The 108079-nt window shown below is 50.5% G+C and overlaps 8 protein-coding genes and 1 long non-coding RNA gene across 21 annotated transcripts; 6 read left to right on the top strand and 3 right to left on the bottom strand.

Moving 5' to 3' along the window:
- Positions 1-3389: 3389 nt before the first annotated feature.
- On the top strand, positions 3390-30548 carry OTUD5 (OTU deubiquitinase 5). 3 transcript variants are annotated; one of them, XM_059910874.1, is made up of 9 exons: positions 3390-4759; positions 14954-15044; positions 23348-23412; positions 23500-23656; positions 23753-23901; positions 27496-27699; positions 29182-29383; positions 29472-29585; positions 29897-30548. In XM_059910874.1, exons 1-9 carry the CDS (start codon positions 4160-4162, stop codon positions 30019-30021), a joined length of 1707 nt encoding a protein of 568 aa, XP_059766857.1. In that variant the 5' UTR covers positions 3390-4159; the 3' UTR covers positions 30022-30548. The 3 variants fall into 3 exon arrangements, with proteins under 3 accessions (XP_059766857.1, XP_059766856.1, XP_059766855.1); XM_059910873.1 differs by having other exon boundaries at positions 14951-15044; positions 29900-30548; XM_059910872.1 differs by having other exon boundaries at positions 14951-15044.
- Positions 30549-34009: 3461 nt separating this feature from the next.
- On the top strand, positions 34010-39326 carry PIM2 (Pim-2 proto-oncogene, serine/threonine kinase). Its single transcript, XM_059910810.1, has 6 exons — positions 34010-34258; positions 34394-34503; positions 35216-35266; positions 37154-37526; positions 37964-38140; positions 38238-39326. The coding sequence occupies exons 1-6, from the start codon at positions 34198-34200 to the stop codon at positions 38399-38401; spliced, it is 936 nt and encodes a 311-aa protein (XP_059766793.1). The 5' UTR covers positions 34010-34197; the 3' UTR covers positions 38402-39326.
- A 1495-nt stretch (positions 39327-40821) lies between these two features.
- On the top strand, positions 40822-48827 carry SLC35A2 (solute carrier family 35 member A2). 4 transcript variants are annotated; one of them, XM_059910809.1, is made up of 5 exons: positions 40822-41159; positions 42674-42856; positions 45407-45558; positions 47071-47217; positions 48522-48827. In XM_059910809.1, the coding sequence occupies exons 1-5, from the start codon at positions 41069-41071 to the stop codon at positions 48792-48794; spliced, it is 846 nt and encodes a 281-aa protein (XP_059766792.1). In that variant the 5' UTR covers positions 40822-41068; the 3' UTR covers positions 48795-48827. The 4 variants fall into 4 exon arrangements, with proteins under 4 accessions (XP_059766792.1, XP_059766791.1, XP_059766790.1 ...); XM_059910806.1 differs by having other exon boundaries at positions 40834-41159; positions 46481-47217; XM_059910807.1 differs by lacking the exon at positions 42674-42856 and having other exon boundaries at positions 40827-41159; positions 46481-47217.
- A 58-nt stretch (positions 48828-48885) lies between these two features.
- On the bottom strand, positions 48886-52966 carry PQBP1 (polyglutamine binding protein 1). 2 transcript variants are annotated; one of them, XM_059911105.1, is made up of 7 exons: positions 52436-52966; positions 51935-52019; positions 50297-50408; positions 49989-50101; positions 49523-49807; positions 49267-49330; positions 48886-49100 (listed from the first exon to the last, which is right to left on the bottom strand). In XM_059911105.1, exons 2-7 carry the CDS (start codon positions 51999-52001, stop codon positions 48944-48946), a joined length of 798 nt encoding a protein of 265 aa, XP_059767088.1. In that variant the 5' UTR covers positions 52002-52019; positions 52436-52966; the 3' UTR covers positions 48886-48943. The 2 variants fall into 2 exon arrangements, with proteins under 2 accessions (XP_059767088.1, XP_059767087.1); XM_059911104.1 differs by having other exon boundaries at positions 52430-52965.
- On the top strand, positions 52683-56509 carry TIMM17B (translocase of inner mitochondrial membrane 17B). Its single transcript, XM_059911106.1, has 6 exons — positions 52683-52793; positions 53583-53682; positions 54738-54801; positions 55721-55849; positions 55936-56046; positions 56137-56509. Exons 1-6 carry the CDS (start codon positions 52768-52770, stop codon positions 56223-56225), a joined length of 519 nt encoding a protein of 172 aa, XP_059767089.1. The 5' UTR covers positions 52683-52767; the 3' UTR covers positions 56226-56509.
- A 1527-nt stretch (positions 56510-58036) lies between these two features.
- Positions 58037-65945, top strand: LOC132357652 (uncharacterized). 2 transcript variants are annotated; one of them, XR_009500252.1, is made up of 3 exons: positions 58037-58124; positions 59626-59969; positions 65761-65945. It is a non-coding gene; the product is annotated as an uncharacterized LOC132357652 (long non-coding RNA). The 2 variants fall into 2 exon arrangements; XR_009500251.1 differs by having other exon boundaries at positions 58043-58124; positions 59833-59969.
- Positions 65946-74884: 8939 nt separating this feature from the next.
- Positions 74885-80151, top strand: PCSK1N (proprotein convertase subtilisin/kexin type 1 inhibitor). Its single transcript, XM_059911982.1, has 3 exons — positions 74885-75077; positions 78955-79427; positions 79815-80151. Exons 1-3 carry the CDS (start codon positions 74964-74966, stop codon positions 80005-80007), a joined length of 780 nt encoding a protein of 259 aa, XP_059767965.1. The 5' UTR covers positions 74885-74963; the 3' UTR covers positions 80008-80151.
- Positions 80152-81099: 948 nt separating this feature from the next.
- Positions 81100-84772, bottom strand: ERAS (ES cell expressed Ras). Of its 2 annotated transcripts, none has more exons than XM_059911981.1 (2): positions 84685-84772; positions 81100-82107 (listed from the first exon to the last, which is right to left on the bottom strand). In XM_059911981.1, the coding sequence occupies exon 2, from the start codon at positions 82061-82063 to the stop codon at positions 81362-81364; it is 702 nt and encodes a 233-aa protein (XP_059767964.1). In that variant the 5' UTR covers positions 82064-82107; positions 84685-84772; the 3' UTR covers positions 81100-81361. The 2 variants fall into 2 exon arrangements, with proteins under 2 accessions (XP_059767964.1, XP_059767963.1); XM_059911980.1 differs by lacking the exon at positions 84685-84772 and adding an exon at positions 84361-84553.
- Positions 84773-85337: 565 nt separating this feature from the next.
- HDAC6 (histone deacetylase 6) lies at positions 85338-104064 on the bottom strand. Of its 5 annotated transcripts, none has more exons than XM_059911975.1 (29): positions 103956-104064; positions 102775-102915; positions 102558-102686; positions 102334-102422; positions 100316-100400; positions 100187-100227; positions 99359-99455; positions 99115-99212; positions 98020-98124; positions 97827-97895; positions 94090-94216; positions 93928-93993; positions 93776-93835; positions 93608-93697; positions 93201-93307; positions 93044-93111; positions 92627-92798; positions 92405-92533; positions 92065-92233; positions 91621-91754; positions 91019-91087; positions 90717-90909; positions 89070-89219; positions 87574-87748; positions 86997-87463; positions 86808-86912; positions 86528-86674; positions 86302-86430; positions 85338-86080 (listed from the first exon to the last, which is right to left on the bottom strand). In XM_059911975.1, the coding sequence occupies exons 2-29, from the start codon at positions 102883-102885 to the stop codon at positions 86012-86014; spliced, it is 3450 nt and encodes a 1149-aa protein (XP_059767958.1). In that variant the 5' UTR covers positions 102886-102915; positions 103956-104064; the 3' UTR covers positions 85338-86011. The 5 variants fall into 5 exon arrangements, with proteins under 5 accessions (XP_059767958.1, XP_059767959.1, XP_059767960.1 ...); XM_059911976.1 differs by having other exon boundaries at positions 85993-86080; positions 102793-102915; XM_059911977.1 differs by lacking the exon at positions 103956-104064 and adding an exon at positions 103788-103816 and having other exon boundaries at positions 85993-86080; positions 102793-102915.
- Between the last annotated feature and the right edge of the window lie 4015 nt (positions 104065-108079).

The raw sequence follows: 108079 nt of genomic DNA, 5'->3' as shown, positions 1-108079 counted from the left end.
GAAACTTCCTCTTCTCTCTGGCTGAGCTGTGGACGTTTGGGGGTTCAGAGAAGAGAACCCTCACTTCTGATCTGGCCTCTAGAAGAAGTCCCCACCCTCCACCGGGCCCAACAACTCTCAAATTCCAAAGCTTGGAATGCAACCACAGGCTTCATGGGCTGTGGCCTCAGCAGTGACCTTGGTTCAGGGGTCAGGCTGCCTTTCCCAACACACACAGATAGCACAAACACCACCCCCCTTCCCTGGCTGCTGGAAACGGGTCCCCGCAACCCCATCCTCCACTGGGCCCCCAGCAAACTCTAGCAATAGCAGCTGCTGCCGTGACATTATGCAAAGCCTCTGCCCAGTTTGCTGCAGTATTTACATCTGCCCTAATCATAGGGGCCACCTCTAACTACTCCTCCTTCTCTCTTCTCTGGCTTGCTTCCTTCCTGGGTTGGGCTGGAGTCTGGACTGGCTGAGATAAAAGCCTGGCAGCTGGCAAGAGCTGGGCTGTGTTTGGAGATCATGGGCTGATTCCATGTTCTTGGGCAGGAGTCCAGAAGTGGCAGGGGCTGAAGCCTGGGTTGTTCCTGAGCTCTGGGAGTTGTAGGAGGCAGGAGGAACTTCTTGATCTCCTCCTCCTCCCCGACAATGCCTGTTCACATATCCCTCTCTCTTCTCCCTCTTCGGTCACCTTCCAGAACTCTCTGTCTGCTCTCAGGCTGAAATCTGGTATCATCTCAGGTTCCCTGTCCCCAGCACTGTCCCTGTGGAGCTGGTGGCTGACAAAGATGTAGTTTCCATCAGTCAATAAAACCTGAGAGGAGAGATGAGGATGAGCACCTCCTGGCTCTGTGGGTTTGGGGCTGGGTTGGGCTGGAGGGGTTGAAAATACTCCAATTTCAATTCCTTTTAACTAGTAGAAGGGCTGTTATGGGAAAAGGTATGGGAGGTCGATGGTTGCTGGTGTGTTGTGGAAGATGGGGATCTAGGAGAAATGAAAGAGGGTGCTCGAAGAGGTGAATCTGCAGCCAGTGAGGTAGGCTAGGAGGTCCTGAGACGTGCCCCATGGACATAATCTGCTCTAGCCCCCTCACTCACAGATGGGGAAACTGAGACCCAAAGCAGCACACACTTGGTTAGAGGAGACTTGAACCCAGGCTTCCTGACAGCAAACGGCTCTGAACTGAACCCTGATGAAAAGCATCTCTCAGTTTGGCGAATTCCCCTTCCTTGTGGATGTCCCCTACCTGTATTCTCTCTTCTGGACTACTGGATATACTAGACTAGTGTAACTGAGCTCTGTGGAGCACAGAGAAGACAGACCTTGGATTCAGGTTGACCTGGATTCCAGTCCCTGGGTAAGAGAATCACTTATCTTCTCTTGCCTCAATTTGCTAATCTGTGAAATAATCATTCATTCATTCACCAAATATTTATTAACTGCATATCATGTGCTAGCCCTAGGGGTACAAAAATGGGCAAAGTAGACATCATCTCTGACCTACAGAGGTGAGCATGGAAGGCAATTAAGCAATTATAATATAGTGTAGTAGAACCAAGATTAGTGGATTACAGAAGCATATAGATGGCAAGAGAACCTAACCTGGCCGAACAATGAGTCAAAGTTAGCCAGGCAAAAGACAAAAGAGTGAAAATGTTTTAGGCAGAGGGAACAGCATGTGCAATGACCTGGAGGTTAGAGCGCCAGCTCAGGGCCTTGGGAAACTGAAGTGGTTCCGCACAGCTGATGAGGAGAGTGTGAGACTGTGATGAGGGTGAGGATGTAGAGGTAGGCCAAATCACAAAAGGCCTTTGAAGCTATGATACACATGTGGACTTCATCCTAAGGATGATGGATGGGGACCTCTGAAGGCTTATAAACAGGAAAGTCATCACGAGTTTTGTGTTTCAGAAGGATTATTCTGGCTGTGGGGAGTGGGTTATAGAGAACCAGTCCTGGAGGGAGGAAGAACAGTGAGGAGGCTTTTGCAGTTGCCGAGTTGGCAGGTGACAGTGGCTTAGACGGGATCGTGGCAGTAAGAGTTGGAAAGTCAAGAGATTTCAGAGATAGGATTGGCAAGATTTAGGATTGACAGGTACGTGGAAGTTGAGGAAGAGGGAGCAGTCAGGGTTGACTCCCAGGTTTCTGCCTTGGGCAAAGGCTGTAGGGGGTGCCATTCATTCACTGTCAAAGGGAACATCAAAGCTGTTGAGCACACAGTGACAGGCACATAGTAAGTACTTGGTGAAGGTTAACTACAATTATTATCATAAGTTCAGTTTTAGGTGTGTAGTGCTGGACAAATATTGAGTAGGGAGTGGGATACATGTATCAAGTAAGATGGTCCTGAGAAGATTCAATGTGATAATGTGCACAGGCATTTGGCACAGTGTCCTAAACACAATAAGCCCAGTAAACGTGAGTCTTCTCCTCCCATTAAGTCTCATGAGCAGAAAACACCACCATAGTCTGTTTATTACTAACACCCTACAGGGAAGAACTTCAGCTAGGGTTGGCATCTGAAGGGAGAAGGTTAGGTGGCACTCAGAAGAGCTTTCTGATGGCCTGTATATGGCTTGGCTTCTAAGACTGGCAGGGAGCCCTCACCTCTCACAACAACTTCTTGGTTCATGAGCTCATCTCAACTCCATAACTACTCCCTGAGGTAGGCTGGGCAGGCATTATCCCGTTTTACACATGGGTAACCTCAAATTTGAGACACAGTGACCTCCTCAAGGTCATACAGTTGGTAATGGTCCACCGTGCCTGGGACTGAGGTCTTCCTGACTCCAAAGCCTGGGATTCTTTCCACTGCACTGCAGTGCAGACTAATTTACTGAGCACTTACTAGATGCCAGGCACAGCACCAGACCCTTTGCAAGCATTAACCTCTGATCCTTAAATTGGGATTATCATTGCCATTTTACAGAGAAGTAGAAATTGAGGATGGGGTGGCTGTTAAATGACTTGCCAGAGATCACTCAGGAGGGGCACAGGTAGGATTAGCTTATAGCTCTCCATCCGTTCAGTAGCAGAAATTTTACCAACCTTATTGCGAGACGCTGGTTGCTGACAGAGCTGGTTTATAAACTTTGCTCGATTCAGGTAAACACAGTTGGGGGGAGTTGTTGGGGGGGGGGGGGAAAGGCTGTGCCGCGCCTGCGCGCTAGCCACAGGGGCGGGGAGGTCAACGCGAGGGCAATAGTGCGCCGGTGCCAGAGTGGGCGTGTCTGCTTCCCAAACACCCACTGTCCCAATGGTGCACGTCTGTCCCAAGGTTGGCCCGTTCGACTTGAGTGGTGGCATGTCTTAACCAATCACCGCAGAACCCGGCCTGTTGCCAGGGTGAAGCCGTGCCCGCCTCTCTACTGGATGCGGATTTCTGGTGGGTGGAAACGGAAGTGACGCTTCAGGGGCTAGCTAAGCTCTGGGAGTGTTGATATTTTCCAGTCAGTCCGGCTGACTGGGGCCAAGTTGGAAGCCCGGAAGGGAGGCGATTTAAAAACTGTCGTGCGCGGGGCAGGCCACGCTGTCCTGTTGCAGTGCCCTCGCCTGCGAGTCAGAGCTTCGGGGAGACAACAGCACAACGGGACCGAGAGGAAAGGCAAGGAACAAGGGTGCCGACTTTGACTGAAATCTGAGACAGAGGGCAGGGGAGGGCGATCGTTCGCTTCTGATTGGCTCGTGGGCATCATCGAGGACCCACGCAACCGCTTCGATTGGTTGGTGCCCTCAATTATTGTGGCGGCGGCGAAGATTTTGCCCACGTACTTCCGAGCGAGAGGCGGGGCTGTGCCCCGGCGCGCCTGCGCAACGCCCCGGGCCCCACCCGGTAGTTCAAGAACCTGCGAGGGGGCGGGGCGAAGAGGTGCTTGTTTTGGTTCTGTTTCCTTTGAAGCCGAAGGCCGGAACGAGCGTAGTAATAAACTTGCTGGACTTGGAAAGAAGGCTACGACAAGCTCGCCGCGGTGCCTTCATCTTGGACTTCACATCCAGGTTCACCGGCCGCGTGACCCGCGCGCCGCCGACGGATCGAGAACCAGTGCCTCGATCTCTTTATCCGGGTCCCGGCGATCCCGTCGTGCTTCGCGCACCACTGTAGCCCCCCTTATCCGGGTCCTCTCCCGGCGTGCCCCGCGCCGAGTTTGGTGGGGGGTACTCGGCGGTGCCGCCATGACTATTCTCCCCAAAAAGAAACCGCCGCCTCCCGACGCCGACCCCACCAACGAGCCGCCGCCGCCCGGGCCAATGCCCCCGGCGCCTCGCCGCGGCGGGGGTGTAGGCGTGGGCGGCGGCGGCACGGGTGTGGGCGGCGGCGATCGCGACCGTGACTCGGGCGTCGTTGGCGCCCGTCCTCGAGCCTCGCCACCGCCTCAGGGCCCGCTCCCGGGGCCACCGGGTGCCCTCCATCGCTGGGCGCTGGCCGTGCCGCCTGGCGCCGTGGCAGGCCCCCGGCCACAGCAGGCCTCTCCTCCTCCTTGCGGGGGCCCCGGCGGTCCCGGCGGCGGTCCCGGTGACGCGTTGGGTGCCACGGCAACGGGCGTGGGCGTGGGCGCGGCGGGCGTGGTGGTGGGCGTGGGCAGTGCCGTGGGCGTGGGCGGCTGCTGCTCTGGGCCGGGTCACAGCAAGCGGCGGCGTCAAGCCCCTGGGGTTGGCGCGGTTGGCGGGGCAAGTCCTGAGCGTGAGGAAGTCGGCGCAGGTTACAACAGTGAGGATGAGTATGAAGCGGCTGCAGCGCGCATCGAGGCCATGGACCCCGCCACCGTCGAGCAGGTATGGGGGGGGGTGACGGGTGACTGGGTGTGGTGGACGGGATGCCCAGACTGGGTAGGGACCCAAGGAAGGCTATTTGAGATCGCTCCAAGGGGCCTTTGTCTTCTCTCTGAGCCTGGCACTCTTTTCTCTGGTAGTGGGGGTGTGAGAGATCCTCTTTCCCCCGCCAAGGACTTGGGGTTAGAGGCCCCAGATAAGATGGAGGACTTAAAAGCGGGGTCTGTGGTGTCTTCTAGCGCCCGTAGTTGTCATTCTGGGCCCAGGGACCTCATCGTGTGGGGCCAATAGGTAGGGACTCCCCAGGAGAGACAGGCAAGATGGAATGCCTCCTGAGAGGGGAGTCTCATGACTCTCCAAAGGACCTTGGTCTGTGTTCAGTGACTTGAGATTTCTTTTTCTCTGGGATAAGAGTCTAAGACTTCTTCTCCAGGGAATACAAGTAAGGTGGAGATCTCAGAGATATGAGTGTCCCCAAGATACCAAAACCGTTTCAGGGGTCTGAGACGCTCTATATAGGACAACCCCCTTCTTTTTCTCAGGGGGATACAGCACAGGACCATGCAGCAGTGGGGTCTGAGACTCCCTCTTCTGGAAGTCAAGGGCCTGACACACACACATACATACCCCCCTAAGATCCCCTTCCCTATGGGAACAAGGATCAAAACCAACACCCTGGGACCAGAAAGTCTCCTAGGGTACATGAGATTCATCCCCTTCTAAGTGACAAGGGCCTGTGCTTTTTCTAAGAGGTCTGAGACCTCTTTGGAGGCAAGAGTCTGAATTTCTCTCTAGGAGCTTAAGCTTTTTTTAAGGTCTAGACACTCCCGCCCCCCAGCACCAGGCCTGAACCTTTCTTCAAGAAAATGGGACTCACTGTTTCGGATACTGGAACCTAGGATTCCCCCTGCTTATGGACTGGGGCTTTCAGAGACTGGATCTGAAGCCTCTTCAGGAAACTGATACCCCTCCACAGAGGTCTTTAGGGGACTTTTCTCCTCAGGGAGTGGTCTGAGTATTCTCTTTGGCCATCTGAGACTCACTGTGCCAAGGACTCTTGAGCTTTCCCTCAAGGACAAGAGATGCATACATACCTCAGTGACCAGTGTGTCTCTAGAGGTGAGGTCCAAGCTTCCCCCTCAAGCAACTTAAGGTACTTCTCAGGAACAGGAGGTCTCCCCTGCAGATTTGAGCCCTGAGACCCTTCCCGTGGGGCATGGGTAGAGTCCCTGGGGAATAGGGTTCCGCATCTCCCCTCATGAGTTTGAACTTTCTCTCAGCATACGTGTACCCCAGTCTTAGAGGCCTTTTGGGGGCATAAGATTTCATGCCTTGGGGACTTGAGCCTAAGCCCCCCTTCCACTTTGAACTAAGTCCTGCGGGCTGCTCATTGCTCTTGGGGACATGGGTAAGGTGGGATTCTGGGGGAAAGAGTCTGAGCCTCCTCGCAGGGGCCTGAGCTTCCCCTCTGGGACAAGAGATCCTTCACCTTAGGGAGGGGCTTGAGCTCCCCCCTTGGGTATGAGCCTCCTCCTCCCCTCCCTTCCCCCCCAACCAGGCAATCCTTTCTCACCAGGGAGAGGGATGGGAAGTCCTCCCCAATGTGGCCTGAGGCCTCCCCCATTGGACAGAAGGACCTGGATGCTTTTCACAGTCATAAGAACTCCCTACCTGAGCCTGCTCAGGCTAGGAAGTTCTCCTTACTTTCTGTGAGAAAGTTGTCAGGTACTGGGGATGTGAGGACTGAGGCCTACCCTCAAGAACTAGGAGATGTGTTGAGTCTCTCCCTGACCCAGCTATGCTTCTAATTTCCTGGATCAGGGAAATATTCTGAGCTTTCTGAATTGGTTTCAATAAGCTTTTTTCTTCCCAGAGACAGGGAAGGGGTTTGGGACATCCCCACTGCAGGAAATTCTCCACCCACATTCCTCTCCCTCTTGGTTCAGGTAAATCTTTTTGTACTTCATGGGGGCCAGGGCCTGGTTTTGAGCCCCCGTCCTTGTTCCCTTTCCATGCATTACTACTTCTCCAGGCAGGATAAATCATCTGCCAGGGTGAGGACCAGGAGTTGTTTCTTCTCCCTGGTTGCAGTAAAGTGTGCCTTTCCTTCTCCACAGAAATGAGTCCCAGGAACAGAGAGAAAGTCATGTGCTGCCATGGTGACTAGAAAGACACCTCCTTACATCCCCTTTGCATCTCCTGGGCTAGGGGTCCCTCCCTTGTAATTGTTCCCATAAGAACATGGAAGTAAAGCTCTGTGGTTGCATGATACTTTCCCTTCCCAATGACGGAGGAGAGGCTTCCTGTCCTCCCACTTCTTGGGACAAAGGGAGGAAGAAGATGCTTCTTTTTGCTTCACCTGGTTGAACTTGGGGATGAAAAGAGGGGAGATTCTTCCTGCTGCCCTAGGCTTGGTCCTGAACCGTCACTGGGGGCATTTGTAACCCAGAGGCCAGTTAGATCCTTGGGAAAGAGGGGAGTTGTTGAGAGGGAGCCCAGATGGTGAATCCGGTCCTTGTGACTACTCAGACTTCTTGTCTGTCCTGATGCTGTTACTGTATCTACTGCTTTTAGGAGCCCTTTTGACACCCTGGGGGTCCCAGTGCTAGGAAGGTGGTGTCGTCAGGGGTTTCCTTTCCCAGGTATGGCTGCCTTGCCGAGAGTCTCCCCTATGAAAAGAATGGCTTGAGAGCATCCTGAGCTTGAGGACCCCACAGGGCATTTTGTGAAGGGGGCCCGTGTGCTGAAGTGGTGGGAGAAGGTGGACCTGGCACTGAAGCCAGGATGCCTGGGTTCCCACCCTGGCTCTGATGAGGCTTTTCTGGATGAACCAGAATAGTTCTGCCTGTGCTCTCTGGGCCACAGTTTTCTCTTTGGTCAGGTAAGGAGCTGGTTAGGTATTGTTTAGCTTTGGGATTTTAGGGAGCTCACACCAAAGCCCTTTGGGCCTGGAGGTGACAGGGAACGGTAGGTGTCTTTCGAGGCAGAACTGGGTTCCTCTCCTGTCTCCCCTGCCCCTGTGTTCCCTCTCAACCATCCAAGCTTGGTGGTCAGGACAAGTGGCCTGGTCAGTGTGAGGCTCAGGGTTGGCAGACAGTGATTTTTGTGGCCAGCTCTGCTGTGGTGAATAAACTCGGGGGTTGCCTGTTGGGAGACCTCTTGGATGGTTTGGAGGTAGGGTTGTGTGTAGAAAAAGTTTAAGCTTTGGAGCTGGCAGGCCTGAGTTCAAATCCCAGGATCTCCTGCTTAGCTGCCAAAAGTCCACCCATGCCCAAGGTTACTGAGTGTCTGAATACCTGACCTGGCCCACCTTGGACCTTGGCTGATTCTTCTCTTGAAGTTTCCCCAGGATCATCTGGGTTCTTCCTAGGAGCCTTTGCAACAACTGATCTTTGTTGGCAAAGACCCTTCATTTGGCTTCTAGGAACCTGCTGATTCCTCTGGTGAGGAGGCATAGTGGTATAGCAGGAAGTGGTCTCTGCCTGGGTGGTCTGGGTGGTCTGGGTTTGAGTCCTGTATCTTCTGGCAGTTCCTTTTTCTGGGCCTCAGTTTCTCCATCCATAAAATGGGTAGTGGTGAGGAGGGAGGTTGTACTCATTGCTCTGAAGCTAGTTGTAATCTCTTTAATTCTCTGCTCCCTACTCCCCCCATCCATTGTGAAAGTTTTGAGTGGGGCCCCTTAGCTTTTGGGAGTATGCTATGAAGTTTCAAGCAGTTACCAGCTTCCCTCTCCCCAGCCAGTGCTGTAGGCCTTTGTGTGTGTGTTTTTTGTTTTCTTTTGTTGTTGTTGTTTTTACTTTTTGGCTTCACCGCTCGGGATATGGGATCTTAGTTCCCTGACCAGGGGTTGAACCTGCACCCCCTGCAGTGTAAGCGTGGAGTCTTAACCACTGGACCGCCAGGGAAGTACCTGTGTGTGTGTGTTTTTTTTTTAAATTTTATTTATTTATTTATTTATTTTTGGCTGCGTTGGGTCTTTGTTGCTGCGTGCGGGCTTTCTCTAGTTGCAGTGAGCGGGAGTACTCTTCGTTGCGGTGCACGGGCTTCTCATTGCAGTGGCTTCTCTTGTTGCGGAGCACGGGCTCTAGGCATGCAGGCTTCAGTAGTTGTGGCACGCAGGCTCAGTAGTTGTGGCTCGCGGGTTCTAGAGCGCAGGCTCAGTAGTTGTGGCGCGTGGGCTTAGTTGCTCCGCGGCATGTGGGATCTTCCCGGACCAGGGCTCGAACCTGTGTCCCCTGCGTTGGCAGGCAGATTCTTAACCACTGCGCCACCAGGGAAGCCCCCTGTGTGTGTGTTTTTAACAGCTTTCTTGAGATATAATTCACACATCATGCAGTTCACCAGTTCAAAGTGTACAATTCAGTGACTTTTAGTGTATTCACAGAGTTGTAAATCCATCACCACAATCAGTCAATTTTAGAACATTTTTTTCACCTCAGAAAGAAACCCTGCATCATCATCATCCCCCATCCCCTCATCCCCTCTCGGCCTCTGACAACCACTAATCTACTTTTTTTTTTTTTTAAGGAATTCCTTTATTTTTTATTTTATTTATTTATTTATTTATTTATTTTTGGCTGTGTTGGGTCTTCGTTTCTGTGCAAGGGCTTTCTCTAGTTGTGGCAAGCGGGGGCCACCCTTCATCGCGGTGCGCAGGCCTCTCACTATCGCGGCCTCTCCTGTTGCGGAGCACAAGCTCCAGATGCGCAGGCTCAGTAGTTGTGGCTCACGGGCCTAGTTGCTCCGTGGCATGTGAGATCTTCCCAGACCAGGGCTCGAACCCGTGTCCCCTGCATTAGCAGGCAGATTCTCAACCACTGCACCACCAGGGAAGCCCTAATCTACTTTTTGTCTTGATTGATTTGTCTTTTCTGGATATTTCATATAAATGGAATCATACAACATGCAGTCCTTTGTGACTTCGTTCTTTCACTTAGCATAATGTTTTCAAGCTTCATCCATGTTGTAGCATGCATCAGGACTTTTCTTTTTGTTGCAGAATAATAGAATCTTCGTTTTTTATTCTTTCTTTTTGTTGCAGAATAATAGAATCTTCGTTTTTTAATCCCCCCCCACCCCCCACCCCAGTGGCCTGGCAGTAGGTTTGGAGCCTTTTGCTCTTTTCCGATTCCTCTGCCCTGGGGAGCTTGTGTTAGTCCTTAGCAGTGTGTCTGTCTGTTTCTCATTGGATGGGTTGCCTATGTTTAGCCCGTGGAGCAGAGCCAGTGTTCCTGGGTATTTTGGGGGAGAGAGGGGTGGTCTTGGCACCAGGCTTGCTGGGACAGAGCTGTGTAGCCCAGAATACTAAAAGCCTCTTGGCCGTGGGTTCTGGGAAGACATCTGTCCATGAGCTGCCACTGCTGCTGCCATCTCCCCCTGCCTCCTCCCCGTTTCAGTGGCAACTCATTCATCAATAGACAGAGTCAGCAGCTTCCCAGGCTGGGAGGGGGGATTCCAGGCCCCTGCAGCCTTAATTCTAACCCTTTCCCTGGGGGGATGCAAACAGGGTGGATCCTGTGGGATGTGAGCATTGCCACGTTGCCTCACAGCTCACACAAGGGAGTGCTACAAGGAGGTTGTATTTGTTTCCTGTGGTTGCTGTGACAAATTACCACAAACTGGGTGGTTTAAAACAACAGAAATTTATTCTCTCACAGCTCTGGAGGCCAGAAGTCCGAAATCAGTTTCACTGGGCCCAAATCAAGGTGTTGGCAGGGCCACACTCACTCCACAGGCTCTATGGGAGAATCCAGTCCTCTTCCAGCTTCTGGTGGCTGCTCCCATTCCTTGGTTTTTGACCACATCACTCTGATCTCTGCCTGCTTCTCCTCTGTGTATGGGTGGTCTCCTCTTCTGTCCGTATTAGGTCTTCCTCTGCTGTTCTAAGGACACTCGTGATTGCATTTAGGTCCTACCCTGATACTCCAAGATAATCTCCCCATCGCAAGATTCTTAACCACATTTGCAAAGATCCTCTTCCTGTAACATTTACAGGTTCCAGGGATTAGGGCCTGATGTCTTTGGGTGGTCATTATTCAGCCTACTACAGGGGTGTTCTTGTTTCCCTTCCAGGGCAAGGAAGGGAGCTCATTAAGTGCTCTCATACTGGGCGAAGTCCTATAATATTTGAGTCTTCCCAGTATCCCTATTATTGGGAGGCTTGTTATCCCATTTCACAGATTGGAAAACTGTGGCTCAGAGCAGTTCATCACATGGCTAATAATTAGTGGAGTTGGATTGAAACCTAAGTCAGTTGGGTCCCACAGCCTGCTTCAACTTCTGTTGTGCCTTTGGACCAGTAGGTTGCAGTCTTGCACCTTGGATCCCCTGATGTCAGAGAGCTTTGCCCAGCCCCTTTGTGGAGGCTCAGAGATGTGGAGGGAGTCACCCACAGGTTCAGCAGTGGGCTTGGAAGATTCAGGGTCTGGACTTTTTGTATTTTTATTTTATTTTATTTATTTATTTTTTATTTAATGTTTTGACTGTGCTGCATGGCATGTGGGATCTTACTTCCCCAACCAGGGATCGAACCCTGCAGTGGAAGCACAGAATCTTAATCACTGGACCGCCAGGGAAGTCCCAGGGTCTGGATTTGACTTTCTTAGGCCTGGACATTGATGTAGCTTATGGCTGGGCCAGCTCCCACCTTTCACTCCCGCCATCCCTTCCTTCCTGGGCCATTTTCCTAAACGACTCTCAAGTTGGCGCCTTCCTTGGAGGCTCCTGTCCAGCTGGGGAGAGGAAAAGACTGTGCTCTGAGCTCTTGGGACTCTAAGCTCTTTTTGGAGCCCAGGACCATGACCTCCCTGTTTTCTCCCCGCAGAGGGAGAGAGAGAAGGGGTTTCAGCCAGAGCCTGCTTTAAAGGCTGCTGGTGCCAAAGGCAGTGGGTGGCTAGTGGTCTGGCCTCCAGATCCAGGCCCAGATGCCAGTCTGGCTGCCCCAGTACCGAAGCCTTGCTTGTGCAAGGGGAATGCTCAGGCGTTCTTAATCTTTAAGGACAAATCAGGATTTTCCCAAATGGGCTGCCAGGTACATCTCCATGCTGTGACTCATGAGGCTTCTCTTGTTGCCTTTACACTAGGCTTTGCTGGTGCCCAAACCCCAGTTCCTTTCTGCCTTTGTAAAATGAAGATAATGCTTCCTGCCACCTGAGCTGTGGTAAGGACAGTTAAATGAGGTCACCTTTTGCATCTGGCACCTGGCATGGGCAGGCATTCGGCTAATATGAATTCATCTTTTTTCTTGGCCCTGCCCTGCTTACTTGCCTAGTCCTATCCAGGACTTTAGCTCTGCTGAACTCATTGCTGGGCCTCTGGCATCCCTGGAGTGACAGAAGTGATCTCTTATCCAATTAACAAGCGTTTCTGGAGGTCTTGGTGTTTTACTCCTTTACTCAGGTGGCACCTCCTCTCAAGTGCCAGCCTTAATGACTGGCCAGGTCCCTTCCTCTGTTTCACAGCACCCCTGTGTTCACCTCTTTCAAAGCCCTTGCTCACACTTCAGTGTGGACATTGCCTGTTTCCCCACCCCTCTAGCAGTTTATGAATTTATCGAGGTTGAGACCAAATTTGATTCATTTTTCTGTCCTCATTGCCAGCCCAGGGTCTGACTTAGTAGCTGCCTGGTGAACCTTTGTTGGATGAATAAGTAGGAGCCACTCTCGTCCTCTTTGATCCCCTGTCCCCTCTCGATCTCTTTTCCCCCCATACTTGAGGGCAGGAGGTTGCTGTGTGCCCTGCTTTTTTAGAACTACTTCTGTCCAGTCTGGGGTTGTAGTCATAGTTGCAGCTTCCCTGCTGAAGACTCCTGGCTAGGGCAGGCGCCATGGTGCTGGGAGATGGCTGACCCTGCAGGTCAGGGATAGGGGAACTGGCTGGAGTAGGCCAGTCCAGTGTGACAGCCTCAGGGCAGGAGGGACACCTGGACTGCTGGAATGTTGTACACAAACAAGAGTTTGTGCTGTGGAAGCCCATTAAGAGCTTCCAGGTGCCTTTGTCATCTCTGGAAAGCCAGCCACACCTTCCTGGTGTGTGGGCCCTGATGGTGGGGCTACTGGCTGTTCCCTTGTCACCCTCTCTTCATCCCCTGCTGTGTAGCCACTCACCTGGGACTTTCTGAGGGCCTCTCAGTTGTACGTCATCTCTGTCTGTGCTAGTCTTGCCCCTTCTTTTGTTACTGATGACCACCTCACCAGTGCATGGTTTGTTGTTTAGAAAGCCTTTTCAAGTCCTGAAGCTCCTCTGAACCTCTTGACAGCTGTCGGGCAGATCACATATCCCCCGTTTGATAGGCTGAGGCTTGGAGAGTTCAGGTAGCTTACCTGAACTCATGCAACAAGTGAGTGACAGAGCTGGGGTTGGAACCCAGAGCTTTTTAGCCTCTAAACCTTGTGCTTCCTACTTTGCCAAGAATTTCTCTCACCTGAGCTGGCTAAAAATGGCCTGCAGAGAGGTGACCTTCTCTGTCTGATTGGCATTAGCCCAGATCCTGTAAATCCCTAGGCTGGGTCGTGTCCCCAAGGAGCAGCCTTGGGATTTCTGGTCCCTAGGCCTGATGCGGGCTCAGGCTGGCTTCTTCTGGTGGCCAGCAGATGGCGCGAGGAGGCTGGGAAAGATCTCCTGCTTCTGGTTTGTTTTGTTTTGAGATGGAAAACATGTTTTAAGTGACACTTGGACATTATTTTTTAATAGATTTATTTTTTAGAGCAGTTTTAGGTTCACAGCAAAATTGAGCAGGGGGTACAGGGAGTTCCCATACACCCCTTGCCCCCCCGCACATTCAGGGCCTCCCCCATAATCAGTGTCCCCCACCAAAGTGGTACATTTGTTACAATCATTGGACCTACATGGACACATCATAATCACCCAAAGCCCATAGTTTACATTAGGGTTTGCTCTTAGTGTTGTACACTCTATGGGTTTGGATAAATGTATAATGATGTAACCACCGTTACAGTATGTAGCATAGTTTCACTGCCCTAAACATCCTATATGTTCCGCCTGTTCATCTCTCCTTTATTTATTTATTTATTTATTCATTCATTCATTCATTCATTCATTCGTATTTGGCCACGCCAGGCGGCATGCGGGATCTTAGTTCCCTGACCAGGGATTGAACCCATGCCCCCTGCAGTGGAAGCGTGGAATCTCAACTGCTGGATCACCAGGGAAGTCCCTCTCCATTATTTTTTTTAAAAACATCTGAAAATACACACTTGCACAGATTCACTTAACCCCACACCTTTAGGGCCAGCTGTACTTTGGAATTCAGAAAAATTTCAGAACTTAGGAAAGTCACCTGGTATGTGTACTGTGTATTATGTAACACCTCCCGTGGGGTCTATAGCTGCACCTCATAGTCAAACACCTGAATGTTTCTGCATAGAAATGTTTGAATATTCGCCTCTAAGTGGAATAAATGGGTTCTTGTCAACTCAGGTCGGATTGTGATGCTAAATGAGTTAGATAAAGACTTGGTTTTAAAAGCTTTTAGAAGTTTGGAATTTTGGGTAAGGTGTTGTATACCTCTTATAAAGGAGGTGGTGAAGTAAAATCACCTGTAATACCAACATTTAGGGATAATATTTTGTTGTGTAAAGTCTTCCCAACTTTGTGTGCATGTGTGTTTGTATACATATGCATATATATATGTTAAATGTGTTCTATCACAAGTGAGGTCATACTTTGCATATGTTTTGCCTTATACAGTATATCTTGGAATTCCCTAGCTGTATGTGGAGCTCAGGAACTGGACTCCCGCCAGTCACTCCCTCCTAAACATCTCCCCTACCCTAAGTGACTAGAGGGTCCCCAGGTGAAACTCCTTGAGGTAGAGCCAGGTTCTCCCCCCAGGCACTTGCTGGGTCTGGGCCTCTGGCTGCCTAGGGGAAGGCCCAGCACTGGATTCCCAGCGTGGTCAGCAGTGGTCAGAATACAGATGGGGCTTCTGCTCTCAGGACAGCTGAGACCCCTCTGGGAGCAAGTCTTCCGCTCACACAGTGACTGATTCCCTGAAAGAAAGGGTCTCCTCCTGCTTCACATGCACATGCACAGAGTTGTCAAGCAGGGCAGAGAACTGGACCCTGCCCATTGTCCTCTCAGCCAATCATCTGGGCCCCTTGCGAGCTCAGGGGCAGGGCCCTGGGGCGAGGGTACAGGCCTTTCCTGTTGCTGACCCCCACCTCTTCCCTCCAGCAGGAGCACTGGTTTGAAAAGGCCCTGCGAGACAAGAAGGGCTTCATCATCAAGCAGATGAAGGAGGACGGCGCCTGTCTCTTCCGGGCTGTAGGTGAGTCTCTGCCTCAGCCTTCAAGGGCCTAGGGCTGCCCCTGAGCTGTGTCCCAGTTGTCAGGAGTAACCCGTGTGACAGGGTTGGGGGCAGAGTTAGCTGGTCTTTTAGGGACTCCAGGCCCCAGCCTCAAGTTAGTATCTGGCCTCTAGCCCTCAGTCATGAGGCAGTATGGTGGTATGAGAGTAATAACAGCAATAATAGTGATAAAGAAAATAACATTACTTAGGGACAGATTGCTCTGTCAGACACTACAGGAAACCCTTTTAATTCTCCTCCAAGCTAGGTAAGTGTAGGACTATTGCTTCCAGTTGTTAGATGAGAAAAGTATCTCAGAAATAGGGAATGACTTACCTAGGGTCAGAGAGTACATAGAACAGTCGGGAGTCGGAGTCTGGGGTAGGTTAGTCTGAGGCCTCTTAACTGCAGCACACAGCTGTCACCCTGGAATCATAGAACTTTTTTTAAACTTACACGAAAGAAGAATAGTGAACCCTCATGTACCCATCATTCATCTTCAAAATAATCGTTAACATATTGCCAGCCTTGTTTCATCACTACCCCACCCACTCTTTTTTACTCTTCTGAAAGGAGTATTTTTAAAGCAAAACCCCATCATGGATCATCTCATTCGTAAATATTTCTGTATGTTTCTCTGACAGATAAGGGCCCTCTTTTTCTCTTTCAGCATAACAAAAATGCCATTATCATACGTAACAAAATAATTCCTTAATACCATCTACTATCCAGTCTGAGCTAGATCTTTGAAGCTTCTCTGGCTCTGAATCTCTGACTCAACGAGCAATTGTGAGGTCCTGTGCTGGTGTCCAAGGGAAGCTGGGAGTGTGATCTGATCCTCCCTTTGGAGCTCTGATATCTCCCAAGGAAAAGTGCCCTCCAATAGGGGCTTTGAGCTGGGAGTCAGAAGCCCTTTCTTCTAGCTCTCCCCCTGACTCATAACTTCCATTTTCCCATCTGTGAATGGTGTTGATTCTGAAGGGCTCATTGAATCCCTTCTGGGTCTGCTATTCTCTTAATCTGTGCAGACCCTTCATGTCTGTTGGTGGGCTGGACTGACTCAGGCTCCACTTCTGGCTCTACCCCTGATTGGTGGTGTGCCCCTGGGCAAGCACCTCTTTTTTTCCCTGAGCCTGTTTTCTGTATCTCAGGTACCTGTGTACCATGAGGCTAAAAGATGTCGTGTTATAATGGTTAAATGAGATTGCTTTAGTAAATCCCTTTAGTGCCTGACTTGGTAGACTCTCATGGAACAATAGCATTGATAAAGCTTGAATGCTATTATTAGTGGTGCCTCAGAGCCACAAATGTTTGAGTGGGTGAAAGAAAGTTAGGTGGGGTGAGTGGTTGCCTCCCTATTCTACCAAGCAGAAGAGGTTCAGGCAATGGAATCTGCTGGGCTGGGAAAACTCCAACCTTCCTATCCCTGTGGCTCAAGTCCATGTTTTCCCTGGGATGTTTCCTAGAGAAAGAGCTAGGTTTGGGGGCATCTTGGACCAAAGGAAGGCAAAGAAAGAAGAGGTGGGGGCCCATTAGGTGTTAGGCCTGTGCCGAGACCTTAGGTTGAATGTGGGGTAAGCAAGGCTGCTGGTGGAGTGAGGGTCAGAGAATGCAGCTGGGCATCTGGGTCTTGGGTGGTCTTTGAGGCAGACCTTGGGCCTGGTGAGGACCTGGCTTGGCAGTAACCCATGTCAAGAACAAAATTTAAGTGTGTGTCCATCTAGCTGTTCCCCCCAAACACCTTCTGACCCTTCCCCCTCATTGGGGCCTTCCAGTAAGGGGCCTAAGCTTACAGGAAGAGCTGACCATGACAGGTTGAAGGCCTTTCCCTATCAGCACTATGGCTACACATTTCCTCTGACTGGGCTGCCCTTGGGTTTTCTTCGTAAAACCTCAGAAGCCCCACGGCCTCTCCCTGAGAAGTACATGACCCCCGGGCCTCTAGGCCTGACCTGGAGGTTTCCCTGGGGCAGAGTGCACAGGACATGTGCCTGGGAAGGGGACTTTATCTTCAAGCTTTCTGCTGCTGCCCCTCTGCTTCCAGCCTAGCTTGGGACAGGGACAGGTGGTAGTTACCCTAGACTCTGGTGAGAAGGGCTACAGGCCGCCACATATTGAATAGTAGAAGGACCACGTAACTGAGGGCTGGAGTTGGAGGGGGGACCAAAATAGAGACCACTCTGTCGTTCCTTGACCCCGACTGATTGCTAGGCATTCCTCAGGGTGCTTCAGGTTCACCTGCAAAATTGTGATCATTATCCCATGAGACAGGTGAGAAGATTGAGGCTCAGGAAAGGGAAGTGACATGCTCAGGGTCATTAGTGGCAGAACTGCATGGGAACCGAGAGGTGTCCAAAGGACACATTCTTTCTATGACCTTAGGGAAGCCCTAGCTTCTTAGCTTAGCTGTCAACTGGCTGGGTGACCTTGGCTTTTTTCCTTGACCTCTCTGGGTCTTACTTCTTCCAACTAGGATCCTGTGGTCCTCTACTCTTAGGAATCCTGAGGCAGGTGGGTTTCTACCCTCTGTTTTACCTCTGAGGTCTGGGTGTCCCCAGTGTGAACCAATATCCACTGCTTGTGCCCAGTTCTCTTTTCCACCACCACCTGTTGGGAACTGGTGAGCATTGGCACAGGCTTGGGTGGAGTGGAATTGGCAGCCTGGGTCCCAGAGGTATCCTGTGGTCCACCCTGCCCCTGCTGTGCTCAGATAACCTCCTCCTGGAAACGTGAGTCTGCATCTCTCTTCCCTCCCTCTCTCTGTATGGCTTTGACTCAGCAAAAACCTCTGGCCCTGGCCCTGGTCTTGGCCTTGGCCTCGGCCTCTATGGGCAGAGTGGCAGCCACATGTGCGTGTGTCTGCGTGGGCCATGGGGATATAGCTGGGACTGTGCATGTTACAGTGATGGGGCCCAGAAACATTAGCGAGGCCCACTGCTCTGGACCTTTTGGCCTTGGAACATGGACTATCAGCATTGGAGGAATGGATCTTAGATCAATTTTGACTCTTCTATAAAAGGGAAATAGGCCTTAAGAGATAGTCAGGGCCTTATTTTCTAGGTCACACAGCCAGTATCAGAACATTGGTGTTTGAGGTTGAACCAAGCCAAGAGGAGAAGAATCCCATGGGCCACCATGTACACCAGCTTCTGTTGACCTCTCTCTGCCCTGCCTCCTTCAGTGTTCCCATCTTTGCAATGGGCATTTTATTTATCTATCTATCTGTCTATTTATTTATGGCTGCGTCGGGTCTTAGTTGCAGCGCACGGGATCTTTCGTTGCGGCGCGCAGGCTCTCTAGTTGTGGCATGCAGGCTGCCCTGCGGCATGTGGGATCTTAGTTCCCCGACCAGGGATCGAACCCACATCCCTTGCATTGGAAGGCGGATTCTTAACCACTGGACCACCAGGGAAGTCCTGCAGTGGGCATTCTTGAGTAGAGGAGCAGGCATCTCAGAGACCAGGCTATTGAGAGGGCTGAGTTCTGCTGTCTCCCCCGCTGAGGGTGTGCCAGTTGGGGTAGCTGGGGCCACAGGCCAGGTATGCACCACAGCTGCTTGACAGGCAGGTGAGGCCTTTTTTTGGGTTCATCTCCTCAGTGGGGCCAGGGTTCCCACTGGGCCAGGAGAGAAGCAGGGAATAAAGCAGGTCCTGTTTCCCCCTACTGCTTTGTACACACATTTGTGTGGTTTGTTTTTAGATTTCCCTGCACACACCAAGCTTCCTTTTCTGTCCTCAGTGGAGCTCACTGTGGCTCTTCCAGCAGGCAGGTAGGCAGGCAGGCAGGCAGCAGCCTGGTAGGGAGGTAATCCCCAGGTGCCTCTAAAACAAATTGTAGGGCCTTGTACTTAAACTCTTTATTTATTTTTAAAAAATTTTTGTTACTATTTTTTTTGCCTGCACCATGCAGTATGTGGGATCTTAGTTCCCCGACCAGGGATTGAACCCATACCCCCTGCAGTGGCAGCATGGAGTCTTACCATTGGACCTCCAAGGAAGTTCCCCTTAAGCTCTTTAGAGAGTCCAGGCTCTCCTGTCTTGCTCTTCCACATAATTCCTCAACAAATAGTGACTACATTTTGGGGGACCTTCCCCCAGGCAGCAGGGGAGGGAGGTTGAGACAAGTCTGTTAGAGCCATTGGCTATTCCCCCCTCCCATCAGGCCCCCTGGCAAAGGTTAGGAAGGAGGTGTGGAGGGGTCCTCAGTTTGTACAGCCTCGTATCTTGTCCAGCCTTCAGTCTTTCCTGGTTGGTGGCAAGGGCATCTACTTGTTGGATGCGATAGTTCTCTGCAGTTGTGAGGCTTGTTGTGTGGGTATTTGGCCTCAGGGAACATCTTTGGCAGGATCTGCTGGCTGTGTGCATGCACATATGCATTTCTATGCTGGTGTCTCTGTATGCTCAGAGAAAGGACAGAAGTAAGGTGTGGGGGGGGGGAAGTTCATGCTGACCTCTGTGGCCCTAGTGAGGGGTACAGCCCCTGATATCTGTAATCTCTGCCCACTCTAAGGCCTTTCCTGCGTTCCAGCTGATTCCTGCTTGTGCTGGTGGGGAAACTGAGGCAGTCAGGATCAGACCTGGCCTAGGGAGTCAGGTGGCTAAGGTGATAGCTGGATTGGGAGTGGTGGTAATGTCACCTGGGGCATCAGTGCTTGAAGTTACCAGTTACTCCTTGAAAGCCTGGCCTCTCCTTCAACCTCCCACATGTGTGACCTTGGGCCAACTATGCCACATTTCTGTACCTCAGTATCTGTCCTGTGTAAAGTAGGGTTTTTTGGGGTAAGAATGGAATGAGTTAGAATGTGAAAAGGCCTTGGTGGAACCAACTGTAGTATTGTACTGAGGATTTCTGAGCCCTATTTAGGTTGGGGACAGAGGTGAGGTAGTGGGGACCCCCTTCCAGCTGGACTCTGGGAGGGGAGAGCAGGTGCAGATTGCCCACAAGTGCAGTGTCAGCAAGAGGAGGAGTTTCGGTTTCTATCAAAACAAGTGCTGTGAATTCCCCTACCTCTGCAGGACCATTGGGCCCTTTCCCTCCACCTTGGACCCCACAGGGAAATCCAACTCAGCCCCTGGTTCCATGTGCCACCTTCTCGGGAGGAGGAGGGCTTTCTGCAGGACAGAGGTAGGGCTGGCAAAATCAGACAAGCGTCTCCTGAGTGAGGATTTCTGTGTTCTTAGCCCTGCACTGGGTGTTTTTCCTGCCTTATGTCATTCAAAAGATCCTCCTACTCTCCCTCATTGTCAAGGTACTGTTGCTCTGTTTCCTTGGTTCAGAGATGCACATTTTCTTCCACGCTGATGATCCCCAAACTAGGGTACATCTTATAACCAGTGAGGTGGGTTCCCCCCCTCCCAAAAGCTGTGATTAAATACACGTACCGTAGAGAAGGTGATATTTTACATTTTATAGATAAGTAGAGAAGGTCATACTTTGCCCATACGTAAGGAACCCATTTTGTGAGGCCTATTTGGTTGCTAAAGAAGATTTGAACTACAGGCACAGAATGTAGGCTTGTGGACCTCTGGATTCAGCAAAGGTAGAGAACCAGTTCTGCCTTCATGAGAAGGGACAACCTAGACTTCGAGTTTGGGGCTTTCCTCTGGCTGATGAAGTGCAACAGAAATGAGGAAGGGCTTAATAAGTGGTTCCGGTGACATTCTAGCTGACTTGTGGGCGGCTAGCTATCTGAAGGAGTCATCGTCCTCCTTATGACAAACGGAGCCCTGTCTCTTGAACACCTAGTATGCTTTAGGTGTTCGCAAGACCATCCCCTGTAGTCTTAACAACGCCCCATGAGAGGAAGAGGAGTTACTCTCCCCCACTTTATGGATAAGGACATTGCAGCCCAGAGTGGTTAAAGGCCTTTTCCAGTGCCACATAGCTAGGAGGCAGAAGAGCCTTTCTGTCAGGCAAAGGAGTCAGTGACAGGGCAATGGGGGGACCCTCGTGGGAAGGTTCTCCCCCAGCTCCCTTCCCTGTCCACAGCCTCCCCTCTTTCCCGCAACGTCTTGCATCTGGCATCTAGGTCGGGTAGATCTACCTCCCAGGCCTGGAAACGCCTGTTGACCCTTCCCTAGGAACATCTCAGCCACCTCCCTGAGCCTGACAGACCAACCCCTATTTTTTAACCCCTTCATTCCTATCTCAGTTCCTGTTTACTGCAGCTGCTGACAGCACTGCCTCTTTGGCACCCCAAGTTTATTCTACAGAAATAGCTCCACGGGCAGCTCCGGCAGCCACAGTGGGTTCTGTGGTCCTGGCTTCTAAGAAAGGCAGCGGCAGGGGGCCCCCAGCCTGTGCACAGGGCATGTGACTTGCTGGAAGTGCCGCTGGGGGGTGGGGCGGGGGAGAGTGTGGCCGCAGAACCCACATCCTTGTTTACATCGGTGAAGGGGCTACCCCTTCCCGCCTTCACAGCCCCCACTCCCCATCCCTCTCAGGTCTCTGCACCTCCAGGAGGACGTGAGACAGGCATGGGTCCCGTTTTCTATCTCAGAGTGGCCTTTTTCTCCGTATCTCACATAACCCTCCAGGGAAGGAAGGGGAGGGCAGCGAAGGCGTTCTTCTGGCGATTCTTCACAGAGGTAGACTGGCTGTCATGGAAGAACTCTGCAGTGTTCCCTGCGGGACCTGCCCCTGCCCCTGCCCCAGTGCCCCAGGGAGATCCCGTCAGAGCAACGGTCCTCCGGGGAGACAAAGGGAAATTCCCTCTTCGTCTTAGCCAGTGGACATAAGGCGTGCCTCATCGTCAAGCCCACTTTAATTTCTCAGGGAGAAGGCTCCCCGGCTCCCCCAGCCTTCCCATCCACTCAGCAAACTGTTGCCAACTTCTTGCACTGCATCAGGCTCTGAGCTGGGGGTGGACTTGGATGTGAACTGCCCTCTGCCCTCAGTGGGAACCCAGTGTGATCAGGCAGATGAAGTCTGTACGCACCTTTTTTTAAAATTTTATTTATTTATTTATTGGCTGTGTTGGGTCTTTGTCTCTGTGAGAGGGCTTTCTCTAGTTGTGGCAAGCGGGGGCCACTCTTCATCGCGATGCGCGGGCCTCTCACTATCGCGGCCTCTCTTGTTGCGGAGCACAGGCTCCAGACGCGCAGGCTCAGTAGTTGTGGCTCACGGGCCCAGTTGCTCCGCGGCATGTGGGATCTTCCCAGACCAGGGCTCGAACCCGTGTCCCCTGCATTGGCAGGCAGATTCTCAACCACTGCGCCACCAGGGAAGCCCTGTACGCACCTTTGATAAATCTGGTGATAGAGGTGCTCTGGAGGGTGGGGACCTGTTTTAAGAATACATTGCTGTTTGACAAGTAGGCAGACAAGGAGGATGGAAATGATGTCTTAAAAAGGGAACAGCATGTGTGAACATCCTTAAGTGAGGCAGAGGGAGCCTAGTTCTTATTGTGACCAAAACCCTATAATGCCTGGACCATTTGGGCCACAGGCTGCCTTTTCTGAATTAAGCTTAAGTTAGGTGCATATGTGTCTTATCTCTCTTATAGACTACATGCTTCTTGCAGATAGGGGCAGGATTTTACGCACCTCTATCACCTTCACAGTACTGCACGTTCAGGCCCCACTACAGGAAAGGGGGCTCTGAGTGACTGCTCTGTCCCAAACCCAGTGCTAGTCACTTCACACCTATTATCTCATTAATCCCACGAGAGGCCTGCCAGGAAGTCATCCAGCTCCATCCCATTTTACACGTGAGGCATATGAAGGTCAGAACACTTGGGTCATTTGCCTCTGGTCATTTTGCTCACTAGTACCTAGCAGAATTGGGCTTAGAGCCCAGTTGTTTTTCTTTTCCTTTCCTTTCCTTTTTTTTTTTTTTTTAACCTTATAAAGGCCATACTGACTCCTGAGAGTCAGGAAACTGAATTCTAGAATTGAATCTGTCACAGACTTGACTTCTATGTGACCTTGGTCAAGCCACAAACTCCCCGAGCCTCCGTTTCCTCATGTGAAAAGTGAAGGGGGTGTATGTGGAATTGATGGTACTTAAGGCCACTTAGGGATTTAAAATGTTTGTTGACAAAGTCATCTGCCCAAGAGGCCTGTGGTTGTGTCCCTCTTACCTGTACTCTTGTTCTTAAAGACTGTCCCTGCCTGCCTCTTTTTTCATGACCCTATTCCAGCCCGCAAGGCCAAGAACTCTCCATGCCTTAGGGTAGGAAAGGGCATTTCCCTGGCCCCCAGCCCTCCACCTGCAAGGATGTTCTGTGACTCAGAACTCTTCTTTGGTGGCAGCTCTGACCCCAGCCTCTCCTTCTGTCCCCACAGCTGACCAGGTGTATGGAGACCAGGACATGCATGAGGTTGTGCGAAAGCACTGCATGGACTATCTGGTGAGACCTTGCAGAGACCTTGGGGCGGGGGCAGAGTGGGAGGATCTCTTCTCCACATAGAGCTTGCTCCTCTGATCTGTTCTGCAGATGAAGAATGCCGACTACTTCTCTAACTATGTCACAGAGGACTTTACCACCTACATCAACCGGAAGCGGAAAAACAACTGCCATGGCAACCACATTGAGATGCAGGCCATGGCAGAGATGTACAACCGGCCCGTGGAGGTGTACCAATACAGCACAGGTACTTCTGTGGTGTTGGTGAGCGACTGATCACGCCTGGTCCGAGCCTGCCCCACCCAGCCCTTTGTGGATGCTCCCTCCTTCTCTTTCTCTGCAGAACCCATCAACACATTCCACGGGATCCATCAAAATGAGGATGAACCCATCCGTGTCAGCTACCATCGGAATATCCACTACAATTCAGTGGTGAATCCTAACAAGGCCACCATTGGCGTGGGACTGGGCCTGCCATCATTCAAACCGGGGGTAAGCAGGTCCCCGTGCCCAGAATGGATGCTGGATATAGAGACCAGAAATCTCTGTTGGAGTTTCAGTTTTGCCCCTAGCCCACAAAAATATCCTGTCCCCTCTCTGAGTCGCCCGTAAGGTCTCACCTCTACCCAAGGTGATCTCTCAGGGCTCATTCTGTGGTCTTGGTTTGCCTGTCTGAGCTGGCTTACCCATCTTTTGTGCCTGTTAAGGGTTGGCATTTTGGGATATGGAGTCACACTTGGGAACTGTGAGCCAGGGCTTGGTCTGGGTGTCTTGGCACCCACATGGATCCTCCTCCGAACCTCAGCAGGTACAGACAGCTATGGTCACAGAGACTTGGAGTGTAGGCCTGGCCCCACCACTTACTGGCTTGGGACCTAAGGCAGATTGTACAAGTAATTTGACTGGCAGCTTGGCCGATACAGAAAGTGCCTAACACTGGGCCTGGTGCCTAGTAGGTGCTCAGAAGGTGGCAGTACATTTTCTCAGCACACACTGACAGATTCTGATTCTCTGTCTCATAAACAGTTGTCTGCTGGGGATTTTGGTATCTTCTATTCAGGTTTCACTTCCTACAAATAAAAAGTGCTCCTGCCTCATTTTAGGAAACACACCCTAACAGCAGCACACCCTCTAACATAAAGGTTTTTTGGTTTTGTTTTTTAAATTTTTAATCTCAGAACAGTTTTAGATTTATGTAATTATTGTGATTATAGAATTCCCATATACCCCCTATGATTAACGTATTAGCATAGTGTATTTGTCACACTTAATGAACCAATATTGATATATTAACTAAAGACCATATTTCTGTGACAGTTTCTCTGAATTTCCTTGTTTTTGATCTGTTTACAGACTCTATAGTTTTGCCTTTTCTAGAATGTCATATAATTGGAATCATACAGTATGTAGTTTTTTCAATGGCTTCTTTCAAGTAACACTGTACACTTAAGATTCATCCGTGACTTTCTGTGGTTTGATCACGTGTATCTTTTCTTTTTCCTTTTGTTAAAAATGTGAGTGCCCTAAGTTTTTTTTTTAGTAGACTTGCTTAGAATAGTTTTAGATTTACAGAAAAATTGAGAAGATAGTACAGAGTTCCCATATACCCTCCTCCCCCTTGCGCACATTTTTGCTATTATTCACATATCAGATGACTGTGATACATTTGTTACAATATATGAACCAATATTCACACATCATTATTAACTAAAGTCGTAATATCTCCTTAGGCTCCCTTGTCTGTGATGGTTTCTCACACTTTCATGTTTTTGGTGACCTTGACAGTTTTGAGGAGTACTGGTCAGCTATATTGTAGGATGTTTCTCTTTTGGAATTTGTCTGATGTTTTTCTCATGATTAGACTGGGGCTGTGGGTTTCAGGGAGGAGGATCACAGTGGTAAAGTGCCGTTCTCATCACATCATATCAACAGTGTATACTGTGAACGTGATTTATAACTGTTGATGTCGACCTTGATCATCTGGCAGAAGTAATGTTTATCAAGTTTTCTCCACTGTGAAAATTACTCTTCCCCCACACCACCCCCTTTTCCATGCTGTACTGTTTGGAAGGAAGTCATTTACAGCCCACACTTAAGAAGTGGGGTTAGGGAATTTCCTGGCAGTCCATTGGTTAGGACTCTGTGCTTTAACTGCCGAGGGCCCGGCTTCAATCCCTCGTTGGGGAACTAAGATCCCACAAGCCGCACAGCACAGCCCAAAAAAAAAGGGGGGGGGGATTATACTCCATCCCCTTGAGAGCAGAGTATCTACATAAATTATTTGGAATTCTTCTGCAAGGGAGATTTGTCTCTTATCCTCCATTGCTAATTTATTCAGTCATTTATATCATTGTGGACTGATGGGTATATCTTTAATACTTTTACATTTTGGGTTATAATCCAATACTATTTTTATTTTGATGCTCAAATTGTTCCAATTTTGGCTATTGGGAGCTCTTTTTGTTGGTTCCTGCGTCTCTGACATAACCCCATCATTGTGGTGGTGTGTTTTGGGAGCGGGGGGTGTTTCTTGGTTTGTTCGTTTTTGTTTTATTTATTTATTTATTTAAAATTTATTTATTTTTGGCTGTGTTGGGTCTTCGTTGCTGTGCGTGGGCTTTCTCTAGTTGTGGCGAGCGGGGGCTCCTCTTCGTTGCAGTGCACGGGCTTCTCATTGCAGTGGCTTCTCTTGTTGTGGAGCACGGGCTCTAGGTACACGGGCTTCAGTAGTTGTGGCACGCGAGCTCAGTAGTTGTGGCTCACAGGCTCAGTAGTTGTGGCGCACGGGCTTAGTTGCTCAGCGGCATGTGGGATCTTCCCAGACCAGGGCTTGAACCCGTGTCCCCTGCATTGGCAGGCGATTCTTAACCACTGCGCCACCAGGGAAGTCCCTGTTTTATTTTGTTTTGAATACTTACTTTCTGGCACTACAAGGTGCTCCAGGCTCACCTTGTATATTTCCTGCCCCATTCCTAGAACCAGCCATTTCTCCAAGGAGTCCTAGTTCCTTTTATTGGAGAATGTTATTAGAAACCAGCATCTGGGTGCTGAGTTTGCTCCTTGCTATTGGGGTATCCTTGTTTCTAGGCCCTTTCAGCTGACAAAGCAAGGAAGTATATGTGTATATACTAACCTGTGTGTATACACATATCTAGAAATATTTCTACATGTAACCAACTGTATCTACATGAAGCTGTAGTTCTTACTGATATCTTTAACTGATGGGTACCTTGTCATTTTTAATTTGCAGTTCCTAATGACAAATGGTGTTGAGCATCTTTTCACGTGCTTATTTGCCATCTGTATATCTTCTTCGTAGTTGTGTGTTTAGATTTTTTTGCCCATTTTTTAATTGGCTTATTCTAACAGAGTTTTACCTTCTTTTTGGACTGTTATCCATGGGTAAAAAATTACATTTTACATCATTACTTAGCGCACGCACACATTGGTGTGTGGTGTGTATATGTGCATTAAAATAAGTTTCACTGAACGATACTTCACATTTATTCCCTGGGATATGCACTGATACTTTTCATTATTCCGTTTTTAAAGATCTGTTATGTCTCACAGCCTGACAAAGAACACTCTCACACAGTGTTCCACAACTCACAGCACCCCACACCATGCTGACACTGTTGTCTTGTCCAGTTAAATGCCCCAGTACTCCCTCTACCCTGTGTACACAGAGCTCGCTTCTCGGGTGATCTTTTCTCCTTGTCCCATCTGGGCATAGGTGAGGGGGGCCTCAACAACGGAGTCGTCACTGGGTAAGGCTTCTTTAGATTCTAGCCCTGGCTGGAGAGCACCCGACTGCCCCAGACTTAGTACTTCAGTTGAGGTGTCTTAGGGTTGGGAGCAGAGCTTCTGAGTATAGGAGTTTGGAATGACATGTCCCACAACCCAAGCCTGCCTTCCCCCAGTCCCTGATGAATAGGCAGCCTGCCCAGGGGGTTGCTTAGTAAGAGTACCTGCCTTTGTGCCTCCTCTCTTCTGGGCCTGTGGGCCCACCTCCCTGAGCCAGTTCTGGCTCTTGGCCAGAGTTCAGAGTGTCAGCCCACATCACTGTTCCTCCCCCACTCCTTGCAGTTTGCAGAGCAGTCCCTGATGAAGAATGCCATAAAAACATCGGAGGAGTCGTGGATTGAACAGCAGATGCTGGAAGACAAGAAGCGGGCCACAGACTGGGAGGCCACAAATGAGGCCATTGAGGAGCAGGTGGCTCGGGAGTCCTACCTGCAGTGGCTGAGGGATCAGGAGAAACAGGCTCGCCAAGTCCGTGGCCCCAGCCAGGTGGGTCCTGGGGTCTGTCACTATCCTGGCTAAGAACCTGTTAATTCCCACATTCTGCCCACAAACAGGCAGAAAAAAACTAAGCAATTTTGGCATCTGGGAGAGAAGGAAGCTCCCAGCCCCGTCTGTACCTCATCTTGGCCTTAGTCTTGGCATTGTGCCTTAGAACTCTCAACGCCTGTGCAGAACTAGCTCTTTTAAGGAGTGAGGGAGGGCAGCCACTGGTGGTGACATGCAGGGTTCATGGATAGTTTCAGAGGGACAGGCTTTTGCTGATGTTCTTGTGTGGCAGGCTCTGTGCTGAGGATGTAAAATCAGGTCTGGCCCGCTCCACCCTCAGTGATTCTGTCTGTTAAGGGAAACACATGCATCAGTGGGACCCTTGACCCTGGCTGGGAGACCAGTGAAGGTGAGGGCTCTGGTCAGTCTCCACACAGAAAGGTTGAACTTCTAGGGCAGGGAGTGGGGCATGACAGTGGAGCCAGGCATCTGAGGAATCACAAGGAGTTTAGAGTGATTAATAGACATTGGCAAGAGCTGAGTAATTCGTTGAAGAAATATTTATTGCAGGTCTATGCCAGGCACTGTTCTCAGTGTATAGGGGTACATTGGTGAGCCGGGCAGTCCCAGATCCCTGTCCTTGTGGTACTTACATTTATGCAGAGTGGAACAAAATAAACATAATGAATAAATTAATTGAGAGGTGGTGTGGATGAAAGATGTAGAGCAGGATAAAGGGGATGAGTAGGACTGAGTGGGGCTGGGAGTTCACAGTATTAAATAACATGGTCGGGGTTGGCCTCAGAGCAGGTGAGATTTGAGCAAAAGCTTGCAGAGGTGAGGGGATTAAGTGCCTATGCCAGGGAAGGCAGAGGGCCAGCTAGAGCAAAGGCCCTGAAGTAAGTGCACACCTGGTGTGATTCAGAAGCAGCCTGGAGGCCATTGTAGCAGAACAGAATGTAGTAGTAGATGGAGTCAGAAGGCGGTGGGGCCAGATCGGAAGGGGCTTGTGGGCTGTGGTGAGAACTTTGGCTTTTTTTCTGAACGAGGCAGAAGCCATGAGAGGGTTGTGAGCAGAGAAGGAGTGGGATCTGACTTAGGATTTAACAGGATCCTCCTGACTGCTGAGTGTAGAACGGAGTCTAGGGGGCAAGGGTGACCAACAAGGAGAAGGCTACTATAGCAGTTCTGGTGACTGACGACAGTGCTGGCAAGGGAGGGGGTGAGAAGGGGATAGATTCTGGATCTATTTTGAAGGTGGAGGTAACAGGTTTCCTGTCAGATTGGCTATAAGGGTGTGAGAGGGGCTTTAAAAGAGCTCACCTTCATCCTGTGGTCCATTGTGTGACCAGGAATGGTGGTGGCCTATGTAGAAGCTATATCATAGCCAGGATCCTGGGAGGGAGCGAGCCCTTTGGGGATGGGGCAGAGGAGGGTTGCGACTGGTATTGGTCCTTACCTCCTCCTCCTTCCTCACTGCAGCCCCGGAAAGCCAGCGCCACGTGCAGCTCTGCCACAGCAGCAGCCTCCAGTGGTCTGGAGGAGTGGACCAGCCGGTCCCCAAGGCAGCGGAGTTCAGCCTCGTCACCCGAGCACCCTGAGCTGCATGCCGAGCTGGGCATCAAGCCCCCTTCCCCAGGCACTGTCTTAGCTCTTGCCAAACCTCCTTCACCCTGTGCACCAGGTCAGTGACTTGCTGATAGGGAGCATGCAGGGGTCAGGAGGTCCTGCCTAGGTCCTGAGCCCTGCCTCTGACTGTCCATCTGCCCCAGGTACAAGCAGCCAGTTCTCAACAGGGGCCGACCGGGCTACTTCTCCCCTCGTGTCCCTCTACCCTGCTCTGGAATGCCGGGCCCTCATTCAGCAGATGTCCCCCTCTGCCTTTGGTAAGCCTCCTCTGTCTAGGGTCCAGGGGCCAGCTGGGAGTTGGGGAGAGATGGAAGAACCAGCTAGTCCTGCAAAGGGGGCTTCTTGGGCCTCTGGCCATCTCCCCAGGAAAAGAGAATTTTTCAGGTCCAAGGGTCTGTCCCAGAGGCAGATCTGAGTGGAGTTTTGTAGGCCCAGAGGAGTCTTCTCCTTAGAGAAAAGAATGATGGGGGCCTGAATGGGATCTCTCCAGAGCCAGGGATCAGCAAAGGGCAAGGAGAAGGCAGGCTTTAAAGTGCTCTGTCATCCTTTTTCCCTTCCTCTTGCCCAGCAGGCCTGAACGACTGGGATGATGATGAGATCCTAGCGTCGGTGCTGGCAGTGTCCCAACAGGAATACCTAGACAGTATGAAGAAAAACAAAGTGCACAGAGACCCACCCCCAGACAAGAGTTGATGGAGACCCAGAGACTGGAGACCATCTCCCAACCCCCACACTCCTGCCCTCTGGTGCCACCCCACCTTCTTTGGCTTTCTTCCCTCTTGCCTTCTTCCTTCTTCCCTCTCTCCCCTACTTTCACTCCTCCCCACTTCCCTCTGGCTAGCCCACCCCTGCGCGCCCTCTCATCGCTGCCACCACCATCATCACCTGTCTCTTCGCCAGCCGACGTGCCCTGTTGCCCCCTGCACAGCACCATCCCTGCATTCCACAGGGGACTCGGGCAAGGGTGCTGAAGGTAGGCGAGAGGCACACAGAGACAAACCAACTGGCAGCCAGGCAGCCCCTGAGGAGAGACATTCAGACAGAGGAAAGTCTCCCTGTCCCCGATTCCTTCCAAGATCAGAAACTTGTCACCCCACCACAAATGATGCCGGGGAGGTGGGAGGAAGAAGTGGGAAAATCCCCTTCCCAGTACCCCAAGAATGTCTGAGCCTTCAATGTTGAACTTTTTCTTTATTAAAATGTACTTTTATCTTATAAAATCAACCAATCAAAAAGTGATGTAGACAACAGCACTGGCTCTATGAAAGTGGCATCTCTCTGGTTTCGGGGCAGGCAGGCCACGGGGCACGAAGATGTGATTGATGTCCCTGGCCTCCAGCTCTGTGGAGGTGGGCAGGGTCTAGTGTGAGCCAGGGTTGGGTGGGAGGGCAGGGGGGGCAGGTGTCAAGGGGGCTTTGGACAATGAGACTCTGACCTTGCTGCATTCCTTATGCTTCCACCACCACCACCAGTCTTTTTGGAATCTTGGGGTGGGGGGCACCTTTGAGGATCATGGCCGCCGCCCAGGATTTGAGTGTGGGGGGTGGGAGCAGCCTTGGCAGATGGGGCACCCATGCCCTGCAGGTGTCAGCAAGATCCGCCATCTGTAATGTCCTTGGCACAATAAAACCAAATGTCAGTTTCCCCTGAGCGCCTCTGTTCTGTGTGGGACAGGGGGTGGGTGAGCCTCTCATCAGAGGTGGTGATGGCCCAGACCTTGGCTTGACCTCTAAGGGCTGTATGCTCTCCATTGGGGTCTTTGTGGGGGCCCAGAGTTTGTTCGTATTTGATTCACTGGTTACTAAACCAGCTTTTGGACCTGTTACCACCAAGAAAGCTCTGTCTTTGCCCATCGCCCTTGCCTCAGTATTGGCACAGGATGTAGCCTGCCCACTCTATTTCCTGGGGTGTGATGGGAGCAGAGAACTGTGAGCTTAAAGGCAGGGACTGAACTTCCAACTTCTCTGCCTGCCTCTCGCCCCAATATGTTTGCTCTTTCCTTGTGATTGTTTGATTAGGAAATGCTTTGGTCAGCCACAACGGTTGCTTCATAGCAACATGAGTTTAGTGGAAGTGACCAGAGGGGACCCCCCCACACTTGGTTTTAGAAACCGAGGAATAGCTAAACCTTTTTTTGTTCATATTCCCCAGTTCTCTTGACACTTCTGTCCTTGCCCTTCCTAGACTAGGTAAAGCCAAGGCAGAGAAGGATGGCTGGCCCTCAGGTTTTGTCAGTTGTCTTTGATGTCCCTCAATAATGGGGCCCTTGTGGAAGGATGTGTGTCCAGTTCTGCAGGTGAGGGTGTGGCTGTCTGCAGGGTGTCTCTGTGGAATCCACTGGTTAAGCACATGTGTTGGAGAGTTGGTTTGAAACCTCGGCTTTTTCTAACTATGTGGCCTTGGTCAAATCACAGGCTCTCTGAGTTTCAAGTGTCCCATGTGTAGGACAGGGGTGATTAATGTCTACTACCTCATGCTCTCTCTGGTTGTGAGCATTGAGAGAGGAGTGTATATGGTCAACATAATGTATGATGGCGCAGTGCCTGCCACATTCTGAGAGCTCAAATGTTAGCAGGTATTATTTATTATCCTAATGTTGAAGTTTCTGCACCATTTGGCCCCTGCCTACTTCATCTTGCCGCTCTGTCCAGTTTTCCTTGGCCTCTGCCTGGAATTTGCCCTTCCTCTGTCCCAAGCCTCCAACCTTGTCTTTCAAGATGGGTAGAGGGTCTCCTGAGAAGTCCTGTGTGACCCCGTCCACATTCTCACCTCTATCTACAAATATGTCTTTATTCCTTTCCCAGTAACTGTACTATCAACTTCCTGGGCAAGGGCTATGATGCCTGACTTATCTGTGTATCTCTTAATATCTGCACCCCCTCTAGGGCCTTGCAGGCTTACAGTAGACCCCTAATAAATGTTGGATGAATAAGGGAGAGTACATGTGTGTATTTGCTTTATGGGTGTTTGTGTGTGTGTGTGTGAGACTGTGGTGAGTCCAAGTCTCTATGTGCATCTCACAGTGTCTTTCTCTAGTTGTGTGTGTGACAAGGGCTTGTTTCCAGGTGTGTCAGATGGTGACTGAGTGTGGGACTCTATCTCTGACAGTTTGTGTCTGTTTCTGAGACAAGTGCATGTCTGTGTGGGTCTGTCTGTGACAGTGCCTCTGTGGTTTCTTTCTGATAGAGTGGATGTCCGTTTGTATTCCTGTGACAGATTCTGGGTAGCTATTTCTGGACAGTTTCAGTGACAACACTACATGTCTGCTGGTGTGTGTGTGTGTGTGTGTGTGTGTGTGTGTGTGTGTGTGTGTCTGTGACTGGGTCAATCCATGTCTGTTTTTGTGACACTGCCTATCTGTGGCTCTATCACATAAGTGTATGTCTGCCTTTGGAGCAGTGCATGTGTGTCTTGAGCATCTGTGTGTCTTCCTGTGACAGACTCTGGGTCTCATTTCTGGGACAGTACAAGTCTTTCTGTGACACTGCATGTCTGATGGTGCCAGTATCTTTGTGACAAGTTCTGGCGGTATGTCTGACAGGACATTTCTGTGTCCTTGTCACATGGCAGTGTAGGTCTGTGTGAATCTATCTGGAGTGCCTTTCTGTAACAGTGCATCTCTGGTGTCATTCTGGGACATAATTTTCTGGCAGCATGCCTGCCTGACAGTAGATTTCAGCCTGTGTGTGACAGTACAGATGTACATGTGTGTCTAGGACAAGTTCATGTGAATGTGTCTGGCCGTATGTGTTTGTGTATTTCTCACATGGTGCTTCTGTGTGTGTGTCTTTGGAGTGCATGTCTGTCTGCTTGCAGCATGAGGCCTATTTTTCCCAAATTTGTGACTGAGGGTATTTTACCACCTCCCCGAGCCCTCGTAGCCCCTGTCTCTCTCATCCAGAAGCACACCCCAAGCCACCACCACTCTGGCTTGCTCCCACCCCCAAGAACCCCCCCCCCCCGCCATTCCAGATTCTAGACCTGCTGACTGGGTTCATGGCTGGGTCTAGCCAGGTCTGTCTACGTTAAGGGTTCCACAAACACCCCACAGGCCGTGGCCTCCGGGCGTGGGAACTGTGCCTTGGACCAGCGCTTCCCCTGAGGTGGTTGTCAGGGAGGTTAGCCCTCCCTGACGGCTGAACAGGTTCTTCCAGGATCCCCGGCTTCAGTTTTCGGGCGGAGGCCGCCGGGCGCCTAGAGGGCTCTGGTCCTGGTTTGAGGAGCACCCTTCCGGAGACAGGGTCCTGGATAACCACAGGCCAGGATTCTTAGAACCCTTAGAAGGCCTGGCGTTATCTCCGCGCTAATCTCGAGGCAGCGGCGGCCAACCAACTTCCTGGGAAAGGAGGCGGTGCAGTTTTTTTTTAAGTTTATATATACACATACAGACACATATATAAAAACAACTCCGCGCAACAACCAAAACAAACGCGCTTGCTGCAAAAGGGATTCCCAAAACCAGTTTCCTCTTCGCACGCGCCCCCTCATTTGCATGCAGACCCCGCCCCCGCGGAAGATCCGGGCATGTATTTGCATAAGGGGGTACTTGAAACGTTGAGGGTGGCATGCATATAAGAGCTGGCTCCGATTGGCTGGGGTACAGCAGGTGCTGCGTCCGGATTGATCAAAGCCAAGTGGGCGGGGCCGTCGCCCGGGGCGACTCTCTCGGGAGGCTCGTGCCCTGTCTCAGTAGCGTCGGGGCTGGCGCGCGCGGCTAATCTTAACGTTGCGCTGTTTGCCGGCTCTTCTGGGCCACCAGTTTCCTTACCTTCCACCCTGGCGCCCCCCAGTCCTGGTTCCCCGGCCTCGCTGCCCCGGGCGTCCACGCCTTGCGGGCTCAGCGGGCTCAATCTGCGCAGCTCCTCCTCCATGTTGACTAAGCCTCTGCAGGGGCTCCCGGTGGCCCCCATGACCCCCACGCCGCCGCCAGGTGAGAGAGGCTCCCCTACCGCGCTACCAGGCCGGGCGGGCTGAAGTGGTTGAGGGCGGCGCGGGGGGAGGGGGAGAGGGTCGCGGCCGGCCTCAGCACGCCGCCACCCTGACTTCCTCGCCTCCGCCTGCGTAGGAGGCAAGGATCGGGAAGCGTTCGAGGCCGAGTACCGACTCGGCCCCCTCCTGGGTAAGGGGGGTTTTGGCACCGTCTTCGCAGGACATCGCGTCACAGACCGACTCCAGGTACCCACCACGAGGGTCTTGGGAGGGCCAGGTGTGTGTGTGGCGGCGGCGGGAGCCCTGGGGCTGGGATGCTAATTGAGCAGGGAATGAGCCTACAGTGTGCGAGTGGTAGGGTCATGAGGGCCGGGATCCGGGTTGCTGAGGGTGTCTGAGTGCGCGCGCGTGCCTGTGTGTGTGTGTGTGTGTGTGTGTGGCGGTCCAGGTGGGTATGTGGGGGAAGGGGGTGTTTCAGGGCAAGGATTCTGGAAGTCCAGGGAGTGAGACTGGGGAGTGGGGGGTCGTGAGGACTCTAGACCTTGCGATCCAGGAGAGGTGGTATATATGTGGGAAGGTGGGGACCTAGAGTTGAGATTTTTGGGATTTTGGAGGCAGGTGTCCAGGGTGGAGCCGTGAGGACCAGGACCCCCCCCTACAGGGTTGGGGTGTCCTGGGGCTGGATGGGAAGATCGAGGGCTTGGGGTGTTAGGAAATTCAGAACTCGTCACGTGGAGTGAGGGGTCCTGAAGCCTTGAGAAGGAAGAGCCCAGGGCCAAAGATGGTGGGAGAGATGTACTTGGTTTTGGAGACTTGGAGGGCAGGGGAGAAGCTCCAGCTCATTTGGGGTTGTGGTGTGGAGTGGTGGGTTGGGACCAGAAAGACTAGGGTGAGGGTCCAGACTGGGAGAGGTCTGAGGGTCATCTGCTGGTCCCCTCACCTCAGCCCGCTTCTTCAGGTGGCCATCAAAGTGATCCCCCGGAATCGCGTGCTGGGCTGGTCCCCCTGGGTGAGTATCCTTGGAGTCCTTTTTGACCTGGCGACGCCATCTCTGATGATGGATTTCGCCTTTCTATGGTTTGTATGACTCCTTGGGCCCTGTAACGGTGAGAAGAACACTCCTACCAGCCCATGTTTACTCCCCTGTGGTGATATCCACACCTCCATACAGTTCTGACTCACCCCAGTTCCCCTAGAGCCCTGGATTCTCCCCTCCCACCCTCCTTTCTCGCCTCCAAACATTGCCTCAGGGGCTGCCCGCAGGGCATGCTGGTGAGGAAAGAGGGGCAGAGGTCATTGGTTGCCATGGTGACGGTGGCTGCTTCTCTTCTGCCGTTAGAGCGCTAACGGACAACAGGGCGGGTCTGGGCAAGTTGTAGGGGCGGGAGCGCCCCCTGGCGGGCTCTGGGGAAACTGCGCCTGAGCAGGCTGTGGGTCCCGGAGGGAGAAGGTGCGCCTGCGCAGTAGCGGAATTTTCATCACCGTGAGAAAACCTGTCTGCGGCTGTGCAAGTCAGCGCACTGGCCGGCAGAGGGCCCCAGCTCAGGCAGGAAGGCTGCTTCTGGCAATCCGTGTGCCCGCGCAGGGCTTCGAGAGTGGGGCGGGTTTTGTGACCAGTAACATGTGTGCCTTTTATTGAGCACCGACTGTATGCCTCAGACTTTGCTTCATCATAAAAGCTTGCTGTGTTCCAAGTTCCACTAAGTACTTTCATTCAACACGGTTCTAGATGCTTGGTGACAGTGACAAAATATCACGTAATGACACTATTGAGTTCTCACTTTGTGCCAGTTCCTTTGCAGTTAATCACTTTTAGCTATTTAACAACTGTATATTAGCACCTAGAACGTGCCAGGTACAATTCTAGGCACTTGGCAAAATACTACATTTATTGAGAGCTCTTTTTGTGCTAGTCCTTTTCTACTAATTGCTTTCACCTATTTAACAACTATGTATTGAGCTCTGCTCTGTTACCAAGCGTTGTTCTAGTGTTTGAGCTATGGCAGTGAACAAAGCAGACAAACCATCACACAATAATAGTATTTATTGAGTGCTAACTGTGTCAGATTCTATGCTATAAAGTGCTTTTATCTATTTAACAAACATTTATCAAGCAACACTGTGTGTAAGGTACTATTCTAGTCTCTTTACAGATGTCAGTGGACAAAACAGATAAATTACTACATAATAGTGTTTATCAGTTGCTTCTGTTGAAGGCCTTTTGTTAAGAACCACCTTCATTTATTCCTCAAACATTTCCTGAGGGAATTCCCTGGTGGTCCAGTGGTTGAGATTCGGCACTTTCGCTGCTGTGGCCCAGGTTCAGTCCCTGGTTGGGGAAATAGGATCCTGCAAGCGGCACAGCCAAAAAACAAAAAAAATGAACTGAGCTCCTATTACATGCCAGACGTGCAAAGGCTTTGGCTTTTTTTAAATTAATTTTTATTGGAATATAGTTGATTCACAATGTTGTGTTAGTTTCTGCTGTACAGCAAAGTGAATCAGTTATAAATATACATATATACACTTTTACTTTTTTTAGATTCTTTCCCAATATAGGTCATTACAGAGTATTGGGTAGAGTTCCATGTGCTATACAGTAGGTCCTTATTAGTTATCTATTTTATATATAGTAGTGTTAACATGTCAATCCCAGTCTCCCAATTTATCCCTCCCCACCCCATAGCCTTAAGCTTGAATCACCTTCCCAATGGCTATGTGAGTTTAAGCCCTTAAGATGAGAGAACTGAGGCCCAGGGAAGGAAGTGGGTTGCTCAAGGCCACACAGTCAGGAGGCTGAGGAGCTATGATTTAAGTTCAGGCGAGAAGTCAGCCTCAAAGCTGCTAGCCTGACGTCTGTATTCTCTTTTCTCTCCCTGCTTCCCCCCCACCCCAGTCAGACTCAGTCACATGCCCACTGGAAGTGGCGCTGCTATGGAAGGTGGGTGCAGGTGGTGGACACCCTGGTGTGATCCGCCTGCTTGACTGGTTCGAGACACCAGAGGGCTTCATGCTGGTCCTTGAGCGGCCTCTGCCTGCCCAGGATCTCTTTGACTACATCACAGAGCAGGGCCCGTTGGGTGAAGGCCGAAGCCGCTGTCTCTTTGCCCAGGTAGTGGCAGCTGTTCGGCACTGCCATGCCCGTGGAGTTGTCCATCGTGACATCAAGGATGAGAACATCCTGATGGACCTCCGCCGGGGCTGTGCCAAACTCATTGATTTTGGTTCTGGCGCCCTGCTTCATGATGAACCCTACACTGACTTTGATGGTAAGGCTTCCCTAAATCTCTGTGGGGGGAGTTTTCACCTTTTATCTTTTTGGCCTCTTGACATTTGATCTCCAGTGCTGGGGTATCCTATAACCCTTGATCTATAGTACACCTTTATAAGGTTCTTGAATTTTAATATTAGGGGCTTTCAAGCCTTGCCCTCTAATAAGTCCATCTTCTGACAGTGCCCTGATCTTGTTCTGGGCTCTTATTCTGATGAGGGGATCCTGCTATTATCCTGAGTCTTCTTTTTCTGGTAAGGAGGTCCTACTGTACCTTTTAAGTGCTTTTATTCCATTGAGCTTCTATTCTGGTGAGGGGACCCTGCTCATACAGTGAATTCTCTTAATTCTAGTGAAGCAACCATACTTCCTGGGCGGGGTGGGATGGGAGAAGGGCATTATCAGAGAATGGTCTAACCTGTGGCTTGTGTGCAGGGACAAGGGTGTACAGCCCCCCAGAGTGGATCTCTCGTCACCAGTACCACGCACTCCCAGCCACTGTCTGGTCACTGGGTATCCTCCTCTATGACATGGTATGTGGGGACATTCCCTTTGAGAGAGACCAGGAGATTCTGGAGGCTGAGCTCCACTTCCCTGCCCACGTCTCCCCAGGTGAGGCCCCACCCGCCCTAGCCCACCAAACTTCATCCCTCCCAGGGATTGGTGCCCCCAACTCACTGCTAATCTCCTGTGTGCTTCTGATCTGCAGACTGTTGTGCCCTAATCCGCCGGTGCCTGGCCCCCAAACCCTCTGCCCGACCCACACTGGAGGAGATCCTGCTGGACCCCTGGATGCAGACACCAGCCGAGGATGCATCCCTCAACACTCCCAAAGGGAGTTCCACCCCTTTGGCCTGGTCCCTACTGCCCTAGTCCTGGCCAGGGCCCCCATTAGTTGGAATAGCCATCCCATGGCCACACCACAGGGATAGATGGACATCTGTTGATCTGGTTTTACAGGTCATTAAAAATCCAGTGTTACTAGGGTCAGAGATTGGGGATCAGGGGTCAGAAGACATAAGCCAAGTTTACCTAGTCCCCATCCCAATCCTGCTAAGGAGCCTTCCTCCCAGAACGTACGCTCTCTTATTCTGGAGGGGGTCCTTCTTTGCTTCTTGTTTTGCTAAGGGTGTTTATTTGGTTGAAATTACTTACATTCTGAGCCTGCAGGGCTCTTATTCTGATGAGCAGTAACCCCTACACTGGCACCTCCTGCTACCACCACACAAACTTAGTTTAAATGCTCTGACTTGGGCAAGGGTGCTTTCCTTCCAAATACCCCAGCGGCTCTTATTTTAGCAAAGGGACCCTTTCCCCTAGCCTAGGGTCCCATATTCAGTCAAGCTGCTTGCCTACCTCAGCCCAGGGTTCTTTATTCTGGGGGAGGTAAGCCCTATTGTTGTCCCAGGGCTTTTGTGTGTGTGTGTGAGGGGACCCTACTCTGTTATCCCAAGTGCTCTTATTCTGGTGAGGAGAAACCCCACTTTCATGATTTGGGAGGGGATGGGAGATGGACACTACTAGAGTCCACTAGAATGGGGTGGATGGTTTTTGGGGGGATGGGGTGGGGGAAATAAGTCTTGTTGTTTGTTCTCCTAGAGCCCCACCCTCCACCTTTTTTGGATTCTTGCTGCCTCCTTCTGAGCCAGGGTTGTCCAGTTGCTGAAATGTAAATACTTATGTATTGGGGAAGGAGAGCTCCAACTGTATCTTCCTCTTCCTTCTCCCCCGCCTGGATTATTTAAAAAGCCATGTGTGGAAACCCACTATTTAATAAACGTAATAGAATCAGAAGCGACTGGCCATTTGTAGATGTGGTGAGGCATTCGTGGAGCATCTACTGAATGCTGAGCCAAGAGGGAGATGGATTGGACCTCTCTGTCCACGGGAAGCCTCAGTCTTGTGGTGCCATCCTGAAGATCTTTTATGGGTTCATTTAAGGTGAAAGAAAAACTTGATTTTCCCCTCAGCTCTTATGTAGCACCCCGTATGTGCAGAAAGGCTGCTTTGGAGATACCGTAGACATTGAAGATGTCTGGGACACACTCCCAAATCAAAGATGGCCAGCTCAGAGGCAGAAAAAACTCCTTTCCCCCAACCCCAGGGGAGGAAATACCTTCCCCATGGGAGAAGAAAAGCCCTTTCTGGGGCTTGGTGAGGGCAGGGTGGGGGTTGAGCGTTGACAGGAATCTTCCTAGCCCTTCCTTGTTTTCTAATAACGTCCAAGGTGGAGTCACCTGTTTCGCCCCTACCTTTTCACCTCTTCCTTGTCTTCTTACCTGTTCATCCCGCTCACTTCAACTTCCTCAACTCTTGACTTACCTGCCCTGCCCTAGTCTATCATAGTTTCACTTGTCCCGACCTCAGCTGTACCTTCTCTTGCCCTGCTTTCAACAGCTAACCTAGGGAATTTCCTGGCGGTCCAGTGGTTAGGACTAGGCGGTTTCACTGCGGTGGCCCGGGTTCAGTCCCTGGTCGGGGAGCCAAGATCATGCAAGCCAGGCAGCGTGGCAAAAAACAAAAACAAAAAACTAACCTGTAAACCTCTCACCTGCTGGCTTACCTACCCCCTTCTCACTTTTCCATTCATTTTTTTTTAAACTAGCCAAGGTATTTTTTTAAAATTTATTTTTATTTATTTATTTTTGGCTGTGCTGGGTCTTCGCCTCTGTGCGAGGGCTCTCTCCAGCCGCGGCAAGCGGGGGCCACTCTTCATCGCGGTGCGCGGGCCTCTCACTATCGTGGCCTCTCCCGCTGCGGAGCACAGGCTCCAGACGCGCAGGCTCAGTAGTTGTGGCTCACGGGCCCAGTTGCTCCGCGGCATGTGGGATCCTCCCAGACCAGGGCTCGAACCCGCGTCCCCCGCACCAGCAGGCGGACTCTCAACCACTGCGCCACCAGGGAAGCCCCATCACTTTTCCATTCTTAATGGTGACTCACTTGTCCTCCCTTCTCAGTCTAAACTCTCCTGTGCCATTTCATTAGTATATCCTCAACTGCCCTGCCTTTATCTGCTCGCTTACCTGCCTGACCCTCACCTGCCCTGCTCCCTCAAAGTCTCACTTCCCTCCCAGATGCCCGCTGTCTCTCCAGGGGGCGGGGGTTGGCCTCGCCGACAGAAGGGAAAAGAACTTCAGTCCAACCCGGAAGGACCCAGGAGTTTTGATGCAGAAAGGGCGGTGCCATCAGAAGGTGGCAATTAGGAGACGGACAGCGGAACCAAAGAGACGAGGAGACAGGATGGGCGGGCGATATGGAAAGCGAGATCAAAGGGCGGGTTTAGTAACGGGAGTGGGCTAAAGAGGCTCTGTGAAGACGGCGGGAGACTGAGCCGGCTGCGTGCCCGGTCTCCGGATCCTGACGGAATCTGGAAATCCTGAGGCCGCTCTTAAAGTAGCGTTCAGGAGCGAACGAGGAGAGCCACTGCTCTGAGCAGCTTCTCGCTCGCCCCATCCCCACCCCCCGGGGTCCCGGAAGCGGAAGTAACGGACACGGAAGTGGCCTACTGTTGCCGAGGGGACGGGCCAGGCAGATGCCAACATGGCAGCGGTGGGGTCCGGCGGTTCCCCCGCGTCGGCCGGGCCAGGGGCGGTCTCCGCAGGGGCGTTGGAGCCTGGGACCGCGACTGCGGGTGAGACAGGCTGTGGCTGAGCAGTCGGCGGCGGGCCGGGGGGCGGGATCGCTGGGGGGTCAGAAAGGTTCCTCACTGAGGCGAGAGGGAGCATCCCGTACGGACCAACCTATGTGTGGCAGTGGCGGGTGGGAGGAGGACGTGTGTTTTGGGGGCGGGGAAGAGACCATTCTGAGGGTGATGGGGAGGTCCCTTCTGCAAATGGGGAGTAGAGACCATTCTGAGTTGGAGGCGGGTATTTCCTTTTGGGGAGGCTAAGACCACTAAGACCATTCTGAGTGTGCGTGGGGGTCCGTCCTTATACAAGGGAGAGACCATTCTGAGAGCGGGAGAGTTCTTCCTTATAGAAGGGAGGGGCTGTTCTGAGGGTAGTGGTTTCTTCCTTGTAAAGGGACAGGGGTATTGTGAGTTAGGGTGGGGCGGGTTCTTCCTTATGTGACTTAGAATATTTTGAGAATAGGGATGTCCATTATATGGGGAGAAGACCGTTCTGGGGGTCCCTTCCTGATGGAGATAGTTCATTGTATGTTGCAGTGGGAGGGGCCTTCCTTATATGGCGGAGAAAGGACGTTCTGAGGGCGCCAGGCCATTCCTTATAACGGGGAGAGTTCATTGTGAGTGTGAGCAGGACAAGGGATAATTCCTTGGCTGGAGGTGGGGGTATGCGGTGGTGGGAGGATGATTGGTGTATAGGGAAATATTTCCTTATATCGTTAAGGGACCCAGACCATTCTTAGTGGAGTAACCATTTACTACATGGGGTTCAATCCTTTGGACAGTGAGGGAATCATTTCTTATATTTGTTAGACCATTCTGGGGTTAGGGAGGAATCAGTCATCATAGGCGGGAGGGGTTGGAGAGACCATTCTGAGTGTAAGGGAATGGAATAATTTAGATGAGAGAAAGTTCCTTAGGGGATGGACATGCCTTATACAGTGGTCTCATTCCTTGTATTAGGGTATCATTTTTCACATGAGACAACCCTTCACTAAATAGAACCATCATTTCATATAAATCTTTGGTTGTTCATCCATAAAATGGGAACACTGATAGTTCCTTCAGAGGTCAGAGCCATGTAGGGGTCTGTTGAGGTGATCCATATAAATCCCTTATCCCAGTGATAGGCACACAGTAAGCACTCAATAAATGTCGAGGATGCAGTTGGTATTCTGTCCAGGGCAGGGTTGCTTCTCACTCAGGGGAGGGAGAGAGAGGGCTGAGGTGGGTGTCCAGGACCTGCCCCACCCATTTCCTGACACCTCAGCAAGGATTCCAGGTATGGGCTGGACAGGGAGAGGCCCACTTCTCCCTTTCTGGCTCTTCCTGCCTGTGGCTGAGGCAGTGGAAGCTGGCAGGGATCAGACTCACGTTGGGTCAGGATAGGCAGGCAGAAGGAGGAAGTAGCGGTGGCTAGGAGGATCCTGGTCGAGAAGGGAGAGGGGAGGGTGGTAGTGTGGTTATGCCACAGCAGCTTTTGACCCCTTCTTCCCCCTTACTCCTTCCATTCCCCACAGCTCACCGGCGCCTCAAATACATATCCCTAGCTGTGCTGGTGGTCCAGAATGCCTCCCTCATCCTCAGCATCCGCTATGCCCGCACATTGCCTGGGGACCGCTTCTTTGCCACCACTGCTGTGGTCATGGCTGAAGTGCTCAAAGGTCTCACTTGCCTGCTGCTGCTCTTCGCACAGAAGAGGGGTATGAGCCAGGGAGGGGGGCTGCAGGGAGGGGGGCTGCATTGCAGTCGGTGGGTGGCAGTGTGTGTATGTGAGCGTGTGTGTGTGTGTGTCTGTGTGTCTGTGTACATACCCACACCCACGTGGAGGGTTTGGTTGGTTGTCTATGAAAATGCCTGGGGACTGTGTAAGTGCGGCTTGGCCGCCTTGTACCTCCAGCTATGAGTAGCTGCATCCACATGTTTATACCCCTAACTCCCCAGGAGCTGGCCAGTAAACACTGAAGGAGTGAGACAGTCTGTGCCCATAAGGTAGCAGGTGACCCTTACATGATGATTTATTGATTTCTCTCTAACTTTTCATTATGGAGAATTTCAAACACAAAATCAGAGAAAATAATAAAATGGTAAAATATCCATGTCCCATCACCGAGATTCAACAATGATCAACTCATGGCCACTCTGCCATTAAACAGCATCAGTGATTATCCACTCACTACCAATCTATGCGTCTGTTTACCTACTCCTGCACCTTGTTATATTGAAGTATGTCCCACATGGAGTATGATTTTGAAGTAAATTCCCTCTTATTATCTTGAGTAAATATTTCGGTACATTTAAAATAATGACTTCAATCAGTCATGACTGCTAGAAATCATACATCAAAAAATTAACAATAATTTTTTAAGTTAATAAAATAATCAAATATCCAGTCAGTGTTCAAATTCGTAATGATTTCTCAAATGTCATAAAAGTTTTAAAAATTCTGTTTGAATCAGGTTTATATAAAGTCAGTGCTTTGTAATTGGTTGGTGTCTTCTAGGTCGGCTAGCCTCTAGGTTCCCCTCCAACTGTTTTTTTTTTTTCTCTCTGCAGTTAATTTCTCGAAGACATAAGGTTGTTTGTCTTGTAGACTTTGGGTAGCCTGGATTTTACTGAGTGCCTCCCAGTGGTCTCATTTACCATGTTCTTCTGTCCTCTATATTTCCTATAAGTTGAATTTATTTACTAATTTAAACACCTCCCCCAAAGGCCTTCTTCTTTAAAATGTTGCCCAGTCATTTCTCTATAAAGGCCTCGCATGCGGCTCTGCCCTAGGTATTTACAGTGAAGAAAACATTCTCACCCACTCATTAGCTCCAGGGCTCTGGGAGGCAGCAGTTTAGGAACTCATCTGCTCTGTTCTAGATTGATTCTGAGACGGTTCGAGTGAACACTGTGTGGCAGGCCGTGTTCTGGCTGTGGAGGTGGACATGTTAGCGATGCAGACGTGCATCTTGCCCTCAGGGGGCTGATATTTTAGATGGGGAGAAACAAATAGCTACAGGTTAATCACAGCTTTCATCTCTTATCTACAATTTCAGCAACCCCCCCGTTTTATTTTTTTAGTTTTCTCATTTGTTGTGAATGTGTCCACGAGTCACTGCAGAAATATGAATGTGCTTGATTACGGTGTGCAGCCCCATATACGTGATGTGTGTTATGTGAAATATATAGCATATATGCCGTGTTACCTTTCTAACACCTGGACATTTTTGAACACCCAAACCCCTGGGTCCAGGGAATTTGGGTAAAGGGTTAGAGATTGATAATTACTTCTGGGATTAATGCCATGAAGGGCAAGGGCAGGGTTTTGTGAATGAGCATCAGCAGGAGTTCCTGCAGTAACCTTGTGCAGTGGTTGTGGGGTTTTCCCTGAGGAGGGACACTCAGATGAGTCTTAAAAGATGAACTGCAAAAAAGTGGGGTGAGATTTGCAAAGGTCTTATTATATAGGAAAGTATTCTCATGTATTGATTGGAGCAGGTCCCAGCCAGACTTTCTGCTTTAGAGTCAAGCCTGCATTCTTCCATGTGACAGGGGCAAATGCTTGGTGTGTGTGGGGCTGACAGAAGGAGGCGGCCAAGTGGAAGATGGCCCCTGCCCTCAGGCAGCTCTCAGGCTAGGAAGGAACTAGGATAAGTCTAAAAGTTGAGTCTAAGGGACTTCCCTGGCAGTCCAGTAGTTAAGACTTCGCCTTCCAATGCAGGGGGTGTGGGTTCGTTCGATCCCTGGTCAGGGAGCTAAGATCCCACATGCCTCGCGGCCAAAACACCAAAACGTAAAACAGAAGCAATATTGTAACAAATTCAATAAAGACTTTAAAAATGGTCCACATCAAAAAAATCTTTAAAAAAAAATAAAATAAAAAAATAAAAGCTGAGTCTAAAACTTTCCCTCTGCTTGGTAAACAGCCTTCCACCCACACTCCTAGAGCTTCTACTTCACAAGCTCCTAGTTAGTGCTGATTATTTCATTGCACAAACTGTACTGAGTGCTTGCCCTGGGGCTTTGTGCCAGAGAGGTGGGCTCTAAGATGAGTGAAATGTGGTCTGTGATTCTCAGACTGAGTATCCGAAAGGCTTGCTGGAGACATGGTTGTACAGTAGAGAAACCGAGAGCGCAGACCTCATTCTAGCCCTCAGGGAGTCGAAGTGTGGTGGGGAGACACAGGACCAGGCGCAGTCCTGTCCTTTAGAGGATCCCCATCTTTGGAAGTCAGTGCTAAACAGGGATCTCCTCCCTCCACCTAGGTAACGTGAAGCACCTGGTTCTTTTCCTCCACGAGGCTGTCCTGGTGCAGTATGTGGACACACTCAAGCTCGCAGTGCCCTCTCTCATCTACACCTTGCAGAATAACCTCCAGTATGTTGCCATCTCCAACCTGCCAGCTGCCACTTTCCAGGTGAGCCCCAAGCCCAGGAACTGGCTGGGGTGGGGGATATAGGATGTTGGGGAGGGAGGGCTGCAGAGAGCAGGGGCTGTGTTTCCTCCAGAATGTCCTTGGATCTTCCTCAACCTCGGCTTCCTCATCTGTGAGAACTGGGAATGGAAATGGTAATAGTAGCTACTCACTGAGATTATTAAAAGAAGTAATATCTGGGAAGAGCCCTTGGTTGGTGATGGATAAGCTTTAGGCTATTTACAGGCAACCTTTAAGATGGTTAAAGAGCCTGGATTCTGGGGCCAGGCTGCCTGGGTTCAAATCCCAGCTCTGCTACTTTCCAGCTGTGTGATATTGGGCAAGTCACGTAACCTCTCCATCTCATCTTTAAATTGGACATTACAATAACACACTTCATATGTGAGGATTAAATGAATGCATGTGAAGTGCTTAGACCCACACCTAGCACACAGTAAGCTCTATGTAAATGTTTACTGACGTCATTTCATGGCTGATTCATTTGTATCAACACATCCTTATCAAGACCTCCCTCATCAGGATGTTTACCATTCATTCATTACCTGCTGTGTGAGGTGCTTCACATACATCAGTTGTATTTACAGATGGTATGTCAGGGCTCAGACAGGGCAAGTGCTTTGTCCCTCATCACACAGCTAGGACATGGGGTTGGGATGTGGACTTGGGTGTGGCCCAGGACATCCTTGCACAGCCATCCTCCTGTGTACTTTCTGGGAGGCACCTCAGAGCTATTTAGCCGCATCTCAGTCAGCGGCCAGTGGCTGGATATTTTTGCTGTTTTTATGGTTATCTACCCCACCCTGTCCCTCCATTGTGCCTGGGGGCCCACAGTGGGTGCCGTCCCCCACATGTACATGTTGGGGGTCGGGAGCAGCCCTCAGTGTCTTCCACATACCACTCGCAGGTGACGTACCAGCTGAAGATCCTGACCACGGCACTGTTCTCCGTGCTTATGCTGAACCGCAGCCTTTCCCGGCTGCAGTGGGCCTCCCTGCTGCTCCTCTTCACCGGAGTCGCCATTGTCCAGGCACAGCAAGCCGGCGGTGGGGGCCCGCGGCCACTGGATCAGAACCCTGGGGCGGGCCTAGCAGCTGTCGTGGCGTCCTGTCTGTCCTCGGGCTTTGCAGGTGTCTACTTCGAGAAGATCCTCAAGGGCAGCTCAGGCTCCGTGTGGCTGCGCAACCTGCAGCTGGGCCTCTTCGGCACAGCCCTGGGCCTGGTGGGGCTCTGGTGGGCCGAGGGCACTGCTGTAGCCCACCGCGGCTTCTTTTTCGGGTACACGCCTGCTGTCTGGGGCGTGGTGCTCAACCAGGCCTTCGGCGGGCTACTGGTGGCTGTTGTCGTCAAGTATGCCGACAATATCCTCAAGGGCTTTGCCACCTCCTTGTCCATTGTGCTGTCCACTGTTGCCTCCATCCGCCTCTTTGGCTTCCACGTGGACCCTTTGTTTGCCCTTGGCGCAGGGCTGGTCATCGGTGCCGTCTACCTCTACAGCCTGCCCCGAGGTGCAGCCAAAGCCATAGCTTCCGCCTCTGCCTCCACCTCTGGGCCCTGCACTCGTCAGCAGCCTCCAGGGCAGCCGCCGCCATCGCAGCTGTCTTCCCACCGTGGAGACGTCAGCACGGAGCCCTTTCTGCCAAAGTCAGTGCTGGTGAAGTGAGGGCTGGCGGTGGCGGTGGGGGGAGACAGGGAGGGACACTGGTTGGAGGGTGTTGGGCATCTGCAGGACCCAAGTTGCCACTGGGGCCTGGCTCCCCTGGGGTTGGGTCTTTTCTTCCAGGTTGTCGAGACTTCCGGAAGCTTGTGGGACGAGGGCAGGGCATCACGTGAACCCTTCCTTGTAGCCAGGGGTTTTTAGGGCTGCCTCCTCTGTCTCAGTCTAACCCCTTCGGGGACCAGGTTGGGGGTGTTGTCATTCAAGGCTTTTTTTGTCTGCCTCCCTCAGCCAGAGGCGTCCTGTCTCTCATGCCTGGGAGAGTCCCTCCCAGCAATCCCTCCACCTTTGTAGGGACAAATTGGACAAAAATCCTACAGCTCTTTAGTAATGACTGATGCCTACGTGTGGGTTTCCGATTCTGATAGCTTGAGGCCTTCTCTCCTCCCTGACAACCACACTGGATCGTATTAGTAGCTCTTTTTGTGGCCTTGGGGCAGCTTCCCTAACACAGGGACTTGAAAATGGGCCTCTTGTGAGCACCCAGGGAGAGAGGAAGGGGGGCGACAGCTGAGATTTTTGCATCAGCCCATTCAGGGGGAGGGTGCAGTAGGGGCCATTTGTTTGTGATTTGGGGGTTTGTGGTGTAATCAGATGAATGATCCAGGGTGTGGGAAAAATGGAGAAGGGAGGTCCTTGAAGTGGCCTAATCTCATGGAATCTAAGACACCGTCAGTTGCTGGATGCAGGGTTATTTTCTAAGATATCCTGAGAGGAAAAATAAAGCTGCCAGCCACACTCGTGATACCCAACTGGCTGTACGAGGCACCCTTACTTCATGGGGAGGGGTGTCTTTAAATTGCTGAAATGTGGAACCTGCCCCCTGCACTCCCCAAAGACCCCTTAACTGTCTCCCACCAGGGTGTATATATGTGTGTGTGTGTGTGTGTGTGTGTGTGTGTGTGTGTGAGTGTGATGCCTGGGCTGTCTTTGCTATATGTACATAGGGCCGTTGGATCTTTATTTTTGATTAATTTGTTCTGATTTTTTGGTTTGTTTTTAAGGAACTGTAATGAACAAATGTCAGGATACCCAATGCCAAATAAAGATATTGTATTTATTTAGTCCACGTGTAGCTTTCTGACCCAGGGGACCCGCTCTCTCCACGTGGGCTCTGTTACTAACCCTGGGGACTACCAGCCTCACTAGTCATCCTCGCTTGCTCAGGACGTCCACCTGCCAGCCCACCCCAGCTTTCTGTGTTTTTCTTTCCTCCCCGTTCCCACCACAGGTTGCTCACCAAGGTGAAGGGTTCCTAGCCGCTGGGATTGAAGACGCTGGCCTGGCCTCGCTCTCCCTTCTTGCCCTGGTCCAGCCAGGACCAAATGCTCTGATCAGTATTTGGGGGGGGGGGGTAGACACCGAACCCCCTGTCCCCACACCCCCTCTCCCACACAGGGCTGACATGACTAAACTCTGGCCCAGACAGGACCCAACCACCTCAGCCTCCAGCCCCTGCCACCCCCATGTCCCTACTACCCCTACAGTATTATTTCTTAGGTGAGTTTTTGTAAATAAAACGTGTTTTGCATCTTGCTGGCTTGGGTTGGGAAGTCTCAAAAGTGTGAGAGAAGGAAGCACTCAGGTCTCATGGGCATGATCCACCGAAAAGCTTTTATTAAAAGCCCCAGAGTGGGTGGGGGTGGGGAAGGTTCAGTCCTGCTGCTTGGTTCGGGAGGCCTCGGCATTGGCCCGGAGCACAGCCCCCGGGGATGGGTAAGGGCGCTGCTGGAAGAGGGGCCCGGCTGCTGTCGTGTCTGCACCCGTCTTGGCCTCATTCCGCTTGGGGAGTCCTGTTGACCACGTGCCTCTGGGGGTGACAAGGGGTGGGAGCGGGAATGTATAATATGTGTACTGTGGCAGGCACCTCCCACCCACAACTGACAAAGGGGGAAAGGAGACAGGAAGAAAGGAACGGTCAGCGGTGCAGTGAGTCAAGAGGAAAAAGGAAGGGCTCTTGAGGGGTGGTCAATTACCGGGGTGCATCTGAGTACGAGCTGGGGTCCATGGGGTCTAATTCTTCATCCTTCCGACTTGCCACTGCGGAAGTAGGTGGCAGAGTGGGGTCTTCGACGGGGGCACAAGGAGTCCCGGATCACCGAGCTCTCCCATCCCGGGAAGAAATGGAGCCCGAGGCTTCCAGGCCCCAGGCTCAGGCACTCGCGTGAAGCCAAGCGAGGGCTTCCTTACACTGTGCACCCCTGGTGCCCCCCTTGCCTCACCCCAGCTTACCCTTCTTGCTCTTGGGGTAGGGAGCCAGCTCCTCCCGGCGATGGTGGCGCCGTTCTTTGCCCTCTTCCCGGTCCACCTTGTCATACCCGCGGTCCCGGTCCCGATCCCTGTCCCGCTCTCGCTCTCTGTCCACCTTGTCATAACCACGCTCCCGGTCTCTGTCAGACTTCTCATGGCTGCGTTCTGACTTCTCATGGCTGCGTTCTGACTTCTCGTGACCTCGGTCCGATTTCTCGTGGCCCCGGTCCGATTTCTCATGGCTCCGGTCCAACTTCTCCTCAGTATCTGGGGACACGAAAGCCTTGTGACCTTCCTGCTCCCACCTCAGGACCCAGCAGCCTCTGCCTTCAACAGCCTCCTTTGCCTGGGGCTGGGCCTGCCTGGTCTTACCTGCCTCGGTCTTTTACCTGACCCCTCTCGGAGAACTGCTCGAACACTCGAGGCACCCTTGTATCTGCCAACTCACCTGCATTACTGCTCCTGAGCTTCTTGGCAGATTTGGAAACAACGGAGTTGGGATCATGTGGGGACAGCCAGGACACGAGGTCTGTGTCCGCATTCCAGTAGTAAGGGAGCCCGCTGCAGGGCAGTGGGAGGGAGGGAGGGAAGGAATGTCAGCACGGATATCCTCTCCTTGTAGCCACAACTCTTGTCTCCCCAATCTCTGCCTGTACCTGCCCCATGCCAGGACCCTACAGGGAGGGCCCCCAGATCTCTTCCCTTGTGGCCCCCATTTACCCCCAGCCCGCCCCCCCCCCACATCCCCAGACTCACCAGGAAGGGTCAAACACCTTGTACCAGCTTGGCGGCAGGCCCTCCAACCGGGTAGCCTCATAGTCCACAGGGTCATCGTCATAGTCCTCGGCAATGATCTCTTCCTCCGGTTCTGGCAGGACAAGGAGGGAAGGAGGACAGCAGTAAGGACCAGAGGGATCCCCATCCTGCAGTCAGGGCCTGGGGAGACACACTCACATTCACGTGGACCACGTGTGTGTGCCAGGTCTCAAGTGCCCTAAAAAATATTGCTCACATTCCAAATCCAAGTATCTGAGTATCAGGATTTACCAAAACATTTACCCAAATCTGTTCTGTTTCTGGGTTCAGATATGACATACTGTTACCTGAACTTATCTGGTTTCAGACTTTAGACAGGGATTCATTAAAAAACATGTATCCATATTTATTCAGTTCCTGAGTTCAGATAGTATGTGACACCATACTATCCAAATCTATTTGGATAAAATTAGTTTCAACAAGGGGTTTATCTAAAAATATGTCCAAATCTGTTCAGCTCCCAAGCTTGGCAAATACGAGGTTTCTGACTCCGGTATATTGAGTAGCAAGTTTGGATAGCACGGGATTTATCCGAACGCTTCTCTGAATCTATTCAGTTCCCGAGGCCTACAACTGTTGTCAGTTACTATCAACAGAATAAAAAAGGTGTATGAGTACCTGGACCTCCGTAGGTCTATCACAGATTTCACCTATGGATATAGCTAACAATGAAATGTATATGTCAGCAACAGCAGAGTGCCTGTCACACAATAGGCCCAAAATAGATGTCAGCTATAATCATCAGTATTGTTAGTAAGATATACACAATCAGCACAGGGCCTGGTACCAACAGCCTTAAAGTAAATATCATATCAATGATCATTATCAGTATTATTAACCAAAGATCTATGCTTGGCACACAACAGGCTTGTAATAGATGTCACTTATCAATAAAGTGAAAATAAGATGAGTTTTCCAGTACCTGGAACACCTTAGCCCAAACTAGATGCCAGCTTTTACTATTATTTACAATAAGGTAGAAATACTAGCAACAGCAGCACAGTAGGCCTAAATGATAGATCCTATCATTATTTTATATACTGTTCATCATAATGTGTATGACAGACACTTAAGAAGACCCAAAATACATGTCAGCTATTGATACGTTGAACAATAAGGTATATATCACCAGCACAGTGCCTGGGTCCACAGTAGGTCTAAAATAACGTTATCTACTAGTATGGTAAAGAACAAAGTATTAGCATCCTGCCACTGTGCTTGGCCCACAGGAGGCTGCGGTAGATTTCAGCTTCTGTCAACTGTTACTATCCTTACTATTAGATACTTTGTAACCACTTCCAGGGACTGATGGGTGGATTAAACTTGGGATATAGAAGACCCAAAAATACACGTCAGCTGTCAGTATTATTATGGATGAAATGTCTATTTCCCGTCCCCACCCGCCTCCTCATACGGTAGGAATGGGTGTCAGGAATACGCATTGTTAACAGTGAAATGCCTGCCACCCCACTGCTTGGTGCGAAGTAGGTCCACGCTAGGTATCAAGTGGCAGTATCAACAACAAAGTGCCTGTCAAGCCTGGCACATGGTAGGCCTATCTGCTCTTAGCTCTCTCACCGGGCTCCAGATGTTTGAGAATGCCTCTCTTGGCCAAGCGGGTCTGCAGCGCAACGGGCAGCGGCATAGCGGATAGCAGACAGACCTAGGGAAGAACAGACAGACCAAAAAACAGCTCAGATGAGGACTGAATCTGGATCTTGTAACCAAGCGCCTCCCCCCAGCAAGTACTCATCTGGACCCCCACCTACCCACCTACACTAGGAGCTGGGCGACAGACCCTACTCTAAAAGGTGGAAGGGATAAATGGCAATATCACCAAAACTCTCACCAACCCTCCTCTCCCGGGCCGGGTGCTCCAGGACCGGGTTCCTCTCCCAGGCCCAGGCTCCGCCCATTGCCAGAGGGGCCAAACGCGGCTGCCCCTCGTCCCAGAAATGGGCTCACCCAACTTCCCCCGAACACTACCGGGTGGAAGGAACCAAAGCGCTGGGATGGGGGAGCAGAGTGCAACACCTCCTCCAGCTCCAAAAAATGCGCCCACCCCGACATTACCAATACCGTCACGCGGGTAGTGGAAAGCTGATAGACTGGCCGTCTCTCTCTCTCTCGTCGCTTCTATGATTGCCAGGACTACACGATTCTCTTCTCCCAATGCCCAGAACGAGGTCCTCTCTCTCCGAGCCTGGAGGAAACTGGGCTACGCTGAGACTGCGGCGAACAGATGACACAAACCGAGCTGGCCAATGAGAGTGCGCCTTCGTCTGACTTCTGGCGAAACGACCCAATCGTTGCCCTGAAGTAGGCAGAAAGCTCGGGCGCCTGTGTGTGTTACCGGTGGGGGTGTGGCCCGGCCGGGGTTTAGCCAGACTGCGCGGCCGGACGCCGGCGCCATGGAGGAGTACGCTCGGGAGCCTTGGTACGGCGAGGGGCGCAGGCCTCGGGACTGTTGCTAGGGCGCCACGGCCAGCGGTGGGAGGCGGGCGGGGGAGGCACCGGCCACACAGCGCCACGTCCCAGACTCGGGAGACTCTTAGACGTTTGTTGTCTCCTTCTGCTCCCCTCCACTTGCTTCCTCCTACTCGGGCTCCGTTAAGAGGGGCCACAACTGTGTGCCTAAAGGAGAAGATGCGGTGCAAGGACGAACCACTCCCACGTTTCCCTTGTCTTCGTACCTCCCAGTCTCTCTTTGTTAACGAAAAGACACGCTGGTCGAATCCATTCCAGCCGAGGGGGTGGTGCGGTGTTGAGCGGTGCTGGATCATCCCCACGGTCTGCGCTTGGTTTTTCCCAGTTGTGCGGGTTATAAAAAAAAAAAGAGAGAGAGGGCGTGGCTTGGTTGGACGTGCTCACTGTGGGAAAAGGGGGTGCGAGCCCGTTCTGCTTTAGTAACAGTGCTAGCTTAACACTTCTGTAGCGCTTATTTAAACTTGCCAACTCTTTGCTTGTTATCAATTCATTTAATAATTGGTAGTAGTAAAGCGGTTGATTCCTTGGTTGGCTGCGAAGGGGAGGGGCGGACAGGGCGAAGACTAATATTTTCCCCCCTTCGCACTATTTCTTGCTTAAATGAGGGGGAAAATAATCTATTATCTGAAATTCTGCTTCCCATTTGGATGACTTAAGTTTCTCCCAGTTGGAAAGAGTCCTCGTGACATGGCAAGAGGGAGGGCTGACATTAACCCCATCCTCCCCTTCCCGCTTGCAGCCCATGGCGAATTGTGGATGATTGCGGTGGTGCCTTCACTATGGGTGTTATCGGCGGTGGAGTCTTCCAGGCCATTAAGGGCTTCCGCAATGCCCCTGTCGTGAGTCCTGGCCTTCCCTGGGTGGTGCGGGGGTCCTGCCCTGTCCACATGGGATACTGTTTTGAAAACTGCTTGGAGCTGCCAGTCACATGCACTTATTCATTCTGGTGCCTGCTCACCTAGTATATGCCAGGCCTGGCTCCAGGATCTGGAAGTTTGGAGGAACTGCAAACATGACCTCTGCCCCTCACCCCCCCACCCAACTGGAGCTCCTCTGTGGAAATGCTGTGATGTCAAAAGGGTCATCACCAAAACCTAAATGTGTGTGTGCAAAGCCAGTCAGATTTTACCTAGAGGCAGATTCTGGGTTGGAAGCCTGGATAGAGGGAAGTGACAGGAGTTTAACTGGCAGGAGGAGGACAGCCTTAAAGCTGAGAAAATACTTTTAATTTAACGTAATCGATTCCCTCTCTCTCTCTCTCTCTCTCTATCTCTGAGAACCCCCCCTCCCCTTCCTGGGAGACCTCATCAAATGTCATGACTTTAAATGCCATGCATTTGTCAAGGTCTCTGCAATTTCTCTGTCTAGCCCTGTCCCTCCCCTCATCTCCTGGAGCTCTCTTTCCTGGATCTTTGTCCAGGTTTCTCCCTCTCATCCTCAGGGTCTCAGCATAAATGCCCCCCTCCTTAAAGAGGTCTTTCCTGACCCTTCAGCCACTGTTACAGCTCTTTATCCTATTTCCTCTAGGGTTCTTATTGCTGTCTGAAGCTATCTTATCTGTACCCTTATTTAGGATCTGTCTCCCCCACTATAATGTGAGCTCTGAGAGGGTAGGGGCCAGGTCTACCTTGTTTACTGCTGTATCCCTGCATACAGCATGGTGCCTGGCACATAGATGCTAAGTAATGAATGAATGAATGATTTCTCATCCCAGCTCTGAGAGCACCTATATTGGGGTGCTCCCCAGCCCCCTAGTTCTTGGCCACTTCCCCACATCTCTACCTCTGATACCCCTACAGGTTTCCTGCCCCCATCCCTCTCTTAAAAGCTAGAAACCTTGTCTGCCAGTGGCCTCAACCGGGCTCTGATTCCCTTCCTCCCCACTTTCCTCCAGGGAATTCGGCACCGAATGAGAGGCAGTGTCAACGCTGTGAGGATCCGAGCCCCTCAGATTGGAGGTGAGAGGTTTGGGGAGACAGATGTGATAACAGAGTTGAGGCGGTTGCTCCTTTGAGTCTAGACTGCAAGTTGGGGGTCCAGATTCTAGTCTCAACTCTGCCTGGGACTTCCTGGGGGAGTGACGTTTCCCAACAATTTCATATGGGTGAGTTCTGGAGTTTAAATCCAGGCCCTGGCTCTTCCCTGATGTGTGACCTTGGGCTAGTGGCTTAACCTCTCTGAACCTCATCTGCAACATGGGGATGACAAAACAGTAAGTTTTGTAATTTATGTAACTTAGGTAGTACTTACTAAGTGCTGGTTGCTCTGTTAAGCGCTTTGGTAGTATTAACTAATATAAATTTTCAGAAGTCAAGTAACATGCAGTGCGTAGATCAGGTCCTGGCACACAGTTAGACTTGAGTAAACATTTTAACTATTGTATCGTTAACTGGCTTTGCTAACCCCTTTCCTTCTCCCTGAAACCAAGGTCAGAATTCCAATTCTGTGTGGTAGTTACGAAGATCAAAGTTGCTCTGTTAAAAGCCATATAGAAGGGAGTTCCCTGGTGGCCTGGTGGTTAGGATTCCGGGCTTTCATTGCCGTCACCCGGGTTCAATCCCTGGTCAGAGAACTGAGAGGAATGAGTGCATGGCAGGGCCAAGAAAAAAGCCACATAGAAGCAGATAAATCTGCCCGTAAACACTTGTCAGCCCCCCATGAAGGTGAAGGGAGTGCGATGGCAATTACAGACAGATTGAAGGAGCTACCACAGAGACAGATGGGGGCTATCCCCTAGGAGTTTGCCATCTGCCCTTGCCTCTGGGTTTTTCTCCCCGTTCTTTGCCAGAGCGTTCAGGCCTTGGGAGTCCCTGGACCCTGAGCCGTATATTCTGGGGATTCCCCACAAACACTAATTAGGCCGTGATCCCCCAACAGGTAGCTTCGCAGTGTGGGGGGGCCTGTTCTCCACCATCGACTGCGGTCTGGTGCGGCTGCGGGGCAAGGAAGATCCCTGGAACTCCATCACCAGCGGAGCATTGACCGGGGCTGTGCTGGCTGCCCGCAGTGAGTGCCCCATCCCCAGGCCCCAGCCCCTTCCACCCTGTTCTGCCTGCTCTCACCTCTCTCCCCGTGCCTCCTCATTCCTCCAGGTGGCCCATTGGCCATGGTGGGCTCGGCAATGATGGGAGGCATTCTGTTGGCCCTCATCGAGGGTGTTGGCATCCTCCTCACTCGCTACACCGCCCAGCAGTTCCGCAATGGTGAGTTCCTGGTGAAGCTGGCCAGGGAGAGGTGGGAAATGCTCTGCCTTGCCTCCTCCGCTCATCTTTATCCAATTCTCCCCACTCCAGCACCCCCATTCCTGGAGGACCCCAGCCAGCTGCCCCCTAAGGAGGGTACCCCGGCCCCAGGCTACCCCAGCTATCAGCAGTACCACTGAGGAAGTGACCGCCTGTCATCGCCACCGTGGGAGCTCCTCCTCGGTTCCCCCCGCGATGATCTACCTCGAAGGGAGGGCTGGCTCCCAGTTGGCCCTGGGACCTTCCAGAGAGGGCCTCTACTCTGTTCCCTTATCCCAGGTTGGGGGTGGGGTACCCCAGCTGCCCTGATGGATGGGTCCCTTCTCTCTCAGGCACCCCAGCCCCCACTCATATGTAACAAGCTCTCACCCCAATCCCTTTGCATGGCGCCCTGATCAGTATTTAAAGCCAGTTTTGAAATGCCTATGTATGTACTCCTTGAGCCACCCATTGGAGCTGCTCACTAGGACAAGGGGTAGAGCCCTCTTCAGGGACTTGGGAGCCCTAGGATTTGGAGTCCCACAGAGAGTGGGCTCTAGTAAAGGTTTGTGGGATGAATGTGTAGGAGGGGGAATGAATCAAGATGTGAATAGTGCATGAATAAGGGGGCCAAGTGTTGACTCACAAGCAGACAGAAGAGGAACAGGCTTGGGAAAGAAATGAGTGAGCACAGGATTGCTGGGGTGGAGGGGGTGGTTCCACATGGGGCACCTCTGACCCCTCTCCCCCATGTCCCCATTGCAAAGACTGGGAAATCTGACCTCACAGTGAACTCTGTCTTTCTGGATACCAGTCACCCCGTTTGTGAAGATAATTCCCCCTCCATGTGGCCTCACCAGGGACCTGGGGTGGAAGTAGGGGTCGGGGAGACCCAGCTTCCTTGAAGAAGGTACCCTTAATCTTCTCTTCTGCACTACAGAGAGATTTCTGCTCTGCGGTGCTCAGTGTTGTCAGTATTTAAGGGTACCGGATGAGTTTTCGTTTTGGGGGTGGAGTGGGGGTTATGGGAAAGAGATTTTCTCGGATGGACATCGGCTCCAAACACTGTCTCTTGCATGCAAACACCTACATGTGTGGGGCAGACGCCTCCACTGGGGTGCAGATGGCCTCATGGGAGACACACCAACTGTCCCTTTTATGCAAGCCATTGCGAAGAGGTGGAAATGCCCTCTCTCTTATACAAACTCGCTCCCTGGGGGTGCAGATGCTGAGTTCTCAGGCCTCCCAAGGCCCCAACGAGGTCCTAGTGGTCCTCGGAGGTAGTAGAACTGCAACACTGCTTGATGGACTCAGTGGCAGGCGCGGGTAGCCGGCCCTGTGCACACAGCTCTCTCAGTGCCGCAGCAGGGCCCTGGCCTCGAACTTGCCGATTCCATGGCCACGCCAGCAGCAGCAACACACCTGCCTGGGTAGGACCGGGATGCCAGTCAGACCCTGGGTATCCCAGGCTGCAACCCTTGTATTTCCAGGCCACTTCCTTTGGTCCCGCCCATTCGGTACACCTAGGCCGCACCCTTCCTCACCTCCAGGCCCCATCCCCGCTGTGTTTCCAGATCCCACCCTGCTCCTGTCAAACACAGGCCCGCTAGCTCTTCTGAGCCTTTTCCTTCCTTGAGCCCTCAGGTTCCGCCCGCCTCAGGCTGCTGTGATGTCCACAGACCCTTATGTCTCCAGGCCCCGCCCCCAGGTCCACCCCCTCCCTATCTTTCAGCCGTGCCCTCTAAGCCTCCTGCAGGCCCTGTCTTTATATATCGACTTGGACTCTTCCGAGGCCCTGTCCCTACTGTGTCTCCCTGGCCCCTTCCAAATGGGTTCCGCCCCGACAGGCCCCCTAGATCTGCAGGTTTCTTGCCCTCAGCAGCCTCTACACCCTACCTCTTCCCGCCTTCAGACCCCGCCCTGTCCTGCTCCTTAAGGTCCCGCCCCTTGGGGAACCTCAAACGCCCGGGCGCCCCGCCCTCCTCCCGCCTTTGGGAGCCCGCTCGTGGTCTCCCGGTCTGGAAAGCTGTTGGAGCCGTGGGGCCGTGGAACGGTTCATGGTGAAGTTCAGGGCCTTGTGCTCTGGCTCCTGGGGCTGCTGGCTGGGCCGGGCGGGACCAGTACTGGGTTTAGTAGCGGAGGACTGGGCTTCGGCTGAGAGTTGTAGAGCGGCATCGAGTGGTGGTGGGGCTTCATGGGAGCCTAGCTGCCGCGGCGTCACCCGGCTCCTAGGTGGGGCTGGGGCGTCCGGTGTCGTGCAGGTCTCCGGAGTTGGGGGGAGCTGGGGCCAGGGCGAGTCCTCAGGCCCCGCCCCCTGACCTGACCGCGGGCCTGCTGCTCTTCCCAAAAGAAGGGAATGCGGGGTCAGACCCCGGATGGTTTCTACCGGGGGTGGGGGGGATTGCAGAGACCCAGAAAAGGCAGGAGACGGAGAAGGCAAGAGTGAGACAAACAGATGGCGAGAGAAATAGGAATAGAGGGACATAGAGACACTAATGGACACGTAGAAAGACAGAGATAGAGGCTGAGAGACATACAAGAAATAAAGGAAAAGAGACAGAGACGAGGAGAAAGGGCAGAGACAGTAAGAGGAGCAAGAAGAAACTGTTTGAGGGTCAGTAATGCAGGTGGGAAGACCCTCAGCGTCAAGTGGAGGCCAAGGCGGGAGAGAAGGCGAGGTGGCGGTGCAGAGTTCTGAGCTGGTTTGAGGGGCTGAACCGACAAGGGTTGTCAGGCCAGGCCTCCTCAGGCTGCCTGCCCACTTACCCTCTAGCTCAGGGGCCTCAGAGAGTCAGAGACATGCCCAAACTGCATTCTCTCTCTCTCTCTCTCTCTCTCTCTCTCTTTTCCAACTTAATCCCATCTGTTTCTAATAAGGATTTCAGTGGCTCTCCCTCAGTTTCTTCCTTCCTGTCTCCCTCCCCGCCTGAGCCCCAACTCTGCCTCTATGTCTTGATCTGTCTCTCAGCTCTTCTTCCTCATTTCTCTGCTTTGATTTCTCTGGCTGGTGGCTCTCACCCTCCCTGAGTCCTGGGGTTTGCCATCCACCTGTCTGCATGCGGTGGGGAAGGGAAGATATTTGGTGGATGAGGAGGGGTAGAGAGGTGGACAGAATCAGAGAAGAGCAACAGGTTCCAGCCCTGACAGTGGAGTGGGGAAATCCCTTTGTCCACTTCCTCAGGCAGAGACCCTGAGAGGCTGGGGAGAGAGACAAGGGGAAATCAAAGACAGACAGACAGACAGAAAAGATAGGGAGAGAGACAGATAGCCAGTTTACAGAGACATCAAAGGAGAAATGGAGATGCAGAGAAAGAGATACCAAGAGAAAAAGCAGTACACATAAAAAAAAAAGACAGGGAAAAGGGGGAATGAAAGTGAGGAGATAGAGACAGATATTGGGAGAGACAGAGATAGCAAAGAAAAAAAGAGAAACTGAGGGGCAGAGAAAGAAAAAGAGAAGTGGGAGAGAGAGAGAAAGTAAGACAGAAGAGTTGGGTGCATACCTTACTCTAAGTCTGGGAGTTGCCGGTCTGAGTGTTCTCATTTCCTCTGTTCTCTTAGTGGCAGTTGGAGAACGGGACCTGGCTGGGCAGGACAGCCTTGATAGCTCCACCCCTACCATCCCAGGTCCTCCAGGGGGGTGGGAGGGCTGCCTTCCCCAGGGATACACCTTTAGAGATCTACGCTCTGATGTTGGGACCTGGCAACCATCTCAAGGAGCTCATTTAGGGCCAACCTCTGGAACTGACCGATCGGGGCCATCTCCAGGGGATCTGCAGTGTCATCAGATTACCTGCAAGCCTGTAGAAGAGGAAGGATATGCCAGTGATCGCTTCGGAGGTGACAGAGGAACCTTCCTTTCCTTACGCTCATTATACATATGAGGAAACTGAAAGCACGAAAAGGTAAAGCAGCTTGCCCATGGTTATACTGCCTGAAAGCGGCAAAGCTGGGATTTATAGTCTTATTTATGGTGTATAGAGTTTCAGAGGTCACTTGCAACATAATTTCTGGGACAACACATTATCCATCCTAATTATGGGTGTTACTTGAAGGTTTTCATGGATGGTGTGAACTATTTTTTTAAATAAATTTATTTATTTTTATTTATTTATTTTTGGCTGTGTTGGGTCTTCGTTGCTGTGTGCAGGCTTTCTCTATTTGCGGCGAGCGGGGTCTACTTTTTGTTGCAGTGCGTGGGCTTCTCATTGCGGTGGCTTCTCTTGTTGCGGAGCACGGGCTCTAGGTGCACAGGCTTCAGTAGTTGTGGCACACAGGCTTCGGTAGTTGTGGCTCGCAGGCTCTGGAGTGCAGGCTCAGCAGTTGTGGCGCACGGGCTTAGTTGCTCCTCGACATGTGAGATCTTCCCGGACCAGGGCTCGAACCCGTGTCCCCTGCATTGGAAGGCGAATTCTTAACCATTGCACCACCAAGGAAGTCCTCTAGAGTGGGTTTCTTGAGTGGAGTTAAACAGTAGCAGCAAAACAGGCTAGAGTGTGTCTGAAGAGAACAAACTGCCCCAACTGTTAGCTCCCATTCCTGATGGGCTGGGTCTTGCTGATAGGGTTGTAATGACTTCAGCAGAAGCATTACAATCTGAGGCCAACAGCCAATTTTTACAAGATCAAGGTCTGGGATTATTTTTTTAAGGGAAATGTGAGAGGACCTATAGAAAGAAAGCTACCTTCTGAGGTATTTAAAAGAAGAGCTATTACATTTTTGCCGGTTTCGGGTAGGCGTGTGAGTCTGCATGAGAGAGAGAGAGAGAGAGATCCAGCAATCAAATTCATAGTAGCTGTAGTCTGAGAAAACACACAAGCTAGTTTCGTTTTTTCCGTAAGTGACAGAGGGAATCCATAGCAGGTCAAAAGTAACAGGGTGAGAGATATTTTACTTGGTTACTAGAAGGTGTCAAGGTACAGTAATAGTCAAGATTAATAGTGAAGTAAAAAGAAAAAAAAGGTGCTGAAGAATCAGAAAATTAATCTTGTTCTGTCACCTTGAGCAGAAGCCGTCCAAGTCTGCAGTCATCAGCTTCTGGAGAATTCCTAAGAATCCTCAGTTTGAAGCCTATTAATAAGGTCTTTTCCACTGAGGCTCAAGGGCAGTTTTCCGTTTGATCATGCAGACTTTTTTGGAAATGCAGCTTGAACCTATTATGTAACCATCTGGAGGCATCACACGCGTCTCTAGTAGTATGAAGTCACATTGGCCTGTAAGAGAGTAGAATCTAGGATTTGAGGTTCAATTACAAAACACTTAGGGTAGTCTGTTATTAACGCAGAAGTAGCTAACTATAGGTGGTCCCCAGAGGGGTTAGAGCTTATTGCCATCAAGGCTAATGGCAATACTTTAGTCCCTGGAAGTTTGAGGGTTAGGGTTAGAAGTTTGTTGATTTTACTTTCCAAATTCCATTAGGTCTCTCTACTTTTTCTGAAGATTATAGGTGATAATGGCTGTAGAGTTTCTGAGGAAGTTAAAACTTTACAGAGTTTTTAAATAACAGAGTTCTTTAAATAAGTGCAATGCCTGTCCCTGCTACTGGAGAGGTAAGTTGAGTCGGGAATACGAAGGCAAGCAGTTTCCCTACCTTTACGGTGATAACTCTCTGGCCAGTAGGAAAAACTCAGTTCACCTGGAAAATAAACCACAGCCAGAACTTGCTCATAGCCCTTTGGAGGTGTTCAAAAGGGCCTCGAGCTATTGGTTTCTATCCACACCCTACCTTTTCAGTCTTTGTCATGATTGTTATGAGGTGTGACATGCAAGGGAACCGTCTCAACAAGACCCTTAAAGTTACCCCATCAATGTTGGTTCAGTGTCAAGGCCAATTTATCACTGCTATTGTGGCTATTATCATGAAGCATTTTTGTTAACCTCCACTCTTCTGATGATGATCTCAAGTGTCAATTGGAGAAAAAACACACAACATAAGAGCTGTGAGTTGAGTTTTATTCAGTGTTTCCGAGAACTGGGAACTGTTTCAAAGAGGTAGGGGAGGAACTAGTAAATGTATACTTTTTTTGGCTGGGAAATACATGTAGTCAAGCATGCATCTTGGTAAAAGATTACTGCTAATCACACACACACACACACACACACACACCATATCTCAGTTAAGGATTTTAGTGCTTATCTATATATGGGAAGATGCAAGAATCTGGGGTCATTGAAATTCTTCTTTAGATATGCATCTTAACCATCTAGGGGCCCATATATCCAAAACATAGAATGTTTTCCCCTGAATTCCTTTCAGGGTATACTTGTAGGTGAGTGATTGCAACGGCTAATGACTTGATCCCTGTAGAATTGGAATGGTAGGCAACATTCTTTGTTTACACAAGTAATGGAAAGCTATATAGAAATTCCTTCATTTGTTGTCCGTTTTGATAAGGGTTTTGTAGTGGCTTCAGATGAATATGAGATTATCACTGTAAAAGGCTAGTTACATTTCCCTATGAAAGGAGAAGGGAAGAATTTTGGCTGCAGGAAAATTCGATTTGACATAAACATACTCAAAAGAGAGTTATTACAGCTGATTTAAACAATAATTCAGGCCCTTGACAGTTTTATCAAGGCATAGCACTTCTTAATCCCCAAATACAGAAATGAAGAGGAGGGTGTCTCCTATGTTAAACAAAATGATCTCTCTCCTTGAGACAGATAAAACAAGCAAGCTCGGGACTCCCCTGGCGGTCCAGCGGTTAAGACTCCGCGCTCCCAATGCAGGGGGCCGGGGTTCCATCCCTGGTCAGGGAACTAGATCCCACATGCCGCAACTAAAGATCCTGCAGGCCTCAACAAAGATCCTGAGTACCGCAACTAAGACCTGGTGCAGCCAAATAAATAAATAAATATTTAAAAAAAAATAAAACAAACAAGCTCTTCATGTGGTTTTTCTGCCCTTTTTGTTCTAAGGAATCTCTCAAATGGACAATCTTGTTCATGGCAAAAGTTTCTTAAAGTGGTTATTTCAATTCCAAAATTTCCCTGGTGAAAATTGCCACTTAGAGAGGTAATGTGTTGACATTACAGTGAGAAAACATGAAGGAAGCAAGTGCTTGGCCTGCAAGGGGCACAGTTTTAGACTGAGAAGTTCTCCCGAGGACTGCAGTGTTCCAGAAGGGTGGTGCTTGTGTGACTTGGTGTCTCCAGATTTTGGCCAAAGGCCAATCATCACTGATATTGGGCCAGGAATAAAAACCCTCCTGATTCTGGGCAGATGAAACTAAACAAAGCAATTTTCAGGGACACAAAGACAAGACTGAGGAAAGTTCACGTAAGGTTTTCTTTTTCCAATTTTTTTTTTTTTTTTTAGTGGTGAAGTATACATAACGTTAAATTTACCTCAACCATTTTTAAGTGCACAGTTCGGTGGTATTAAATACATTCATAATGTTGTTCAACTATCACCACCCTCTATCTTCCTAACTCTTTCCATCTTGTGAAACTGAAATTCTGTACTCCTTAAACAATAACTCCCCATTCTCTCCTCCCCCCAGCTCCTGGCACCCACCATTCTACTTTCTGTCTCTATGAATTTGACTACTTCGTGTAAGTGGAATCATACGGTATTTGTCTTTTTGTGACTGGCTTATTGCACTTTGCATAACAACCACAAGGTTCATCCATGTTGTAGCATGTGTCAGAATTTCCTTCCTTTTTAAAGCTGACTAATATTCTATCTTATGTATATACCACATTTTGCTTATCTATTCATCCACCATTGGATGCTTGGGTTGCTTCCACGTTTTAGCTATTGTGAATAATGCTGCTATGAACAGAGGTATACAAATAGCTCTTCAAGGCCCTGCTTCCACATGATGTGATCCAGAGCAGGTTTGTCCAAAGGACGCTGGTCTGAGAAGACTTTTTGACTTCTTCAGCCCCCAGGGCCAGCTGGAGAATAGAGTATCACAGATATGCTCATTCTCTCCCTATAGACTTTGCCACTTGTTGCAAAATAACACTCATGTATGTAACTAAATATAGCACTCATACTATACAAGTGGACAGACCATAGGAGCAGTGGTAGAAAGGTAGGAAACAACTTTACCAAATAACAAAGCATATCTGATCAGGTAACCAAAGTCCCAGGGAACCTTTTTCCTAGGAAAACAAAGAAATCCAAGGCAGAAAGGTCTATATTCAATTCACTGTGTACTTACTCCCAGACACTGGCAAGGAGGTGTAACTCAATTAGCTGAAGGCACGAGGGGTTACAGATGTGTGCACTACTGCGTTTAAAAAAAAAAAGTTATTGGATTTGAGATCGTGTTAGGTGGTTTTATAGTTTTCAGTGTATGAATCTTGCACTTATTTTTCAGTGTTTTATTCTTTTTTTAAAATTTTTATTTATTTATTTTTGGCTGTGTTGGGTCTTCGTTGCTGCACGCAGGCTTTCTCTAGTTGCGGCAAGAGGGGGCTACTTTTCATTGCAGTGCGCGGGCTTCTCATTGCGGTGGCTTCTCTCGTTGTGGAGCACAGGCTCTAGAGCACAGGCTCAGTAGTTGTGGCGCACGGGCTTAGTTGCTCCGTGGCATGTGGGATCTTCCCGGACCAGGGATCAAACCCGTGTCCCCTGCATTGGCAGGCAGATTCTCAACCACCACGCCACCAGGGAAGCCCATTTTTATTCTTTTTGATGCTATTGTATTGTTGTTGTGTTTTGGCCACACCACGTGGCGTGTGGCATCTTAGTTCCCCGACCACGGATGGAACCCATGCCCCCTGCAGTGGAAGCGCGGAGCCTTAACCACTGGACCACCAGGGAAGTCCTGGAATTGTTTTCTTTTTTTAAAAAATTAATTAATTAATTTATTTATTTTTAATTTTTTTGGCTGTGTTGGGTCTTTGTTTCTGTGCGAGGGCTTTCTCTAGTTGTGGCGAGCGGGGGCCACTCTTCATCGCGGTGCGCGGGCCCCTCACTATCGCGGCCTCTACTGTTGCAGAGCACAGGCTCCAGACACGCAGGCTCAGTAGTTGTGGCTCACGGGCCCAGTTGCTCCGCGGCATGTGGGATCTTCCCAGACCAGGGCTCGAACCCCAGTCCCCTGCATTAGCAGGCAGGCTCTCAACCACTGCGCCGCCAGGGAAGCCCTGGAATTGTTTTCTTAATTTCATTTTTGGATTGTTCATTGCCAGTGTATGGAAATACAATTGAATTTTGTAATATTGACCTTGTATCCTGAAACCTTGCTGGTCTCATTTATTAGGTCTAATGGTTTTCTTGTGGATTCTTTAAGATTATCCATGTACAAGATCATGTCATTTGCAAACAGAAATGACTTCACTTCCGCCTTTCCAATATGAATGCCTTTTATCTCCCTTTCTTGCCTAATTGCCCTGGCTAGCACCTTCAGCACAATGTTAAATAGAAGTGGTAGAGCGAACATCTTTGTCTTAATCCTGATCCTTGGGGGAAAAGCTTTCAGTCTTTCACCATTAAGTATGACGTTAGGTTCTTTGGAGCATTCTCTGCTGGGTCTTGGGGTGTGTGGATGGATTGGCTGTCTGATGGGATTGGTAACCCCTTTTCCATCCAGGATGAGTGGCTCCAACCACCTTCAGGAAAGGGGTTCTAGTTATCTTTCCTTTTCTTCTTTCTTTTTTAAAGAAACTATTTAATTTTTAAAATATTTTTGGTTGATTTTTGCACCATGAAGTTTCAGCTTCTCAACCTTTTCCCCTGCCCAGGGCTGCGGACCCAGACTGGCCTGGCAAGGATGTGCGCTCCGCAACAAAAGAAGCCATTGCAATAAGAAGCCTGTGCACCACAACGAAGAGTAGCCCCCGCTCGCCACAACTAGAGAAAGCCCACGCCCAGCAATGAAAACCCAACGCAGCCAAAATATATAAATAAATAAATTTATTAAAAAAAATTTTTTTTTACTTGTAGTAAAATACACATAACATAAATCTACTCCTTTATTTTTAAAGGATATCTTTTCTGGATGTAGAATTTGTGGTTGACAGTCATTCCAGGGATTGGACCCGGGGCCTTGGCAGTGAAAGCACAGAGTCCTAACCACTGGATCACCAGGGAATTCCCTCTTTAAGCACTTTGAATATGTCACCTCCCTGCCTCCTGGTCTCTGGGGTTTCTGTTGAGAAGTCAGATGTTAATCTTCTTGTGATACCCTTGTACATGATGAGTCATTTTTCTCATGTTGCTTTCAAGATGTTCTCTGTCCTTAGCTTTCAACAATTTGACTACTATGCATATAGATATGGATCTCCTTTAGTTTATCCTACTTGGTTTTTGTTGAGCTCTTAGATGTATAGATTCCTGTTTTTCACCAAATTGGGAAGTTTCTTGTCATTGTTTCTGATTTTTTTCTTTCAGTTCATGCTTTTGCAGTTCTTTCAGAGATGGTTTGTACATAATAATCAAAATTGTAGATATCCTAAAAGATCCTTATTTTGCCCTCATACTTGAATACTAGGTTGACTGAGTAAAGAGTTTTAGCTTAAAAATTGCCTCTCATAGCTTTTAAGATATTGCACCATTTTGTTAGAGTACTGTGCTGACCGAGAAAGCTCCGATACTCCTGTAATATTTTATGTGGTCTATTTCACATCTTTTGAAGCTTCTTCTTTACCTTTGGAGTTCTAAATTTCCCCAGGATCAATCAATCAATTAATTAATCAAATACAACATGCATACTTTATGTTGGACATAGTGACAGGGGGATGCAGCCATGAACATTACAGATGACATCCCCGCTATTTATTTATTTATTTATTTATTTATTTATTTATTTATTTGTAGCTGAGCTGCATGGCTTTTGGGATCTTATTTCCCTAACCAGGGGTTGAACCCGGGCCACAGCAGTGAGAGTGCCGAATCCTAACCACTGGACGGCCAAGGAATTTCCTCTGCTCTTATTTATAGAACTTTCATTCTAATGGGGGAAGGAGGTAGACAACCCACAAATACATGAATACAGGTTGCAATAAATGCAATAAAGGGAATGAACAGGGTGTAATGTTAGAGAGTAATGTCTGGAGGACAAGGCTGATATTTATGCAAGGTGCTCAAGGGAGCAGCTGATTCTAAATAAGTAAGTATAGCATTTGCAAATGCACTGAGGAAAAGAGGATGCATGTTGAATTTTCAACATCAATATTTCATAGCCCTTAACTTCCCTTTTCCATTGTCTATCTCTTGGTCTTTTTGGATCCTCATACTTGAAAGACTTTTTCAAAATTATTTTTCGAATTACTAATTCTGTTTTCAGTTATGGCCATTCTATTTATTCAGCCCTGTGTCTGCTGATTGCTCTTTTCATAGCAGCCTCTTTTTTTCTTTTTAAAGACTATACTTTTGGGAATTCCCTGGTGGTCCAGTGGTTGGGACTTGGCTCTTTCACTGCCAGGGCCCAGGTTCAAACCCTGGTCGGGAAATTAAAATCCCGCAAGCCCTGTGGTGCAGCAAAGGAAAAAAAAGACTATACTTTTTAATTTTTTAAAATATTTATTTATTTATTTGGCTGTGCCAGGTCTTAGTTGTGGCACGGATCTTGGTTGCTGTGTGCGGGATCTTCCTTGCAGCATGCAGACTCTTAGTTGCGGCGTGTGGATCTAGTTCCCTGACCAGAGATTGAACCTAGGCCCCCTACATTGGGAGCGCAGAGTCTTAGCCACTGGACCACCAGGGAAGTCCCAAGACTATACTTTTTTTTTTTGGCTGCGTTGGGTCTTCGTTGCTGCGTGTGGGCTTTTCTGTAGTTGCGGCGAGCGGGGGCTACTCTTTGTTACAGTGCGCGGGCTTCTCATTGCAGTGGCTTCTCTTGTTGCGGAGCACGGGCTCAAGGCACGCGGGCTTCAGTAGTTGTGGTACGCAGGCTCAGTAGTTGTGGCTTGCGGGCTGTAGAGCGCAGGCTCAGCTGTGGTGCAAGGGCTTAGTTGCTCCGCAGGATGTGGGATCTTCCTGGACCAGGGCTCGAACCCGTGTCCCCTGCATTGGCAGGAGGATTCTTAACCACTGTGCCACCAGAGAAGTCCAAGACTATACTTTTTTAGAGCAGCTTTAGGTTCGCAGAAAAATTGAGAGAAAGATACGAAGATTTTCCAACGCCCCTTGCCCCCACACATGGCCCATTCTTATTTTGCGAGTGTAGTATCATCAGTATTTAAGAAGTTTCCATACTCCTTTGATTACTTTTGTTTCCTCTCATTTTTTTCCTGTTCCATTTGTTCTTAGTCCTTACGTTTTGTCTTATTGGTTATTCTTAAATTAGTTAACTCAATGCTTTATACATACTTATTGAACTCTTACTATATTCCAGGTGTGGGGATGCAATGGTGAAGAGATTGAAGACCTGTCCCCGTGAAACTTACACTGTAGTTGGGGAGACAGTATATAAGCATTATAGAGGTAATATGATGAAGGGAAGTTTTAAGTGGTACAGTGTAAAATAAAGCAGACTCTAGAGACAGGAAACTTGAGGTAGAAATATCAAGGAAGGCCTCTCTGAAGGGGCGATATCTAAACAGACCAGGATGAAATGAGGGAACAAGGCACATGCAAAGAGAACAGCAAATAGCAAAGAGCCTGAAGTTGTGAGCACACTCAGCATGTATGAAGAGCAGAAAGGAGACCAGTGCAGGTGCAGAGAGAGTGAGGGGGACAGTGGTAGGATGGGAGGTCAGAGAGGTAACAAGGACTAGATCTCACAGAGCCTTGTGGACCATAGGCTTTATGTGGGACCATGGACTTTTGCTTTTATTCTGATGGGAGCCAGGAGGGAATTCTGAGTACATAAGAGAAATTTCTTGAGTTAGAGTAGGATACCTCTGGCTGCTATGAGGAAAAGAAACTGTAAGCAGGCAAGGAAAGAAGCAGGGAGACTAGTGAGGGAGCTACTGCAAGGGTCCAAATGACTGATGACAGTGCTGGCAGTGGAGGGGATGAGAAGGGGTTGGATTATGGATCGATTTTGAAGGTGGAGCCAAAAGGACTTCCTCAGAGACTAGATGTGGGGGTGAGAAAAAGAGAGGCATCAAGGATGCTTTATGGTTTTTAAAAGAATGAAATAATGCCATTTGCAGCGACATGGATGCGCCTAGAGATTATCATACTAAGTGAAGTAAGTCAAAGACAAATATCATATGATATCACTTATATGTGGAATCTAATTAAAAAATGATACAAATGAACGTTTTACAAAACAGAAACCGACTCACAGATCTCAAAATCAAACTTATGGTTACCAAAGGGGAAACACGGGGGGAGGTGATAAATTAGGAGATTGGGATTAACATATACACATTACTATATATAATATATATATATACTGATTCACTTTGCTGTACACTTGAAACTAACACAACACTGTAAATCAACTATACTCCAATAAAAGTGTAAAAAAAAAGGATGCTTTATGGTTTTTGACCTGAGAAGCTGGGTGAATGATGGACCATTTACAGAGATGAGGGAGACTGAGAGAGGAATAGAGTTTTGTTTGTTTTGTTTTTGTCTTTGTCGTGGAAGGGCAGGCCTTGGAGGCAGTAACTCAGTAGTTCGATTTTGGGAAAGTTAGCAGTGAGTTGCCTATGAAACACCAAAGTGGAAATGTTGAGGAGGCAGTTGGATTTTGAATCTGGAGAGGCCCAGGCTAGAGATGTGAATTTGGGAGTTACAGTGAATACAGGCTATTTAAAGGAATTAGAGGGACTTCCCTGGTGGCGCAGTGGGTAAGACTCCATGCTTCCAATGCAGGGGCCCTGGGTCTGATCCCTGGTCAGGGAACTACATCCTGCATGCATGCTGCAACCTATTTACCCGGCACAGCCTAAATGAATAAATACATATTTTTTTTTAAAATAAAGGAATTAGAATGACAGAGCTCTGGAGGAGCTCATACTGGCAATTAAGTGCTCCAGCCTGAAGCCACACAGTCTGCTTCCACTCAGGATGGACTTCTGCAAAAGTCCATCCTTGCCCCTTGTATTTGGATTGTGGTTCCCTTAGCTCTTTTTTCCACATGGCTTGACTCCATCTGCAGTCTCCTAGAGAATATTCGGTCCCCTGATGGCTCCCTTGAAAAGCACCACTGGCAACATGGATGGACCTGGAGATTATTATACAAGTGAAGTAAGTCAGACAGAGAAAGACAAATATCATATGATATTGCTTATATGTGGAATCTATAAAAAATGATACAAATGAACTTATTTTCAAAACAGAAATAGACTCACAGACTTAGAAAACAAACTTATGGTTACCAAAGGGGAAAGGTTGAGGGAGGGGAGGGATAAATTGGGAGTTTGGGATTGACATATACACACTACTATATTTTAAATTTTAAATAGGTAACCGAGAAGAACCTACTGTATAGCACAGGGAACTCCGCTCAATATTCTATAATAGCACAGGGAACTCTGCTCAATATTCTGTAATAACCTAGATGGGAAAAGAATTGGAAAAAGAATATATATATATATATATATATATATATATATATATATATATGAATCACTTTGCTGTACACCTGAAACTAACACAGCATTGTAAATCAACTATAGTTCAATATAAAATATAAATTAAAGAAAGAATGAATGAAACAGAGAAAGAAGGAAAGAAGGAAAGGCACCACTGAAGATTTTCTTTTCAGGGTATTTTTGGGGTTGCTTTGGGGGAATTTGGGGAAGGAAGGGAGGTATCAACAGATGTGTGTGCTCATTAGACCAATTTGCTACACTCTTCCAGAAGGCTTCAAAATACATCAAATCAGAACATGTCCCTGCTGTGCTTCAGGCTCACTGGCCTTACTTTATGTGCCATGAATGTGCCATGCTGCTTCTCACCTTAGATCCTTTTCTTGTGCAGTTCCCTCTGCCTGAAATGCTTTTCCCTTATACCCAACTTCCTGGGTAACTCCTCCTGGACCTTTAGTTCTCAGCATAGATACCCTTTCTCAGGGGGAATTTTCCCGGCCCCGCTTCACTATGCGTGGTAGACCCTCTTACCGCTGGGTACTTGACAAGTCTGGTGTAGAGGCTAAATTTGGTTGAGTACTGCCAGACAACTGTCCAGAATGGCTGCTCAAGCCCAGACTCTCACCAACAGTACATGAAGGTTCTTGTATCATCCCCACATGACTGCCAGCACTTCGTGTGATTTGGTTTTCTAATTTTTGCAAATATGATGGGTGTAAAGTAATATTTCACTGTTTTTTCTAAAATTTGCACTTCTCTAATCATTAGTAAAATTGAACATGTCTTCATATGCCTGATAACCCCATGGGTTTCCTCTTTTGTGATCTGTCTGTTCCTATCCTTTGTCCATTTTTCTTTGGGGTTCCTGTCTTTTTCTTGCTGATTTCCCAAAGCACCTTTATATTCCAGATGTTTAACCTCTGGTGATTTCAGCCATAGCAAGTAGATATTTGCTGTTATGTCTGTTAACTTTGTGTATAGGGTCTTTCATTAAAGAGAAATTGTAAATTTTGGTGTTTTTTTTTTTTTTTTTTGGCCGTGCCGTGTGGCTTGTGGGATCTTAGTTCACCGACCAGGGATTGAACTCATGCCCCCTGCAGTGGAAGCAGGGAGTCCTAACCACTGGACCACCAGGAAATCCCCCAGAAATTGTAAATTTTGATGTGTATACTGTCATTAACATTCTTCCTTGTGGTTTGTGCTTTTGAAGTTTTGTTCAGGAAGTCCCTCCCCATATCAAGGTCACATAGGCTATTTTTTTCTATTAATTTATAGTGTTTCCTTTTACATGAAGGTCTTTAACCCGTCTGGAGTTACTGTTTGTATAGGGTGTGAGGTAGGGCTCCAGCTTATTTTCTTCCAGTTTTCCAAGCACCATCTACCTTTCTGGCCTTAGAACACATCCTAATACCTGGTAAGTAAAGTCTACCTTCTTTACTTCTCTTTTTCAGAATTAATGTAGCCCTTCACAGACCTTTATTCTTTTATATAGATATTTATTTATTGAGATATAATTCACGTACCATAAAGTTCATCATTTTAAAGTGTACAATTCAATATATTCTCTCAGAGCATTAATGTCTTCATCTGTAAAGAGAACAATTCCATCTCAAGAAATTGTTGTTGGGACTAAATGGTATTTTAAAGGTACTTTTGAATAAAAGAACATTGTTAATTGTTAGATAAAGATATCTTTACCTGAAATGAAGATAAGTCATATATTGCCCTAAAAAAATAATAAAAGTGTACAATTCAATGGTTTTTAGTATATTCAGCCATCACCACTATCTAACACCAAAACATTTTCATCACCTCAAAAAGACACCCTGTACTTATTTGCGGTAACTGCCCCCCGCACCCACTGCCATTCCGTTCTCTTCTCCCCTCACCCCCTGTCAACCACTAATTAACTTTCTATCTGCATGGATTTGCCTATTCTGGGCATTTCACATAAATGGAATCATGCAATATGTGGCTTTTTGTGTCTGGCTTTTTTCACTTAGCATATTTTCAAGTTTCATCCATATTGTAGCATGTATCAGTACTTCATTTCTTTTTATGGACAAGTAATATTCCATTGTATGGATGTACCTCATTTTGTCTATCCATTCATCAGTTAGTAGACATTTGAGTTGTTTCTATTTGGGGGCTATTATGAAAAATGCTGCTTTGAACATTCATGTATAAGCTTTGTGTGGACTCTTTATATACATTTTGAAATGTTTTATCGATGTTCTTTAAAATATTCAGCTGGGATTTAAATTAAGATTATATTGAAATCATATATTAATTTGGATATAATTGAAATATTTATAATATGAAATAGTCTCATCCAAGAGCATGAAATGTGTCTTCATCTATTCAGATCATCTTTTATAACTATTAGTGAAGTTTAACATTTTCTCTGTAGAAGTCTTCTTTTATTTTTTTTTGGCCACACTGTGCAGCGTGTGGGATCTTAGTTCCCCAACCAGGGATCGAACCTGTGCCCCCTGGATTGGAAGCATGAAGTCTTAACCACTGGACCGCCAGGGAAGTCCCTCTATAGAAGTCTTATTATCCCATTTATACTAGTTTTCTATTGCTGTGTAACAATATTACCATAAGCATCTTAACTTGAAAAAACATTAACTCACAGTTTCTGTGGGTCAGGAGTCAGGGTGTGGCTTAACTTGGTTCTCTGCTTAGGGTCTCACAAGATTGAAATGAAGGTGTTTACCAGGGCTGCAATCTCATCTGATGCTTGACTGGGGAAGGATCTGTTTCCAAGCTCACTCAGGTTGTTGGCAGAATTCAGTTCCTTGAAGTCATAGGACTGAAGGCTTCAATTTCTTGCTGGCAGTCAGCTGGAGGCCACCCTAGGCTCTTAAAGGCCACCCTCTATTTCTTTCCATGTGAGGTTCCCCAAAGTGGCCACTTGTTTCATCAAAGCCAGCAAGGGAGTGGGAGTTGCCTCACAAGTTAATCATTTCAACCTCATTTTTAACATAAGTATCTACATGTAATCATGTACATCTGGTCACCTTTGGACACACACACACACACACACACACACACACACACACACACAAAGGGAGGGGATTACCCAAGGATGTGAACATCAGAAGGCAAGGATCATGGGAGTCATCTTAATTGCATGTCCATTACATCATCCCTGGGTATATACTCTTCAGGTCCAAAGGGGATGTGTATAAAGATTTTCACTTTAAAGTTGGGTGTAATACTGAGGAGACAGAGGCAGTTAGAATAAATGGATTAGATATATTCACAACATAAATGGATCTTTCTTTTCCTCACTTTTGATTTATGTCATGTTACCATACTTTGTTTTAATTCCAACCAAAATGAAAATATCTTTATTTTTTATCTGACTATAATAGTAATACCTATTCATTGAACCTTTTTTTTCCAGACAACTGAGAAAAGTGTAAAGGAGAACGTGACAAACCATCAGTTATCTCTCCCTGCCCCCAGTGACATGCCCTTCCATACCACTGACATGCCCTTCCTAACATTTTTCCCCCTATGGATACACAAATTTTACCAAAGTTTTGTTTCCTTTGATGACGGAATGCAAAGAAATCCTTTGAATCCGTTTGATGCTTGAAATCCTTTTGGAGCGATATATGAGTAAAATCTATCAATGTATCTATCTATATATCTATGGTAAAACAAGTAGATACAGACAACAAAATAAAGACAGAGACGGGAGGAGTGTTGTGGAGATGAAGGGAGAAAGAATCAGAGGCAGGGAGAGACAGATGGGAGGGGAAGACAGAGAGGGCTATGGACACATAGGGTCAGAAAGAGAAACACAAAGCCATGGAGAGATGAAGATACTGGCAAACAGACAAGGAGAGGATAGAAAGGAACTTTTATTGAGCTCCTGCTGAATGTCATTCTTATTAAACCTTCAAAGCCACTCTGGGAAGCAGTTACCAGTAACCCCGTTATGCAGGTAAGGGGCTGCACATTAGAATGGTGAACTGACCTATATGTATGGTCACATCACCTGGAATGAACCCATCACCCTGTAAAGGCCCTGGTCCATAGGGCATCCGTAACTGTTTATCCAATGAACAAAGTCATATATCTCCTCCCCAAGGAGGGAGAGGCGGACACCAGACCCTCATTCCCCTCCACTGCGTCAATTTTTCCTGCCTGTCTGCTGAGGCGACGGCAAGGTCTGTTGCCCTGGCAACTGCCCTCCGACCGCCATGGCAACAGCCATCGCAGTCTCCAGCTCGCCACCTTGCCCCTTGGGCATCTCCATGGCAACGGGCGGGATGGAGGGGCTGCGGGGGCTCCTAGGCTGCGCCTGCGTAGAGTGGCGGGAGGGGGTGGGCAGGGTTCCCCGGCGTGCGCAGCCGCAGAGCACAGCATCCGTGTCCGCTAGCCCAGGCGCTGCGCACTTGCCAGCCAGTCCGCCCGTCCGGAGCCCGGCTCGCTGGGGCAGCATGGCGGGGTCGCCGCTGCTCCGCGGGCCGCGGGCCGGGGGCGTCGGCCTTTTGGTGCTGCTGCTTTTGGGCTTACTCGAGCCGCCCCCCGCGCTCTGCGCAAGGCCGGTAAAGGTGCGACCCGGGTCGGGCGCGGGGTGGGGGTGGGGTGGAGGATGCTACCGGCGAGGGTCGGTGCCCGGCCTCTGGCTCCTCATTCTCGCTGGTCCTGCTCCCGGGACGTGCGGAGAGATCGGCCAGGGTGGCCCGGGGTCCAGCCGCCAGTCTGCACCCAGGCCATGCCGGGGTTGGTCTCTTGGGCGTGCGGGTGGCAGTGTCCAGGGCTAGTCGGGCCGCTGCACTCTGCCGGTCCGCCCGGGCTCGCCCCGCCCGCCGCCTGTGGCGCTGTCCATGGGACTAGCGCGCTTTAAGGCAGGGGGTGCGGGCATCAGTTTGTGTGCGCATGATGTGATGATAGGGACGTGAGGGTGTGCTCTCCCTGTGTGTGTCTTTTCATGTAAGCGCTTCCGAGCGTCCATACAAAGGTGCCAGCGTGGGTCCGGGTGTGCAATGTGTGATGCTTCTGCGTGTGACTTTTCTCAGTGACACTGTGTGCTTGTGAATTCTGTGGTAATGGCGTGACTTATGGGCGTGTCTTTCTGTGTGTCTGTGTGATCTTGTTTTTGTTTGGGAGAGAGTGGTCTTTGCATCCCTGAGTGCACATCCCATTTTGGTTCTGTCGAACTGAGTGACTAGGATTTTGTATGTGTGTTCACGAGGCTGTTCCTCCCTGCTTCTTTGTGGAGCTGTGTCATTGTGGGGAGAGGAGCCATGATGTCTCTTTCTGTGCTGCGTTATGTCTTTAAGGGTGGTGCTTGTTCTTGCATCTGGATGGCTTGGCGATTGTAACCGCATGAGCATCGGTGTGCATGAACATGTGCAGTTCCTTGCGTGTGGATGTGGCAGTGTTGAGTTGCATATGTGACATCTCAAGGCCTGTCAGTCCAAATGAGTGTGTGTGAGGCCATGATTGATGTGTGTGATTCCCCGGGGTGTCTGAGGGGTGGTGGGCATCAAGGGCACTTGGAGCACATCCTCTTCATGAAGAGTTCAAGGCTGTGTCAAGGATGGTTTTTTTCTTAATTAAATATTTTTTATATATGACATAATACATTTAAACATATGTATATACAATGTAAGAAATAATGATAACCCTCTTGTGTACCCATTACTCAGCTTAAGAAATCGAGCATGACCAATCGTTGGAAGCCCCTGGGTGCCTCTCCCTAAGGCAGCCCCTCTCCTCCATAATTATCCTGTATTTTCTGTTAATTGATCCCTTACTTTTGTTTGCAGCTTATCACATATGTATCGCTAAACAATATCTTGTCTAGTTTTTCCTCACAGAAATGGAATCATACTGGGTGTGTGGCTCCTGGTAGTCACTAGGGGTCACTAGGAAGTCATCAGGGTGTCTGGTAGTCGCAGGCAGTCTGCAGTGGAATTCTGTAACTTGCTTTTTTTTTTTTTTTCCCTCTACACTGGTTGTGAGATTCATCGCATTGAAGTATGTGGCTATAATTCATTTATTTTTATTGCTGCATAATATTTTACCCCATGAGTATATCATGGTTTATAGATACATTCTCAATACGTCAGCAACAATATTTGGGTTGTTTCCAGCTTTTCTTTCTTATTTTTCCTCCCTTCACTTTTATGTTATTACAAACAGTGCTGCTGTAGTTCTTCATGCACTTGTGTCCAGCAGTATATGTGCAAAAGCTACTCTGGGGTGTAACACCCCAGGAGTGGGGCATAGGATATGTGCATCTTTTAAGACATTGCCAAATTGTTCCTCAAAGTTATCTTAACAATTGAGTTCCCAGCAGCAATGTATAAGAGCTTCCATTTTTTCTACATCCGTGTCAACATTGGACATTATCAGACTTTAATTTTGGCAATCTTTTAGACGTATTCTGCATAGTGTATCTCACTGGTGTTTTAATTTGCATTTTTCCTGATTACTAATGAGGTTCGCTATTTTTCATTTGTTTTAGTAACTGTTTTTTTTTTAATTAATTAATTAATTTGTTTTTGGCTGTGTTGGGTCTTCGTTTCTGTGCGAGGGCTTTCTCTTGTTGCGGCGAGCGGGGGCCACTCTTCATCGCGGTGCGCGGGACTCTCACTATCGTGGCCTCTCTTGTTGCGGGGCACAGGCTCCAGACGCGCAGGCTCAGTAGTTGTGGCTCACGGGCCCAGTTGCTCCGCGGCATGTGGGATCTTCCCAGACCAGGGCTTGAACCCGTGTCCCCTGCATTGGCAGGCAGATTCTCAACCACTGCGCCACCAGGGAAGCCCTAGTAACTGTTTTTGGTTCCACTTTTGTGAAATACTTGATCATCAATTTTGCCTATTTTTATATTAGTTTGCTTTTCTCCTACTGCTTTTTAGGCATTCTGTTTATTGGACATTAATCCTTTATTGACTGTTTGTGCTACAAGCATCTTCTCCCACTCTGGTTTCACTTTTCATTCTTTTTAGGGTGTCTTGGGATAAAAAGAAATTCTTAATTTGAATGTAGTTAAATTTATTTGTCTTTTCCTTTCCATTGTTCCCAAATTTGGATCACTTGTTGTTCCTGCACAATTTATTGAAGGAGTTGGTCCTGTCCCCACTGCTCTGCAGTGTCCCCTCTGTCGTAGCAAGTGTCAACGTGTGTGGATCTGTTTCCAAGCTCTGTTCAATCCTATTCCTTCCGCTGCAATCGAATCTGCGGTTTAACTTGCCCGTTTAATTTTTGATTTCATTAAAAGTATTTTTCTAGATGTTCTAGATGTTTCTTTTTCAAATCTTCATGGTCATTTTAATGGTCAGTTCCTCTCTCATACTTTTGATAGTCTTTTATTTCTTTAAACTTATTGAAGTTGTTTCAAAACTGCCTGAACTGAAAATTAGTCATTGGGTAATTTATTTTACAGATAGACTTGCACACATGCCAAATGATATATGAACATGGTTATTCATCCCAACATTATTTATGAGAATAGCAAAAGATTGGAAGCACCCTAAATGTTAATCAATTGGGCTGGTTAAGTAAACTATTATACATCCATACAAAAGAGAATCAATACAGAAGAAAGGAAGGAAGAGAGAGAGAAAGGATGCTCTTAAGGTACTGATCTAGATATAGATTCCAAAAAGCAAGGTGCAGAACAGTCTGCTACCTTTTGGGTAAAACAAGTGGACAACAGGAATCTATATGGGACTTCCCTGGGTGGCGCAGTGGTTAAGAATCTGCCTGCCAACACAGGGGACCTGGGTTCGATCCCTGGTCTGGGAAGATCCCACATGCCACGGAGCTACTGAGCCCGTGTGCCACAATTACTGAGCCCGTGTGCCGCAATTACTGAGCCTATGTTCTAGAGCCCGCGAGCCACAACTACTGAGCCCGTGTGCCTAAAGCCCGTGCTCCGCAACAAGAGAAGCCACTGCAATGAGAAGCCTGCGCACCGCAACAAAGAGTAGCCCCCACTCGCCGCAACTAAAGAGAGCCTGTGTGTAGCAATGAAGACCCAACGCAGCCAAAAAAATAAAATAAATTAAAAAAAAAAATAGGAATCTATAAAATGCAAATACAGGTTCCTGTTGTCCACAACATTCATATAGAAAAATCCATAGCTGTCATATCTACCATCGCTACTCCTATAAAACAAACAAACAAACAAACAAACAAAAAAACCCTGGTCTTCAGCAGCCCTGGGGCAAGTTCTGAGTCACTAGGAAATCGTTAGGGGTGGTGAATCTAGGGGTCTTTGGTGGTCCTAAGAGTGTCCAGAGATATTTGGGGGTCTCCATTGACCTTAGGGGTGTCTACTCATATTTGAGGGGCCACGGCGCCTTTGTTGGCATGTTGGCGTCTAGGGATATTTGAGATCCACGGAGTCCCCCGGGTTGGGGGTCCCTGGCCTGACGGACGCTGACGACCTCTCGCTCCCCACCTGTCTTCCCGCAGGAGCCCCGCAGCCTGGGCGCAGCCTCTCCGCCCAAGGCTGAGGCCAGCGCTCCCCGCCGCTTCCGGCGGGCAGCGACTCGAGGAGAGGCGGCGGGGGCTGTGCAGGAGCTGGCGCGGGCGCTGGCGCACCTGCTGGAGGCCGAACGGCAGGAGCGGGCGCGGGCCGAGGCGCAGGAGGCTGAGGATCAGCAAGCGCGCGTCCTGGCGCAGCTGCTGCGCGTCTGGGGCGCACCCCGCACCAACGACCCGGCGCTGGGCCTGGAGGACGACCCCGACGCGCCAGCCGCGCAGCTCGCCCGAGCCCTGCTCCGCGCCCGCCTGGACCCCGCCGCCCTCGCAGCCCAGCTTGTTCCCGCCCCTGCCCCCGCCGCGGGACTCAGACCCCGGCCCCCAGTCTACGACGACGGCCCCACGGGCCCAGATGCCGAGGACGCCGGCGACGAGACGCCGGACCTGGATCCGGAGCTGCTGAGGTCCCCCCAACAAGGGGTGGTCGGGGCGGGGGCGGGCGCCTACATCCCGGGAGGAGGAGGGCGAGGAGCGGCGGGGGCCTGCTTCACGGGGTGGAGGTGCGAACACCTAGGCCTTGGAACCCTGGGAGGGAGTTTTCTAGTCCTGGACCTAGGGTGTGGAGGCAGAGATGCCTGGCCGGCTTCCTTCGTCCGAATGGGAGGCGGGGAAACTATAGTTTCAGGGATGGGAGGCGGAGACATCTGTCTCCCGGAAGCAGTGGGATGCCTGGGTGGGAGGAGGCTGCCAGGTCCCCAGGCGGTCAGGGGTAGCGGCGCTGTCCAGGTCCTAGGGCCGGGGCGTTGACGCACGGACACGTCCTCACTGCATTCCGCTCTGCTCACCTGCAGGTATTTGTTGGGGCGGATCCTCGCGGGAAGCGCAGACCCCGAAGCTGTGGCTGCCCCGCGTCGCCTCCGCCGAGCCGCTGACCAGGACCTGGGCCCTGAGGTCCCCCCTGAGGGCGTGCTGGGGGCCCTGCTGCGCGTAAAGCGTCTGGAGACTCCCGCACCCCAGGCCCCAGCGCGCCGCCTCCTGCCCTGAGCACCGCCTGGATCCTGTGCGTACTCTGGCGGCCCAGAACCACTCCGCCCCTGACACCCCGACAGCTCCCGACAGCCACAGTTGCTGCCCTGGAACCCCAAGATCCCCACCCCTGACCCCACAATAAATATGATCTGAAGCAGCTATGTGCTTGTTTGAGTGGCAGTGCCTAGGGGGCCGGTGGACTGGGTGGGGACGGCTGCCCTCTGCCGAGGGAAAAGGGGCCCCTGCCCTCCATCCTGCACTTTTGAGACAACCCCTGCCTCAGTCTCTTGCCTCTCCTCGCTGGGGAGATACCCATATGGACAATGGCAGTGCCCACCCAGATTCTGTGCCATTTCTAGGCGTTGCTTGGGAATGGGGAGCCCAGAAGGCTTTGAAGCCACTTTCAGCAGCATCTTCTGGGGGTCCATCCTCCTGAGGACCAAGTGGTGGTCAAGGGGTGGCTGTTTGTGAGGCATGTGAGTAGAGCTTGGGCGGTGCTGGCACGACCACTTGCACACAAGAGCGCCTGCCTCCAGATATGGGGAGGGGCTACCAGCAGGAAGAGAAACGGAGTGGGCTGCCGGCCAGGGGTCAGCCCTCCCAACACCATCACCTCCTGGCATGGAACTCTCTGGGCTTTGAGAAGGTGTATTAGTCAAGGTAGGAGGATAGGATGTATTTTGTTAGTTTGATATGTAATGTTTAGTTATACAGTATAGAAGCCACTCTATCTGTACTCTTAGCCCAGCCCTGAAGGTATTGGGAGTTGGTGTGGTAACTGGTTTGTGGTCATGGCCTGTGCACTGGCTATTCCCTCTGCCCCTAGTTATCCACAAGTTTTTGCCCAAATGTCACCTACTCAGTAAGGCTTTCCTTGACCCCCCTGTCACTCTATTCCTTTGCCTGCCTTTAATACATAGCCTTATGTTATATCTACAAGGGCAGGGATTTTTAGTGTCTTGCTTGCCTCTATATCTTTTGTACCCAAAGCAGGACCTGGTACACAGGGGTCTCCCCCACATTTCTTGAATGAAATAATTCTCACAATTCAAGTAACATTCTCCCCAGTCTCATTCCCACCCACATAACACTTGGCATGGAGGCAGCTTTGAAACCTAAGCACACTTTAATTTTCCACACAATCTCTCAACTTGACATGACATATAACCAACGCTACGGCCCCACATTGCCAAAAAGCCCATCACCAAAAGAAAACCTCCCCAGGAGAAGGGTCCATCTATCCCCAGTACACCGACAGTGTCCCACACAGCTAGTTGCTGGGGTCGGGGGGGGGGGGGGCAGGCGGGTCTCAAGTGAAGGAACCACCACCCTGGTCTGGGGGAGGGTCCACTTTTCTAGACCAAGAACTTCAGGCCACGGAGCAGCCACAGCGGCACATGGCCTTCTGGTGCCGGCCTTTATCCCCACCTGGCCCTGCCATGGCCTCCTTTGCCATGGCCTCCCGGACTCTTTGGATCTCATGGATGAGCAGGGAAAAGGCCTCCTCCACACCTTGGCGTGTCTTGGCTGAGGTCTCCACAAAAGGGGCCCCCCAGCTCTTTGCGAGGGCTGCAGCAGCAGCACGAGCATCTCCGGTGGTGGTCACAAGGTCACACTTGTTGCCCACAAGGACGAGGGGCTGGGTGTGGTGTGGGCCCCAGGTGGCCCGCATCTGCTGCAGCTGGGCTAGAGACGAGGGGTCATCGAGGGCGAAGACACCCAGCACACCATCCCCGATCGCCACACACTGGTCACGCAGGGCCCGATGAGTGGCCTGCCCTGCCGTGTCCAGCACATTCAGAATGCAGCCTCCGTGATCCAGGGCCATCTCCTTCCAGTAGGAATCCTGGATGGTGGGGTCGTGGTCTTCCACGAAGCGCTGGTGGTTCAGCTGGATGGTCAGCGCGCTCTTTCCCACGCCACTCGCGCCCACTACCACGGCCTTGTACTCAGGCAGCTGCTTGCCAACACCCCTGGAGGGTGCCCGAGCCCTGTGGCTCTGCTCCTGGGAGCTAGGGCTCCAGGTGCCCAGGCCCAGATCAATCATACTAGGCTTTGTTGGCAGCGCCATGGCCCCAAGTGGGCAGCTCAGGGAAGAGATGTGGACAGCAGGCCCTGCAGGTGGAAAGAGAAGAAAGACAATGGGGGTGGGGGGTTGGGAGGTTAGGTGAGACCATTTAGGGGCAAGGGGACAGCCGGGTGTCATCGAATCAACATTTATTGAGTGCCTGGTGTGTGCTAATCACCTAATATACTATATACATTATTTATGTTGTTTATTCTCTCTCACTCCCTTTTACAACGTAAACGCTGTGAGATTTTTAAAACAGCTTAATTAATTTATATACCATAAAGTTAACCTAGCTAAAGTGTACAATTCAATGTTTTTTAGTACATTCACGGAGTTGTGTGACCATCACCATAGTCTAATTTTAGAACATTTCCAGTCACGCGGAAAAGACACCCCCTGCCCATTAGCCGTCCCTCCGCATTCCGGAGGGAGGGCAGGGATTTCGTTCCTCGGTTTTGGTTTCGGATTGTCTCACCATTGGACCCCAGCCTGGCACACTGCTAGTCATAGTTTGTGCCGAGCAACATTCCTGCCCCCAGGAGTTTACGTTTTAAAAGATGGAGACAATAAACCAAATAGGTAAGCAAATGATGAGGTCTGTTAGCCATTGTCATTGGAATTTAGTCTTTATTACTTATTCAACATACAGCTGTTGAGAACCTACTGTGGGGCAAGGACAAAGAGGTGGGGAAAAAACAGATTAAGAAACCCCCGACCCTCATGAACGTGACATTCTAGTCAGGAAGACAGACAACAAAGATAAATCAGTAAAATATGTTTCAGCAATAGGTGGTGATAAGCAGGCAGAAGGTGCTTGGTTAATGTTAGGTATTTCTATTATAATTTAATTTTCATTCATTAATTCGAGGACCTTCCTGTGCGCCAGGCATTGTGATGGGTGCGGGGATGGGGGGTGGGGTGGGGGGCGGGGATATGGCTGAGAACAAAATAAAGTCCCTGCCCTTGGGAGGGTTAGATTCTGAAAGTGAGAAAGAGACAATAAACAAGATAAGCAAGTAAATTACCATGTAGTTAGAAGAGGATGGGCACACAGCAGGTACTCAATTAGCGTTCGCTATTAATACTAAGTCACCATTAACCCATTCAATACACATCCTGGTCTTGGTTCGGTGTGTGGCCTCAGGAAATGCATCATAATGGCTGCGGCCCCGAGTGTCCCAGGAAGCCCTGGGACAGTGGCAGCTGGGGGGCAGGTGGTGGGTTTGAGGGATCCACAGGGGGTGGGGGTGGAGGGGGGGTTCTGTGGAGTTTGGGATCCGGGGGTCAGGGTTGGGGGGCTAGGTCCCAGGTGGGGATCCAGCTGTGGGGCCCTCAGCCCAGAGAAGATCCCTGAAAAGAGTGTGGAATGCGCTCGCCCAGGAAGAAGGGGGCCATGATGTGGAGATGTAAGCAGAGGACAGAGCTGAGGGGAGGGGGGCAGCGAGGAGGCCAGGGCAGTAGTGCGGGCCAGCAGTGGGGGATCTGGACGAGCCGGGCGGGATTCAGAGATGTTCCGAAGGCAGGCCTGACAGGATTTGCTGAGGGACTGGGAAGAAGGGGAGGGAGTCCAGGCGACTGGAGAGGTGGGTGCCATCACCCGAGGCAGGGCCAGGTGAGGGGGCCCTCGCTCTGGGCGGGGGGGTCGCTGGGGCTGACACTGAGAGCACCCGACACTGGCAGCGGAGCGCCGGCCGACCTCCCGACACCTGGCGGGGCGCTAGGCAGACGCTGCCACTGCCGCTTCGTCAACAAGGAACCGTGAGGCTCGGGGAAGAGAGCCGCGGTGACTGGCCCGAGGTCACACAGCCCATCGCAGGGCGACACGGGAGTACGGAAGTACCGCAGTGCCAAGTGCCAGTGGGGCACTGTCGGGGGCCCCTCCCCCATGCCCGTACCCATTCCTTTGTGTCACCTCCCTGACCTGAGCGGAGCGGGGGGCGCCCACCCCAAGCGCAGTCCTACCCCTTTCCGGGCTGGCCCGGGCCCCGTACACGTGTCCCCTAAGCCCGGGCGGCTGGCCAGCATGGGGCTGGGAGGGGGGACCCCCAGTTTCACCCCGAAGCCGTGACCCCGTGCTCGGCCTGGACCTCCCCGCTCAGCTCCCGACTCCCCGCTCGGCGCCCACACCCTCACCCAGGCCCGTCCTCACAAAGGCGGCCTGGGGTTGCTGGCCCCTGAGGATGGGAGGAGACAGGGGAGGGTCCCCGACACCCGACCTCGGCCATACCCCCACAGCCCTAAGTGGAAGGACCTCCCAGGTCGGTGCCGTGGGGCCTGGGCGGCCCGGCTCACCTCACCTGTGTCCCAGGAAGGCTGGTGGCGCAGGTACCCGAACCCTCCGCTGCTCTGACAGGACTGACAGGGGAGGAGACGCTGGTCCCAACGGGGGGTATGGGGCGGGGGTATGGGGCGAGGGGGGGGATGGGGTGGGGAGGGAGTGCGCATGCGCAGCCAGCTGCCCTCGGGCCCCTCCGCTGGCTCACCCCTGTCCCCCGCCCCCGGGGTGAGTGCTGGGTCACTGCCCGCCAGGCGAGTGTGCGCAAAGGAGGTCTGCTTGGGGTACGCTGTGAGCGCTGACCCCCGCTGTGTGCCCCGTGCATCCCGCTGCACCTCTTCCTTACCTTATCCCCATCTGGGACGTGATTTCGTGTTTTTACTGCGTGGGGGGTGTGTCAGATTTTTGACCTGAATGTCCAGACTTTGCCAAATGTTTTGTGAGGGCCTGAGGCCCTGGAGCTTGTGCTGCCTCAAGTGGGCTTTTTGGTAGCATGGGAGAGAGTTGCGTCCGGTCCTGGAGGGAGAGAGTTGCAGAGGAGGGGTTATTTTGCAAAGGCAGAAAGAACCTGATTTGAGGTGGATGTGTTCCAAGCTACAACATTTCTTAGACTCCCTTGCAGCTATGGCAGTCATGTGACACAATTCTGACCAATGAAATGTAAGCAGGTGTTGTGGGGCGGGGGCAACCACAATGCTCCTTCAAAGAGGATGACTGAGCTGACCCTTCCCCTTTCCCATTCTCCTCTTCTTGATTGGGTGGGGCTCTGTTGGCCATCTTGGGGTCACAGGGTGGCCATGAAGAAAAGCCCAGGAAACCTCAGCCCAGACTCCTTTGAGTTGCCGAAGCAATTCTCATTATATGGGAGAAATAAAACCCTAAAATTATCCCACAATTCCCCACCCTTGGTCAGTGGTAGACACTCCTTCCCCCAGGAAGCTACCCGTGACCACCAAATCCAAGTATGTTAAACCTGGACACCCCCCCACCCCCCAATCAAGACAAAGACAGATGGGGAGACTGAGGCCTAATGAAGACACTTCATGATAGTTTTCTTGCCTTCCCAGCCAGGGTGTAGCTGGGACTGGCTGTGAGGCTCCTATTTCTAAGGCAGGAGCTCATTTTCTCACAGATTCCCACCATTTAATCTCTTATGGAGCCAGTCCAGCTGCTTGCTCTATTTCCAGTTAGTTTTTGGATGAGCAGGGGGTTGACCTGATAAAGACCCACACCCTCATTCCTTCATTACTCATCAGCCCTGTTGGCCAGGAGGGTGGGCTTCTTTACCCACTCAAGATTAAAAGCTTTCTCCAAGTTTTGTAATAGCTTGTACTTTATTACATATGCAACCCCGCCATACCTGCCAGTTGATCCCCCTTCCCTCCAAAGTATCATCTTTATATCAGCCCCCTCTTGGGGTCACTGAGCTGCTCCCCTTGCCTTCTGGGGCAGAGTAGATGGAGTCCCTTGAGCAGGCAGTGGGAGATCTATAATTGATCATCACAGTCCTCTTACAAATATATACACTTAAATCAGCACCCTGGGCGAGTTGTAAAGGGTCTTCAGGATGGGATGGAGTGAGGCTACCCCTCATCAAAGGTATAGCTTGGAATGAACTAAGGTTGGTCTATCTTGGGTCTCAGAAGGTGAAGAAGAGGAGCACACTCTGGGATTTAGTGTGAGTGGGGCACGTTCTCCCCAAACTTGTTCTGGTGGGCGATGTTCTTCACAGCTAGGAGAGCCTGAGGAGGAGGCAAGAGAGGGGAGGTAAGAGTGAGCACCCCTCTACCTCAGCCAGGAGGCTGCCCCCACTCCAGCCCTCAACCGCCCTGTCTCTTGGCCTATCCCACATGCAGAAGGGTCTCCATTCGCCCCTTATGCAATCACAAAAGGTGTGTGTGGGGGGGGGGCGGGGGGGGTGTGAGTGAGTGTGCACACGTTAGAGGGTCTGCCCAGGGCCCACCTCGTGGTGAACGTAGGCTTGACAGTGGTAACACCAGGTAGACAGGTCGGCGTAGCTGAGTACCAGCGGGTGTCCCAAGCCTTCATGGTGTTGGAGCATATGGGCGTTGATGTAACGACTGCAGTAGACCTGAGGTTGGGGAGCGAGCATTGGGTGGGGAATCAGCACCCACCTGTGGTTTGCTCCTGGGCCAACCTCCACCCTATCCCTTTCCTCGGCTGCATACCTGGTAGCAAGACAGACACACCCAGTTCTCCTGGAGTGCTCCACAGTCCTGACAAGGTTGGGTCACATCCAGGCCTGCTTCAGGTACGGGGCATACTGCCACCAAATGGGGACACCAGGGCAGTGGTGTTACAGCATAAAACATGGCCTGGGGGTGGGTAAAACTGAGTAAGGTAGGGACTCCACCTCCCCATTATATGTTCCTATAGCGCATGCTCCTACGGGGAGGCACAAATGGGCATGAGAAGGAAGCCACTGTTCTAGCCTCTCCCAGAGCTCACTTGGTCAGTGTCAGCATGGTCTCCAGTGATCTGCATCAGTACTGACTCATTCATGTCCTGACCTCCAGCTGCCTCTCCTAGTAGCTCCTCCTCTTCTGGGGGTTCCTATACACACAGAGATAAGAGATGTATCCAGGAGGCCTGATTCTTGTCCCTTCTTCCCCCCTACCTGGGTGTGGTGGGTCTTACCTGTGCCTTGTCTAGTTCCAAGGTCCTGAGATTTCCAGTCAGCTTACTGGGGGATATCTGGGTTGTGGCTCCTTGCATGGGTGACGCAGGAGGAGTCTGACTGTCAGCGCATGAGGCTGGAGGGCTTTGGATCAGCTCAGCTCCCCCCACAGCCTCCTCCGAGGTGGTCTGGTCCAGCGTGGCATCCCCTGTGGCTGCCTCTGAGGTGGCCTGGTTCAGCCCAGCAGCTCCTCCCATGGCTGTCTCTGATGACTGGTCCTGAGTGAGCTCCATCACAGCTGTCTCTGACGTAGTCTGGCGTGGAGTGGACTCTTTCACAGATGTTGCTGAGGTGGCCTTCCCCGTGCCTGCCTCCAGAATGTTCCCTTCTGGCATGGTCATCCCCTTGGCTGACCCAGGATTGGCCGGCTGGGGTGCCTTCTTGGTGATCAACTTAGAACTGGAGGGTCCCTCTTTATCTTTGACCTCTGGAACCATGGAAGGGAGATCCTTGAGTGTGGGTGCTATCCCTTCTCCCGCCTCTAAACCCTGCCCTCCCCTGAGCCCCCACTGCCCGCAGTTCCCCTTACCCACTCACTTGTGACCCGCAAGCTGCACCAGTATCTGCGATGGACTTGGATGGTCTCGGTGATTGAGGCCAGGGCCCCTGACAGTGGGGGCCGCAGCAGGGTCAGCAGGGGTGGCGGGTCCCCAAGGAGGGAGTGGGTGCAGGCGGCCATGGACTCCGAGATGGATGTCAGGTTATAACCACCCTTTGTTAAGGAAAAGAGGAGGGAAAGGTATGACGGGGGGGTCCTCAGGGAATTTGGGAGACGAGATGTCCTGCCTCCCAATCTCCCCTTGGGGTCCTGCAAGTCTGGAGGGTAGGTACTGGGGACAAGTAGAACCCACATCTGTCAGATGGACAGCACCCACTGTGTGAGGTGGTCGTTGAGGGGGATAAAATTGTGACGTAAAGTGCAAGATAATAATAACCACAAGAATGACAGTACTGATGGCAACATTAGTAAGCGCTGACGTTCATTAAGTGCTTGCTGTGTGCTAGACCCTATTCTAAGCACGGAATCCTCACAACCACATGTGCTGAATCGGTGCAGGAACCTGCCTTCACAGTATGGGAACCCCTGGCCCCACCCACACAGAAGGCCCTGCCCTGCCCTGGTACAGGAACAACTGGTCTCTCTCTCTACGTGAATCTCTATCCTGACCTGGTATGGGAACCCCCTTTTCTCACACTCTATAGGAACCCCAGTCTCTGCTCTTTTTCCAGATAAAGAAACCGTGGCTCAGAGTGGTTAGATGACTTGTCTGAGGTCTTAACAGCTGGTAAGAGGCAGCACTGAGGTTGGAACCTGGGCTACCTGAGGAGAGAGTCCACCACCCTGCTCCACCACAGGCAGGCCTGGGCACACGGTGGGACATCTTACCAGCCAGTTAATCTCTCTGTGACTTACTGTCCTCATCTGTGAAGGAGTACAAATAACAGCACAGAAAGTTGCTGAGTGGGTTAAACTAATGTACGAACAATGCATAACCATAAGAAGCCACAGCTCTTATACAGGGCTTACCATGTGCCAGGCACCCCTCCACGATTAGCCAGCTACATCTTACAGACAAGGAAACTGAGGCACAGGGGGCGGGGGCACTGAGTACTTTACAAAAGGTCAGTGAATTTCCTTTGTCTCAGGATTTTGTTGCAGGGAGTTCAAGTAGAGGTAAAAAGCAAAGACTCTGGAGCCAGGCTGCCTGGGTTCAAGGCCTGGCTCTGCCATTATTAAATGTGTGACCTCCGGCTAGTCACCATAGCTCTCTGTACCTCAGTTTCCCTGATCTTGAGAGAGGAAAATGATGAGGTCAGTAGACCTTACCTCACAAGGCTGCTTTGTTAAGTAAATGCATTAATAATGCACGTAAAGTGCCAAGAAGAGTGTCTTGCACATAGTGAGTGCTCAATTAAAGTTGCTAATGCTGGTGTTATTACTAATGCCCAGTGTGTGCCCACAACCCCAGGTGGGGACACCCAAGTCTTCCCGACCACCCTCCCACCGCAGGAAGAGGGACCGAGACAGCTACCTCTAGGATAAGGATAATGCGGCCATTGGCCAGGCCCATCAGCAGGTGGGTGAGGTGGGCATAGCCCTCAGGCGACACCTGGCAGCTGCCCAGTGGGTCCCCCCGGGCAGCATCGAAGCCAGCTGAGACCAGCACCAGTTCCGGGTTAAACTGAGGCAGGCAGAGAAGAGACACGTGAGCATGAGGGTGGGGGCGTGGGGAGGCAGCAGTTCAGGGAGACCCAGAGACACAGACAAGGACAAATGAAGACATGGCAATGCAAGTCAGAGAGATGGAGACATGGGACCTGGAGCCCGGGAGACACAAGACCAGAGCCCTGAAAATAGGGAGGGGAGGACATGGAGACACAAGAGAGATTCAGAGATGTGGACACATCAGACACAGATTTAGAGACCCGAGATACAGAGATATGGAGATGTGAGAAACAGACGGACAGGGTCATGAAGCAGAGTTGTGAGGTGTGGAGACTCATGTCAAGAGATGGTGACATGAGACGGAGAGATATGTCCTCACATACACACCCAAGGGTGAGACCAAGAGGCACACACTCCCCTCCCTGGGTCAAACATGGGACACATGGGCACAACACAGGGTTTTATACACACGGTGCCAAAGAGAGGTGCACACGTTTCCATCACAGAAGATGACAACACAAGTGCCACACACAGAAGATGGTCACATACAGTCACATACACCCACACACAATCAGACAGTCTCACACAGACCAGACTATACATGGTACTAGTCACGCACGCACACACAGTTTCTCAGAGGGAACAGTAATCCACAGCTACCCCTGCACAAACACAATCATACACATGCCACCACCACAGTCACAATAGTCACATGTGCTGTTGCACCCACAGGAGGTGGTCGCTTGCACATGGTCACACACACTATTTCACAGAGTTGCACACACACAGAGATAGTCACAGCCAACTGTGCCCAGACACACATACACATCTGAACACGCATGTCTGCACAGAGGTCACAGAGATGGCGCTCACGTTCATGCACCCTCAGAGTTAGTCATGTACACATGATTTGCCACACATACACACAGTTTACACACGGAGGAAGCAGTTACCTACAGCCACTCACACAGAGTCAGGGGAATGTATATAGGCCATAGGAGAGAGAGATGACTGTCACACACAGCCTTCCACATGCAGAAAGTCACACACTGGCTGTCACAGAGAGAGCAATGTGCAGTGACTCACAATATCACACACATCACACAGAGCAGCGGTAGTGACCAATAGCTCCCTGCGCAGAGTTTCACACGTGCTCGAACCCCTCCCCACCTGGCACGTGCAGTTCCACAGAGATGGCAGTCACATGGGGCTACCATCACACACAGATAGGCACTAGTGATGGTGTACACACAGGACAGGTACACAGCCAGGCACATCCCCAGGCAAGACCATCTCCGCACACTCCCAAGTCCTCACAGTTACACACAGAAGGCAGTCACATGCAGCCACTGCACAAACATACCCAAAGGCCATCACAGAGTCACATCCCCTCCCCCAAAGCCATCACAGCAGCCACCCGCAGGTCCTCTCACAGGATCAGTCACTGAGATGTCGGACACATGCACGCCTGCTGCCACCCACACAGTCTTGCCACGTGCATCCTAAATCGTACCTCATAGGCAATGGGAAGCACCAGACGATGCCAGGCAACCAGGTAGTCGGCGTCACCCAAGCGGGGCCCATTCCAGGCCACATTGACGGTGAAGCCCGTGCCTGCAGCCTGACCTATCTGGCTGCTGGCACCCTCGTCCCCCATAGGAAAGAAGGTGCCATGATCATAGCGGTGCAGAGAAACGTACAGCACGCTGCAGGAACACGGTGGGAAGGAGGGATGTGCCTGGTTAGCGAGGCACCCATGAGGCATGGCCCGCCCACCTCCCTGACCACACCCCACCCCCTGCCCCAGCCCCTCACCTGGGGTCCTCCTCAAATATGTGCTGAGTTCCATTACCATGATGGACGTCCCAGTCCACGATCAGGATCCTGAGGAGGGAGGGGACAGCTTCTCAGTTACCCCGGGACACTTGCCCCCTGGGGGAGGGCAGGGACTAGACCCCTGGAGTCTGTATGCAGGGGCATTTATTGCGGATGGGCGGACCCTGGGTCCCTGGGGAAAGCACTGGGTGGCAGGCTTGTGGGTCCTATCAGAGTCCTAAGGGCTTCACTGTGGGCCCGAGCGAGTGCTCAGGGCCAGATCCCGGGCCTTGTGTGGGTAAGTGCCAGGGGCTAGATCGTGGGTCTTTTGAAGGAAGCACCAGAGGCCAGACCCTGGGTTCTGTTGGGATAGTCATCAGGGGCCAGAAATTCTGGGGAAGGGGACCCTGGATTCTGTTTTATAAGCACCTGGGTGCCGCAATCTGGGGATCCTATCTGGGTAAGCACTGAGAGGCTAGATCCTTGGTCCTTTCCTGGAAGTGCTGGGCAATTGGACCCTTGGGTGGTTCGGGGTAACTATGGGGGCTGCACTACGGGGCCTGCTGCATAAGCACCAGGCGGTGGGGGCAGGGAGCCCTCACCGCAGCGCACGCCCACTGACGGCCTGGGCATGGCGAGCAGCCACAGCCACAGAGTTGAAAAAGCAGAAACCGCAAGCGGCATCCCGCTCTGCATGGTGGCCGGGGGGACGCACCACAGCAATGCCATTCAAAACCTGGCGGAGGGGCAGGGAACAAAGATTAGACCACCCACCCTCCCCGCCTTCCCTTCCCTTTCCTCTCCTCTTCCATCTCTCCTGTCCCTCTACTATTCCACCAGCTGCTAGGGGCCCCCAACCCTGTAGCCCCCATCCTGCTGGGTGCACTTCCCCAGGAGCCAGGCCTCTAGTGAGCTAGGATCTCCTCCCATTGCATGCCCCCTTTCCTCAGGCCTGGCCCACCTCTCAGAGCCGCCTCTTTCCCCACCCCCCACCCCCAGGACTTCCTCTCCTGGAGCCCAAGGTCCCCTCCCCAAAGTGCAGGCACCTCTCCCGCCAGCACAGCCTCCACCAGGCGGCAGGCGGCGCCAGCAGCCAGCTGTGCACAGGTGAAGGTGCTGGGGCAGATGTAGATGGAGTCATAGTTGGCGCCCTCGCGGTGCAGCTCCCGGATTTTCATCTTCTCCGTGGCCCGCAGACGATCCACGTGCTCAGCACTGGAGGCACAGAGGGGGCACTCAAGGGGACAGCCAGGTAACTCTGTCCCCTCCACGTCCTCTCCTGTGTCTCGCAGCAGCTCCACGTAACAGAGGCAAGCCCAGGCTCCAGCCCCCAGGGTGGCTTGCGTGCTCTGAGGCCCCATCCCACACCGGCCACAGGGGTCTGACCTGTGGCAGGCGAGCAGCTCAGCGTCCGTGGCTGGACGTGCGGGCAGGGCGAGACAGCGCCCGGCAAGACCCAGCTCCTCCAGGCGGTGCATGATACGCTGGATGCGCTGAGGCGTCTCGGGGTGGTGGCTAGGTGTGGGGGAATCGGAGGCAGGGCTTAGTGTACTTGAAGTGGGGGGTCCCTCCCCTCCTCCCACTTAGCCCATCTCTCTGACTGCATACTTGTCCCACAAGTTGTAGTGATCCATCATCTGTTGGTCATAGACCAGCCCTGTGCGAGCCTGCAGCACCGGCCACGTCAGGATTGGGAGCTCAGGGGGCTGCCACGGTCCCTCCTCCTCCTTCTCCTCCACATTGTCCCCCTCCACAGTGTCCTCCTCCTCCAGGGTCTCAGCTGCATGGGGAGGCCACATTCACCCTAGTCCTACTCCCCCACCCTGGATCCCCTTAATACTCTGGCACTCAGTTTACCCAAACCTAAAAAGGGGTGGGAGGCCTGAAACCAGGGCCCAGTGAGAGAGAGGGCCTGACCCTCCCCCACCAAGGCAGCGAGGAAAGTCAGAGTGGGGTCTGGAAGAGTCTCCTCCCACAGCTCATTCCCTGCCCAACCCCCCACCCAGCGCACTCCCTGCCAACTACCTGATCTCACAAAGACCTTCCAGAAGGGCTCAAGGGCTTCTAGAACACAGGAGATCGACACCTGGGCACTGGAGGGCAAGGGAGGGGAAAATGTGACCAACTGGCCCCTGAGTGGGCAATGAGGGGCCTACTTCTCCCCTCCTCCACCTGGGCTCACCTCGGGCAAGGGGTGCCAGGGAACTCCAGCATGGGGCAACGGTCTCCCAGAAGGGTGTGGAGAGAGGCGCTGACGCCCTCAGCCAGGGAGCGGAGGTTGTAGCCACCCTGGGAGAAGGAGTTCACATGAGGGAGGGCAGGAAAGAACCAGATGTTACCAGAGAAGAGTAGGGTGTTGTCAAGCAACAGGGCATTTGAAGGCTGACTTCATTTCATGTGCTGGACAGTATCATGGGGTGATTACTACTATTATAATGCCCATTTTACATAAGGAAAGCAGAGGCACAGGGAAGCTGAGTGACTTAGGAGAGGTTGTCCAGCTAGTAAGTGGAAATGCTGGGACAGGACTGAAAGTTGTTCTTACGTCTTCCAGGATCCATGGGCTGAGAGACGAAGTGAGTCACTCACCTCCAGTGAGAGGATCAGCTTGCCTCCTGCCAGACCCATGAGCAGGTGGGTTAGCTGGGCGAACCCTGCCGGAGTGGCGGCCATCTCGCCCTGGAGGGACGTGGAGGGTCAGCCCTGCTCCGTGCGGCCCCCTTCTGCCCTCCTGCCATCCCAGTGCACCTGCCTTACCTTGGGGTCCCCTTGGAGGGCATCAAATCCAGCAGCTACCAGGACCAGCTGGGGCTGGAACTGAAGGGGGTAGGAACTACATGAGGCCACCTGCCCTCACGGCCCTTCCCTCAACATCGCCTCTGCCCCAACACACCCCAGACCCACAGGACCTCAAGGGAAACTGGCAGCAGGACGTGCAGGAAAGCGGCGATGTAGTCGGCATCTCGCATCCCCACCTGCAGACAGGGAGGCATGATGGCGACGTCCTGCCATCTGCCCTGAAGGGCAGGGCTGGGCCTCATTTTGGGGGCAAAGGGTGGGCAGATACTGACCTGGTTCCAAGGCACATTGATGGTGTATCCCTGGCCTTGGCCAAAACCTGTGGTGGACCAGTTGGAGGCTGTAAGGTGGGGCCAGAACCGACCCTGCTCGTAGCGGTGGATGGAGAAATAGAGGACGCTAGAGACAGAGAAAAAAAAGAGGTGAGGGTTGAGGAGTCGGTCCCCCCAGAAACCCCCAACCCACAGCTACCACAGTTGACTCAACCATTCACTCATTCTCTCAGTAATTTCCCCATGAATTCTTTAATTCATACATTCATTCATTCTTCCATTCAGTTGCCAGCTTATTCATCCTCTCATCCATTAATTCTTCCATTTATTTATCCATTACCTCACTCACTCATTCATTTGCTCTCTTACTGAAATTGCTCCCTCAGCAAACACTGCTGCCCCTCTCAGTGCCCACCCAGTTCTAGCTCTGAGACCCTGAGAGCTATCAAGTCTATCCCACCTCCTAGGGCTCCTGACCCCGTGGGGGACTCTAGATCATGCCTGCCCACCCACCAGCCCCTGTGACCAAGATAGTGACAGCAGGACAAACCCTGTGACACTGGAGGCCCACAGAGGCATGAGGCTCTTAGTTGGCCTTAGTTGGCGGGAGCCAGCTAAGGCTGAAAAGAACGCCAGGCGAGGCTAGGGAGCTTAGTATTTTCCCTGAAGGAAGTGGGGAGACTCAGGGCCTAGAGGTTAGGAGGGGTGGGACTTGGTTCTGTATGTGGAGCTGGAGTGGGGATGCTGGCTGGGGCTCCATGAGGCCAGTGAGGGGGCAATTCCTTGTCTCCAATACCTTACAGGCTACCTCTACTATTTCTTCTATTTTCTAGGTGAGAAACTGAGCACTCAGAGCAGTGAGGGGGGCTGACACAGAACAGATACTGAAAAGACACAGTGGTATATGTTCTGATAGTAAGCCAAGTAGGAGGGCTTGATTCTGACTGAGGTGATCAAAATGAATATCTCTCATCCATCCTTCCATCCATCTGTTCATCCACCCCCTGCCTTGTTCCAGAAAGGACTTAAGGCAGCACTTTTTTCCTTTTTTAGGGAAATGCAAGAAACAGCGGTAAGCAATAAATCTAGACAAACTTAACAGTCACATTTTAATAAATGTTGATAATATAGTTGTGAAATTAAATGCAATTGGTATACAAGGATTTTTGGAATTGGGGGGATAAAGACCATGTGAAAGCTCTGGTCTTGAGTAGATGGGGGATGACTGTTTTACTTTTGACTCTAACAGATAAACGTACAGTAGAACATAAATATTATCATCGGGAAAGATAGGAATAAAGAAAAGATTTGAAGAAAGTCCACCCCACAAGAGAGCCACCAAAGTCAACAAACAGAAGAACTAACACCCAAGGAAATTAAGTTTATAAAGCAAATAGAAGGAGATTTAAAAATAAGTTCAACTGACTTCCAGTAAAAGAATGGTGGACTGATAGCACAGGTTTACCTCCTCATTCTCCTACAATCCTAGTCAAAAGATAGTAAAGGAATTTTAAACAAGTATCAACCCAGGAAGACAGAGAGTGGGAGAAAGGATGTCAGACAATTAGAGACTTCAACAAATCTCTGGAAAGTAGTCTGGGGCCCCAGCAGGCCCTCTCCCATGCTGAACAGGTTGGGAAGTCACCCAAGACAATCTGAGGTTTCCCTTCTTGAGAAGTCAAGCACAGATCCAGGTCAATGCTCACAAAATCAATTCTGAATAGCCAATTCACTGAATAACCAACTCACTAAATTTACTTGTTCCTTTTAACTACTAAGCTTTAGTTTACTAAATGAATTCTTGTTAATTTTCTTAGGCATAATAACAAGAATTCCTTAATATCATTAATCATTCTTTTTGTTTTAAAAGTGCATTGCAGGCAATAGCTGTGTTATTTTGTGGATGTATGACTATATGCATAGATATGAAGAATTGTGAATATATTCAATGCATTCTTCTTTATGAATAAAAATGTATAAATGAAAAAAAAAATCTATCCATGACCTTCAGTCTCCCAGCTCCCCATCTCTCAATCTCTTAACTCCATCAGGAGGGTCCTGGCTGGAGACAAATTGGATAGCCCTTAAAATACGATTATGAAGACAAGGAAAACAACTAAACTAAAGCTTAGTAGAGCATAAACACAGAGAGGAAGAAAGTGCTCTTGAAGCTTAAAAGAAGGAATGCAAGGTAAAGTTGAGGAAATCTCCCAGGACACTGAGCAAAAGGAAAAAAGAGACAGAAGACATGAGATAAAAAATAAGAGACACAGAGGATCAACCCAGGAAGTCTAACATCTGACTAACAGAGAGACCAGAGAGGACACAGTAGAAGAAATCATCAACAATCTAATAGAAGAAAACTTCTGAGGATTTAAGAAAGGCATGAGTCTTCAGATGTAAAATATCTACCACTGGTAAGCAGAATGAGGGGCAGGGTGAAAATTCAGAACGCCAGGGATAATGAGAAGAACCTAAAACCTTCCAGAGAGGAAAATATATTGGAAAGGAATGAAAATCAGACTGACATCTAGACATCTGTCAGCAACACTGAATGGTGGAAAATAATAAAGCAATGTCTGGAGAACAACCAACCTAGACTAGATAATGGGCCACAGGAGCTCAGGAACCATGGGAAAAAGTGGAATTTATGCAGTCAATTCAATAAAAGGCTGGATAAAACAACAACTATTTAGTAGTGTCCCCTACTGACAAGGATGGGCTCAATCACTTTCTGCAGGAAGGGTAAGGTGGTTCTCTTTCTGGAGGGAAGTCTGGCACTAGATTCTAGACTTTCAAGCACAGTGACCCTCTGACGAACTGGAAATTCATCCTACAGATATACTCAGAGGAGTATAAAATTATATATTTACCAGACTATTCACTGTAGAATTATCTGTATAGCAAAGACTGGGAAGACCTATAAACATCCTGGGGTTAAATGACCAAAGGTATAGCCATACAATGGAACACTGTACAGCTCTTACAAAGAACGAGATGCTTTTCAGAGGCACTAACATGGAGGTGTCCACACCATGCTGTTAAATGCAAAAAGCAAGTTGTTGAAGAAAATGTAGTGGTAGTATGTTAATAATAATAATGATAATGATGAATATTCATACATCTACAGGAAAAATTCTGTAACTATCAACAGTTACTTTTGAGGTGATAGGAATTACAGGAGACTCACTGCTTTAGACATTTCGATATTTAATTTTTTTGTTTGTTTTTTGGCCATGCCATGTGGCTTACGGGATCGCAGTTCCCCGACCAGGGATTGAACCCCGGCAGAGACAGTTAAAGCCCGGAATCCTAACCACTAGGACACCAGGGAACTAACTCCCTTTAATTCTTTAAAGAAATAAAATTTGCAGTATTGTCATAATCAGAAAACATAAAGTAGTAATTTGAGGTTCACTCCAGCTCCAGGATAAATTGGTGAACGAGATCTCCAAACATTTGTGGGCTCAAATCTCATCTCTTCAACTTCTTCTCTCTATGACCTCTTAACCTGTAAGCCTCAGTTCCCTGATCTGTAAAATGGGGAACCCAACAGTCCCTGCCTCAGAATGAAATTAAGAGACAGCAGACACGCAGAGGGCAGTACCGAACCTGTTGCCAGGGCAGGCCCAACAAATGTGAATGCTTCCCCTTCCCTCCTGGGCCCCTTCTGGCTGGGCCTGTAAAGATGGCGGGTGGCTGGGAGTCTAGCATCTAGGGTGGTACTCCGGGCATACCTGGGGTCTTGGTCAAAGGTGAACTGTGTTCCTTGACCATGGTGCACATCCCAATCCACGATAAGGACCCTGTGAGTGGGAGAGAGGGGGGCACTATGTAAGCAGATCAAGGAGCATCTGGGGGAAGTGCCTAGACCAAGATACCCAACCCTGCGCCACCCTCATTACACCCACGCTGCTGCTTGCTGCTGACCTCTGAATGTCATGCTTCTGTTGAGCATAGCGGGCAGCCACAGCCACGTGGTTGAACATGCAATACCCGTCCATAAGACTGTGCTGGGCGTGGTGTCCAGGAGGCCTGGGAAGGGCAGGGAAGGCCACAGATTAATGGTGGTGAGGGGTCCTCCTCTTCAGAGATGGACACTTCCCTGCTCTCTAATCCTGGACCACCAACTCCCCCAGTGCTGATGCCTGCACATCTGCCAGGAACTGAGTAATTGGGTCCCTCAGACCCTCACCCCCAGTCTACTCTTCTCTCTCTGAAGGAAATTTGATAATGCTCATTAAAATTATCAATGCATACACCCTCATACCAAGTCCTTCTGCTCCTAGGGACTTAGGCCACAACCTATATAACAAAAAGGGTGAAATAACATGTTTATAAATGGATGATATTTGCTGCAGCATTTTTTGGAAACAGCAAATGATTGGAGAGAACCAAAATGCCCAATGGTAGCAGGCAGGTTAACTTACTGTGCATTTGTATAATGGCGTTCTACATGGGTCTAGGCTATACACTGTTAAGAGAAAAGCTTTCCAAGATATATAAGTGAAAAATGCATGATACAGGGAGTGTGTCGAGTGCTACCATAATTTGTGGCTAAAAAAGGGGAGGTAGGAGAAAAGCTACGTCTTCTGCATTTCATCACTTCTGGGATGCCAACGATGAGAAGATGTACTGTGATTTTACATGCCAATAACAAAGCAGAAAATGCTGCCAAAGGAATTCTGAGTCACCATTGTTTATAAGATGCATCCAGATTTCAAGATGTTTCAAATATGAAAAAAATATACATCTTAGAATCAACAAAGTATGGTATTTATTCCATGAATGGCACAGACTATTTCTGGGAGGACACAAGAGTCGTTGGTGACAGCGACTGCCTCCAGAGAGGAAGCAGGTGTCTGGAGACGGGGGTGGGGAGGACTTTTACTTGTACCTGACCCCTAACCTTTTTTAACATTTGATTCTTGAACCATGTGAATATACTTCCCACACCATTACCTTTTACATTTGAGAAAGGAATTTTTTTGTAATGTAAAAAAGCCTTATGCTAGTGGGTCCTACCTGATTATCGCCATACCATTCCGGATCTCAGCCCCCAGGACTGCATCCACCAGCCTGAGGACGGAGCCTGAGGCCAGGCAGGCACAGGTGTATGAGTTCTGGAGAGACAGTGGGGAGCCAGAGAGGGAGTGAGGGAGACAGCAGCCCTGTCCACTCAGCTGCCCCCCTCCAAGGTGGGGTGGATGTGGGGATGGGGGACCCCGGGATTGCCACCACCCTCTGCCCTCACAGTTCTCATCCATACCGGATGCAGATAAACTGAGTCATAGGTATCTGCTAGGACACGGAGTTCCCCCTCATTCATGTACTGGGTCGTCTCCATCAGATCAATGTATTCTAGACTGGGTATATAGATGGGGGATGGGATTCAGGGGCCCGCCTCCCTCCCTGGCCCTGAACCAGGGCCCTATCCCCTTCCCAGCTGAGTCCTCCATGCACCAAACCCCTGGACAAGTCAGGCCTCCTCAATTGTCAATCTGGGGAATAGCTGGGATGTAGGATACCTTCCCTGCTTCTTCCCCAGCCTGCCTCATTTCCAGTAACAACCCTTGCCCTCTGCTCTGGCCACATCAAATCCTGCCTCCAGGTCTTTGGCCAGACAGTTCCAGCTGTCTGCATCTCCCTTTCCTCAGCCTTCTGCTTCATGGGACTCATTCTTTTTCTGCTCTTAAAGCTCAGCTCAGATACCCCCTCTGCCACACTAACTTTCCTTGAGCCATACCACATCAGGCCTCTTACTCTGGGTTCCTTCAGCCCCCTGGGGGAACCCCCTGATCACTCTGTCCACATATCCATCATCTGTTTACACATCAGATTATAATAACAAAAAGAGCTCATCAGGGACTCATGATATGTCAGGCACCATTCTAAGCACCCGACACACATCAAGCCCTCCTGAGGAGCTCATGTTTACTAGCCCCCAAGTTACAGGCGATGACACTGAGATTCAGAGAGGCTCAGTGACTTGCCCAAGACCACGGAGCCCATGACATTCCTTCCCAAAGCATCTGGCCTGCCCTGGTTGGCCCAGGGCAGCCTCCTCCCCATCCCTACCAGGCTCCCAAGCCTTCACCTGTGAACCAACATCAGCTCCTCCTTTTCGGCGAATCGGGCCTGGGGAGACATGAGGAATAAAGGGCTAAGGCTCTGGCTGTCCCACCAGCTGCTGCCCTCTGCCCAGGATGTCGGCTGGGGGACTCACCTGAAAGGACACACAGCGATCCAGGAGGCCCTCCTGGATCAGCTGCTCCTTGATGGCATGGAGCCGCTCAGGGCCTTCAGGGAAGCTGGGTTGACAGAGATACAAATACAGATATAGATACAGATACATATGACACTGGTGAGCACCACATCTGCTTCTGCACATCTTCCCCATCTGCCCTTCCACAGCTGCTGACGCATGAAACTTTGGAGTCATCCCTGGCGCCTGCTGGTTTCCGTTCTCATGATATATGCAGAGCCTGGCCCTCTCCTATCACCCCCACTGCTGCTACCATTACCTCTCGCCTGGGCTATTGCACTCAGCTGGCCTCCCAGCTTCTGCCCTTGCTCCCCCAACAGTCCCTTCTCTGCACAGCAGCCCAGACACTGGTTAAAACTCAAATCAGGTCATGTCCCTCCTCTACTCAAAAAATTCTCCTGGCTCCCAGCTCACTCAGGGTAAAAGCCAAAGTCCTCCCCATGCCCCAGAAGGCCCTTCACGACCTGCCCCATCCCCTCTTTGACCCCTATCTCCTACTGCTCTCCCCCTCACTCACTCTGCTTCTCCTACACTAGGCTCCTCCCTGTTCCTCAATCAAACCAAGTACGTTTCCGCTAGCTCTTCTTCCTGCCCAGGACAATCTTCTCCCAGATGTCTCCATAGCTCACTCCCTCACCTCCTTCAGATCCCTGCTCAGGTAGTAAGGCCTTCCTTGCTCATCGTATTTAAAACTGAAGAGTCCCCTCCACTGCACTTTCTGCTACTCTCCCTCCCGCTTCTCCACAGCACTTCTCTTTCTAATACACTTTATCACTCGATTTTTGCTTGTTTACTATCTGTCTCCCTCCTCTAAAATGTAATCTCCACGAAGGCAGGAGTTTTGTTTGTTTTGTGTACTGCCTGTCCCTAGCGCCTCAGGAGACGGTAGATATGTATTCAATAATGAAGTCTTTTGCCATCCTGAGTCTTCCACTGGGATAGGGGAGATAGATACTAAACTAGTAAACACATATGTATAATAATGGACAAACAATGGCATGGGCTAGGAATATCTTGCCGCTCAGGTGTGGGGGAAGGGGAGTGGCTAGGCAAAGCCCTCTCCGAGGGTCTCCTTGAGATGTGAATATTAACTAGGAGACGAGAAGGTGGAAATGAGTCTCTGGAAAAGGGATTGGCCAGGGTAAAGGCGTGAGATGAGAGAGTGCCTGGTATGTTGGAAGAACAGCAAGGGGATCAGTGTGTGTGAAGTGAAGCGAAGCGAATGAGGGGGAGGATTGGCTGACGAGGTCATCATGGTGACATGGAGCCAGATCACATGGAACCTTAGAGGCCAGGATGAAGAATTTGAACTTTACCTTCAGGGCAACACCCTGCCCTTGAAGGACTTTAAGAGAGAGAACATCATCTCGTACATATTTTTTTAGGCTGTTGTGTAAAGAACAGGCAGCAGGGGTGAGGGTGGAAACAGGGAGGCCTCTGCAAGTCTAGGTGAGTGATGATGGTGGTGGCAGTGGAGGCGGTGAGGAGAGGTCAGATACTGAATACATTTTGAACATAGAGCCAAAAGAATTTGCTGATGGATTGTAATGTGTGACTGAATGGGAAGTGTAATTCTTCCATTTCAGCACAAACATCCCTTCTTCAAGGAATCCTTCTGGGAACCCTGGATGCTAGTCTAGCGTTCTCTATTAAACACTCTTGAAAGCTCTGGTCTTAGGTCCTCCTTCATTAAACACCTCACACTGCTGATGGCGGTTTAGTGACCTGCTCTCCTACTCCCCTGTCAGCTCCCTGTCTGTCTTGTCTGACACATTTGTATCACCATCTCCGGCACACAGAAGGCACTCAATAAATGTTTGTTGGCTAAATGAAAACAACCCATTCAAGCCTGAGCCCCATCTCTCTAAGTCATCTGCTTCCAGTCTCTAGGCTAGAGTAAGACAGGATTCGTTCTTCTAATGGGCTCTAAGTGTATGTCTTTGTATGGCTTGGGTATGGCCTGGAGGAGCCAGCCTCACCTGTCATCCCAGAGGCAGTGGAATTCATTTAGTTGCTCATCGAACACCAAGCCAGTGCCAGACGGTGTCCTGGCCTCCCGGTTCAGATCCTGCAAGGAAAAAAAATGGGAGAGACTGATGCATTGAGGGCCTGAGTCAGAGGGAACATCCCACACTGTCCAGGATGGAGAAGCTCAGGGTTTTGATTGTCACAGGAGGTTAAATTGCGGCCAGGCCCCTCTCACCAGCCCTTGCAGCCCCACGACTAGGTCTTGCTCGGCTGCTTGGCTAAGCTTCTTCATTCTGCCTTTCTTCTTTACCTCCGCTAGATTGGGGCTGGAGCGGAGTACGGCACCCTTTTTAACACCTCGCTTCTGCCAAACAGAGAGAAGGGTCAGAGTCCAACGCACGCACGGCCCGCTGCTCCCCCTCCCCCTCATTAGGGCAGGTCTGGGGCCTCACCGAGGTCTGGGGCCTCACCGAGGTGACGCTGGAGTCGTGGGGGGGGGAATGGGGATTGTGCCTACTCCTTCGCTGTCTGGTTGTGGTGGAATCCTGGCCGGTGGAGGTCATGGCTGGGGAGACTTCACCCCTGACGCGTTTCTGCGGGGTGGGGTGGAGGTGACTCCGAAGGGGCCCAACGCCATGAAAACCCTACATCCCAGCCCTTCCCAGGCCCCGCCCCCTACGCTAGTCTCTATCCCTTTGCTATCTATTCCCCACCACCTTCTAAACTCTGCCTCTTAAGGCTCTCTCCCTCCAGCAGGGTGTCCATTCTACCTGGTCCCGCCCATTCCACTAGGCTCCACCCCTTTGACACTATTCATTCTCCTTTCAAAGTCTTGCCCTTTCACAGAACAATTAACCCCCTGGCTCAGTCCGTTCTAGAGCCTGCCCTTTCCAGCTAATCACCGCCCCTTCCGCCCTATCAAGCCCCATTCCCAGACCCTTTCATTCCTCAAAGCCTCGCCCAGACCCCACCCCTTCGCAAACCTGCCCATTCCAGCCAATCTCCCGGGATAATCACCCACTTTTTCACTCAGCCAGACCCAGCCAGGGCCCCGACTCCACCCTTAACGATCCACTTAACTCCACCCCTTACTGGCCCGACCGGCACCTTCCACTTGGCTAGATCCCGCCCCTAACGTTTCAACAAGCCCAGCTCCTCAGGGGACTGCCCCTTTCCTTCCACCAGGCCCCACCCCCTACCCAGGCCCAATCCCTAACGCTTCACCAAGCCCCTTCAGCCAGTTCCGAGCCACCTCCCGCTAGCCCCTCCCCCTTCTCGCCCCCGCTGTCGACGCGGGCGCAGCCCCTTTCTCAAACTCCGCCCCTGGCTTACGCCTCAAAATTCCCTGAGTCCCCTCTTTTCCGTTGGGCAGGGGCTCTCTACAGCCCGCCCCAATCCCTCCCACATTGGGGATCTTGCCGCAAGGCCGCGCCCCTCGTGCGGGCCACACCTCCCGCGAACTCACAAACTGCGGGTCTGCGTGAGAGCTGGCGACACGGGCCGTGCTGCGCCCGTATGAAGCGCGCGCCAGCGGCTGGACGATGCACTCGGGGTCAAACTCGCCCCTCCCCCAACCACCGCCGCTGTCGTCCTGGCGGCCTTGGCCGCCGTCCCTCCGTCCCTGTCCAGTTACCTTAGGAGCCCTCCGGACCGGCGCCAACTGTACCGTGCGATTAACTCAAGAGTGCAAGCAAGCAAGCAAGGCCGTTAGGAAGGGGCGTCTTCTCTCGTCCCAGTGGCTTCCCGCGTTGCGCGCCGTGATGACGTAGTGAGGGCGGGCTGGTGGGCCTGGAGCACGGTGGAAACTGGACAAGGCTGGTGGCGGCCAAAATGGGAGTGGTGATGTTAATAAATGTGAGGATTTTCTGAGTTCATATTCACCAAGGTGGTACATAGGAAGCACTCACCAATTGTTGGCTATTAATATTCTGCCGCGAAAATGAATGGTGGAGCGGAAGGAGTCTTAGTAGAGGCAAATAACTGTGATGATAGCAAGTATTATGTGACAGGCATTGTCGCAGGCCACAGTTCTATGAGGTAGTTCCTTAAGGCTGCTTTGAAGATAAGGAAACTGAGGTTATGCGACTTAGCCATGTGACCTTGAGCAAGTTACTGAGCATCTCTGGGCTTCAGTTTCTTCATCTGGAAAATTGTGGTAATTATAGTGCCGGAGCCAGAATGGACCTCAGGAGGGGAGTTTTTCTTTGGGTGGCGGCTCTCCCTGTCGGCCCCCTCCACTGGGTCACCTCTGCTCCCAAGCTGTAATAGAAAGTGTGTGCCTAGGGGGTAGGGGGAGTTGCCACTGTGCACCACCCCCCAACTCCCCCCACACCGTGTCTAAATGCCTAAATGTCAGCCCCGTAGGAGGCCGGTTTGTCCTCCTAATCTCCCTCTCTCATTCTTCACCATTTCCTACCGGGCTGTAGGCTGGGGCGGGAGAGATAAGCGGTCTGGGGTTCAGCATCGCTGACTAACTAACAGATTGACAGCCCCGCCGCCCAGTAGCCGGGCCCTCTTACCCTCTTGCAAACCCCAGTTCCAGCCTTCTCTTCCCTTCCACTCTTTTTCTACCTGAACGTGTCTTTTTGTCCCAGTGGAAGAGGGTCACAGCCCTAAGACTTTTAAACCTCCAAATACACCAAAGAAAACATATATACAATGATACACACTGAGGAACGTTCTGAGGTTGTGATGCCTGCAAAGTAAAAGAGTAGGAAGTCTTGTAAAGGCCAAGGCCTATTTTTTCTGTATAGTCAGAAGAGAGGTTCCTGTAGAGCTGAGGTTGGCAAACTTTTTCTATAAAGGGCCAGATAATGAATATTTTAGGCTTTGCAAGCCACGTACTGCTGCTGTGACATTTTCTTTCTCCCTCCCCTCCCCTCCCCTCCTCCCTCCCTTTCTTTCTTTGTTTTCCTTTCTTTCTTTTCCTTCTTCTCTCCCTCCCCTTCCCTCCCCTCCCTTTCCTTCCCCTTTGTCTCCTTTATTTTCTTTCTTTCCCTTAAAAAATGTAAAAACAGGCTGCAGTCTAGCTTTGGCCTGAAGGCCATAGTTTGCTGATCCCTGCTGTAGGGTGTCAGTCTTTGGTTTCCTTTATCTGGCTGGGATTCTTTTACAGGTTGAGTGCAGAGGTTACATGTTTCCTGAGGAGAAGTATTCCTTTTGTGTGAGGTGTGAGGACAGGGATTCATGGACAGGGTCAGGTCATTTCTGGTGTTCTTGTACTGGGTCAAGCAAATGTTCCTGGACAGAGTGAGGATAGGGATTCCTATAGTTTCTATAGTGTTGTTCCTCTACTGAACTAAGCAGGGGTTTCTATACAGGGCAGATCAGTTGTTTCTAGGGAGCTCCAGACTAGGGGTTCCCATACAAATTCAGGATGGGGCTCCTTAGACTGCATCATGACAGGTTCCTATGAAGAGATTAGGCAGCCCAATTCAGGGTCAGCACAGGTGTTTCTGTACAGGTTCAGAGCTGTGTTCATATAGATATTAGGATTAGGTGTTCATGTCCAGATTCAGTCAAGAGATTGTTATTAATTGGGGTAAATTATGTTAGCTGCTGTAAAACCCAGAATCTCGGGCTTCACAAATACGTTTCTTTTTTTTTTTTTATAAATTTATTTTATTTTTGGCTGCATTGGGTCTTCATTGCTGCGCACAGGCTTTCTCTAGTTGTGTCAAGCAGGGGCTACTCTTCGTTGTGGTGCGCGGGCTTCTCATTGCAGTGGTTTCTCTTGTTGTGGAGCACGGGCTCTAGGCGCGCGGGCTTCAGTAGTTGTGGCACTCAGGCTCAGTAGTTGTGGCTCACAGGCTCTAGAGCGCAGGCTCAGTAGTTGTGGCACATGGGCTTAGTTGCTTCGCAGCATGTGGGATCTTCCCGGACCAGGGCTCGAACCCATGTCCCCTGCGTTGGCAGGCGGATTCTTAACCACTGCGCCACCAGGGAAGCCCCAATACATGTTTCTTACTCATACAAAATCCACTGTGAATATTTATTACTGGTCATTCATGGACCCAGGCAACTTCCATTTTGCAGTTCTGCTCTCCTCTGAGCCCTTGGAGTTCCCACTATTCAGCTGGTAGATGGGGAAAGAGAAAGTGGGGGATTGTGTGAGAGACTTTTATGGGCCAGGCCTGGAAGTGTGATATGTCATGCCCACACTCCATGGGTCAGAGCTCTGTCACATGTCCACATCTAACTGTAAGGGAAGTTGGAAAAGTGTGTGAGCTTAGGAAGAAAAGGGACAGGTTTGAAGAGCCTATAGCAGTGCCTGCTACAGGAGTCTATAGACTTCACAGAGCTATGCTGTCCAATGTGGTAGCCACTAGCCACGTGGGGCTGCTGAGCTCTTGAAATGTGACTAGTCCAACTTGAGGTGTGCTGTAAGTGTAGAATACACACTGGATTTCCAAAAAAATTAGTATAAAAAATTAAATATGTCAATAACTTTTATATTGATTGCATATTGAAATGAAATACTATTGATCCTTGAACAACACGGGTTTGAATTGAGTGGGTCCACTTATATGCAGCTTTTTTTTAATAAATACTACAGTACTACATGACCTGAGGTTGGTTGAATCCACAGATGTGAAACTGCAGATATGGAGGAACCGAGGATATGCAGGGATGACTATAAAGTTATACACGGATTTTTCTACTGCCTAGGGGTGTCAGCACCCATAACCACCCTCTCGTTGTTAAAGGGTCAACTGTATTTAACTATATTGGGTAAAGTAAAATATATCATTAAAATTAACTTCACTTGTTTTTTGTGGGGTTTTTTTGCTTTTTAATGCAGCTACATGAAAATTTTAAATTACACATGTGACTCAAATTGTATTTCTTTAGGACAGCACTGCTATAGAGAATTCTCTTTAAAGTATCAGCACAGGGGTTCTTGTGTAGGTGTAGGGGTTTCTCTATAGGGTCAAGTTAGTGTCTCTTGTCTGGGGTCAGGAGAATGATTCTATTATCTGGTAAGGCAGGTTTGTAGAAACATATGAAGGTTGGAGACATTGTAGAGTGAGAGGGAAGAATGTGAAGGCATTTTTTTCTCGTGCAGATTAAGATTAGCTGTTCCTTTAGAGGCCAGAAGGGTGGTTTTCTGTAGAGGGTCAGGCCAGAGGATCACAACATACTCAGGCCAGGTATTTCTGCATGGGATCAGAGCTAGGTTCCCAGAGACGCAGATCAGGTGATCCTATTAGGGGTTAGGCCTGGGGTTCTTGTACAGGCTCGGGACAGGTGATCATGGTGATTCAGATTCTGGATTGTTTAACAAGGTCAGAGCAGAGGTTTCTATGCAGTACAGGTGTTTTTATGCTGGTTCATTTCTTGGATGTCTCTCAAGTCAGAGGTTCCTGTTGAGGGTGAGAGTGGGGTTTTCTGTACCAGCTCAGGACACAAGTTCCTGATGGGACTCAGAGGGTGGTCCCACGCAGGGTCAGGACAGAGGTCCTGTGCAGAGGTAGGACACTGTCACCTTCAGAGATTCAGATTAGTGTTTCTACTGTTGGCTCAGGACGGTAGCTCCTATGCAGGGCGAGTGTGGGGCTTCTGGGACAAGCCCAGGGCAGGGGCTGTCATAGAGAGTCACAGGGCTTCCTGTGCAGGGTCAGGAGAGTATTTCCAGAGGGGAAGGTTAGGAGTTGCTATAAAGGATCAGGTCAGAGTTTCCTATAAATGAGTCAAGTTAAGGATTTCTGTTGAGAGTCAAGAAAAGGTTTTCTGCAGAGAGTCTGGTCAGAAGTTCCA

The sequence above is a fragment of the Balaenoptera ricei genome, chromosome X (assembly GCF_028023285.1).
Source record: "Balaenoptera ricei isolate mBalRic1 chromosome X, mBalRic1.hap2, whole genome shotgun sequence".
In the NCBI taxonomy this organism is placed as follows: Eukaryota; Metazoa; Chordata; class Mammalia; order Artiodactyla; family Balaenopteridae; genus Balaenoptera; species Balaenoptera ricei.
The sequence above is the reverse complement of the archived record's forward strand: the minus strand, read 5'-3'. Positions and strand labels throughout refer to the sequence as shown.

Bases quoted from the DNA above. Each gene is read 5' to 3' on its own strand.
- OTUD5 (XM_059910872.1), top strand. From the start codon at position 4,160: ATGACTATTCTCCCCAAAAAGAAACCGCCGCCTCCCGACGCCGACCCC. The intron at 15,045-23,347 runs GTGAGTCTCTGC...CTGTCCCCACAG, and splicing joins CTGTCTCTTCCGGGCTGTAG to CTGACCAGGTGTATGGAGAC. The intron at 29,384-29,471 runs GTCAGTGACTTG...CATCTGCCCCAG, and splicing joins TCCTTCACCCTGTGCACCAG to GTACAAGCAGCCAGTTCTCA.
- PIM2 (XM_059910810.1), top strand. From the start codon at position 34,198: ATGTTGACTAAGCCTCTGCAGGGGCTCCCGGTGGCCCCCATGACCCCC. The intron at 35,267-37,153 runs GTGAGTATCCTT...CCCCCACCCCAG, and splicing joins TGCTGGGCTGGTCCCCCTGG to TCAGACTCAGTCACATGCCC. The intron at 37,527-37,963 runs GTAAGGCTTCCC...GCTTGTGTGCAG, and splicing joins ACCCTACACTGACTTTGATG to GGACAAGGGTGTACAGCCCC.
- SLC35A2 (XM_059910806.1), top strand. From the start codon at position 41,069: ATGGCAGCGGTGGGGTCCGGCGGTTCCCCCGCGTCGGCCGGGCCAGGG. The intron at 41,160-42,673 runs GTGAGACAGGCT...CATTCCCCACAG, and splicing joins GCCTGGGACCGCGACTGCGG to CTCACCGGCGCCTCAAATAC. The intron at 47,218-48,521 runs GTCAGTGCTGGT...TTCCCACCACAG, and splicing joins ACGGAGCCCTTTCTGCCAAA to GTTGCTCACCAAGGTGAAGG.
- PQBP1 (XM_059911105.1), bottom strand. From the start codon at position 52,001: ATGCCGCTGCCCGTTGCGCTGCAGACCCGCTTGGCCAAGAGAGGCATT. The intron at 50,409-51,934 runs GTGAGAGAGCTA...TTGTCCTGCCAG, and splicing joins TCTCAAACATCTGGAGCCCG to AACCGGAGGAAGAGATCATT. The intron at 49,808-49,988 runs GTGAGTTGGCAG...TCGTGTCCCCAG, and splicing joins GCTCAGGAGCAGTAATGCAG to ATACTGAGGAGAAGTTGGAC.
- TIMM17B (XM_059911106.1), top strand. From the start codon at position 52,768: ATGGAGGAGTACGCTCGGGAGCCTTG. The intron at 54,802-55,720 runs GTGAGAGGTTTG...ATCCCCCAACAG, and splicing joins CCGAGCCCCTCAGATTGGAG to GTAGCTTCGCAGTGTGGGGG. The intron at 55,850-55,935 runs GTGAGTGCCCCA...TCATTCCTCCAG, and splicing joins GGCTGTGCTGGCTGCCCGCA to GTGGCCCATTGGCCATGGTG.
- PCSK1N (XM_059911982.1), top strand. From the start codon at position 74,964: ATGGCGGGGTCGCCGCTGCTCCGCGGGCCGCGGGCCGGGGGCGTCGGC. The intron at 75,078-78,954 runs GTGCGACCCGGG...GTCTTCCCGCAG, and splicing joins TCTGCGCAAGGCCGGTAAAG to GAGCCCCGCAGCCTGGGCGC. The intron at 79,428-79,814 runs GTCCCCCCAACA...GCTCACCTGCAG, and splicing joins CTGGATCCGGAGCTGCTGAG to GTATTTGTTGGGGCGGATCC.
- ERAS (XM_059911980.1), bottom strand. From the start codon at position 84,508: ATGCGCACTCCCTCCCCACCCCATCCCCCCCCTCGCCCCATACCCCCG. The intron at 82,108-84,360 runs GTGAGGTGAGCC...TTCCACCTGCAG, and splicing joins CCAGCCTTCCTGGGACACAG to GGCCTGCTGTCCACATCTCT.
- HDAC6 (XM_059911975.1), bottom strand. From the start codon at position 102,885: ATGACCTCCACCGGCCAGGATTCCACCACAACCAGACAGCGAAGGAGT. The intron at 92,234-92,404 runs GTCAGACCCCTG...CTGTGCCTCCAG, and splicing joins GAGCTGCTCGCCTGCCACAG to TGCTGAGCACGTGGATCGTC. The intron at 87,749-89,069 runs GTAGCTGTCTCG...TCCTTAACAAAG, and splicing joins GCATTATCCTTATCCTAGAG to GGTGGTTATAACCTGACATC.